Here is a 120,562-nt window from a genome sequence, read left to right as displayed (position 1 = left end):
ACTTATTTTTTTTTTCAATTACCAGAGCATAATGGTTTTTAAATGGAAAGGACGGGCAAAGGGTGAGGATATTTGGGGGTGTGAGGGAGGGGGTTCTTAGGGGGAAATACAAACGCTCCAGGTCTCTGTTCATTTTTACTGTGAAGGTCTCATGACTGGGTCATACTGAGTGTGGGGTGGAGGGGTCCTGTCACCAGACCTGCTCCTCGCAGGGCTCAGGGGAGAGGAACTCAGCTTTTTTTTTTTTTTCCCCTGGAGTCTTAGAAACCCCCCCCCCACTTTCTCGGCATCAACTTTACTGTCCAGGAGAGCGGCCACCTGAAGGCTGCCCAGCCAAATGCTCAGGTCCAATCACTCCTGTAAGAACATTTATAGACACTCAGCAGACAGACAGCACCGGCAGCAGCGGAGAGAGAGCAGCCAAAAGGCCTCAGGGCCTGTGGCTCGGGCCCCTGGGGACCTCCGGGCCTAAGGTCACTCCTGGGACCTCAGGAAGGTCCCCACTCCAGGGAGGCCCCTCTGCATCTGTCTCTGCGCCTCCCCAGGGGGTTCTCCCCTGCACCTGTGGTGCGGGTTCTTCGTGATACCTCTGAATGCTGGGACCCGGGGGCGGCCTCAGCCTGGGCATGGAGCTCACACATGGTCGGGAAGGTTAAGTGAGGTGAGAGCCCAAGAATCAAGAGCCGCCTCCATGCTGCTCCTCTCCCAAGTCAGGTAATTTGCTGCCAGTTATTTTGTTGCCATGTCGGGGAGGGGGTGGCGGGTGGCGGGTGGCGGGTTTGTGTATTGTTCATGGTTTATGGCCTCTGTAAAATGTGAGCATTTCGGTCACAGGTCTTGCAAGACCAGATTGTGGAGAAAGGGGCAGTGACTTAACGATACTGGCACAGATTCAGATTGCTAGCCCCGCCTCCCCGCCCCCCCCCCAAAAAAAAAAAAACACATCAGGGTGACATTGGAATTAGCCTTTTCGCCTTCTCAGTTTCATTGTGTGCATTGTATAGATTTAGGCTCAGAGAGAGGTTTTACATTAAAACATTTATCTCCTACTACCGGTGGTTTTATTTTTTAAACATTTTGATGTTGAGAAAATCCATCGGGAGCCGAAAACCAGGATTACAGGCTTTATGAGGGGAAAGAGACCTGCCGGGCTGTCTCGCTAGCGGAGAACGGCAACGCGTGCAGAGGTGAACACGCCTCCCGAGGGGAGGAATGGGAAGGGATGGGGGCTTAGTGTACTCGGCGTGCGCCCGCGCGATGGGTGGCTTAACGTAAGGTCCATATAGGAACAAGGGCTTAGGGTATTCGGCAGGTGCTGATTGGTGGTTCAGTGTATAGTCCATATAAGGTGCCTGGTTAGGCACTCAGGTGTGTCCAGGCCGCAGGTAATGTCACACTCCGCCCACCAGTTGGGGGAAGGGAGGATCTATCAGATGTAAAATAAAACACAAATACAGAAGGCACCCTTAACGGAGGGGGCCGGCAGGGGGTTAACACGGGGGGGGGGGGGGCACCGCACTTTGTGCAGCCGTTTTCCACGGTCAAAGCCCAAATGCTTCTGGAAGTGTCTTCCTGGCCCTGCCCCCACCCTCACCCCCACCCTCACCCCCACTTCCATAGCCAGTCCCTAAGGGCGTCCCCGGGTTTCCCTAGCTCTCTAGCTTTGAGGGGTGCTGCCACACCTAATATGGCAGTAATGAGGTGCATTGTGCTTGGAATAGACAGGGAGTAACTGATTTCATTCTTGTAACCTAAGAAGTTAGGCCTCATCTTCTTTCCCTCCACGGGAAGCTGCCAGGGTCCTTGGAGACCTCCGGCAGGTTGAACTGGGTGTGGACAACAAACGTGTTTGTGTTTATAAGAAACCATAAAGCTTTACACTTCAGATTTGGGTGCTTTACAATAAGTAAGTATCAATGTAAAAACACAGACAAGAAATGCAACCCTGGCCTGTGTTGCTCAGTGTGTTAGAGCGTTGCACGCGCCGCGTCCCCCCCTCCCCGCCCCCTCTCAGCACCCGAAGGGTCGCGGTTCTGCGGTGAGAACAACAACAATAAAAATGCAAAAGGAAAATCCCTCCCTCCCCCACAAAGTCAACTTCAGGCCCAGGTAGCTTTCTCTGATTTCTACCAAGTATTTCAGAAATAAGGCCAGTCTCCTACACAGTCTTCCAGAGAATGGCTGCAGAGGGACACCCCCGCTGCTTCCCGCCCCCCCCCCCCCCGCCCCAAACCAGGCAGGCAGCCCTCCTGCTGTGAATGTCAAAATCGGAAAGCAAACGCCACAGTCTACTCTAGACCCAGGGGCCTCTGGGGTCTCCTGGCAGGACTTCTATGGGTGGACGTGCCCGGGACCGCCGGGTGCTGGGGTGCTGCCCCGGAGAGGGGTGAGGAAGCACAGTGCCCTCGGGAAGGCGGGGTACACATTTGGTAAGAGGTTGGGTGATGATCAGAGGGGGTCCTGAGCTGGGGTCACCGGCTGTGGGTGAGGAGGGTCCCTCTATGAGAACATGGGTCTCTGTCCCCGGCCACTGCAGGGTCCAGGGAGGGATGAGAGGTCTGGGCACACTGGATTGTAGTGAGGCAGGAATGAGCGGGGGAGGTGCCGGCTCTCAGCCGGTCTCGGCCCAGGCTGCTCGGGTGGCTGGCCCAGGCTGCTCGGGTGGCTGGGCGCAGCGGCGGTCAGCAGGGCGTGGCCCAGCAGCTCCCCTCCTCGTGAATTAGCACGAACTGCTCGTCGAGGCTGGCCACTGAAGGCCGAGCTCATCCCTTCGAGAGCTGTCATGGGGACAGCTGGCTGGAAAGGCCTGGGCCCACAGCCCCGGGGAGCTGAGCAAATACTGGTCACCCCCAGGAGGTGCGCCTTCGGGTGCTGACGCGCCAAGACGCTGGGGGAGGAGGGACACAGGTTGGACCCCCCCCCCCCCCCCAGCCCTTCAAGGGGCTTCAATTCCTCACTTGTGGGTCTGGAATCGAAACGTACGGGTGGAAGCTGGGTGAGGCATGGGCCCTTCCCTCGGCTCAGACACCACCTGTCTCCCCCTTGTAAACTTGGGGGCAGGAGGATGTGGGGGACGGAGGGAGGGTGGCCCTTTTTTTTGAGGAGCCCGGGACTTGATGTAGAAGATTTGGGGGCTCAGGGGGTCTCTGTCCCCAGGTATCCCACTACATTCCTGTCCTAGATCCACCTGTCACCCGTGTTGTGACTCTAGGTTAAGTCACTTAAAACCTCCAAACTTTAGTGCCAGGACCCTAGAAATAGGGGTCCCAACCCCTCCTCTTCCCCCCCCCCCCCCGGCAGGGTTAACTGGATCCTCACAGTAAATGACAGGTGCTCTCCGTGAGCTGTGACACAGCATCACACCCCAGTGTGGACTTCAGCGTGACCGTCCACCTTGCCCTGCCCGGGAGCCGCCCGCCTGCCCTCTCTGGAGGCAGCCGCTGCCACGCGTCACGCTGATTCTCCCAGACCTTTCGTATTGGCACACCCAAATGGCACCCACGAAGAACCAGTCATTTTACTGCAGCCGTTTTTCTGCCTGCGTTTTCTTATATTGAGTCTCCTAGTGCGAGGTAGGCCCCATGTCAGAGAGAACGGAGAGCGGAGGACCAAGAGGGTGAAGTGGCTTCCCGGATGACCCGAGACAGGCCATCATCAGACGCCAGCTCTTATGCTCAGTCACTGTGCTGGGCTGGCTTTCCATATCGTCTCACCCACGTAAAGTCACGCCCCTGCTGAGATCAGGGAGCTGGGGGTGTTTTCAATCCACACCCCACCGCAGCATCCCTTTTCTAAGCCCAACTCAGAATCCACTGTCCGCCCGCCCCCGCCCCCCCCCCCCCCCCCCTCCCCGCCCCGCCGGGAGCAGCTGGCCAACAAGGGGAAAGGGAGCATGAGCTATTCAACATGGCCTTCTGCTAGCAACAGGTCAGGAGTCCTTCATTCATGTTGAATGAAATTTCCAGGATCATGACTCAGATTATAAAAAGGATGATAGAAGGGATTCATACAGAGGACTTGACAGGAATCATCTGCGGGTAAGAGGATCCCCTGGGGTCCCCAGCCGCGGTGCAGCGGCATGAAAATGGGCATTGGCCCAAACGCCCGGCCCGACCGGGAGAAGCACCCACGTTCCCCCCACCGCCCACTCCCCCAAAGGTGCTGTGGAAATAACAGCGGCAGAGTCCAGTCTCTGGACTGGAGTTTGCACAGCGGAGACTAGGTTTTGATGAAAATGGACCCTGCAACACTCAGAGCCCATGTGGCCACTGCCCACGCGCAGCCAGGCCCAAGTGCAGGCTGCTCAGTTCGATCGTCAGCGAGACCCTGGGGACATGGAGACGTCACCCTGTAGAGCCACTCAAGCCCCAGCCCCGCGGGTAGTAACTGTTATTCATTGTTAACTGCTCATTGTCCATGTTTGGCCAGTTGGAGATGAAGCTAGTTCTTTGTGCCAGACAGTTAGTTCTTAGGGCAGTTGGTTTGGGAAGCCCTGGGCTGAGACAGTGGGGAGTCACACAGATGGCTGGTCGGTCACTCAGGGTAGTCATTTGAGCGCCAGGAAGGCTCTGGTAGTATGAAGATGCTGGGGGAGGTGGAGAGGGGGAACAGACTGGATTTAGATGGCCTTTGATTGGGGAAACGGCACAGTTTTGGAGGCAGGGATTTAAATGTAGAGGCAGGGGGTGGGTCAGGCATGTACCCTTCCTTCTCTTGGGTCTGGTACCCCCTATTCTGGGCACTAGCCATTTCCCCGAAGCAATGGGGCAGGAGGATGTGGGGAAGGGAGTGAGCTGTTGGATCAGTGGTTCAAGGCACGATCTCTCGGTCTTAGGTGTTCAGGGATCTCTGTCCCCAGAGAACCCACTACATTCCTGTCTCAGATCCATCACTCATCAGTGTGACAATGCGCACGTCAATCAACGCCTCTAAATCCCAGTGCCCTGAACCATAAAATATGGGTCACAGCGCCCTCTGCCCACCCCACAGGGCTCATGTGGAGTCCACAGATTATGAGATACTTTCCATGAGCTGCTACAAAGCATCACACCCACATCTAGATTGAAAAGTAACTCCCCACCCTCCCCTGTCCTGTAGCCACCCAGGTGCCCGCTCTGGAGGCAGCTACTATCTCATTTCATGCTTCTTCTCCCAGACATTTAATATTTGAACACTTGTATAGCAACTAGGAAGCACCAACCATTTTTTTTTTTTCAGATCCTATCTGAATTTTCTTATAATTAGCCTCTTAGTACTGAGGGAGGCCCCATGTTACAGAACAGAGACCTGCGGGACCAAGGGGCGTTACGTCGCTTTCCCAGGTTCCTGTGGTTTCCGGGATGATTTGATCCAGGTCATCAGACACCAGCTCCTCAGTTCAATAGCGAGCCCCTTGGGGCATGAACATGAGGGATTCGTCGTACAAAGGATTCGATAGGAAACCATCTGTGGGCACGGACATCTACTGGCGTCCCCAGCAGTGGCCCAGCAGCATGAAAATTGGCATCTATCCAAACGACGGGTAGAGGCACAAATGTCTTCCCTGAACCCGCTCCATTGAAGGTGCCGTGGGAATCACAGCGGTAGGATCTAGTCTGTGGACTGGAGTTTGTACAGCAGGGGCTGGGTTTTGATGAAAAAGGCCCCTGCAGCCCAGCCCACATGTCTCAGTGGTTGAGCATCCACCCATGAACCAAGAGGGCACCGGTTCGATTCCCGGTTGAGGGCTCGATCCCCAGTAGGGGGCCCCGTGCAGGAGGCAGGCGATGGATGATGTTTCTCTCTATTCCTCTCCCTTCCTCTCTTTCTATAAGAAACCAATAAAAACATATTTTTAAAAAGATTTCTTTTTAAAAAGGAAAGAAAGAAAAAGGACTCTGCACACTTAGAACCACCACCACCCACGCTCAGCCAGGCCTCAGTGCTAACTGCTCCTGGTCCGGGTTTGGTCAGCTGAAGAAACGGTCACGTGGGCAGTTGGTTTGGAATGTCCTGGGTTCTGAGCCAGTTGGGGGCCAAACAGTTACTGGTCATTCAGGGTGGTCACCTGACCACCAGGAAGTCTCACTGCAAGGCAGCTCATAGAATCAAGTACTGGGGGGTGGGGGGGAGAAGACAAGTGAGGGGACATGGACACATGCTTGGACCCCCCCACCCCCCCAGTCCATCGAGGGGGTCGGTCTTCATTCGGAGGAAAGGCATATTGTATTTCCAGTCAAGGATTGAAACAGGCAGGAGCTCATAGACAGAGGCAGTGAAGCGCCGAACAGACTGTCAAATGACAGCGGGAAGGCTGGGGAGTGCTGGGGAGTGGGGGAAAGAGATCAACCAAAGGACTTGTGTGCATGCATATAAGCACAACCAATGGACACAAGACACTGGGGAGGTGTGTGTGTGTGTGGGGGGGCGGTGAGGGCATGTGCCAGCGGGTAGGGGAGGCTGGGGAAAGGTCAATGGGGAAAAAAAGGAGATATATATACTACTATTTGTAATACTTTAAACAATAAAATAAGATAAAATAAAAAAAAGAAACAGGCAGGAGCTGTGTCTGGATTTGAGCCATTCTCTTGGGCGAGGCACCCGCTCCAGGCACCAGCTGTCTCCCTCAGCAACGTGGGAGCAGGAGGATGTAGGGAGTGAGGAGAGCGCTGGGTGTGGGTGTCCGGGACATGCTCTCAAGTCCAGGTGTTCAGGGGTCTCTGTCCCCAGGGAACAATCTATAGCCCCCGCCTGAGATCCATCACTCACCAGTGTTGTGACTGATACGGAGCAAGGGCTTCCCGCACAGCACACACGGAAGCCGATGCTCGAGCACTGGCTTTTGAGAAAAGAGGAGGCTTTTATTGCTCAGTGGAACAGCAAGGAGACAGGAGGCAGGGCTGAAACCTGTCTCCCTGAGGGAGGGTTTGGGGGCTACATTTAAAGAAGGAAGTGGGGGAGGCTGTGCGTATGCTATAGAGTTACATTGTTTCAGTGAGAGCTTAGTGCACAGATGCTTGGGGATGGAGGCTTTTCTTAGATGGCATGTTTGGATTTGGGGGGAGGGTGTCAGTATGGAGTCATGGTGGATTTTGTCTCAGTGAGTTGAAAGGTTATTCTGGAGAGAATTCCTCTCGAGGGCGCATGTCTAACTGTCCCACTTCTTGATTCACCGGCTCCTTCTGCTGTCTTTGAAGAACAGCTTACCGTAGTATCTCATTAGAAACAGGACAAGGCCCTTTTAAAGATCAGTTCTGGAGTTACAACTCTGGGCAAGTCACTGAATCTAAGTTTCAGGGCCTGAACCATGAAATGTGGGTCACAGCCCCCACTCTGCCCACCTCACAGGGCTGATGTGAGCATCACAAGAAATAACATTCTCTCCGCGAATGAAAATTGAGTCGTAAAGCATCCAGCTATTATGGTCGAGGGGTCTGTTTCTCTCTTCCATTCTGTCAGCTTGCTTTGCATATTTTGGAGGTCTCTTGTTAATTGGAAAGTGTGTGTCATTATCTCCTTGAAGGAAAGACCCTTTTGTCACTATCAAAAGTCCTTATAGGTCTCTGGGGGGAAATGGCCAAAGTTTGTCTTATATTAATAACTAGAGGCCCAGTGCACGACGAATTCGTGCACAGCCAGGGGGAGGGGATGCGGAAGGTTGGCCGGCTGGCCCCGCCCCTGATCAGGGTGGGGGGCTGATAGGGCGCTGGCCTGGCAGGTGGGGAGGGGCCCCGATCAGGCCAGTTGGCCGCTGCAGTGCGCGTCATAGCGACCGGTTGTTCCGTCATCTGGTCACTTGGCTTTTATATATATATATAGCAGTCTAGTTCTCTTTTGGTTAATACTTGTGTGGCATATATTTTCCCACCCTGTTACTTTTGGCCTCTTCGTGTCTTGAATTTAAAGGGTGGCTCTTGCCCTGGCAAGGTAGCTCAGTTGGTTAGAGCATCATCCTGATATGCCAAGGTTGTGGGTTTGAGCTCCAGTCAGGGCACATACGAGAGGCAATCGATGGGTGTGTGAATAGGTGGAACAACAAACTGATGTCTCTCTCTCTGTAACTCTTCCTCTCTCTCTAAAATCAATTTAAAAAATTAAACTGTGACTCTGGTAGATAGCATATAGATCATAGTTTATTTTTTTTAATCCATCCTGCCAATATATTTAAAGAAAGAAGCCTGTCATTTTGTCATATGTTTTCTATATGTGTTATATCTTTTATTCTAATACTAGAGGCCCGATGCACAAAATTTGTGCGAGAGTAGGTCTTTCCCCTGCCTGCTGGCACCAGCTTCCCTCTGACACCCGGGCTTCCCTCCAGCACCCGGGACCTGGACTTCCCTCCGGCCACCAGCAGGCACTCGGGACCCGGGCTTCCCTCACAGCCCCAGCTTCATCTGGAAGGACGTAGAATTAGCATATAACTGTTTTTTATTCTTAGCTATTTTCTAGTGAATCAACTTAATTCCCATGTTGTTATTTAGTATATATTCTGGATTATATTCTTACTACTTTTCCTGGAGATTACAATTAACATCTTAATTTATAACGTTCTAATTTGGATTAATACCAGATTAATTAATTTCAATTCCATACGGAAATGTTATTTTCAGGTAGATCTGTTCCATGTCCCCTCCCTTTTGCCATTATTGTCTTACAAAGTACATCTTTATACATTGTGTGCTCATCAAAAAAGATTTATATTTCATGGAGATCAACCAAAGGACTTGTATGAATGCAGGTTAAATTGTGCCCCCCCAAATATACATTACGGCTCTAACTCCACATTATCTTACTTGAAAATGAGGCCTTTGCAGGTACACTCAAGTTAAGATGAGGTCATACCGGATGAGGGTGGACCCTCCTCCAATGACGATTGTCCTTACAAGAGCACAAAGCTTGGACCGAGACACAGAGGGAGAAGGCCATGTGATGATGGAGGCATAGATTGGAGGGATGGCAGCTGCAAGCCAAGGAAAACCAAGGGTTTCCAGAAAATATTAAAAGCTAGAAAGAAGCCAGGAAGTCTAATGCACTAGATCTTTCATAGGGAGCACATCCCACCTGCAGCTTGACTTCAGACTCCCAGCCTTCAGAAGTGTGAAACAATGCATTGCTGTTAGTTTACGCTCTATGTTTGTAGTGCTTTGTTACAGCAGCCCTGGAAAATGAATAAAAGCCCCTGTGTCGAATTTCTCAGTTGTTACTGTATTTTCCATCTTCAGAAACTCTATTTGGTTCTCTTTTATATTTTCTACTTGGAGAAACATAATACTCATACTATCATTTAGTTCTTTAAATATGATTTCCTTGTCTGGCGGCGTGGCTCAGTGGCTGAGCGTTGAGGTATGAACCAGAGGTCAGGTATGAGTCCCAGTCGGGGCACATGCCCAGGTTGCAGGCTCGATCCCCAGTGTGGGGTGTGCAGGAGGAGGCTGATCAATGATTCTCATCACTGATGTTTCTCTCTCTCTCTCCCCGTTGCCCTTTCTCTCTGAAATCAATAAAAATGTATTTTAAAAAAAGTATCTTCTTTAACTCATTGAACATATTTAAATTAGCTGCTAATAAGTACAGTGTCTGGACTTTTCTCAGGAACAGTGTGTACTGGTTATTTTTTTCTTATGTACCAGCCTGTGTTGGGGGGCTAACGGCCCCCAGGTTCTGTGATTCCCTAGGAGGAATCACTAAACTCAGTAAACAGTCATATTCATTGCTACGATTTACTACAGTAAAAGCACACTGAGCAAAATAAGCAAAGGGAAAGGGAGATGCATGAAGGGAGGTCCAGAGGAAACCAGAAAGAAGCTTTCTAGAATTCTGTTCCAATGGAGTCACACAGGTACACGTAATTCCTCAGCAACAACTTGTGAAAACGTGTGAAATGCTGTCTGCCAGGGAAGCTCATCAGAGACGGCGACCAGAGGTTTTGTCGGGCACTGGTCCTTTAGGCACCCTCTGCCTAGCACATTCCTAAATTCACGAATTCCAGAAGAAAAGAGGGATTCCACAGACTAAGAGTGTTTACAGGAAGTCTAGGCGCAGCGAGTCAGCCACTCTTGTCAGAGAATAGTAGCGCCCCTTCCGATGTCAAGTTCCAAGACTTAGCCAAGGACCAATCTAGCAGACAGACCTTCCTGAGGAAAGCTGTCTGTCCGGTTATGTCAACTCTTTTCTGCACAGAGTTATGCTTTCTTTACTCCTTGCAGGTCTCTTACTTTTGTTGTTGTTGTAAACTGGACATTTATAATATAACTAGAGGCCCGGTGCACGAAATTCGTGCACAGGCAGGGGTCCCTCAGCCTGGCCTGCACTCTCTCCAATCTGGGACCCATCAGGGGATGTCCAACTGCCCACTGGCTCCTAACCGCTCACCTGCCTACCTGCTTCATCGCCCCTAACTGCCTCTGCTTGCCGGCCTGGTCGCCCCCTAACTGACCCCCTGCTGGCCTGGCTGCCTCCTAACTGCCCCCCTGCCAGCCTGGCCGCCTCCTAACTGCCCTCTGGCTGGCTTGACTGCCCCCTAACTGCCCCCCCTGCTGCCCTGATCGCCCCCTAACTGCTTCCCTGCCGGCCTGGTTGCCCCCTAACTGCTCTCCTGCTGGCCTGATCGTCCCTAACCACCTCTGCCTCGGCCACTGCCACCGTAGCTTTGTCCGGAAGGATGTCCGGTCTAATTGGCATATTACCCTTTTATTAGTATAGATAAGGCAACTCTGGGAATCAGATTCTCTCCCCACCCCATGATTTATTGTTTTTGCTATTTTTTGTAGTTATTTCATTGTTACTGGCTTTTCTAAACTAATTTTCTACTGTACTAGTATTGTGTGTGACCACAAAGTCCCTTCTCCGTCATAGAGATTTCAGTAACAACCTGGAATCAAGAAGTCGCCAGTCTTTACAGAGGGGTTCTATGAGCATGTTGCATCAAGTCTTCAACACTCAGCCAAGCAGCTGGAAACTCTGGCATAGCCTTCACTTCCTACTTTTGGAGAACATCAGCTCAGCCAGAAGTGAGAACTTGGGGCCTTCTCAGACCTTTCCTGAGCACGTACACAGCCCTGAGTATGCCCACAACCCTGCACTTCTGCGTGTTCTTTTAGATTCCCAGGAGTAATAGAGAGCTTTGCAAAGCCCCCATGGACATCTTATTTTTAAAAATATGTTTATACTAGTAGCCCGTTTGCACGAAGATTCGTGCAATAGACCTTCATTCACCTGGCTGCCTGCACCAGTTTTCTGCCGGCACCGGGGACCCAGGCCTTGGCTGTGGCCACCGCCTTCTGCCTTTTTCAGGGTCGGGGCTTGGCCCCGGGCGGTGGCCTTGGGCTCGGCAGCGCCCAGCGTCCCTGCTACCCATCGCAGGAGCCGACCCCCAGTGGTTTCCTGCGATGGGTGCAGGCTCCCCGCTGGTGCCCAAGGCCCGGAAAGCCTCCGCCCCAGGCTTTCCCGGCCTTGGGCTCCGCCACACCCCAACGTCCCTGCAACCGTTTCCTGGTGGGCGTGGTTGATGGGCGTGGCTTGGTTAGTGGGCGTGGCTTGGGCGTAGCGAAGGTGCGGTCAATTTGCATATTTGTCTATTATAAGGTAAGATTGATTTTTTTTTAGAGAGAGAGGAGGGAGAGGAAGAGAAAAACATCAATGTGAGAAACACTGATTGTTTGTCTCCTGTACACACCTGGACTGGGGACCGAACCTGAAACCTGGGCATATGCCATGACCAGGAATCCTATCGGTGACCTTTGGTGCACAGGACGACGCTCTGAGCCACACTGGCCAGAGCTCCCAGCTCTCTCTCTCTCTTTTTGTTAATCCTCACTGAGGATACTTATTCCATTGATTTTTTAGAGAACATAGGGAAGAGGGAAGGGAGGGAGGGAGGAGAGAGAGAGAGAGAGAGAGAGAGAGAGAGAGAGAGAGAGAGAAACACTGACTGGTTGCCTCCCACACACAAACCTGCAACACAGGACATGCCCCTGACCAGGAAATGAACCTGTGACCTTTCAGTGCTTGGGCTAACTCTCCAACCACTGAGCCACACCGGCCAGGGCCCAGCTCTCCTTTAAGTTTTTGTTAGTCTATTGTTTACTCCAACAGTCATTCACCACTGTTTGTGTGGGCAAGGTTAAAGTCAGTAGAAGTAGGGTCTTACAGAGACCTACCAGGTAAGTCAATTAATGATCATTCTTTAGGATTGACAAATTTACATTATGTGCCTCCTGATATGATGAAAAGAACATAATATCACTTCTGTGCTGTTCCTGCCCAAAATACAAAATTAAATTAATATAAATTTAATTGAGAATCTGTCAGCTCCGTGACAGCTTTAAAAATATATGGTTTTCTAGCAAAAGGCCTGTCCAAAATGTTGATAGAAACTTTATTAATAAAGAAAATTTTGAAATAACCCAATTGACCATATATCAATTGGAGAATAAATTATGGTCTTTACACAAAATGGAATACTACATAGAAATAAAAAAATAACTATATGCAAACACATCATAGAGGATCTCATGGAAATAAGTGAAAGAAACCAGCCACAAAGATTGTATGCCCTATTAACCCATTAATAACAGGCAAAATAATGTGTTGATAAAAGTAAAAATGATAATTACTGCTCAGCCAGTTTGTCTCAGTGGTTAGAGGTTGGCCCACAGACCAAAGGATCACGGGTTCAATTCCCAGTCAAGGGCACGTACCTCAGTTCCAGGCTTGATCCCTCACCTGGGTCAGGGCACGTGCAGGAGGCAACCAATCAGTTTCTCACATCGATGTTTCTCTCTCTCTCTCTCCTTCCCCCCCTCCCTCCCTTTCACTCAATCTAAAAATTAATGGAAAAATATCTTTGGGTGAAGATTAAAAAAAAAAAGTTACTTCAAGGAATAGGTATTGAATGGAAACGTGTCTTCTGCAATGTTGGAAGTATTCTACAATTGATCTGTAAGTTGCTAAATAGGTATTATATAAACTTTGTATGCTTGTATATTGAAGGTTTGTGTATATGGTTTTGTTGCCTAACCCATATATTCTCTTTGTTACAGTGGGAGCAAGAGTCTCCAGCAACTTTCTAGAAACTAACCAATATAAGAGTCCCATCCAGCCAGTATGGTTAAGTGGTTGAGTGTCGACCTATGAACCAGGAAGTCAAAGTTCAATTCCTGATCAGGACACATGTCCAGGTTGTGGGCTCAATGCCCACAGATCCCCAGTGTGGGTGTGCAGGAGGTAGCCGATCAATGATTCTCATCATTGATGTTTCTCTCTCCTTCTTCCTTCCTCTCTGAAATCAATAAAAATATATTTAAAAATTTTTTAAAATATTTTAAAATATTAGTAACACTTTAAAAAAGTCTTCTCCATCTCTTTCTTTTTTTTATCCTCATCCAAAGATTTTTCCCATTGACTTTGAGAGATAGAAACATTGATTGATTGCCTCTCACAAGTAGTCTGATCAGGGTCGGGACTAAGCCTGAAACTGAGGTACATGCCCTTGACCAGAATCAAACCTGGGACCCTTTAATCTGTGGGCCAGCGTTCTATCCACTGAGCCAAACCAGCTAGGGCTACAGATTAATTGTTGAAACTTAATTGTTAATTGGTGATGGTATATGGAGGTTCATTTTATTTATTTTTATTGATTTTAGAGAGAGAGGAAGAAACATCCATTTGTTGTTCCACTTATTTATGCATTCATTGGTTGATTCTTGTATGTACCCAGACAGGGGATTGGACCTGCAACCTTGGCGTATCGGTATGATGCTCTCTAGTGGTCGGCAAACTCATTAGTCAACAGAGCCAAATATCAACACAACAACAATTGAAATTTCTTTTGAGAGCCAAATTCTTAAACTTAAACTTCTTCTAACGCAACTTCTTCAAAATAGACTCGCCCAGGCCGTGGTATTTTGTGGAAGAGCCACACTCAAGGGGCCCAAGAGCCGCATGTGGCTCACAAGCCGCAGTTTGCCGACCACGGCTCTAACCAACTGAATTAACGGGCCGGGACCTGGAAGTTCATTTTATTATTCCACTTTTTTTATGTTTGAAATTTTCCACAATAAAAACATAATAAATCACCCTTCATACCTCCACAACCACCACCTTGATCCAAGTAGCCACATCTCGTCTGGACTTTGCAGTAGCTCCTTAACTGCACTGCCATCCTCACAGGCAGGAGGTAGAGTCCCAAGGAGCACAGTGGGCGGTTCTGGCCTAAAGCAGACCTCGTCTCTTCCTTGTTCTTCTTGCTTCTGCAGCTTCACTGCAAGTGTCGGGCGGGGTAGGGGGATTTGGATGCTGTTGGGTGGGTGAGGTGAATGGTTCCTGAAGGCAGAGTTCAGCTTTGAAAGCCAAGGGTCTCAAAGATTCATCAACAAAGGACAAGTGCAGCCCTAGCAGGTTTGGCTCAGTGGATAGAGCGTCGGCCTGTGGAATGAAAGGTCCTGGGTTCGATTCCAGTCAAGGGCACATGCCTGGGTTGTGGGCTAGATCCCCAGTAGGGGGAGTGCAGGAGGCAGCCGATCGATGATTCTCTTTCATCATTGATGTTTCTCTCTCTCCCTCTCCATTCCTCTCTGAAATAAATCAAACTATATTTAAAAAAACACACAAACAAACAAACAAAAAAAAGCAAAGGACAAGTGCAAAGAAATGAACCCTTTATGATGAGCCCTGCTTGAGGCTGGAACCTCGGTGCAGAATCCCGGTAAGGAATGGGTGCTGTGGGTTTGAGGCCTCTCCCCCGGCTTTCTCACTAGAGGGGTCCTAGAACATCAGGAGAAGGCCCCGACTCTGCTCACGATGTGACGGGCCTACATGGTGGCCACGCGGTCACAGCCCTGCGCCAGGGACCTACCCACTCGCAGATGTGGCCTTGTCAGTGCTCCAGAATCAGGCCACCACAGCACAGCTTCCCAGCAAGCCTGCTTGCAGAAGCAGCCTTTCAAAAGCTTCTAGTTTCCCAAACTGTGTTCCATGGAACACCACGTTGGCTCGTTGGAGCCTCCAGAAAGAGGGAGCCTGGGGTGCAGCTCCTCTGTGGAAGGCCAGGTGAAGCCACAGGTTTATACGGAGGCTTTTCTCAGGGCCTCGTATGTTCTAGTGCAGTGGTCGGCAAACTCATTAGTCAACAGAGCCAAATAGCAACAGTACAACGATTGAAATTTCTTTTGAGAGCTAAATTTTTTAAACTTAAACTTCTTCTAACGCCACTTCTTCAAAATAGACTCGCCCGGGCCGTGGTATTTTGTGGAAGAGCCACACTCAAGGGGCCAAAGAGCCGCATGTGGCTCGCGAGCCGCAGTCTGCCGACCACGGTTCTAGTGTGAACTGCGAACCTACCAAACAGGGGGCCTTGTGAAACATGGATCTGCTCCTTGTACAAATGTCCCACTGCACAGCCTGGAGCTCCTGCTGCCGCATGGCCAGGGGAGTAGCCAAAGCTCTGAGGACTGTGGCTGCCTAAGCAGGTGCTCCTCCTCGGGGCTGGAGTCGGGGTACAGGGACAGCAGGCGGGCAAGCAGCCTACTGCCTGCAGCCAGCCACTGTGGCTGATGGGCTATTTTCTATGCCTGGCATGTGAATGGCTCACCACGGCACCCCTGCCCCCCTTCCTCCCCAGTAAGTTACTGGCTGCCTCTGCCTGAGACGATCAGGGCTTGTTTGAGAACTGGAATCAGAACAGGGCCCTGAGGCATCACACAGACCTGCTCAGAGCCGCTGAGCCTGGAGTGTGGTCTCACCCTCACAGAGGGCTGGGTCCAGAGAGCACTTCTCCCAGCCTGATCTCCCCGGCTCCCTCCTCCACCGGCCTGCCTCTCCCAACAGGCATCAGGGGCACCTCCTGCCGTGCCCAAAGCTGCCATTTCCACGCGAGGTATCCTCCCTGGAGGCACGGCTGGGTGTGGGAAGAGCAGGCACTTAGGAGGTTGCAGAGTGAAGGGAGAGGCAAGGGGACAGGGATGGGAGGGGTGATGAGGAGATGGGTGGGGAGGACACAGCAACCCTGACACCAGCAAAAGGTCCCCAGCTGCTTGCTCTGGAGAAGACAGAATCCATTTTAATGATTTCTGTGGCCCGAAGGACAACCGCCTGGAGCCTGGGTGAGGAACAACGGGGCCGTCATACAAAGTAGGCGGCCAGGGCTGACATCTTGTCCTTTGGTCGCCTGGCACCGGGCTTCCCGGCAGGCCGGCGGCCCCGGGCCCGCCCTCGGCCCTGCCTCCTCCCTGGCCCGCCCCGGTGCATGGGGTGGCAGGAGGCCGCGTGCCGCAGCTCCACGAGCTCCTGGAAGACGGGGTCGCAGAACACACAGCCCGTGTGCTGCGTCTCATCGCCCAGGAGTGGGGACTTGGCCTTGTTGAAGTCCACGTCGAGCAGGGCAGCCTCACAGGAGCTGCAGGTCTCGGGGGACACCCGCACACGGTGGGCGTTCTCGAAGCAGTGGGCCACCACGTTGCACTTGTTGCAGGCCACCTTCCACTTGGGGCCCGAGGTGGGGTCCAGCACCAGCACCCCGCTCTCGCACTCCACGCACTGGCCGATGCCCAGCATGCTCAGGGAGTGCTGGCAGGTGGGGTGCGTGCACTCATTGCAGCCCATGCCTGGCGGGGAGAGGGCAGCCTGTGAGGCACAGCTGATAGTCACCCGGTGCTGCCCGCCCCTCCCAGGCCCGCTCAGTGCTTGGCAGTCCAGCGTCCCCGCGTCCCAGCAAAGTGCTCCTCTCGGCTTTGCTCACTGGCCTGGGCCTGGAGCGCTCCCGTGCTCTGCTTATCGGGAACCCCTCACCCTTGGAGGCCCCCTCTCCCTGGGCTCACATCATTCCCAGCAGGCCTTCCTGGTGGCCTCCAGCCAGTCCCTGCCCTTCACTTTGCTTCCGCAGCCTATTATAGGCAGCTCTGTGCGGCCTCATTCTAGTCGCCACATGGGGCCATCGGCTGCCCTGGAAGCTGCTGGAGGGCAGGGATGAGCCTGTGTCTGCCCCATAGGCAAGGCCTGAATCAGGAGGGATAAACTAAGACATTGAGGGCCCCCCAGAACCCCCGAGATGTGGGCGGATGCCTCTCTCTCGCTGTGTCTCGTTCCTGTGTGTGGTATGGGGTGATGACACCCCGGGGCCTGGGTGAGGCGGTAAGGAGACAGCACAGCTGAGGGTGAGCACCGAGTCCCAGGCCCTCCTCAGGCTCCCGGCTCGGTCTCAGCCCCACCTGGATACATGCTCTCCTTTCTCCAGGAATAAGCATGAGGATGGAGAACTCTGATGGTGCTGACCCAGGGCACCCCCACCTGCTGCATCCTCCCACTCACCCAGCCCAGGAGAGGGCGCAGCCACCACTGCCAGATCCTGAGTGAGCTTACCACAGTCACCGGCACAATTACGACGAGAGTGGCAGGCGGTCTGGCTGACGCCTGAGCACTGCCCAGACACACCGGGGTCTCCTATCTTAGCTCCAGTAGCATGGGCCGGCCCAGGGTAGGGATACCCACAAAGACCAGTGTGATGTCAGGCAGGGGGTGGTGCTGAACAGAGACCACGGATACCTGGGGGGGACGGGGCAGCCTAGCCGGGAGGGAGCCGAGCCCAGGGAGAGGCGCTCTCACCTTTCTTCATGTCCCGGAAGGGCGGGTGGTTGTAGCAATAGGGGCACAGAGGGTAGCTCTTGCCCCGAGAGCCCGAGGACCACAGGACCAGCTCGAAGTCATCCAGCGGGCACCGGAGCTCCTTGTAGAGCTTGATGGTGCCATTCTGGGGGAGGGTGTAGGTCTCGTCGCAGTGGGAGCAGTGCAGGCGACTCGGCTTGGCCTGCAGCAATGCCAGGGGAGAGGCACAGGGGGCTGGGGCCAGCTGACTCTCCAAACCACCCTCACTCTCATAAATGTAGCATGTAACATGTAACACACAAGTCCAATGTAATACCTAATATGTAACACATAAAATATAGTAGATAATATACACTAATACATATGTACACACATGTACATACTATGTAACAGGTAATGTATAATCTGTACATCACACTTAATACACATATAGGATATGTAATGTGTAATACATCATACATGACATGTAATACATAATATGTAATGTGTTGCTAGGCAAGGAACCAGGCCATGAGTCTCAGGACACTTGCTCTACGCATGAAGAAAGGCAGTTCTAAAATCCCAGCATGTATGTTAATGCCCACGATAGCAAGGACGTGTGGACAGGAAACACAGACATGTGACACGTGTTTAGGTGGCCTAACAGCTGATGTGTTCCTGGGGTCCTAGGGACACTGGGTGTCTGCTGGCAAGGCTGCTCTAGGCCTCTCAGTCATCCCTGGGTGGCAACTGGGACAAAGAAGACGCTGTGTGATGAGGATAAGGCGGGGCCTTCAGAGGTGACAAGACTTGCCCGAGTCTGTGCACAGGGCACTGCAGGCCAGCAGGAGCGGGCGCGGCCCTCAGCCGCCACCTACCTGGATGTACTTCATGAACCGGTGGCACTTCCCGCAGCGGGAGAGGGGCTTGCCTGTGGCTGCCAGCGGTGAAAAGGACACCTCCATCAGCTCATCCATGCCTGAAAGGAAGCAGTGCAGGAGGGTCACCTCCCTGCAGGGGCCGCCAGGCGGGCTACAGGGGAGGCCACCACACGAGGCAGAGGATCTGTGAGTGGAAACATCCCTGGCCCTGAGGGTGGTGGGGTTTCCATGTCAGTGATGGGAACGGCAGGGCTGCAGCCCCATGTGTCACCCGAGGGTATTTGTTTCCAGTGCTTTTCAGAGAGAATGGAAGGGAGGGCAGGAAGGGGAGAGAGAGATACATTGAGGCGAGAGAGATATCGACTGGAGGCGGGGAATGAACCTGCAACTAAGGTATGTGCCCTTGACCAGGAATCGAACCCGCGACCCTTTGGTGCACAGGCTGACACTCTACCCATTGAGCATACTAGGCAGGGCTGCGTGTGGTATTAATACACTGGCCTTTAATTCTGACAAGGGCCCAGTGATGACTCATCATCACCCCATCCTCCAACAGAGGCTTGGAGCCCAGATCTGGGGACTGGTCTCACATGGGGCCACCTGGCACCCCAAGTGGCGGCGGCCCTGACCCAGGGGAAGAGAAGAGGCAGACCTTACCTGCGATGGAGTCAACGAAGTAGTGGAACTTCCTCTTGAAGATGTCCAGGGTGTGGCCCAGGACCTGGCGGTAGTCGGCCTTGCCCTGGGCAATGAGGTTCAGCTGCTTCTCCACGGCGCTGCGGATGGTGGGGAGCACCAGCTCCGCATCTGGGGGGGGGGGGGGGGCAGCCGCTGTGAGCACTCTCACCTGAGGCTCACGGTCCCGGTGGCAGCTCCGGCACGTGGCTGACCCCCACACCCCAAGACCTTTCCTGATTTCCCACCCACAAAATCCTGTGTGGAGCCACCAGGGACCCCTGTCTCTAGAACGCATCACAGATGTGCTCCTGGCAGTCCCTGGGCCACCTCTCTGTCCCTCGGGCCTCGAGGGGACAGAGCAGCCAGCACTGCAGTGAGGATCAAGGCCTGGCTGATAGCTGGTCTGTGGGGAAGACCCTCGCCTCCCCTTTTGGATCCTTCGCACTTGTCCGTTCACCACCCACCGTGCCGAGCCGCTGCTGGGGCAGGTCCTGGGTGGCCAGTGCAGCACCTTGCTGCGGGAGCGGGGGGCTCACCGCAGGGTGTTGTTGGGGAGGCTCTGGGCTGACAAAGGCAGAGCTGCAGCCCAGGGAGCACCGGGCTGAACTCACCGATCTTGTAGTAGCCGTGCACCAGGACGATGCCAAGGTTGGTGGGCTTGAGCCGCCGCCCACTCTCCACGACCACATAGTTGCGCTGGCAGATGTTGTTGATGTGCACGGGGATGCTGGCGTCCGTCCCTGCAACGCACAGCAAGGCCCTAGTGTCCCTCGGCCTGCCGTCACTCCCCTCGGACCGTGGGCTCCCCTTCACCCCCACCTGTCACGGGCCCCTGGTTCCAGCCAGCACTGTGCCAGGCACCGCACCACATGCCATTCACGCATGGGCAGCTCCGGAAGCATTGCTTCCTGGGCGGGTCTTGGGATGGGAACCCTCCGGCCTGGGTCCCGGCGGGTGCACCCACCGATGCCATGCTTCTCCATGAGCGTGATGAGCTCGGCCTCCGTCAGGTAGTCAGGGGGGCTCGTCTGCTTCTCCAGCAGCTTCACCTCGCCCACGGGGAAGGTGTCGCCCCTCTGGCAGGTGGGCAGGCTCTCCTCCAGGGGCACGCTCTGCCAGGGCATGATCTCCGTAAAGCCTGGAGAGACAGGGAGCTGCCTCAGACCCTGGGCCTGCACCCCAGGTCCCATGGAGGATGTTCCATCTACCTGTGGGGGTGAGGAGGAGCGAGGCCGGGCCTGCCGGTTTACCTGGTGAGATGACGGTCTTCACGGTGCAGGTGAAGTGCTCGGGCCCGATCCGGAAGGAAATGGTGTTCTGGAGGTACTTGCAGTCATAGCTCACCGTGGCAATGAAGTGCCTCGTGATGTACTCATAGAGCCGCCATGCCTCGCTCCCTGCATAAGCATAGACGCTGGTCACCAGCCAGGACTCTGGCTCTAGGGCCCCCTGGCTCCTGCTCAGGCAGCAGAGCCACAGGATGCGGAGAAATGAGGAGCGCACAGCAAGGAAAGCGAGTCTCCTGCTCCCTGGTGGTTCCTTCACAGCCGTGGCTCCCATCTCCCGCCCTGCCTCCAGGTGGGACTGCTGTTCAGACATGTGACCTGTCCCTCTCTGGCGATATGCCACCATCACTTCACACAAGCAGCTTCTGCCTCCACCCACATGGCTCCCCCGCCCTCTGCCCTCTCCTGGCAGGTGGCCACCAGCACTGCATCGGCCCGATGACTGAGCCTGTCACTCTGTCTCAGGGTCATCCTGTTCTGTCCATAGCCACCCACCCCCTCACCTCCCCTGCCACCTCCTGCCTGGCCCTCTCTGTTCGAGGGTCTCCCACAACAGGGCCTGCACCCTGCACTGAGACACACTGCTGTCACCACTCACTCCTGTCCTGTCCCATGGGGAAGGAGCACACTTTCTGGTGACCTCCTGTGCCACAGGGGCAGACGGGGGCAGGAGGGAGTCCCCACATTGCCACTGGGGCCCGACACCATGCAAAAGTACCATGTTACCCTTCCTTCCCCCAGAAGCTTGAAGTGTGTGTGTGTGCATGAATGCGAGTGTGAGAATGGTGGGGGAGGGAATCACCTGATACCTAGTTCGGCCTCTGTGGCAGACCTCATGGGGGTGATGGGGGGATGGTCGCCAGCATCGTGACCTTTCCGTGGCCGGTTGATACCTTCTGCGAGCAACTGCTTCACCTGAGGGAGAGACCAAGCAGAGCGTGAGTCTGGGCATGGCTGCCCTCCCGCCTGCAGGGAGCTGCTGCCAGTCTTGAGCTGGGTCCCCAGACCTTGGCAACAGGGTGTATGGGGGGTTGCGGGGGGGGGGGGGGGGGGGCGCGCGGGCAGGGCCTGGCTCTGCTCACCGTGTCGGCCCAGTAGGGGTGGTTGGCCTGCTGCCGTAGAGGGCCCTTCAGGTCAAAGTTCTCGGGGTAGTGGGTGGTCTCGGTTCGCGGGTAGCTGATGTAGCCTTGGGTGTAGAGCCGCTCAGCAGTCTGCATGGCATGCTGTGGCCCCATGCCTGCGAGAGACAGGAGGCTCAGTCGGCCCGGAATGCCTGGGCACTCAAGCTCCCCGAAGGCGGACAGGGCCTCCTGCGGGGTGACGATGAACCTGAGCAGGCAAGGCCCAGAGCAGAGTTGCTGACCAGGTGCCTGTGCCATATCCAAGGCTGAGGTACTCAGCCTATGAGGACGGACGCAGGACAGGGATGCTGTGTCACCCTCCTGATGTTGGTAGGCCTTCAGACGGCCTGCCTCTCACCCTCTGGCTGGAACCACACTGTACCTCAGGGTCTGCTGATAGCTTGCTGTGACAGAATGAGCACATGCCCTCCCTCCGATGTGAGCCCCTTGGATGTTTCTGTCCTTACAGCGCTCCAGGGCAGGGCCACTGGGAGGGCTCGCCTTCCTGCTCCTCCCTGATCAGCAGAGGCTGACACTCGGCTACTGGTCACTCAATGTCATTGTTGCCCTCCAAGGACGCCTGAAAACACTCGAGAGCACACTGCTCATGGTTTCCGGAGGCCACTGATGGTCACCAATGCCTTGAGGCCACCAACTTTCCAGCCCAACCCCCTTCTTGCTGCTATGGAAACAAGGTTCAGACAGACTACACACCTGTCCCAGGCAGGAGATGGGTCTTGACCTCTCCCTGCAGCAGGGAATGCTGATGTCAGCATGTCCCTCTCGGGTGGTGACCACCACTACCACTGCTATTGTTAGGATGTGCTATTTCAATCACTTAATCCTTACAACAACCCAGACAGATAGGTACTAACTATGGTCACCCTCCTTTCTCATGAGGAAATTGAGGCTCTGGGACAGGAAGGATGTGATGAGCTGGGATTTGGACCCGAGTTTGTACCTGGAGCTTGAACTCCATGGTTTAATGCTTCTGAGGGGCATGAGGGCCTGCTTTGTGGGTGGCCCTGCTGATGGCCTCCCACGTGTTCAATCCTAACAGGGGCTCCTCAGACATTTAGTAAAATGACATGGTCTGTGTTTTCCCCACATAAATTCAGAGAAGCTGTTGAGTATTAACCAACAATCCTGTGAATGGAATCCTCAGATTCCCTCTAAGCCTCGGGTAACACTGAACGGAAAGAGGGTGCCAGCACAGGTGAGCATGTGGAGGGGGTGGTGCTGGCACAGGTGAGCACATGGGAGGGGGTGCATACTGACACAGGTGGACAGAGGGGGAAATCTGGCAAGGTTAAGAAGGTTGGCACTGTCCTACACCCCCAGGTACTCTGGGGTTGAACGGGGTAGCTGCACGCCTGCCCCAAGAAGTCTCCTGGGGGCTTTAGAGAAACTCCCTCCTACCCAGGGAAGAGCTGGCCACACGAAGCATCTCCACAGTGTTCAGGGCCAGGGGCCGCTGCTTGGCCTTCTCTTTTTTGCTTGTGGCTTCCACCTGGAAAACAGAACGGAGTCAGTGATGTGGCGGTAGGGGAAGGAGAAAGACAGCAAAGCAGAATCAGGATAGGTGGGCAAAGGGTCTGGTTTCATACATTTGGTCTCAAGTTCACTCCTCTCAGTGCACTTAAGACTTGAATATTTATTCAGGCCCAAGAAGGAAAAAAGATGATAATTTTCTAAAGAATTTTCTAGGAAGAGAGAAAAACTGGAGGAATGGGGAAGAGGCAAGAGAAGGAACTGCAAATTCAAACTCAGACGGGAGCCGGCGTCAGCGAGGCCCTGGGGGGGTGGCAGTGGGAGCAGGAGGCCCGGGGTGCAGGCTGTCTCAGGGCAGCTGCTTGCCCCTCAGTGAGCCTGAGTATTCCATCAGGGCCTGCTAGTACTGCTCTATCTTCTGATTTGTCAAGAAAAGCTGGAAATCAGGCTTTTACTATAAAAACCTCATAATTTTTAAATGTTGGTAACTATTTTGAAACTTTTGTAACACCATGCAGTTTAAATAAAATTCTGGTGAGCGATTACTTTCAACCTCTAAACTGAACAGCTGTCAGAAGCGATGGCTCTGCTTTGCCTGTGGCAGAAATAACCCAAACAACTCAACCCGACAGCTCATCCCTGAATTCCATGTAGACCTGGCCAGGGCAGGGCCCTCTGACTCCAGACAGACAAGGTGGGGTGAACTCTGAGGCTAGCTTGTCATGTGCAGCCATGAACGCTGGATCACTAGGCTGAGAGCCTGAGACAGCAGCAATGGTGTCTCTGCAGGAACGTGATCAAGGATAAAGGCACGGCGCAGCTTTAAAGTTCTGGAAGCCTGAGTCACCTGCATGGGTGGGGAAGAGGGCACCTACGAAGGCTCGAGAAGGACAAGAGAAGGCCCCTCAGTGGCTTTGGCAACTGTCACAACTGCAGGGCATTTGCTGCAATGCCTTGGGCCTGCCCCCACCCCCACTCCCACTGAAGCCAGCCCCTTTCCACGTGGCATCACCTCCTTCCTAACGGCCAAGCAGCACGTCCTTCCAATTCATAAAACCCCGAGTAAGAAACAAAGCCCCACCAAGGCCATGGAAGTTGACTGGCATTGGGCTCTCAGACCCGTCTGTGCTAGACCTTGGGCAGGCTCATGGCCATGCACATAGAGCTCTCTGGAGTTGTCAGCTTTAGACGTCACAGAAAAGGGACGTCTGTGAAATCAAGTCCTGCCAAAGGAGATGATGCCCACAGGGTCACGTGGAAAGGGAAGTGTGGAAGGGGCCTGGAGGGTCAGTGCACAATACAGAGCACACGTGCAGCGCGCTGCAGTTACTGCAGTGGGCAGAACTATTCCAGTGGGAGTGCGTGCGTAACTGTTCTTTCTCAAAAATGTCATTTTCAGAAAGGGGGAGAAAGACGTGACCTAGGTCACAAGCTACTCCTCCGGCCAGAGGTATCCCACTCCTACCCCGACCCAGGCGAAGGTGACAGATGTGGGTGGAGCAGGCCCACCTGGGCTTCCTTCTCCAGCTTGGTCATGTTTAAAAACATCTGCGCAATCTCCCGGTCAAACACTCGCACGCGGTCCCAGTCCAAAAGGAGAGATCTGTCTTTATCAGCGTTAACCTGCAGGAAGGACAAAAGGCAAGGAGCCAGGTGAATCTGTTGCCAGAGAAGAGAATTGGGGCAGATGAAGCTGGTCCTTGCCTGGGAGCAAAATGGCCCTGGCTCTGAAGTCTCACAGCCATGCCCTGGCCCGCATTGCCCAGCTGGCTGGGCTCATCGCATGCACCGAAAGGTTGCCAGTTCAATTCGTCAGAGCTGGATCCCTGGGAGGGGGAGTGTAAGAGGCAGTGGATTGATGTTTTGCCCTCACATTGGTGTTTCTCTCTTTCTCCCCCTTTCCCACCCTCTCTCTAAAAGTCAATAAAAAAATAGTCTCACAGCCGTACCCGGGCAGGTGTGCCGATACGCAGCCCCTCCCCAAGTGGAAGCTGCTCGGACAGCTGGCCTCCCCTGAGATTAGGCAGATGGTCTCACGCGGAGAGCACAAAGCTGAGGCTGATGTGTCCTTAAGGAGTGTCCGAGCCTCCACCTCTCACACCCTCCCTGCCCATGTCCTAATGCCTGGCCAACACTGGGGCCCCTGGCCCATGTCAACTGGAGCAGCTCTGCATTATGTTTTAAACCTGACAAGCGCCCAGCCAGGTGTGGCTCAGCGGTTGAGCCTCTACCCAGGAGCCAAGAGGTCACCGGTTCGATTCCCGGTCAGAGCGTATGCCCGGGTTGCAAGCTCAATCCCCAGTGTGGGGCGGGTAGGAGGCTGCCAATCAATGATTCTCTCTCATCAGTGATGTTTCTATCTCTCTCTTCCTCTCCCTCTCTGAAATCAATTAAAAACAACAACAATTTAAATCTTACAAGAAGCTTCAATGGAGTCTTTATTTGGAGAAGGGGTTCTAAAACCTTAAAAGTCTGAAAGTCAATCCTTGGATATGACTGTGGCAGCTGATGGCCCCAAGGGATGACCTCACCCCACCCCACCAAAGCTGAGTTCATTTCCAATTATTGAAATTCAGTGCCTCCAGGCCGAGCCTCACCCTGCCTCTCCATGAAAGCTGAGGTCCCTCCTTAGGGCCCCCGCAGACTCCTCTCTGGCCTCTCTTCACAACTGTGCCCTAGACCTCAGGGGCCTGGAGGACTGTGATGGAGACAGTGATGATGATGGGAACGCTCAGAATCCACACCCACACCTGAAAAGACCCATCGAAAGAGAAGGGAAAGAGAACCTTGGCCTGCAGCACCCAGTAGGTCTCTGGTTTGAAGGACTGGATTTTGTCATGTCTCTCCACGCAGAAGCCCAGGGTAGGGGTCTGACATGGCCCAAAGGAGATGAGAGAGCTGTCTAAATCGCCATATTTCCCCTGGAAGTACTTAGTCTGAAACCTGCAAGGAGGGGTAGGGAGAGAAAGATATTTCAGTCATGCATTTGCTCAAGAAACCATCATTAACCCCTGGTGGAGTCTGGGATGGGTTAGCTGGTTGGCGCAGGGAGGAGGCCAAGGTGGCTGGCTGCTCCCGGCTCAGGAGACAGGGTCAGAGGACATGCTCAACTCGGGGCCAGGGAGGTGTGTGTGCACACATAACAGAGAAGGTGGGAAAGAAGAGCAGACATCTCACCACGCCAGGCCAGGAAGCCCCTCTATTACATTTCATCCCCTCCCCCTTCCCCCCAGGACACTGCTTTTCACGCCGTGGTCTACTTAGACAGTTATCTTTAGGGTTTTTAAAATGTTGACCATTGGGGTGGCTAATCAGGCCCAGGAACCAAGGATGGGGACCAGCAAGGGTGAGGGCTCTGGCCAAAGGGCGGGCAGCCAGCACCTGGTGAAGGCACAGCCAATGCGCAGGTCTAGCTCCTGCCGGGCATCCACTGAGAGCGCCTCGTTGTGGTCAGGCTCGCCCAGGCGGGCCATGGCATTGCAGATGTCTGTGTCCGTGATGGAGCTGAACCTGGCCCGGAACACTGTCTTCTCACCGCCACGGGCTGGATTCATGGCGGGCAGCACGGCATCCAAGACCTGGGGGAGGTGGCTGGCTGTGATCCCGTCCAACTCCCAAGGTCTCCACCTCCTGCTCTACACCCCACTGTGGCCCAACTCCTCTCCAGGACTGAGCCTCCCCGCCCTGTGTGCGATCCCCTCTTCACTCTAGCCAGACCCTCCTCTGTCTCTCTCCCCTTCCAGAAGCCTCCGTCTCTCCATATACTCCTGCCACATGGCTTCCTGCCTTTTGTCTACAAATTTATTCAAACACCCCTTCTTATTACCATCCTGCAAGCTGCCACCCTCTCTTATCTCCTGCTTCCATCCTCACCAAACCAAGAGATGCTACTGCCAAGGACACAGGGAACTCAGAGTTGCCAAATCACCCCACTTGACCATTTCCCCTCCTTCTAGAGGAGGGAGTGCTAGGAGGGGTGGGTGGGATTTTTAAGAGACTGGAGAAAAGACAGGGAGGGAAAACCCTGGAGTGGGAAGGCCCTGATGACCTCCCCGGTGGGGGACGTGGGTGGCTCAGGGTCAGGCACAGCAGGGGTCCTGGAGACTCACTAAGAAGGCCGTGCAGTGGGAGGGGAGTCATGCTGGAGCCTGGCATGCAGCTTCTTTACAGGGAAGAGGTGGCTTCCATTCTGAAGGGAGAAAGCCCCATGAGCTGCCACCATTCTTTACCCCCAGCCGCAAAGGTCCCCCCGGGAGGAGCAAGCCGGCGGGGGAGGAGCAGGAGAGGGGTATCTGGAAGGGATACCCCTTCGGTGCTGGAAGGCGGGTGTCCCGAGTGCCCCTCTTGTGCTGGAAGCACTTCCTGAGCCCTGAGGCACGCCAGGCCCTGGGTGCAGAGGCAGAAGGGCAACCTATAGAGTCACAGCCTGAGGGGCACAAGGTGACACCTGTAGCTGCACCCAGTGGAGGGCACCATGGCCAAGGCAGCGCATTCTGCCTGAAGGTGGGAGATGAGAAGAATGAGGCATGGGAAAGGGAGGGGATCGCCAGGTGTCAACCAGCATTGATCTAAGGTCCCTGAGAGGTGCCGAGGGGCCCGAAATGCTGAAGCCAACTCTCTCCTCGAGACAGCCCCATGCTGAGACTCAAATCCTAGAAAAGCTGCCCTTTTACCGCTGCCTACACAATGGGCCCCCAGCAGGCGAAGAAACACTCCATGACCCTCAACTCCATGACCCTCAGTAGCGTCTATGTATTTTAAAGTGTCTAGATAATTTCCAAAATAAAGGAGAATAAAAGGCATTTTTAAGCCCATGTATGTAGTGGATTCCCTACTCTGGGCTCAGGAATGGACTGGGGCAGATGGCAGGAAGGCCACAGTGGGGTCACCCTCACCTCGAAGCAGATGTTCTCCCCTTCCTTGTCGCAGTCCAGCCAGAGCACGATGTAGTCGCAGCCTTTGCCCTCCACCTGCCACAGAGCACAGGTGCCTGGTACCTCCCAGAGCCCAGCCCGCAGTGCCCATGGCACTCCCACCCGGCTCAGGGAGCAGAGCAGTCGTCCCCCCTCCCCCTCCCCACTCCCAGCTGTTTAGGAGCCTGGTGCCCAGGGCAGGGGCCCAGGCAAAGCAGAAGAACTAGTTAGACTGGCCTAGCCAGTCAGAAAAGAATTTACTTCAGAACTACTGTTTGTGGACAAAAAAATGTTAAAAATGCAATAAGATCTTAATTGCACAGAAAAAGGACAGAAATGAAATAACCCTAAATGTCAATAGTGGTTGTCTTGGGTAGTGTGATTATAAGCAATTTTCCTTCTTTATACTTATTTATATATTCTAATTTTCCATAATGTATATGCATTTGTTTTAAAATTAGAAAAACAACTACCACCACCAAACTATTTTTTTTTTTAAATTCCAGTGGCTGACAGTGTAGTGGGGGGAGGAGCAAGACTGAAAGGAGCCTCCTGGGTCCGCTGGGGTTGCTTACAGAGAAGGCGTGAGGCCTGCCCCAGGGCTGGTCAAATACCATCTTGTTGGGGAGGGGAGGGGGAGGGGGGTAGCCGGAGGAAGGGCCGCCCTGCCTGCCTGTGCCCGCCTGCCCCACACACCTGCAGGAACTTCACCATGTTCAGCTTGGGGTTGGCTTCCTTCTTCTCTGTCGGGGCCTGGCTGAACAGCTCTGCGGGGTCCACTTTGTCCCATTTGTTGTACTTTCCTATAAACCACAGGCACAATGACATCTGAACCACGTTTGTTTCAGAGCTTGGCCGCCATGATCGTCATACTGTGGTCTTGTCTCACAAACAGGGAGGGGAAGGCCAGAAAAAGGATTTGCCCAGGGCCTTCCTCCTCCTGGCTGCTGAGTTGACACCACACCTCGGCCACCCATGGGAGCCCCCCAGGGCAGGGCCACCCACGGGAGCCCCCCCAGGGCAGGGGTCACCCACGGGAGCCCCCAGGGCAGGGCCACCCACGGGAGCCCCCCGGGGCAGGGACCACCCACGGGAGCCCCCCGGGGCAGGGACCACCCACGGGAGCCCCACGGGGCAGGGGCCACCCACGGGAGCCCCCAGGGCAGGGCCACCCACGGGAGCCCCATGGGGCAGGGCCGCTGCTCCAGCCTGGCTTCCAGGACAGTCCCTATGCCAGAAGCACCACTCCCCGCTGGCTTGCTGGCAGAGCCCTGAACCACCACACATGCCCTCGTCTTCTCTCCCGGCCTGGATGCTGTGACCCTCTCCCCACGCTCAGCATTGACCAGGCACACGATGGGCGCTCAGCTGGTGCCAGGGGAGAATCAATCTCTTTGCGCCTCATGTGGGACACATCCACCTACTTCATGGTTCAGGGCTTGGTGCTCACGTGTTCAGCGCTCGGGCTTTCCTTTAGCCCCATTTCCTGCAGCCTGGGAGACTGGGGTCAGATAGAGCCAAGTTCAAATCCCAGCTCCCCACCTGCAGGCTGGTGGTAAAACTCAGGGTCCGAATGCTCAGCCACACGAGTGAATCGATGTCCCTGAGCAGCGAGAAGTACTGAGGCTTTGCTATGCGCCCGGCCCTGCTAAGCACTCTACCATCACTGCCACATTCGGTCCACAGACAGTCCTGGGAGTGGGTGGCCCTGTCATAAGACTCATTTCTCACATGAGGGGCAGAAACTCACGGAGGCCCGGTCACTGCCCCAGTCCCAGCCTGTGAGCCAGCGGAGTGTGGTTAAGAGCATGGCCCCGCACCGCGCCCCAGTGTGACTCATGCTGGCCATTCCAAGATGACGGATAATAACAGGAGGAAGACGACAGCCACCAAGTGACCCCTGGACGACACGACAGTCACCAGGAACAGCAGCCCTCTCCCAAGGACCTGCTCAGGCCAGGCCCCCTGAGGTGGGCACCGGCTCCAGTCTGCACAGGAGGGTGCACAGCGCATGCAGTGACTAAGCGCTGCTAGAATGGGAATCCACGGGTGTTGACCTCCAAAACCCGAGTTCTGGGTGCCTCACCCAGGGACCCCAGGTCACTCCTCCACGACCTGCTGACGTCAGGACTCATGGGTTCTGGACTCTGTGCCTGGAGCCCTCCCCTGGTTCCAACTGGACCCTGGGAAGCACCATGCAGGGCTCCCCTCAGTAGGATGGAGGGTGGGCAGGGGGTGGGGGACTCACCCAGGAAATCCAGGGTCATCACATGACCACAGACGGACGTCATCTTGAAGCGTACCGGCTGGCCAGCGAAGGTCCCTGTGTACTCGTGCACGGAGCACGTGCCATTCAGCCCTTTGTGTGAGGACATGTTCCCTGCACAGAAGCACAGTGATGGCTGCTCCACGAGCTCAGCTGCCTCTCGGAGGAGCCCCCTTCGCCAGAGCGGTCAGTGACGACGGTCCTCAGGCCACCGCGGGGAACTAGGTGCTGAGCTCTCACGGGTCACAGGGAAAACAGCACTGGTAACCACCCAGCACAGAGCGCCCACCACACAGAGCCCCGGGGGGCTGGGGGCCGGGAGCACCCTCTGAACTCTCTTTCTCTGCGTTTCTGTGTTCACTCGATTTGATTTCTGCCTCGCTCCTCTCGACTGTACTCAAGTCCCCAGGAACCTCCTAGTTAATGAATCCCAGTGTCGTCTCACACTCCCCACTGATGGCCTCTCGGCCAAACTTTCCCAGCCTCTGGGACCAAGCACTGCTCTGGGGTCCACCCTCCTCTTCAGCCCAGGACTTCTTAGCCCAGTGTCTCAGGGTCTCTTCCTCCTTCAGCCTTGGGAGCAAGGGGTCAGGGTGGATGTATGCCATTTCTGGGTCCCCAGCATCCAAATACCCTTCCTCTTTGGAGGGAATTCAGAGACAGGAGGGGAAGCAGCACCAATCACCTCAGTAGCCAGAGAGGGGGTGAGGGCAGATGCTCCGTTTCCCAGCGCTCTGCTGTCCTGGGAGGGCCAAGGCTCAGCTAGTGGCTGCACTTGAGTGGCGTGAGGCTGTGGGCTGAAGCTGCAGCAGTCAGGGGTCAAGGGTAGTAGCAAGGGTCTTGTGGTGATGCTGCCTGTGGCATGGCCTTATCAGACTTAGACCGGGATGTGGTTCTGGCTATTTCTTCCTCCTTCCAGTAAATTCCCTTTTGGTGTAAGTTACCAGGGCTGGTTCCTGCCGCTTGTGACCAACAACCCTGGCCAGCACAGCGCTCTCCCAGTGGCCTGTCTGCAGCTGCTGCTACGCTGTGAACAGCGCCTGTGCCTTCTGGGAGCCCCAGCCCTGGCTCATGCTGCGGCAGTAAATGCATCCCACAGTGACCAACACCAAGGTGCTTCGTGAATGCCTGCTGTCCTGAACCGAGTCTACTCCAGCGGGCTGGAGTCACACTTTGGAAAAAGAAGCGATGTGTAAAATAGGAATGACCATGCTTACAGATCTAAGCCAGAGTCTTCCCTACCTCGAGAGAGGATTTTGGCAATGGACTGGGCCAAAGATGGCTTTTCTGCAACCATGAGCACAGTCTTCATCTTGTCTTAAAGTTGGCGCCAGTTTCAGGGAAATGGCGATGAAGAAGTTCAGCAGCCCAACACTACTATCAATGCTGACTCCTAAGGAGAAAAAAAGACACAGAAAATAGCAATGCTTCCAATGGAATCTATACTGCTTGCTAACAAGGAAACTCACTTTAAAAAGACAAAAAAATCACCCAGCTGGTGTGGCTCAGTGGTTGAGTGTCAACCTATGAACCAGGAGGTCACAGTTCGATTCCTGATCAAGGCACATGGCCGGGTTTTGGGCTCGATCCTCAGTAGGAAGTGTGCAGGAGGCAGCCGATCAATGATTCTCTCTCATCATTGATATTTATCTCTCTCTCTTCCTCTCTGAAATCAACCTATATATATAAAAGTCTAATATGCTAAGTGTCTTTCCCTCAGTCCGGGTAACGACATCAAGTAGCAACACCCGGCTTCCTCTCCCTAGTGACCACTAGCCTCCTTGCAGTTTCTTCAGCCCAGAAACACTTTAGCCAGGTACAAACATTTCACACTGTAACCAAATGTCTGTGAAGCGTTTTCCTGTGCCTCATCTCATTTGATCTTCACAGAAGTCCTGGAGTAGGTACATAGGAGACTCGGTGGAATCCTATTTTCTTTCCATTAGCCAGAAAATGGAGATTTAGAAAGCTTAGAAACTTGACCTGACTGAAAAGAAGACATGGTGGACCTTGAAAATGAATTCAGGTTTTCTCACTGCACAGAATATAGTCAAACACTATTTTACCCTTTGTTCTCCCTGTGTGAGCTACAATAATAATCTGCTTTGTGTTGGTATTTACTGCTGTGTTGCTGACAATTACCTGAAAGAGAAGTTGGGGTGCTTCCCTGGGCTGGAAGAAGTTTAGCTACATCAGAAAGCAGGTCTAAATTAAGCAAGTTTGTTCTATAAAAGGCTAAGCTGACTCTCGCACGTGCAATACATATAAAGTTCTCACTGGCACCAATCGCACGTGTGTTTCGATCTGTCATTGTCAATCGTGAATTTGGTTGACACTTCTATTATAGAGAAAGGGTGAATAGCGATATTAAAATATTTCTTCTAATTAATTTCCTTGCACTGGGCCACTAGTAAAAATATATTTGAAAAAAGCAAACCCCAGCCCTAGCGGATTTGGCTCAGTGGCTAAAGCGTGGGCCTACTGACTAAAGGGTCCCGGGTTTGATTCAGGTCAAGGGCACGTACCTCGTACCTCAGTTGCAGGCTCCTCCCTAGCCCAGGCCCTGGTCGGGGCACATGCAGGAGGCAACCAATTGATGTGTTTCTCTCACATTGATGCTTCTCTCTGCCTTTCCCTCTCTCTTCCAATCTCTCAAATCAATGGAAAAATATCCTCGGGTGAGGATTAAAAAAAAAAAAAAAAGCAAACCCCAGTCAAGACTGTGCAATTGCTAATCTATTTTTGACATGTGCCAATCTTCAGCAGCTCTGGCTCCGAAGCAGGGGTGGGGAACGTCCAGTCTATGGGCCGTATGAAGCCCTCAAAATCATTTGGTCTGGCCCTGCTAAGGCATTAGGGGTGAGTTCATTAAATGTTTGACCAACTATAGCAGGCGAATTTTTTTTTTTTTTTTAAGCAGGCGAATTTTTTAAGTTGATCATCGATGTTATAAATATCCAAATGGCCCTTGGTTGGCAGGAAAAAGTTTCCTCACCCCTGCTCTAAAGAAACACATATTCTAATTCAACAGTTTATACCTCAGTACTGCATAAGCACTTTGTAATGTTCTGAGTATCACTGTTTTAGTAGGAAAAAGAATATCACTTCCTTTCAGGATGTGAAATCCTGGGGAAAGGGCATTGGTGATGATCTGATAAAGGCATCTCAAGTGGGAAGAACAAACTAAGACTCAGAGAAAGGATTTTCCAAAGATACCCAAGGAAGTTGGTTGAGATGGGGTGAAACTCATGCTTCCTTATTTCCAGCTGGGAACATTTTTAAAAATATATATTTTATTGATTTTTTTACAGAGAGGGAGGGAGAGGGATAGAGAGCCAGAAACATCGATCAGCCGCCTCCTGCACACTCCCTACTGGATATGTGCCCGCAACCAAGGTACATGCCCCTGACCGGAATCGAACCTGGGACCCTTGAGTCCGCAGGCCAACGCTCTATCCACTGAGCCAAACCAGCCAGGGCAAGCTGAGAACATTTTTTAAAAACTACATCAGGTTCCTTCCAACTCAAAGATTTCAGCAGTCGCAACAGTGATTAATTTTCCGTGATTAATCTTAGGGCTTCCCTATTTTTCCATTAAGGCACATCTCCAATTTCAAAACAGAAGCCAATGAGAACAAAAGCTCAAAGCAATGGTTTGCAAACTTCATTTACATACCAACCTAATGCTTTTTAAAAAAAAATTTTTTTTTTAAATTTAATTCCGAGAGGAAGGGATAGGAAGAGAGATAGAAACATCAATGATGAGAATCATTGACCGGCTGCCTCCTGCACGCCCCCCTACAAGGTATCGAGCCCACAACCCGGGCCTGTGCCCTTGACCGGAATCGAACCCAGGACCCTCCAGTCCACAGGCCGATGCTCTATTCACTGAGCCCAATCAACTAGGGCTACCATCCTAATGCTTTTGCCTTACTGGCAAAACATTATTTATTCACTTAAGTTTTGCTTTTTAAAAAAGTTTAAATAGATTCAAAAAAGGGAAATTTTATAGCCCCACAGGAACTAACGGTTGTAATCAATGGCCAGAACCAGGTTTTTTCCAGTAACCTTCGTGGTATATCAAGTTTAATTTTGCTGCCTGCCAAAGCTCTGAGCCTGATGCTTGTCCTTTTATTTTAAACAGGGAGATTAGCAAGTGCTAAAGGGGGTGCTGACAGCAAACTCTCCAACTTGAGGCTGTAATTAGAAGGGCTGAAAGTGCAAGGGAGCAGGCCAGCCTGTTATTACCCTGTCAGCTCTCACCAGCAATACCACAATGGGATGTGTCCTCTGGGAGACACTTTCATTTTAAAAAATATATATTTTATTGATTTTAGAGAGGAAGGAAGAGGGAGAGAGTGATAGAAACATCAATGATGAGAGAGAACCATTGATTGGCTGCCTCCTGCACAACCCAGGCATGTGCCCTTGGCCGGAATCGAACCTGGGACCCTTCAGTCCGCAGGCCAGCACTCTATCCACTGAGCCAAACCAGCAAGGGCGGGAGACACTGTTTTGGAGAAAGTCTTTTCCTGTCAGTGTCTTATAGACAAGTGGACAGAGCTTGGGAGCGAAGGCCTAGAAGTGGTCTGAACAGTAGTTAGAGCCCTAGGATTTCCCACCTTCGTAACCTCACCGAATACCTGTGGAGTCAGAAAAAAGAGGGAAAGAAACAACCGTTTCTTAAGCTCCTTCCCTGTACTACGCACACCATTGCTATAAACACTGTATTTGCTCTTGCCAACAACTCTACGAGGCTGACGGTGTAACTTTTTAAATGACGAGTAAACTGAGGTTCAGACTAGAGTCCGATGACCTTTGCAAAGGCTCTAGGAACCCCAGGGCTCACTGGCCATTCGTCCACATTGGCCTGACTTCTCGCGTGCTGTTACCAAAGGCTGGGTGATAAACAGGTAAGACAAGGCTACTTTCTTTCTTTCTTTCTTTTTTTTTTTTTTTTGCACCTTCCTTTGCACCTGGATTCTAGTTCATTTGTTCGAGTTAAAGTACTCTCCTGCATCTAATGAGCAACTCCGAGAACTCCCGGACGCCCTCAAGACTGAGTGGGGGCCCAGGTGGCTGCGAGTAGAACCTGCCTTCGAGTGGAGCCCAGCCGACCCGGGCCCAACCCCGGCCCGACTGCTGCACCGCAGACCCAACCTGAAGAACCGCAGGCGGGTTCCGTGAAGACGATAATTAACTGCAGCGTCGGCTCCTCCAGACACCTGGCTAAACGCTGGCCCATCCCACCTCCCCGAACTCCCACAACACGCCCTGGGGTAGGGGGGTCCATCCCCTCCAGGGAAGAGGCGGAGAGAATTCAAAGAGCCGGACCCGGGACCCTCCCTCCAGCCGTGAGGCTGGGGCCCCTCGGTGCCCGGCCAGCATTCGGGGAACACGCTCAAGAAAGGCCCGCGCTCCCCACATCCCTGAGCCGCCCAGCGCAGCACCCGCCGCCTGCCTCTCACCCGCAGCCCCGAGCGGCTCCCGCTTCAGTCCCGCTCCCAGGGCGGCCACTTGCAACCCCTACTTCCGGGTCCGGCAGCTGCCACGGCGTCCCTGCGCCTGCCCTCCGGCACCCGCACGTCTCCCTCCATGGGTTCCGTGCTTTGTGCGTTCCGGCCCCGGGAGGTGGTCTTAGACACCGCAAATTTCCTGGCGGTTCGCATTCTTTCCCGCCGTGGGGAAGACAATAATGACAATGATCATTACAATAATTATGAAAAAAACTGGATGATAAGCATGAAAACATATATGCTGTTAATAATTACAATAATTAAAACTACACATGTGTGTATAGCAGGCTTCTTTCAATACTATAAACATTTGTGGAATGAATGAATGAACTGCGTAAAATATATCTGGAAGGTGAATTGGAAAATAAAAGTAATTTTTTTGTGTGTTAGAGCACTAGGGTTATGTAAAAATTAAAATAACTTTCATGACCATATTTTAATATATTTTAAACAATAGCATATACACATTTCCTTTGGGCTATGTAGCGACTTTCCTAACTTGCTTTTTTTGGAATACTAGCCCTGATAGATGATCTGGAAGAAAAAAAAGTCCAATGGTCAAACTAAGGCTGGGAAATGCCAAAAATTAAGAATCACAATGAGATTTCCCGTTCAAAACAGAACTTCTGATTCTGAACCTACTCCTTGGCAGGCTCTCTATCTCCAAAACTGAAACTCCATCTTCCTATTGGCTCAAAACCTATGCCTTGAAAGCATTCTGGATCCCGTCCCCCCTCTCACTCGCTATCCATCACTGTCTTAAAAATATATCTGAGACCCAATCAATTCTCTCTGCCTCAGCTGCCACTACACTGATCCCCCCCCCCCCCCCCGGCCTCCACCCTGCCACCCTAGGGTCTGTTCTCCACGCAGCCCCCAGTTGTATCTAGCGGCCATGGCTTAGGTTGGATCTTGCAACCAGTTGGCAGAGAAGCAAAACCAGAACCCCACTGCTCATTTAATCCAGCTCAGGAGTTCGTTCTGCATAGCAGGAGGAAGCCCGAGGGTCTCAAGAGTGTTCTCAGCTCTGCCAGTGCTCTCTGCCCTGAGAGCTCTGCAGCTGAGCCCTCCACACAGGCCTCCCTGGGAACGGCGGGTCAGCCCTCCTGTGGACCCTTAGGTTGACTGTGGTGGAGAGGAGCAGTCAGCAGGGCTGGGGCGGGGCCCGGGTTGGACCGTGGTGAGGGGGAGAGTTGCTCTAGGTTTGTGGGTAGTGAGTGCTCGGAGTGTGGAAGGGAACAGTGTCTCACTCACCATCAGGGCCCAACATTGTCTGTTGCTCAGAGCAGGTGTTTCACCACCTTCAGGATGTGTCCTCTTCCCAGTTCACCAGGCGTGTAAATTTGGACAAGAATCTTGTTTCTGTGGGGCTCGGCTTTCTCAAGGGGACGTTGAGGTCACTCTCCCTCAGGGACCCAAGCTTGCAGGCTGGCCTGCTGGGCACTGGAGTGTGAGCTTCCAGCAGGTGTTTCCTCCCTGAATGCTTCTGTGAGGACAAGGCAAGAGCCACAAAGGCCACCCTGGGACCATTCCCCTAACTGATGCTGCAAACCCAAGAAAGTCTGGGATGACGGTGGCTGGAACTGGGTGTGCAACGGCCCCACCCCTGGGAGGGTGGAGGAGGATGCTGCCCAGACCCCAGAGAGCCCCAGGAGTGGTGGCTGCACAATTCAGGAGGCAGAGCTCGCACGTCTGCAACATGTCCTGGGCTCCTGTCCTGCTGGCGCTCCTCGCCTACCTCACAGGTGAGAACTCCCCAGAGCTCACAGCCGCGGGCCCCTTCCCTTGCCCTGCCCTGCCCCGGGTGTCCATGTTCTTCTATGTCCCCAGGTTGTGGCCCTCAGCCAGTGCTGGATCAGCCACCTTCTGTGTCCTCGCCCCTCGGAACCACAGTCCGTCTGGCCTGCACGTTGAGCAGGGACCATGATGTCAGCATTTATAGCATCTTCTGGTACCAGCAGAGGCCCGGACACCCTCCCAGATTCTTGCTGAGATATTTCTCCCATTCAGACAAGAAACAGGGCCCCAAGGTCCCTCCACGCTTCTCTGGATCCAAAGATGTGGCCGAGAACACGGGGTATTTGAGCATCTCTGAGCTGCAGCCTGAGGATGAGGCTATGTACTACTGTGCTGTGGGCGCCCAGAGATGGGAGAGGGAGAAGATGGAGATGGAGAACGAGGAAGAGAAGGAGCCTGCTGCTTCAGTGTCCCAGGCACCCCCGGACACACTCACCGTGAACTGAAGACAGAAGGGCGTGCATCCCCACAGAGAGGGCGAGGAGGAGGGTGGGCCGTGGGTGGTGCAGAGCGAAGGAGTCGCTCCTTGTCCAGCTGGGCCCTGTTGGAGGCTGGATTGGGGGATTAAAGCTGCTTGTGTCTTGGGAAGTTGTTTGGTCTGACTGGTGTGCTGAATTATACTAAGGTGGCCCCAGCGGTTCTGTGTAAGGTCAACATGGGTAGGACGCACCCAAGAACTAATGAAGGTACCAAGAGATGGACTCCTGTGGGTTAGGGGGCAGGGGGGCTGACATAGCACCTTTGGGGGGGACTCTCTGGCCAAGGACAGGGCCCTCTGCTGTCACCGGTTATTCGCAGAAGTTACAGGGTAAGCCAGCTTAGAGGTGCCTTCATTGGGCCTCTGGGGAGAGTGGATGCTGAGTGACAGGTCTGGAGCGGGGGCTCCAGTACAGTGCTATTGACTTTGGGGCCAGACAGTCCTTTGTTGGGGGCCGTCCTGTGCACTGTAGGGAGTTGAGCAGCATCCCTGGCCTCTGCCCACTAAATGCCAGCCCCTGCGCCTTCACGCCCATAGTTATGCCAACGAAAATGTCTCCAGGCGTTGCCAGATGTCCCCAGCGTGGCAAAATCGCCCCAGCTGAGAACCACTGGTCAGGGTGAGAGAAATGCATTTAGTCTTCTGTGCAGGAGAACAGCAGGGCTGGCCATTATATTTCCTGTAAAGGGCCAGGTAGTAAATAATTTTGGTTTTCCGTGCCAATGATGATACATTCTCTCAGCTGCTGAATTCTGTCCTTACAGCACAAAAGCAGCCACAGACAATACATAAACAAATGCGCATGGTCCTTCCTATTCAACTTCATTCATAGAAACAGCGGGGCTGGGCCGGATATGGCACTTGGGCCACAGTTTGCCAACCTCGGTTCCAGGGAAGCACCCCGGTTCCTGCCTCCAGGTTTTAAACAAGCCATGCCAGGTGTGGTGATCGAGTCACCCTCAAAACCTCTGGACCCACCGAAGGACCTGGAGGCAGGAGAGGCGTGGCCTCCCCAGTTAGCTTGTTGGGGGACGAGGGAACAGGTGAGTTCCTGCAACCCTGACCCACAGCGCAGCACCCTGATCCCTGGATGTTGGGTCACATACTATGCACAGAGAGGTGCCAGGCAAACCACCTCCCCTGTGCCCCCAAACTTGGCTGAGAGCATCCACTTATCATGTCTAAAATGACCCAGGGAGTTCCCTGATCGGTTTGGCTCAGTGAATAGAGTGTCTGCCTGCGGACTGAAGGGTCTCAGGTTCGATTCCAGTCAAGGGCATGTACCTTGGCTGTGGGCACATCCCCAGTGGGGAGTGTATGGAGGGCAGCTGAATCAACGTTTCTCTCTCATTGATGTTTCTGACTCTCTATCCCTCTCCCTCTCCATTCCTCTCTGTAAAAAATCAATAAAAATATATTTTAAAAATAAAATAATAAATGACCCAGGGGGTCCCCCCAGAAAGGCAGGCACATGTGCCCAAGTTTTTTTGTAAAACAATGCCCTCAGCTCACAGCCTATTTGAGGTGCCCTTTGAACTCTCACTTCCTCAAATGCACAGAGTTCTTTCTGCACCAGGCCTTTGTTCCTGAAGAGGAGACTCCAGGCTCATGTTTTTAGTTTTGGGGGGTGTTTTTATTTAGAAAAGTCACAGAGGTAGGAGTGAGTTGTAGAAGCAATGGGCTCAGAAACAAGTTACAGCAAAAGAAGGGCCCTTGGACTTCAGGGGGGAGAGGAGAGAGAGAGAGAGAGAGAGAGAGAGAGAGAGAGAGAGAGAGAGAGAGAGAGAGAGAGAGAGCATTCCCTGGGGGGAAAAGGGGCGTGAAAAAGGGGATGGGGAAAGGTGTGGGCATGCTACATAGAGAGAGATGCTAGACTATGTTTTTATTGATTTTTAGAGAGAAAGGAAGGGAGACATGGAGAGAGAAACATGGATCAGTTGCCTCCCGTATGTGTCCTGACCAGGGATCAAACCCACAACCTTTCTTTTTTTTTTTTTTTTTTTTTTTTTTTTTTTCGTTTCAGGATCTTTTATTTATTTATTTTTTTTTTAAATTTCTTTATTGATTAAGGTGTCACATATTTGTCCTCATCCCCCCATTCCCATCCCACACCCCTCCCCTTGGATGCCCCAACCCTCTGTTGAACTTAAGCATTGGTTAGGCTCATATGCATGCACACAAGACCTTTGGTTGATCTCCCCCCCCCCCCCCCCCTCCCCCATCCTCCCTCTGAGGCCCGATAGTCCGATCAATGCCTCCTTGTTTCTGGTTCTGTTCTTGTTCATCAGTCTATGTTGTTCATCATTTCCCCTAGATGAGCGAAATCATGTGTCACTATAGATATACTTATAAGAATTGAATGTGCGACGAGCAATAATAGTTATGCTGACAGGCAAATGAATCAGTCTGTAGTGAGTTTCTTTCTGGACCAACAGTTCTTTTGAGACCCAATATCAATGTCCACCGGTTCCCTATGAGTACATGTCGGCACTGACCCCTCAGCTCTGGATGGTGGACAAATGGTGGTAATGCAGGTCCGACTCCCTCTGGTTTGGTCTCGGCTGGACCCAGGGGCACTGCTTCACCCGGATCCAGGGGCCCACGGCCTCGCCCGGACCCGGGGCCCAGGGCTCACCCGGCTCCAGGGGCCCGCGGCCTCGCCCGGACCCGGGGCCCAGGGCTCACCCGGCTCCAGGGGCCCGCGGCCTCGCCCGGACCCGGGGCCCAGGGCTCACCCGGCTCCAGGGGCCCGCGGCCTCGCCCGGACCCGGGGCCCAGGGCTCACCCGGCTCCAGGGGCCCGCGGCCTCGCCCCGACCCGGGGCCCAGGGCTCACCCGGCTCCAGGGGCCCGCGGCCTCGCCCCGACCCGGGGCCCAGGGCTCACCCGGCTCCAGGGGCCCGCGGCCTCGCCCCGACCCGGGGCCCAGGGCTCACCCGGCTCCAGGGGCCCGCGGCCTCGCCCCGACCCGGGGCCCAGGGCTCACCCGGCTCCAGGGGCCCAAACCCACAACCTTTCGGTGTACAGGACCACCTCCAACCACTGAGCCAACCAGCCAGGGCAGGCTCATGTTTTTAAAAGCCAGGCAGGTAACCTGCCCTTCTGCGTTCATCCTTCGTGACTCCTGCATCCCGTGCTGCGACAATAAACCCAGAGAGCCAGAGTTGTACTGGGCTCCTCCATCATCTTAGTGCCCCTGCCCCACCAGATCCTGCGGGGCGAGACCCTGGCCTCCGGCCTCGGGCCAGGCAGAGTGTGAGTCTTAGCTCTGGTCAGCCTTGCCAGGGTCAGTTGAAATCTAGGCCAGCATTTCCAACGTTGTATGTAAGGAGTATAATAATAGCACCCATTAATTTATATCAAGTGCTTACCTGGGCTTAACTATAATGGGCGCTCAACAAAATAGTAGTATCATTCCTTCTTCATCAGTCACCAGGCCTGGCCTTCTCCCTAGTCCAATCCCCTCGTTAGTCCCAGATCCAGCCTTGCCTGCACTCCTTCTCTCTAAGCCTGGATTGTCTCCCACTCTCAAAAGCACATATGCAAGCCATTTCTGTCATTTCCAATTTTCTGTTGACTACATTTTTTTTAAAGGAAACAGGTGAAGTTAGTTTTATCCCAATATATCCCAGATACTGTCATTTCAACATGCAATCAATATAAAATTAGTTATAAGGAAAAAATAAAATGATAAAATTAGTTATAAGATGGTTTAAACGCTTTCTTTTTAATCTTCAAAACCCAGCGTGTATTTTACACTGTGGTCCCTCTCCGTTTGGACCAGCCACGTTCCCAGGGAGCGACAGCTGCCTGTGGCTTGGGACAGGACCGCACAGGTGGAAGGAAGAAAATTCAGACTCCGTATCCTGACACAGCCTTTGGAGGTGGCCCAGCTCTGTACCCAGCCCCATGGCTTGTGCGCCCCCCTCGCTGTCTGTGTCGTATGAAGCCCCTACAATTGATCCGACACTTGCTTCTCTTGGTTGCCTCCAAACCTTTGCTCAGGGTGTGTCCTTGCTGTCCCTTGTCGGTGACCTCCAGCTGGCTGCACGGACTCAGGGTCCCACAATTACCTCAAATCTCACTCCTTGGGCAAGATTCCCCTGACCTGTTTATTCAGTTACTGACTTCCTGCGATGTGCAGACATGTGTTTTCCTAACTATATTTAGCACCTGCCACACAGCTCTACATTTATTTTGCAAGTCTCTCTCCTCCACTAATGTGCACATTCTCAGTGGGCAAGATCTGTCCTTCTCACTGTATGTGTGATGGACACTAGGTGATCATAGAGTTGGGTGAATAGATGAAGGAGTAAATGAATGCATAACTGAATGAAGTCTTGGGTTCCAAAGACCCTGCCATTCCAGGATCCCATTAGATGGCTGGGGTCATTGTGATTCCCTAAAAAGGGAAAGCTCTGTTACAACTCTCTCTCTCTCTCTCTCTCTCTCTCTCTCTCTCTCACACACACACACACACACACACACCCCTTCTGATGCCTGGTATGTGACACCGGTGATTAGAGTCAGCAAGCAGAAGTGGTGAGGAAAGGAAAAGCTTGACATAGACTAATGCAGGGACAGGAACACTTGGGGCACGCTCTGTATTGGTAATGGAGAAGAGCGATACTGGAGAAGGTGGGATTCCCAGACTGTTGCCTGGTATAGCAAAGTGTCAACGGGGCTCCTGACTGTGATACGGAACAAGTGTGCGGGGTGCTAAGAGCTGTGGTTTGTGCATATAAATGCTTGATGGAGCTCCCAAGTTTTACACAGAAACATAGAACCCAATGGTCTTGGACACATCGCAAGTGGCACTAAAGACGAGGGACCCAAACATTCTGACCTGAGTTAGACTCGGAGGCCCCTGGGAGGGTATCTGAGGAAGAACCAGGGCCTGCGGAGGATGGAGCAAGCCAATCAGATAGAGTGAAATGCAAGGGCTCTCTGCGCCTACCCAAGGCCGGTGTGGTTGTGACAGGAGTTGGCAAGATGAGCTACGGGGCGTGGCCCCACGGAAAGAGGGAGGGTGGAATGAACACGTGGCGGCCCGTTGGGACACAAAGAGCTCTGGCATTTCATTCAAGGTTGCATTTTTGTGATGTATGCTCAACACTCAAATCCATTGGTTCATTATGGGATGCAAAATGGGGGTATTTTCCTTCTCGCATTTCTCCTTCACTTATTAACTAGAAAACTTCTACAAAGAACACTTCCACTCATCAATGATTTAGTCACCTGAGGGACTGCTTCTATAGTAAAGGCAAGATCAGTGTCTGATATTTTTCTTCTTTATTTACCAACTATCAAAATAACAAGTCAGTGTGCCAGCATCACACAACTTGAGTTTGTTAGTATCATTGAAAGTTCATGGGTATAAGCATATTTGAGGTATTTAAATCCATGGCAATTATTATAAGTATTCTATCTTTGGCCCGTACAAGCCCAGGAAAATCAGTCTCTAACCAAGAACATGTTGATGTGTCAAAAATAGTATAGCCCGGCTGGAGTGGCTCAATGGTTAACGTTGACCTATGAACCAGGAGGTCACGGTTCGATTCCCCTTCAGGGCACATGCCTGGTTGTGGGCTTGATCCCCATTAGGGTGTGTGCAGGACGCAGCCGATCAATGTTTCTCTCTCATCATTGATATGTCTATCTTTCTCTCTCAAATCAATAAAAACATGTGTTTTTTTAAATCTTTAAAAATAAAAGAAGCAGAATATATATATACTAGAGGTCTGGGGCATGAAATCTGTGCACTTGGGGTGGGGCCTATGCTCTCTTGCAGTCTGGGAGCCGTCAGCCACCGCCACTGCGCTCGCCAGCTGTGAGCCCAGCTTCTGGCTGAACAGCGCTCCCCCTGTGGGAGTGCACTGACCACCAGGGGGCAGCTCTTGCATTGAGAGTCTTCCCCCTGGTGGTCAGTGCACGTCATAGCAACCAGTTGTTCCACCGTTGGGTCGATTTGCATATTAGCCTTTTATTATATAGGATACTGTGACCAGCCAAGTTGACACATAAAGTTAACCTTCACCCTGGCCTTACATAAACAATAGCAGCTACATCATCACCCTCATGTTGAATGAAACCTCCCGGCTTTGTAGATGTTTTGAACCTTCTAAAATAGCAGCAACTACCCCAAAGATGGCTCAGGAGCCATCCAGCAGGTCCAGTGACCCTGAGAACCTGGGATTTTCTAGAAAATTTGCACCTGGGACCTCCTCTCCAAGCCCTGGGGCTGTCCCCAGAGGAACCCCCACTTCTGGGTCCTGGGCATTGGTGAGTGTCACACCCACACAGGGGTTCTGGGATGGAGCCGCTTCAGCTTGGACAGCTCCCTAGGGGAGCCCAGGTCAGAGGCACAAGTGGGCTAAGCACCTCAAAAGGGACAAGCTGGACTGGATGAGGGGTGTCCCAGGGGGTCCTCCATTCCCTGAGACATCAGCAAGTCAGTCTGTTACAGCACCGTGACCATGGCTAGACAGACACCAGCAGGCGGTCTGGATGGCCCAACTCCAGCAGGGCATGTGGCAGCCAGGAAATCCCCTCGGGGGCCCTGGGAAGAGCCTCACAGAGATGGACAGGCGTGGGGCCTGGCGCTGTCCGGGGCACCCTGGGTCTGCGTGGACTGGGACACAGGCTCTGAAGCAAAGGGTGGTTGCAAACACGAGCTGGCTGTGGCACACCAAACACCGTTTTTATAACAACATCACGATCCCCGACTTGAACACTGGCTTCTTGCTAAACCAACACCTGTTTCCTCCCCGGTCACCGCTACCGCCCAGGTGTGGTCAGAAGAGGAGCCCCAGCCCCAGCCCCAGGCCCCAGCTGAACTCAGGTGACCCCTGGTCCACCGGACGCTGGGCAGGAGCAGGTGTGCCCCACGCAAGGCCCCAGGGGCCCAGCCAGGCTGGCAGCTGTGGTGGGGGACAGTTGAACCCTGGATCCTGACCACAGCACGGCAGTTGGCAGATGCCCCGCTGGGAGAGACCCTCCGGAGTAACGGCCATGGCCCTGGAGAGGGCGGGGCCCTGGGGGCAGGGACCAGAAAAGGCCCAGGCAGAGGACAGGGCCATGGCCCGGGCGCACTGGGACAGTCACTGTCAGCGAGAGGGACCAGAGGCACCTGCCAACCTAACCCTCCCCACGGGAAGTGTACACCAGCGGGTCAGCCAGAGGCGCCTTCGGCCCTGAGCGCAGATGAGGCCCAGGACAGGGCAGGTGGGCTGTGAGGCCCGCAGCGGGCAGAGGCCTGGCTTCAGGCAGCACTGGGCCCTGATGCTGCTGGGCCTGGCCGTGGGCACCCATGGCCTGCTGTCCTCTACCGCGGCACCTCGCAGCAGGGGTCCAAGCGCTGGAGCCCCGACAAGGAGCAGCCCCAGGAGCCTGTGGGACAGGTAAGGGGCTGAGTGCGTCCTGTGGGGGACCTGAGGGTCCCTGAGCCCACACTGGGAGTCGGGGACAGAGAGTGGCAATGAGGGGGAAGGGGAGAGGAGGGAGAGTCAGCTGGAGAGCAGGGGCCTGGGCAGACGCCGGCTTTATTGAAAGAGTTGACATTTTGTTCAGTGTGGATTTGTTTGCATTGATTTTTACTTTTTAATATTGTATTAAAATGTATTTATCTTCTTTACTGGGTGTGTTTTTTTTGGCACCCCTTAAATTTTGTACCCAAGACTAGTGCCTCACCTGGCCTTCTGGGTGGGGCAGAAACGGAGGCAGGGAGGGACAGGACGTCCCCAGGGGTGTGGGTGCTGTTGTCCCAGGGAGCCAGGCCTCCTTCTCTTAGCCGATGAGCTACGTCCTCACTCTTCCCCTCTGAGTAGGCCCCACTCCCTGGAGCAGGGGGCCCAGACCCTGGCTGATGCCTTGAGGTGGGGGTACCTTTCCTGGTGTCCTCGGGTCACCAGACCCTGAGCCAAGGATACTCAGCCTGGGCTGCCTCTTGGGACTGGCCTCCCGGGAGCCCGAGCCCACCCAGGACACAGACACCTCCGTGGGAAAGGCCTTGGGTGAGGGCTTTGAGGGCCTTGGTCTGTCCCTCCTTGATGCGTGACCCCAGCCCCTCCTCTCTGTGTGTGGTGGGAAGTCCTGGACCAAGTGCTGAGCATCCGGAACCACTTAAGATAACCAGTGGGCACAATGACACACTCATCCTGGGCAGCCATCATTTTAGGGGCAGAACCTCCCTCTCAATGGCCCCACAGGGCAGATCCCGCTGTCATCCAATTCACAGATGGGGACAGAAGCTGAGAGAGGTGAGGTGACCTGCCCAAAGTCACACAGCTGGTGCAGACTCCAGTGCTGACACTCAATGGCCTCCAGCCATCCCCATCTCCAGCCCCTAAACTGGGCTAACAAGTCCACCTCTCCGGGCCTCAGTTTCCCCCTCTTCCAAGTGTGGGGTCCTAATAGGACAAGGGCCTTGCAGCCTGGAACCCACACCAGGGATGCTGGGGTCGCCGTGATGAAGGGCTGGAATGGAGTGAGCTGATCCTCTGCTATTCCAGCACTGCAGCAGGGAGGTGGGTCAGCACCTGTGGGTGTCAGGCCAGGACTGGCATGTCCGTGTCCTGCAGGGACTGCTGAGCAAGGGCAAGGACCAGGAAAGCAGGAGGAGAGATGGAACCCCATCAGGGTCAGACCTTATGCTGAGGCTGGGATCCCAGGGGAACAAGAGTCAGCCCCACTCAGGTCCGCCCAGAGAGGGGGGCGGGGTGAAGCGACAGAGGCACACACAGGGAAGGGCAGAGGAGGCCTCACTGCAGACGGAGTACAGATACTGGGACCCACCTCAGAAAGCTGCCAGTGGTCCCCAGAGCTAGAGCGGGTGGGTCCTGGGAACAAGGTGGTCTGAGGGGTGGTCGGCAGGTGGCCAGGCCCAGACCTGGAGGACCCATCCTTGGAGGACAGACTTCATCTGGGAGTCCTGAGGGATGTTGCAAGAAAACGACAGGACCAGACTTGGGTGGGTGGGAGGGGATGGAAATCAGGATTAGAGAGACCTGGGGTGGGCGTGGCAGTGGCCCAGGCAGAGTGGGCAGATATGTGGACAGACTCAGAAGGTGGGAGGAACTGGATGCCCTCTGCCTCTTTTTGTTGTTGTTGTTAATCCTCGCCCGAGGATATTTTCTTCCATTGATTTTTTTGGGTTTTTGTTGTTTGTTTCTTTTTTTCTTCCATTGATTTTTTTGGGTTTTTGTTGTTTGTTTCTTTTTTTCTTCCATTGATTTTTAGAGTGGAAGGGAGGGAGGAAGGGGAAGAGAGAGAAAGAAACATTGATGTGAGAGAGAGACACATTGATTGGTTGCTTCCCATGGGGTGGGGATCCTGCAATTCAGGTACTCGTGTCCTTGACCGTGTGCCCTTGACTAAGAATCGAACCCAAAACCCCTTGGTCCATGGGCTGATGCTCTAACCACTGAGCAGAATCAGCCAGGGCACCCCCTGCCTTTTTTGATAGACAGGAGAACACGGTGACTGCATCGGTGTGTCCTGTATCTCAACAAAATGGTCCAAGAGAAGGGGTGGTCTGCAAAGAGTTGCTCTTCCCCAAGAACATCCACTCACTGAGGGGCCACTCAGGGCTGGAGGATACAAGAGGGTCAGCCTGAACCAAGAAGGTCATGTCCAGATGTGGGGACAGACCCATGGACACTTTAGGAGCAGTGGAGTGGCAGGGGCCATGGCCAGGCTGGTCTTTCAGATAGAGGGCGCTGACCCATGATGGGAATGCTCCAGGCAGAGAGCAGCGTGGGCCCAGAGGAAAGGGAGGTGTGCAGATGAGGCAGGGAGTTGGGGAAGGGATGGGAGAGGCAGACCCAGGAAAGGGGGAGGTACTGTTTTTAATTTCAAATTCTACTGTCGTTGCTGGTATAAGTAAAAGTATTTGACTTGTACATTAATTTTGTATCTTGAGACCTTGCTATAATTGCTTATTAGTTCCAAGAGGGGGGGTGTGTATTTTTTTCTAATCCTCACCTGAGGATTTTTTTTTTCCTATTGATTTTAGAGAGGGTGGAAAGGAGGGAGGAGGGACGGGGAGAGAGAGAGGGGAAGAGAGAAACATAGATGTGAGAGAGACACATTGCTTGGTTGCCTCCCACACATGCCCCAACCAGGGCCAGGGATCAAACCTGCAACAGAGGTACGAGGTACATGCTCTTGACCAGAATCCATTCGCAGGCCAACAATCTAACCACTGAGCAAAACTGGATTGTGTGTGTGTGTGTGTGTGTGTGTCAATTCTTTTGGATTTTCTATACAACCACATTATCCATTTATTTCGTCTCTCTGTATACCTTTTATTTCCCTATCTTATTGCATTAGCCCCTGCTCTTCAATTTTCAGTAGAATATTGAAAAGCAGTGGTGAGAAGAAACATCTTTACCTTGTTACTGACCTAGCAGGAAAGCTTCAAGTTTCTCACCATTAATTATGATGTTAGCTATAGGTTTTGGGGTTTTTTAATTGATTTTTAGGGAGAGAGAGTGTGTGTGTGTGAGAGAGAGAAACATTGACTTGTTCCACTTATTTATGCATTCACTGGTTGTCTTGTATGTGCCCTCACCTTGGTGTGTTGGAATGATGCTCTAACCAACTGACCTACTCAGCCAGGGCTAGCTATAGGTTTTTTGTAGACATCTTTTAGCAAGTTAAGTAAGTTCTCCTCTGAGAGTTTTTGTCATGAATGGGTGTTGAATTTGTCAACTGTTTTTTCTTCATCTAGTAACATAATCATGCGATTTTTCTCTTTAGCCTGTTGATGTGATAGATTACATTAATTGATTTTCAAATGTTGAACCAGTCTTGCATGCCTGAGATAAATCCCACTTGATCATGTTGCATAATTCTTTTTATACATTGTTGGATTTGATTTGTAAATATTTTTTGAGGATTTTTGCATCTATATTCATGAGAGAGATGTCTTTAGTTTTCTTATAATGTCTTGCTCTGCTTTTGGTATTAGGGTAATACCATCCTCATAGAATGAGTTAAAGTGGGAAATTTTATGCTATGTATATTTTGCCACAATAAAAAAAGAAAATGGCACTATATAGAGAGATAAATATTAAGTGTACTTTTTAAAGTGCACTTCTATATTGCTTGTGTTATATATGTAATTTTAAAACAATAAAAAAATTAACACACACAAAAAAAATCTTATATTTGCATCACAAAACCAACCACGGCTGACTGGACCAGCTTTTAAGGTGAAAATGCAGAAATGCTTACAACCAATAAGGCCCAGCTCAATGCCACATTCTTATATGAGTGGGAAGTTAAAATCAGCAAAACACAATCTGGGGCTTCTAGTTTTAACTTTTAAAAAGGAATATTTCGATGCTGAATTTAAGCCCACAGGCTTCCGGCCTGGGGGTGAGCGGGGGTGAGAACACTCCTGATCATGCGTGACAAGACGAAGACAGAAAAGAACTGGGTTGGGAGAAGGGTGGCCAGTCTCCGTTGGATGTGGTGAGTTGAGGTTCCTGTGGGCCATCCAGCTGGAGATGCTCACTAAGCAATTTGGGCAGAGCCGTGGAGAGAGAAGGCTTGGAGCTGGATGGACGTGAGCCTCACCATCCAGGCAGTAGTGGGAATCTACAGTGTGCCAATGGCAAGGAATGGGTCAGTGGCCATGTATGGGCCATAAAGAAAGGGGAGCCAGAGGAGGAAGAGCGAGAGGTCTCAGGTACCCAGGGGAAGAGAGTCACTGGAAAGAGGATCCAACTCTGTGTTGCTTCCTGCAAGAATGTAAGGCTCAGCAGGAACTGGGGAGGGGATCTCAGGCTTGACAGGGAAGAGGGACTTGTTGGCCTTAACCAAGAGGTTTTAGGGAGAGATGGAGATGAGAACCGGGGGCCCTGCCATGTCTCAGCACATGAAACAGTTACTGGCAGACAAGGGCTTGGGGGCCATTATTAAATGGACGGTTGGATGATGGATGGGTGGTGGGTGGAGGAATTAATAGATGGATGGACAGAAAGACAGCGGTCTAAGAGATCGGAGTGGGCTTCAGAAAGAGAATTGAATCGTATCTTGATGTGTGGAGACAAAGTGAAAGGGGTTCTCTACGTGGGAACACTGTGAGTCAGGAATGACCCGGTGTCCTGGGCCCAGGGAAGAAGCCCACCTGGCTGGACCGTGGGAAATTGTGGGGAAGGGGCCCTCAGAGTCCCTAGAATGAGGCCAGGAGAGGTCAAGCAGATCAAGCAAGTTCAGGACCATTTGGCCGATTCGGCCGTACCACACAGCTGCCTGAAGGGACACATCAGCACTGAGGACTCAGTGGCGACCAGGGCAGCCTCGGGGGGATCACACACAAGGTGACTCCAAAGCACAGGTGGTACCTGCCTGGGAAAGGGAGCCAGGCACCAGGACACCCAGGTGTGCCCTGGCCGCCCACTGCCCCTCCCTCCTGCTGCAGCCTGTGCCCATCATACCCGGCAGGTTCCCGTTCAGGACCGGGCCCCAGGGGACGGGCCCCAGGTGCTGGCCCGGCGGGTTTTGGGCGGATCTTCAGTCACCGTGGTATGTCTTCAGCAGCGGGACGCAGCTCATCGTCCTGGGTAAGTGGCTCTCATCCCCTTTTCCCTGGTGCCCCACCCCTCTGCTGTCCTGGGAAACTCACCTTCTCTGTGCAGGCTGCTTCCCCTCTGCCCTCCCAGCCTTCAGAACCCGTGCCCAGGCCCTGGCCTGTGTGGCTCAGTTGTTTGGGCGTCGGCGTCCTGGGTACCAAAAAGGTTGCTGGCTTGATTTCTGGTCCAGAGCCATTTCGATGTTTCTCCTTCTCTCCCTCTCCCTTCCTCTCCCCCCCCCCCACCTCCCCCCAAAATCCATAAAAATACCTAATAGGGGGAAAATAGCCGATCCTCACCTCCCTCTATAAGGTCTGGGGGAGACGGGTTGGTCTCAGGTAACCAGCAGGGAGGACCCAACAGCAGGAGCAGCCACCTCCAGAGTCTGACAGCTTGATGCAGCTGGGTCCCGGGGGCCGAGGCTGGGGTTTGGCCTGGAATGGGGCTCCTCTCTCTCTTCCAGGACAGACACCCACAGGGGACTAGAGGGTGGCCCTGGGGTCTGTCCCATCCAAGCGGGGAGAGACATACAGTCGTCTGGGGACAGGGCTGAGGCTGTGACCCCAACCTCCAGGGGCACAGGGGCACCTGAGGGGAGGCCTGTGGAAGGCGGAGCTAAAGCTGTCTGGGCTGTGAGGACATGGGGAGGCAGAGACACAGGTGGGACAGGTAAGGTGGCCAGCAGCTCAGCCTCCCAGGACAGTGGTCAGAAAGGAGGAGGTTCTGGGAGGCACAGACTCATCTGTCCCTGGAGCCCCATAATCTCTGTCCAAGGGTCGGCCACCCACCTTCCTCTAGGGTGCATTAGACTCAGATGACAGCGTGGGGAGTGGATGGGGGGCTCAGAGCTGCAAACTGCCCCATGAAGTCAGTTGTCAGAGGTCCTGGGGTGGCGTGAGGCCACAGTACCCATCATCAGGGGGAGCAACATCAAAAACGCAGCCGAGGTGAAGGGTCCTGGGTCAGGGCACGAGGGGCGGGAGGCAGGCAGAGCCTGAGAAGTCCCCGGGCTCCAGCCTCAGCCCTCATTGGAGAGCTGCGGCTGGGCTGGGGCCACGCTGGGTGCCCAAAGGCGACAGGGGCTCCAGGCCCCTCTGTGTGCTGGGCTCAGGCTTGGGGCCCCCCCACACCATCAGGCCGGTTGGGGGAGCCCCGATCACAGAGGCCTGGGGCTCCGGAAGAATGAAGTGAGCTGGGGCCTGATGCTGGGCTGAGGGTCGGGAGTTGGAAGCCAGACCCCACACTCAGACTCTGGAGACTGGGAGGAGGGAGGTCAGTCAGCCTGCCCTGCTTACACCTGGGTAAACTGAGGCTACAGGTGGAGGGGCTTGACCAGATCACAGGGAGACTTGGAAGGGCTTCTGGATGGGTGGGGGCTGTCTGCTGTCCCGGGGCTGAGAGGAAAGGAGGAGACAAAGAAGGAAGGAGGGTCCCCTGGGTGACAAACACGGACACAATGGACGGGTCACAGAGGATGTAGATCAGTAGGGGGGCTGCACCGACGCCCGCTCCCCCTCTGCGTCTCACACCCCTTCTCTGTCCACATAGGTCAGCCCATGTCCGCGCCCTCGGTCACTCTGTTCCCGCCCTCCGCTGAGGAGCTCCGCACCAGCAAGGCCACCCTGGTGTGTCTCATCAGTGACTTCTACCCGGGCAGCGTGACGGTGGCCTGGAAGGCAGATGGCAGCCCCGTCACCCAGGGCGTGGAGACCACCGCGCCCTCGAAACAGAGCAACAACAAGTACGCGGCCAGCAGCTACCTGAGCCTGACGCCTGACAAGTGGCGATCTGGCGGCAGCTACAGCTGCCAGGTCACGCACGAGGGGGGCACCGTGGAGAAGGCAGTGGTCCCCGCAGAGTGTTCCTAGGGCCCTGAGCCCCCCACCCTCGGGGCTGGAGCCTCGGGACCTCTGGGAGGGTCTCCCCTCCCACCTGAGTCATCCCCAGCCCTGCTCCCTGAACCCAATCAATTCTCAAAACGTTCTTGTCAATCAGAACTCATGCTCTCTGCTCGTTCTTTTCGAGTCTCATATTTAATTGGTGGCTCTCCCTGGCTCTCGGGGTGTGGTGGGAGGATCCTTTGTGCCCAGCAGGAGTTTCCTGGGGCACCTCCCAGGAACCTGGCCAGGACACAAGGGGTCCGGTCACCTTTCAGTCCCTCTGCCCTCTCCTTCCCCCGGTCCCTCCTCCAGCCCATGATGTCCCTCCCTCCTGGTCGGATGGAGTTGGCCATGGCCGGTGACCGCCAGATAAGCTCTCGCTCCCTGCCCTGGTGCAGATGCCCTGTTCCTGGCTCTCGCCCCCTGGGATGCCCTACTCAGCTCCTGCCCACCCTCACCCCCTCCCTTTCACCCCGTCAGGCTGGACACCCCGCCCCCCCCCCCACGGGGTCCAGTACACGCCAGCAGAATCAGTCTTCATTTTGTTTTTTGGTAATCCTCATCTGAGGATATTTTTCCTATTGATTTTTAGAGAGAGAGAGGGAAGGAGAGAGAGAAAGAGAAACCTCAATGTGAGAGAGAGACACCAACTTCACACCCACCTTGGTTTCTGGGTTATCAGATACTAAAGATGGGGTTCTCCCATAAGAAAAGGGGTTCTCTTTCCCCACCCCAGTAAATCGAGGCATCGGCATTCTAGTAAATATATCCATTTTGTGTGATGTTTGCAAATGTCCAATCACCCCCAAGAGTTGGGCAACTCTGAACAGATTGAGGCAATGCGGATTTCACCTCGGCCCGAGATGACTAGTCCCACCTGCCACCTCCGATAAACCCGGGCAGCAGCTGGCTGGGGCTCCAGCGCAGCATCCAGACACGTTCCTCCCCACGACTGCCAGTGGATCTGACCCTAAATCGCACTTCTGGTAAGTCACTGGCCTGTTTCCCCACTGTAACAGGAGTGGCCATCAGGGGCCGTCTTCTTGAGCCTTTGCAGTGTCCCCTTCCCCCACCACAGGAGGGGTTAGGGGAGAAAGGGGAAGGTTGAGGGGGAACCAACCTGGGACAGACAGGTGGTGGGGATGGGGGTTATGAAACCAGGGTCCCCACCTCTCTTCAAATGACTGTGGGTTCACTCTGGGAGGGCGGGATGGATCTGTGATGTCTACTTAATTCTTGGCTACACCTGGTAGGATTCTCTAAAAAGTAAAGCACAATGTAATGTTTTATGTTCAAAGAACTTTAGGAGTAAGAACAGAAAATTAAATATTCAAAATACTAATAGTGTAGTAATCGTCTGTGCCCGCTGTTTGCCATTCAGGTTTGTTTCCCTTCGTCCTCTGGGCTCCACGAGGCTATGAGGTGGCATCATTCCCCCACATTGCAGCCAAGGACACTGAAAACAGAGCCTGTGGCTTGAAGAGTGGGCTTACGACAGAGCCTGGCACTGATGAAGGCAAGGAGCAGGTACACCCAATGGCAGACTTCTGGTCTACCCCAAAATGATAGTCAACACATGAATGAGCATGGCCTTTGTGGGTTAAATGAATTACCAGATACTAAAATGTTAAAGTATAAATTTCTACCTTACTCTAAACAATAATGTTAATGACAGAACTTCTTACACAAGAAGGAAAAGGATTACAGCAAGAATCAGAAAAATCAAATCCAAGAATTTGGTGTTTAAAAGTTACAGATATATAGCAAAATATATACACACATTTAAAATTAAAATGCTGAGCTAAACTCCCATGCAAATGCAAGAAAAGCAATTATAATATTTTGAAAAGAGAAGTTCAAGCTAGAAGCATGAAGAGGCAAATAGGGCACAAAAAGGCACAGGTTTTCAATATATCACTATTAAGTATATATGTATATATATATATACCCCAAACACCTTGGTATTTACTTATTGACAACAGATACCCTGCCTATTCCTCCAAAGAGTTGAGATAATTGCATGACTAACATAGCAACACACATAAAAAAGGAACAGAAACCACATAAAGAAAAAAACACAAAGTCAGACTACAATTAGATCAGGTAAATGAGTGTTCTTAACTTTTTTGGGGCAGAGCCCTTCCAAAATAAGGAGAATGCTACAGACCCAGGACTATTCACTCACACACATGCCCACAGCCTTGTTCAGTCCCTAGGGGTCCACAAGCTTTTAAAACCCCTGTGTGCCAAAGACCCCTAGGCAGTCCATGGACCCCAGGTTCAGAGCTCTGAAGAAAACAAAATCAGAGAAAATATTAATTTGTATAAAATAGTTTAAAAACGGAGCTAACAAATAGAACTGATGGAGTAAAAACACGTTTCTTAAGAGTACACAAATGCTTCATAAAAAAACGGATAATATATTCAGGCCCAAAGAAATTCTATGGGCACTTTGAAATGTTGAAACCACAATAAAGTAAGAAATAACAATAATGACTTAAGCACTGATCACTTGGAAATATAAAAAAGTAATAATAACACTTGGGCCAAAAGGAAATTAATAATATAATAACAAGAAATACCACATGTCAAACTTATGGAGTGCAGAAAAAGCTCTAACAATTTAAAAAAATCAGACTAAATTACCTACATTTACTAGAAATAGTAAAAATATGATTAACTAATGCCCTGGCCTGTGTGGCTCAGTTGGTTGGAGCATCATCCCATGCACCAGAAGGCTGCAGGTTCAATTCTGATTCCCAGTCAGGGCACAGAGCCAGGTTGAGGGTTCGATCCCCGGTCAGGGCACGTGCAAAAGGCAGCCGATCGATGTTTCTCTCTCTACCTTCCTCTCTAAAATCAATAAAAAAAAAAAATATATATATACGCTTAACTAATAATTAATCTTAATAAAGTATTAAGCTAAAAAACAAATAAACAACCCACCAGAATACATATACTTTGACACAACAATTCAATTAGTAAACAACATCACGAGTGGGAGCTTTACAACACTCAACATCTGCCATCAGGGAAAAAACACAAGACAACAGAAACAACTGAATTCAACGATTAAAGTGTTACCAGGACAATCCCTTATAACATTACACTGAGACCCTAAATAAAGTGAAAGGAATTTAAATACATAGTCAAACCATGAAATACATTGAACAGAGAACTCCTTTTACTTACACTTCCAAAAATGACAAGTACCTGGTCTTAACCATGGTTATTTGAGAATCTGTCAACCCTTCGGAAAGGGGTTTTTATCCCCATGTAAATTGTCAAAAGGAAGAAAGGAGACGGGTTGCAGAGGGTACAGGGGGAGAAAGTGCATATTTCAAAACGCGAGAACAGTATAAAATGAGTTGAGAGAAGCTGGAGGTGAGCTGAGGACAGAGGCTGGCATGAACTCCATGTGGCTTTTTTAGAGGGGAGTGAAGCAGGTTGGCTGAAATGGGGGTTTATGTGCAGAAATACCCCCAAAGGTTGGTTTTAAGGAGAGTGGTGACATGTGCAAAGTGATGCTTTAAAAAAATCAGTTTGGTTGGGGTGTACAGGATGTGGAGGGAGACATTAAAGGTGGGAAGGAAACTGATGACTGCCTGATAGGCACAGAATGAGGGGGGTGCCAGGAGGTAGATCTGGCGGGAGTTGGTGGCTGCTGTCACCCGCACCAAGCAGGTGTCTCAGCATTCTCTCCTCACTCCTGGTAAATGACTACAGAGCCTGGCAGCAGGCCTCCTGCCAACAATGCCCAGGCGCCACCTGACCAGTCCAGCTGTGGTACAGCAGGTTCTGGGGAGCCTGGGTGCTGGTTAAATGTTTCACATAGCAACGAGGGACTTGACAGAAGTGATCTTCCCAGACCATCAGACCAATCCTTTTAAAATCTGGCTACCAAGCCCCACTTACTCAGTGACAATTATGGCTCTCCCATTTTTTTGTTTTGTTAATCCTCACCCGAAAATATTTTTTCCCCATTGATTTTGAGAAAGTGTTGAAGGGAGGGGGAGAGGCACAGAGAGAGAAACATCGATGTGAGAGAGACACATGGATTGGTTGCCTCCCGCATGCACAGACTGGGGGCCAGGGATTGAGCCTACAACTGAGATATGTGCCCTTGACCCGAATTGAACCTGTGACCCTTTGGTCCGAGGGCAGACTCTCTAACCACTGAGAAAACTAGCCAGGGTGGCTCTCCCATTTTATTCATCAAAACCACACATATCTGCCAAGCTGAGCTTCTGATTGGCTGAAATAACCAGCTTTACCACGATAGGTTCGTGGGATTCCAGACTGCCTCCTCCCACACTAGCTGAGAAAGCTGGGGGGAATGCCAGTACTAGATCCCCATGGGCACACGAAGGCCTGAGGGCCTGGGACAAACAACGACCAACCAGCCAGACCTGTCAGTGTGTGGTTCCTGGGCCACCTTCAAGCTCTGCTCAGTCAGGGCAAGCAGGCCTGACATTTGGGAGATGTGGGGTTGCATGGGTGCCCAGCACAGGGCTCACAGCCCGGATGCATGCTGGGACATTATAACCACCTGGCAGCTTTAAAAACACACCACTGAGCCCCACCTCTGGGGATGCCCACTGAATTGGTCCCAGATGAACACCAGTTGGCAGGGGGGAGAACAGAGAGAAGTACGGGACATGGACTGAACACCGCAGAGAGGCTCAGGATGGCTTCCAGGAAACATCTGTAAGATAAACACAGGGCACCCAGCCCAGGGTACAGCCTGAGGGAGTATGGGAAAGCCCGGTTTAATGAGGGCCTGCTGCAAGCTCTGCCATTTCAGGAAGCTGATGGGGATGCCTTTCCAGGTTTCTGGGACAGTGTTTCCAGGTGGGGGCAGGGGTCACTCTGGGTATCCATACTCAATCTCCAGTTGTCAAAGCACTTTCATATGTGCCCTCATACTGAATGGGAACCTTGCACCGATCCTTAGAAGTATGGGGCCGGATCCCACTATCTCCATTTCACGGGTAGGAAAACTGAGCCTAGGGGCTTCCTCAAGGACCCATAGATAGGAGGGATGGACCTGAGACTTGAACCCAGATCTCTGATAGAATCACCCTGCTTCCAACATCCCCCACCCAGCCCGCCTGCCCGCCCCTGCACTGGAAGCTGGAGAGGCTGTATAGCTGCCGGACCAGAAAGGGGCCCTGCTGATGTCCAAGGCACGCTGTGGTTTTAGGAGCCCTGGGTCTTGTGGAGGGGCTACTCCTGGAGGCACTGAACCCTTGGGCCTGGGCTGAGTCAGAGCTGGGCGTCAAACGTCCCCTGGCCTGCAGGACCAAACCTCTCCTCTCCTTGAAAGAGACCACCCTCACTCTAACACAGAACAGGATTCAGAGACCACACCAGGGACTCGCACCCTCACTCCCAGTCCCAAACCTAATCCTCCCAGACACGCCCTTTGTTCTGTAACCTGTTTGGGTTGTCCCTACAAGTGCCCAAACCAGGCAGGAGATTCCATTTTGTGGCTGAGGTATCTACTTTTTGGATTCATTTTTCTTTAGCTAATTTGAACTGTGAGAATGGTTACTTCTACGGAAAGTGCCAGACTGTCGCCTGATGTTGAGTTCTCACCTGACATTCTCATGGGTTTAACGCGACATTCTCCCTCTTACAGTCATTTCTCTTCTGGATTCTGGAATAGAGGGCAGAACTGAACCTCACAGGCTTGGAAGTCAAATGTGAGAATGAGAAAATCGAAGGACTGCTCTCTTTTCAGGTGCTCAGCCATTCCGGCAGCCCTTCTATCCCCCTACCCTCCCTTGTGCTCAGAAAACCTGCTGATCACAGGGCACCTGGCCAACAGGGGCCCTTGCTGCTGGTGCGGGTGCTCAGGAGCACCTAGGTTCAACTCTGTTAGGGGGCAGGTGGATAGAGCCTTGCAGAAAAAGCTACTGGGCGCGGGCTCCATCTGGGAAAGGCTTTCAAGCTTTGGTGTGAGCGCCTCCTTCTAGAGCTTCTCCCCAGCATGGATTTTCTGATGCCGAATAAGGTGTGAGCTCCCCCTGAAGGACTTGCCACATTTGTTACACTCATAGGGTTTCTCTCTGGTGTGGGTTTTATAATGCTCGATAAGGGCCGACCTGTGCCGGAAGGCTTTGCCACACTCATTGCACGCGTAGGGTTTCTTCCCGGTGTGGATTCTCTGGTGCTGAATCAGTGCGGAGCTGTGGCAGAAGGCCTTCCCGCACTGGCCGCACTCGTAAGGCTTCTCCCCAGTGTGAATCCGCTGGTGCTCAATGAGGGAGGAACTCTGGCTGAAGGCTTTCCCACACTTATGGCATTTGTAGGGTTTCTCACCCGTGTGGGTCTTCCGATGCTCGATGAGGTTGGAGCTCTGGCTGAAGGCCTTCCCACACTCTTCACATTTGTACGGTTTCTTCCCAGTGTGAATCCTCTGGTGCCGAATGAGGTGGGACCTGTGACAAAAGGCCTTTCCGCAGAGATCGCATTGGTGAGGTTTCTTTAGAGTGTGGATTTTCCGATGCTGGCTCAGGCCTGAGCTCTGGTTGAAGGATTTCCCACATTCCTTACACTGATAAGGTTTTTCTCCAGTATGAATTCTCTCATGTTTCCTCAGACTTGAGCTCCGACTGAAATCTTTCCCGCATTCCCTACATTCATAGGGTCTCTTCCCAGTGTGGGTTTTCTGATGTTGTGTGAGGGCTGAGCTCTGGCGAAAGGCTTTTCCGCATTCTGGGCATTCGTAGGGCTTTTCCCCAGTGTGGATTATCTGATGTCTGAGAAGGTGCGAGCTCTGGCTGAAGGCCTTCCCACACTCACAGCACTCATAGGGCTTCTCCCCAGTGTGGATCACCAGGTGCCTAAGAAGGTGTGAGCTCTGGCTGAAGGCCTTCCCACATTCCCGACATGCATAGGGTTTTGGTGGTTGTGCAGTTCTGTGAGGTTCATTAGGTACCGAGTCGCCCCTGCCCACTAGCTCATAGTCGTGTTTGCTGGGTTCTTCTCCACCATGGATTAACTGACACATACTGAGGTCTGATTTCTGGAGGAAGGTTTGGCCAAATATGTCATCATCCTGGGGTTTGTTTACTTGGGGGATACTCTGATGCTGATCAGGGCTTGAGCACAGACTAAAATTCCCCTCATAATCATCATGTTCCTCGTTTGGTTCCCCAAGAGGGATCTCCTTATAGATAACTGCCATTTGCTCTAAACCCCTTTCCTGAAGAAATGAGTCCCCTAGGTCCTCGTCTGGGAAAAGTTCTTGTTGCATCTCTAACCCATCTTCAAACACAAAGGTCTCACCAAGCTTGGATGCCGGGGGAACCTCCATTGTGGATCTAGTATCACCCCCACTGACTGTATTTCTTGAAAGATGTTCTTCTTTGGGACACACTTACTGTTCTTACGATCTAAAAAGAAAAGGGACATTGTCAAGCAGACAAGTCAAGCACTTAGTATGTGCCTTCTTCCTGTGCCAGAATCAATGGTAGATAATAACAAAAGTATAAGATACAATCTTGGCCCTGGCCAGTGTTCTCAGTGGTTAGAGTGACAGCCCATACACTGAAGGATCTTGGGTTAGATTCCAGGTCAAGGGCACATACCTGGGTTGCAGGTTTGATCTCCAGCCCAGTTGGGGCACTTGCAGGAGGTAACCAATCAATGTGTCTCTCTCACATATCTCTCTCTTTCTTTCTCTCTCTCTCTCTCTCTCTCTCTCTCTCTCTCTCTCTCTCGGTCTTACTCTGTTTTTCTCTCTCCCCTCCCCCCCCAAAAAAATCTATTAAAAAAATATCCTCAGGTGAGGATTAACAAAATAAAACAAAACAAAAAGTCACAATATTGCCCTTTGCTTTGATCCCCACTGGGTTAGACAGAAGTTTGATTTACCAGAAACAACTGCAAAAAAAGACAGAGAAATTACAGAATCAAACACCACACCATAGTGTCTAGACTAAAGGCTGAGGATGTTCAGAAAGGTGGGTTAGAGCAGGAAGTGGAGCCATGTGGAAAAGGCACAATACTCCACCTGCTGGAGGATGTTGGGAATGGGGTTTTGTTGGGAGAGAGTGCACTTCCTTCCTTCTGGTGCCCCAGCCACAACTCTGGGAGTCAGGCTAGACCTTCTTCCTCTCTCACCTGCATGGCCTGTCCTTCCATTTCCTGAGGCTTTATTGAAGGGATCTGTCTCTGCCTCTCTGTCCTTGCTGCGATTCTGGAGCTCAGGCCTCAGTGCAAATCCCCGAGATTATTTCAATACTCACCTCCCAAATGGCTGCCTATCTCCAACGTCTATTCCTCCCTCTGGTCCGTTCCCTGCATTGACACCAGTGTGAAATACCCCAAATACAGGCCTGATCATGTCATTTCTATTCTTAGGAGCCTGTGACAGCTCAACTCATTCACAAGGCCCTCACACATGGCCCTTCCAGCCCATCTCCTGCCCCTCCTTTCCCACACCCCTAACCTTCCATTCATTTGTGCTGCTGTTTCTTCTGCCTACCAGGTCCCTCCCCTTTCTCAGACTGTCACTGGCTCATCCTTCCAGACTCAGTCCAAATGTCCCCTCTTCTTTCACCCTCAGATTGACTATCTCAGGCACACCCCTCCGTGACCCATGGAGCTTGGTGCACACATCCATCAAGCACTCACCACCCTGGATGGCAAACATGGGTTGACAGGACTCTCCCCACCACTACCTGTGAGCTCCGTAAGGGCAAGTCATGTGTTCCTTCATTTTGGAACCCCGAGCCCCAACACAACAGGACAATCTCTACACATACATTTGTTGAATTAATATATAATTGAGTGGAGGAAAAGCCATCTGGTTTTGTGCTAGAACTGACTGTCACACTTGAACTCTTTATCCAAAAAAAAAAAAATCAATTCTCTGGGAGATATACTATATAATAAAAGGCTAATATGCAAATTGTCCCTTCAACTGGGCATTGGGCCAGGGGGCAGGGCTGGCTGGCCAACCTCCCATGGCCCCTCCCCCTGGCTGGCCCCACCTCGATCAGCCCCCAGGGTCGGGGTGGGCCAGCCTGACCCCACCATGCACAAATTTGTGCATCGGGCCTCTAGTAAACAAATAAACAGACAAAAGCATGACTGCTGCAGTTGAAGGAAGGTGTTTCTGTAGGAACAAAGAAGGAAGCTAGAACACCCCCACTCAGCCCCTCAGCCCCTCAGCCCCTGTGGTGGCCCGAGGGAGCCTCTCTGGACCCCATTCAGAAACTTCTGTGCAGCTAAAGGGAAACTCCCCAGCTACCATAATGATAACAGGTCATGTTTATTGAGTATCTGCTCTGTGCTAGACACTACTAGACCTTTACAAGTGTTTCTCACTTAATCTTCACAACTCTATACAAAGGCACTACTATTACTATCCTTACCTTGAAGCTTAGAGAGTAACTGAATCAAAATATATATATTAGTCAGAGTAGTCATGATGGAGCCCATTTCTATTTGGAAATATCTTCTTAATGAATTTCAGCCACTTTAATGAATTGTCTTTGCTCATTTTACCTCCTCTTACCCTCCTCTTCAGCAACCATAATCTCCAATCCTTCCAGTTCTCTCACTCAACCTCACCAAGTCTAATAGCTCCCCATCTTTTTTATTTTTTTATTTTTATTGATTTCAGAGAGGAAGGGAGAGGGAGAAACATCAATGATGAGAATCATTGATTGGCTGCCTCCTGCATGCCTCCTACTGGGGATCGAGCCCGCAACCCAGGCATGTGCCCTTGACCGGAATCCAACCCAGGACCCTTCAGTCCGTAGGCCAACGCTTTCTCCACTGAGCCAAACCGGCCAGGGCTAATATTTCCCCATCTTCACTTCCTTCTCCTCTTCTAGTTCTACCCACTCCCATCTAGCTTAGATCCCTTCCTTCTATAGTGGGTCTAACTATAGACATCACTTCAGCTAACTCTCTGACCAGCATCACATTCCTCAATTCCTTGCCCTGCTGCAACCGGCCACTAACTCCTTCTCTGCCAATTCCTCATGAAATGTTAAATGCTGCCAAGGAAAATCATACGACTGTGTATGGCACCGAGACAGATTTCCAGTTTCCAATTTCAGCTGGGACTTCGGCACTCAGCTCCAGCATCCAATGACCTCCTTACTGCCAATCCTCTCTTCTCCGTCCCTTTCCCCACCCCTTCTGGCACTGCTCACCAATACCTCCTTCTCAAAACCCTTCATTTTGGAGGATGAAAATTGGCAGCCTGGGGATCCTGCCATAGACACGTTTTGTCTGGCTCTCAAAAGAGTTGGGCTTTTCCTTTTTGTTTGACTTCGCTGCCAACATGGAAAACTCAGTAGGTTTCTGGCCTTCTCTTGAAAAAAACTAAAGATGTGACAATATGGGCTCATCCCTTTCCTAAACCCACCTTGCCTACCTGGACGCCTCAAGGCTTTGAGCTTGCTGGACAAATCACCCCACTCCCACATCCTGCCTTATTCCCTTGGCTTTTGAAAGATTCCCCCCAATTTTCATGGCCTGGGATCCCTCCTTCTATGTATTGCAACTCTTCCTCCACCCACCTGTTAAATCCTGGTGTTTCCAACGTTTCCTCCTTAGGAATTTTCCATTCCCACTATGTACCACCTACACCTGAAGTCTCCACTCTGTTTAAAAAGTTGGCAAACCTTTTATCTGTCCCCAACCATGTTTCAAACGTTTTTGGACCAAAAAAGCCAAAGGTATGAAATCCCATGCTTCCCACTTCTCTCAGGGCCTTCCCGGGCTGCTCCTGCATCCGTCACCCCATCCTCCAGGGAGCCCACACGGCCCGGCACCTGGCGGACCCTCGGTCCGGTCAGGGCTCTCTGGCTGGAGGCCAGCGAGCAGCCGCGGACAGGCACACGCCGGCCGGGCGGCGACGCCTGTGCCCCAACCTGCTTCCCACCAATGGAGACGCTCGCACCGCGGACCACCGGAGGGACAGGTGGGCACCCGGGCTGCCGCGGAGCCACTCACCTAGGCCGGGGCGGAGCCGCTCACCTGGGCCGGGGCGGGGCCGCCGGAGGCCGGGGCGGGGCCGCACCTGAGCTGCTCCAACCCGCGGCCGACCCGGCCTGGCTCCCGGGCTGCTGCTGACGCGGAGCCCGCGGTGGCCCTAGAGCCGGAGCCCCGCCCCCCGCCCCCCTCCCGCAGGCACTTCCGGGACTGCTCTAGGCCGCGCGGAGGTCCTCGCGTCTCGGTGGTCCCGCCGCGCCTGGTGTTCGGGCGCGCAGCCTCGGGGCTCCGGGCTCCCGGTCAGGGATCGGGAGAGTCTCTCCTGTCCGACGCAGTGGCTCTGGGCTGCCCCCCGAATGAGTCCGGCTGGGAGGAGAACGGAGCTGGGCAGTCGTTGGCAGGAGTGCAGGGGAGGAAACTGAGGCCGGGAGGGGCAGGCCGGCTGCACTTGCCCTGGGGATGGGCGCAGCCAGGGGCCGCCAGGCGTGTGGGGTCTTCAAGAGAAGGAGAAGGGGATCCCAGAGTGGAGCCCATCACCTCTCATAGGCCCGGGAGCCCTGGGGATTCATCATCCCTTCCTGGTTCTGCCTGCCCACCCAGCCCCCACAGAGACGGGAATGAGGAGAAGGGCCCGCGGAGGACCCCCACACACACCCCCCGCACCCCCCGCAGATGGCTGCGAGTGTTGGCTGCACCCTCTCTGGACTCAGTACATTTGAGGGATGACCTCCAGGCATGAGACGCCTCCAGGGGAACCAGGAGGGAAGAGGGATGTGTTCTTGAACCCCCCACCCCACTCTCAGCTCTGCTTCTGATGGCAAGACTTGCCCCACCCCCTGTGCTTACCCCTGGGCCCACCTGCCTGTGGGAGAGCCTCCCTGGGGAGAGTGGGGGCACAGCCCTCTCATGGGAGACCCATAGAAGACGTGTTCCTGAGAGGGGGGGATGCTGCCCACTCAGCCAGCCCCTGCCATCTGCCCACCGCCTTCACGCCCTCCACCCTGGCCCTCAGGTGCCTCTGAGTGCCCTACACACACACACACACACACACACACACACACACACACACAGCTGCCTCCCTACTCCATCAAGGAGTAGGTAGGGACTGCCCCTCCCCTACCTAGCAGCCTGGGTTCCTTGGGAACCCAGTTGTCACCCAGTGAGCATTGGACCACAACCAGCCATGCAGAGCTGGGAGTGGCAGGGCTGGTTCCTTTTTTTCTACAGCCCCTGGGGTCACAGGAAGGCCAAGCGACCAGTCTGAAGCCCCTGGGGGCCAGTGGAGAGGCTGGGCCCTGTCCCAAGGGTCTCAGGTGCTTCCTCTCACGCACCAATCCCCAGAGTCCCTAGCCCCCTCCACTCTCCCCGACCAACCACAGTCACTTTTTCAGCAGAGATCTCATGGCCCACATTGACATGTTGGGTATTATTAGCCCATTTTACAGAGGAGGAAATTCAAGGCTCAGAGAAAGAGAGAGGCCTGAGGTCAGAGACAGATGTGGGAGACAGGAGGCATTCATCTCACCCCCCACCCCTAGGATATGTAACCAACAGAGCAGTAATAGTCTGCGTCGTCCTCGGGCTGCACGGGGCTGATGATCAGGATGCAGGCATTTTGGGCCGCGTCCGTGGCTGCTGAGAAGCGGTCAGGGATGTCTGGGGAACGGTGGTGATCCTCCTTTGAGCGGTAGTAGAGGAGGTAGCGGGGGGCGCTGCCTGCCCGCTGCTGGTACCAAGACACGCCATAGTCCCCGATGGTGGCGTGGCGGGGGTTGAGCATGCAGGAGATTTGGGCCACTTGGCCTGGGAACACCAACAGTGCATCTGGCTGGGTCAGTACTGGCTTGGAGACTGAAAGAGACAGACCTGCTCAGGCCCGGCCTGGGCCCCTGTTCTCCCACCTCTGCCTTAATGAAGACGTGGTCAGGCTCCCTAACCAAACAACTCCTGTTCCTAGAGGGCTCATGGCCTGGCGCCATGGGATTGGCACAGGATGGGGTACTGAGTTGGTGACTCCTAAAGCCCCATTAGGGCCATGTTCCCAAGGATCTGTGTTCAGTTGAAGGCCTAAAGTTTAAAAGGTGGGACTGGTGGCCCTGACCGGTGTGGCTCAGTGGATAGAGCGTCAGCCTGAGGACTCAAGGGTCCCAGGTTCGATTCCGGTCAAGGGCATGTACCTTGGTTGTGGGCACATACCCAGTAGGGAGTGTGCAGGAGGCAGCTGATCGATGTTTCTCTCTCATCGATGTTTCTAACTCTCTATCCCTCTCCCTTTCTCCCTGTAAAAAATCAATAAAATATGTTTTTAAAAAAATAAAAAATAAATAAAAGGTGGGACAGGTGGCCTCTGTTGCTCACTCCCACCCCTTGCCCTGAAGATCCCTATCCCCTCAGTCACACTGGCTCTTCCTGGCTACAGATTAACCACCTCCAGGAAGCTTCTGAGCGGTACCACCCATCAGCTCAGCCTCAAGCAACTGGATGCTGAGGACCGCCTTGGAATTAGGTTGTTCCTGAGGCCCTGTGAGGTAGGGATCAGCCCACACCAGCTTTTCCTGTGAAAAACTGAAAAGGTCACCAAAACCGGTTTGGCTCAGTGGATAGAGCGTCGGCCTGCAGACTGAGGGGTCCCAGGTTTGATTCCGGTCAAGGGCATGTACCTTGGTTGCAGGCACATCCCCAGTAGGGGGTGTGCAGGAGGCAGCTGATCGATGTTTCTCTCTCATCGATGTTTCTAGCTCTCTACCCTCTCCCTTCCTCTCTGTGAAAAATCAATAAAATATATTAAAAAAAAAAAAAAGGTTACCAGCTCCAGCCCCTTCTCAGACCCTAAGGAGTCAAAGTTCAAAGGGACTCTAGTGATCGGGTCAATCAGAAATGGAGAAACTGAGGCCCGCACAGAGAAGTGACTTGCCCCAGGTCTAGGGCACGGCCAACCCTAGGCAGCCAGATCTCCCCTTCACCTCAGTGCCCCTTCCAGAACCTCCCACTGCTCATCTCAACTTGCTTCTTTGCAGGGGCCTCTGGAGCCAGTGCTGTCCCCTAGCCCGCCCCCCCAGGGGAGCCAGGCCCAGGGAGCGCTCACCTGCCAGGAGGGCTCCCATCAGCAGGAGGGCCAGGCGCCACCAGGCCATGGCCAGCAGCGGGGAGGCAGGCGGGCAGGCGCTGTTCTGTTGGGTGTGTTCCAGGTGCTTCGGGCACGGGCCGGGGAGGCTACTGGACCACAACAGGGCATGCAAATCAGCCCATTGATTGGTGGGGGAGGCAGTGGCTGGGGCCCAACTGCCAGGCCCCATCTCCCCAAATGTGAGAGTCCTGACCCCCCAGAGCCTTCTGAGAACAGGAGCCGAAATCCACCCACGCACTGAAGACAAACCCCTCTGCACTTAAGCCATTTCTTCAGAATCTGGCTGCAGCCACCCCCTGAGCTGTGGTCTGCAGGCCCCAGGTCCCCAGATACAGTGGTGTCCCCGGAATAAAGTGCCCTGCACTTTCAAATAAGTTTGGGAAACGCTGTCTGTTTCCACAGTATTGATCCTGCGCACTTGCTACTGCTGAGCCCTGTAATGGGTCATCGAATTTAATCCTCACAACTGTCATGTTCTCGCTCCCTGAGGATCATGCTTATTCAGAGGCAGACTGAGCAGGCAAGCTTTGAGGAGGATCCGTCCTCCTCCTCCTCCTCCTCCTCCTCCTGCCTGGTCCCCGGCCACCCAGAGCTCTGACTGCCTAATCATGGGGTGGGGGAGGGTACAAGGCATTTCTAAAACCTTGGGGGAAAGGGAGCTGGCGAAGGTTGGGCACCCTGGCTGGAGGGGTCTGCTGGGGCTCATGGAGAGGGGGCAGGAGACAGAACTGCAGAGAAGAGAAAGGGGAGGTGATAAGGGAGAAGGAAAGAGGCAGGATGGTGACATGAGAGGGAAAGGGAGAGAGAGAAAAAGGCAGAGAGAAAGGCAGATGGAGAGGCAGAGAAACCGTTCATGTAAGAACACAGAGAAAGAAAGAGAACCAGGGAGAGGCAGAAAGCAGGGGGAGAGAGAAGGGAAGACAAACAAATATGAGACCGGGAGAGACAGGAGGAGGAGAGAGAGCACTGGTGAGAGGACCGGCCGTGGATCAGAGCGGCCTGGCCACAAACAGAAAGAGGCGAGAGGAAACGTGGCTCGGCCAGCCTGGAGAACAGGGGCAGGTTCTGGTCAAGTTAAACATACTCTCATCATCTGGCCCAGAACTTCCCCTCATGGCATTTATCCTAGAGAAATGCAAACTTCTAGTCACACTAAAACCTGTAGGTGAATGTCTGTACTGGCTTTATGCATAATTGCCCCAAACTGAAAACAACCCAAAACAACAGCAGGTGAATGGATCAACAAACATGGCACATAGTGGAGGTCAAGGTTCGATTCCCGGTCAGGGCACGTGCCCGGGTTGCAGGCTTCATCCCCAGTGTGGGGCGTGCAGGAGACAGTCCATCAATGATTCTCTCTCATCATTGATGTTTCTCTTTCTCTCTCCCTCTCCCTTCAGGTCTGAAATCAATAAAAATATATTAAAAACAGCCCTAGCCGGTTTGGCTCAGTGGATAGAGCATCGGCCTTCGAACTGAAGGGTCCCAGGTTCCATTCTGGTCAAGGGCACATGCCCAGGTTGTGGGCTCCATCCCCAGCAGGGGACTTGCAGGAGGCAGCCAATCCATGATTCTCTCTCATCATTGATGTTTCTCTCTCTCTCTTCCTCTCCCTTCTGGTCTGAAATCAATAAAAATATATTAAAAACAGCCCTAGCCGGTTTGGCTCAGTGGATAGAGCGTCCACCTGCGAACTGAAGGGTCCCAGGTTCCATTCTGGTCAAGGGCACATGCCCAGGTTGTGGGCTCCATCCCCAGTGGGGGACTTGCAGGAGGCAGCTGATCCATGATTCTCTCTCATCATGGATGTTTCTATCTCTCTCTCCCTCTTCCTTCCTCTCTGAAATCAATAAAAATATATTTAAACAAACAAATATGGTACGCCCAGACAATGGGACCCCCTTCAGTGATAAAAAGCAACAAACTGTGTATATACTATATATTATATATCATATATTTTTTCGAAGGAGGGAACTATTTTTAACTTTATTTTTATTGTTGGCACTATTACAGATGTCCCCATTCCCCTCCCCCTTTGCCCACCTCTACCAACTCCCAGCCCCCATTCCCTCTGGCCATCACCACACTGTTGTCTGTGTCTCTGGGTTATGAGTTTGTTCTTTGGCTAATCCCTTTACCTTCTTTCATCCAGTCCCCCTCTCCCAGAACACGGGCATAGGACAATCTGGGGGAATCTCATATACATTATGTTGAGTGAGAGAAGCCAGACTCAGAAGGTCCCCTACTGTATGATTCCCTTTATAGAACATTCTGGAGAAGGCAGTGGTTGCCAGGGACTGGAGTCGACTACAAAGGGGAATAAAAAAATTGTGGGAAGTGATGGAGATGTTCTGTATCCTGACTGTGGTGATGGCTATATGAGATTTGTCAAAACTCAAAACACTAAAAAGGGTGCATGTTACTATATGTAAATTTTACCTCAATAAACTTAAAAAAAAAAAAAAGGAAGCCTGGCGGGTGTGGCTCAGTGGTCGACCCATGAACCAGGTCACAGTTGGATTCCCGGTCAGGCACATGCCCAGGTTGCGTGCAGGAGGCAGCCGATCGATGATTCTCTCTCATCATGGATGTTTCTATCTCTCTCTCCCTCTCCTTCCTCTCTGAAATCAATAAAAACATAGTTTAAAAAAAAGAAACAAGGACAGAAAAAAAGGAGAGACAGGGAATGAGGAGGAAGACAGAGGGAGAGGAAAGAATGTGAGGCTTTGAGTTGGAGGGGAGTCTGCAAGGTTGGTGAGGACCCCATGCTTTGCCAGGGCCCCTGGCCAGCTGCCAGCTGCCAGCTCACAGGGCCAGTGCCCCACCCCCAGGAACCTCCCCCACTTTCAATCTGGGAGCTGTTTCTACTTGTAGGAGAATGTGGTCTCTGGCCATCCCTGGAAACGGAGGCTCCAGGCCCCACCACAGCCCTGCCTCAGCTCCCGTTACCAGGAGACTGGGGGGAAGGCATTTCCTGCCTGGAGGTCTTGGCAGCTCCCACGGCCATGGAGACCAGCGTGGAAGCTGGGAGGGCCTCCGTCCCCTCCCACTGCTCTGCCCAGCCAGCGGGAGGAAGAGGAGGCCAAGGGCCTGGACAACTGCAGGAGCCCAGCCCCAAGGATGGCCAAGTAGGGGCCTCAGCCTGGGCCTACCTACCCATCACCCACGGATCCACCCCCACACACTGCACCTCCCAGCAGGGCCCGAACCCTGAATAGATCTCAGCCCCAGTCCCTTCCTTAGTCAGAAGTCGGAGTACTCCCCTGCAGCCATGTTTATCACGGTGATGTTTGGAGGTAAGTGGGGTCCCCTGTCCCTGCAGATGGGTCAGGGAATGGTACACTCAGCTTGCTTCCCTCTGCCCTGGGGAGGGGGGAGGCAGTGGGGGTTAGGGGGTGAGGGGTTTGTGGAAGAAGCTCTGTGAGGAAGCAGAGCTAGTGCCTGGAGTGAGTCCCTGGAGGGGAAAACCTTGGCTGGGCACCAGGAAGTTCACCCGCCCCTCTCCTACAACACCTGCCATGCTCCCATGGAGGATGTTTTTAACCGGATGGTTCCTCGGCTATTGGTTCAGTCAGTGGTCCTCTAGATCAGGGTGCAGCAGGCACCTGAGGCTCCAGCCACAGCGGCAGATTCCCAGCTCTCTGGTGGGAGGGAGTCCGTGGTGGGAGGGGGGCTGGTGCAGGCGGCATGAGTTGTGCACCCATCACTGACATCTCCGGAGATGGGTGGGGGTGGGGTACAGTCCTGCTCTGGTTAAGAGATAGGAGAACCACGATGCTGTACACCTGAAACTAACCCAAAATAATAATGAATGTAAACTAGAATTGAAAAGAAAAGCCCTAGCTGGTTTGGCTCAGTGGATAGAGCGTCGGCCTGTGGATTGAAAGGTCCCGGGTTCGATTCCAGTCAAGCGCACATGCCCGGCTTGTGGGCTTGATCCCCAGTAAGAGGCGTGCAGGAGGCAGCCAATCAATGATTCTCTCTCATCATTGAGGTTTCTATCTCTCTCTCTCTCTCTCTCTCTCTCTCTCTCTCTCTACCTTCCTCTCTGAAAGCAATATACACATATATTTTTTAAAAAGTAACGGCTTAGTGGGCATGCTACTTATTTTGGGGGATGAAATATTTTAGAAATAGATATGCCCTGGCTGATGTGGCTCAGCTGGTTGGAGCGCTGTCCCATGCACCAGAAGACTGAGACAGTTTGATTCCCAGTCAGGGCATATAGCTAGGCTTTGGGTTCCATCTCCAGTCTGAGGGCACGCGGGAGGCAGCCCATCAATGTTTCTCTCATATATTGATGTTTCTCTTCCTTTCTCTCTCTCCTTTCCCCTCTCTCTAAAATCTGTAAGACATATTCTCACGTGAGGTTTAAAAACACACACACACAACAGCGGTGATGGTCGTACAACTCTGTGAATGTACTAAATGCCACTGAATCGTAGTTTGGTAAAAATGGTGGATTTAATATGATGTAAATTTTATCTCAATAAAACAAATCACTTAAAAAAGAGAGAGAGAGAGCCGAAACCGGTTTGGCTCAGTGGATAGAGCGTCGGTCTGCGGACTGAGGGGTCCCAGGTTCGATTCCGGTCAAAGGCATGTGCATTGGTTGCGGGCACATCCCCGGTAGGGGGTGTGCAGGAGGCAGCTGGTCGATGTTTCTCTCTCATCGATGTTTCTAACTCTCTATCCCTCTCCCTTCCTCTCTGTAAAAAATCAATAAAATATATTTTAAAAAGAGAGAGAGAGAAATGGGAGAGGCAGAGGGTCTCAGAGTGGGGAAAAGTAGAGGGTCCCGTTCACTCACCTCTGTCCCTCCCCCACAGCTGGCTGCCGGGAGCTGGTGAACCCGTGGTGCAGCCTGGTGACTCTCACTGCCCACCTGCGGCGGAGGGGGCGGGTGCCTCCAGACGGTGAGGGGCAAGGAGGGGTGATGAGGTGGGGGCCCAGGGCTGCAGACATGAATACCAGCCCTGCCCTGCCTCCCTCCCAGCAACCATCGCCCTCCTGGCTGAGGATGGGCACCTGGTGAGTCTGGGCGATGACCTGGAGGAGGGGACTTCCCAGGCCTCCTCCTCAGGCAGCCCCCTGCTGCAGGAGCGTGGGACCTATGTCCTCGTGCAGATCATCAGTAAGTGGGGCCTAAGACTTGCTCCCCTCCCCCTGCAGTTATGTTGGAATGTAAGAGGGGGACCACCCAAGGCCCGACCCAGCTCCCCACTTTGGCCAAAACCTAGCCCTGACCCTTTTATCCTGACCCCAGCCTGAGCCAGCGAGAAGTAGGGGCCAGGCAGGAGTCATTCCTCCTCCGCCCACAGATGGGGAGGGAGGGGCCCCCACTCGCTATGAGTCCCTACTGGAGAACCTGGATGACCGGTGTCCAGAGCTGGCCGGTGAGTATCATGGCAGAGGCCTGGGGGGCAGGGGGGAGGTAGCATCTTCTTCCAGCCCTGACAGGCAGGGCTTCCTGGGCCTCTCAGAGGCGCTGCGCTGCCTGTCGGGCCTACCCCCACTGGGCAACAGCCGGAGGAGACATACTGGCACTCGGCGTGGCCACCAGGACCAAGGCCCTCCTTCAAGGTCCCAACGGCTGGGCTCCCTGCTGTCCAGGACCCGCCTAGCTGGGGCCAGATGCCAGGTAAGGAAGAGACATGGATACCTGGAGGGACATTCACACCCAGAAGTGGGACCCTTTCCCAAGAGACAGACACCCATGTCCTGAGAGAGGTGAACAGGCCCCCAATCTCAACCTCCATCACATACACACGTATACCTGAAAGGTTGAACACACTGTACCCAGAGGCGGGCACCCACCACCCCACGGGAGTGTAAGTACCCAAGGGCAAGAACATCCTCAGTGCCCAGGGGATGTGGCATAGGGCCTGGCATTCAGTAAAGGCTGGACGCAGAGCTGCCAAGTGAATTCCCAGACGGCAACAGCACAGCACGTGTGACGGGGCGTGTGCTCCTGTTCCAGCAGCCCCGTGACTGTGGGCACACCACAACCTGGTGGCCCAGCTAGACTCAGATCCAAGGGGGTTGGCCGTGACCTCTGCCTTGTGTGATCAGGCCCAAACAGACAGCAGCCCAGCAGCATTCTTCTTAAGAAATCTGGAATGATTGAGTTGGATCAGCAAGAGGAGCAAGATCACAGACAGGCTGCGAGTCTGCTGGGGACCCCTCAGATGTGGGTGCAGAGACAAGAAAGGTGGAGGGGCAGGCATCCCTGGGAGAGAAGACGACTGGGAATTCCAGCTCCCAGAGTCAGATGCCTTCTAAGTCACCTGCTAATGCCTCACTGCCCGCTCTGACGGCTCAAGGCTGTGGGGTTACAACAGGGCTCCTCCCTTCCACCCAGGAGGCAGCGTGGTGAACCATCCACCCCCCCTCTTCAACCACCGTGCTCCCGGCAGACAGGCCAGTGAGATGGCACATAGCAGGCTCTGGTCTAAGATAAACTTTTAATTGCACATTTGTGTCTCGGGTCATCGATGGGGTGAGGAACCCACACCATCCCGGCTACATGGGTACATTCTGGCGTTTTGGTCTGGCTGTCGGTGAAGGGGTGCAGTGGAGTGCAGAGCTGGACCCAAACCTGCTCCAATCCGCACCACTGTGCCCCCCGGTCTCTTCAGGGCAAGGAGCTCAGACCTGTGGAGGGAGGGGTGGGACGGGCTGGTGGTCAGCCCGAAGGTAGAGGGAGAGGGGATGTCCCTCCCAGCCCCCCCCCCCCCCGCCCGGGACGGGGGCCGCTTGCTCACCGTGGTTGTATTTGCACTGCTTCAGGGCCTCGCTGAAGCCCTCACACAGGGTCAGGTCCCTCTGCGTGGTGGAGCAGTCCAGGAACTGCTTGATCTCATAGGCGCAGGGCCCCATCTGCAGGGGCTGGGAGGCGGCACGGGCAGGGGCCTGCGGTGGCGGCGACGCAGGAGGCAGCAAGGTCAGCTCAAGGTTGGTAACGAGAAGTGGGTTCCAAAGCTGGGTGCCCCCTCCCTCTCCCCACAACCCCAGCCTGGGAGCCCCAAAGCTCCAGGCAGGCTGACTGACCCAGGACCAGCAGGCTCGGCTGCTCCATCTCTTAAACAGGGTGAGCCCCACAGCCCTCTCAGAGCCACTCAGCTGATGCTAGACAGCGTCTCCCTGCTGCCTCGTAGTGGGCACGTGGGGCAGGTAGGAGGGGCAGGAGAAGAATCTCGAAAAGCCCAGTGAGTATGAGCCCCACCCCCATAAGTTCTAGCGATTCCCTGGCTCAGCCACACTGATCCTCATGACCCCTGACCCTGCCACGAAATCTGCATTTGGCTCAGGCCTGGTGGGGTGCCCAGTGGGTGACGGATCAGCAGGGAGCAGGCCCCAGAGTCACCAGCCACAGCGCCTGACGTAGGATGGGGAGAGGGAAGACTCGGGAATTTCCACATCTCTCCTTTCTACTAGTGTTGGGTGACCTTGGGCCCTAAAGTCACGAGGTTCCCCATCTCTAAAGGGCTGGTTGGCATCTGTCCCTGGGCGTCCAGGGACCTTGGCCTGAGGGGAGGGTCTGGGAGGGCCCTCCTGTGAGCGATAGAAGGGCAACAACGGAGTGAGAAGAAATGGGAACCTGGTTGGGCAAAGTCCTGGGCCTGAGGCAGCTCGGGAAATGCCTGGACACAGCTCGGTGGACATTCCCGCTGGACTCCCTGCTCTGTGGCCTCCAGAGAAGTGGGCCTCAGTGTCTCGGGGCCCCATTGCTCACCTGCTGAGCGGCAGGCTGGGCTGGCTCTGAGCTCCCCCCACTGAAGGCTCCAGTCAGGGCGCTGCCCATGACATGTCCGACCGCCGAGCCCACGGCTACCCCAGCGGCGGTGGTCGCCATCTGCGCCATCAAGCCGGGCTGGCCCGACGGGGCGGGAGCCGGCGCGGCGGCCGAGGGCGGAGGGTGGGCGGGCGGGTGGGCAGCAGGTGCGGCAGGGCGGCTGCGGGGTGGAGGAGTCGCAGGGTTAATCCTGGCCCGAGCCCAGGCCAGGGGCCCGAGGGGCCTGCAGCCCCTGGACCTGCCCCCCTTCCCTCCTCCGTAGGGTGGGTGACCACCGTCTTAAAGACACGTGGTTGTGGCATTCCCTCACCCCCACCCCACCCGCACCCCCGCTAAGATGGCGCAGTCGTCCCCAAGGTCACGCTGTTGCGCCCTTGGAGAGCACGCGCTCCCCCAGCCTCCTCCTCCAAAGGGGCCCTCCCTGTCCCGCTCTCACCTGGCCGGCCGGGCGGCCACGCTGCGGCTCCCTCGGGGCATGGTCGTGGCGGTGGGACTCGGCCGAGCTGACCAGAGACCGCAACGCTGGTGGCGATTCTGTCTCCGCGACCGACGCGACACCGCCTGTCACCGCCGCGCAAGGGGCGGGGCCTCGGGGACACGCCCCCAGCGGGCGGGGCGGGGCGCGCGGCGGCACCTCGCTCCCGCGGGGCCCGGGCTCACCTCGTGCGGCCTGCTCCCGCTCCCCGCGGCCGTTTCAGCTGGAAACGCGACTCTGCGCCCTCCCTGCGCCTGTCCCGAGCTGTGTGCGCCCCGGGGACCGGAGCCAAAGTCGCCGAGCGCAGAGGGGTTCGCGGGGCGATCGCGAGGCGCAGGGAATGGAGTTGGGTGCTGTCCGGTGCTCCAAGGCAGAGGGCGCAGAGAGGCGACCGGGGGAGGCCCGCCTGGGACGGGGCCCGGGGCGCCAGCCGGGCTGTGCTCCTCTCCCTCCTATCAGACAGGGTTTGCGGACTTCGGTGTGGTCTCAGGGTCGCGGGGGTGGGGGTGGGGGTCGGACTAGAGCCGCGAAGAGGTGCCTGGCGGGGGGGAAGGCCTGCGGGACCCGAATCCAGAAGCCCCGCCAGGGGGCGTCCGGAACCCGTCTTCGACTCCTTCCTGGCCAAAATGCGCTGCAGGCACGGGCAGCCCAGGACAGCACCGCCTGGGGTGCGATGAGGCCCCCCGCGTGGCCCTCCACCCCACCTGACACCCTGCCCCCACGAATGCAACGCCGGACACCGACAGCGTTTACACGACATTCAAACAGCGTGCCCATCCCAAAGGCTGTGCTGAGTGCCTAGAGGCGGTTGCACCTGTTTGGATCCTGTGGCCTCTGGATTTTACCACCTTGGTCCCAGGCCGGGGATGGAGGTGGGGGTAGCGGGGGGGGGGGGGGCAGGGCAGGGAGTGGGGATTTAGGATGCTTCCCAGCCCCTCGGGGACTCCAAGTTTTATGGTCTTTTCTGAATGACTTCGCAGTGGTCATATTATTACCCTGGGGAGAGGAGCTGACATTTTTTTTTTAATATATTTTATTGATTTTTACAGAGAGGAAGGGAGAGGGATAGAGAATTAGAAACATCGATGAGAGAGAAACATCGATCAGCTGCCTCCTGCACACCCCCCACTGGGGACGTGCCCGCAACCAAGGTACATGCCCTTGACCGGAATCGAACCCGGGACCCTTGAGTCCACAGGCCGACGTTCTTTCTATCCACTGAGCCAAACCGGTCAGGGCTGACTTTTTTTCTTTTAATATATTTTTATTGATTTCAGAGAGGAAGGGAGAAGGAGAGAGAGACAGAAACATCAATGATGACAGAGAATCATTGATCGGCTGCCTCCTGCTCGTCCCCTACTAGGGATGGAGCCTGAAACCATGTGCCCTTGACTGGAATTGAACCTGGGATGCTCTATCCACTGAGCCAAACCAGCTAGAGCAGAGCTGACTTCTTTACTGCACACTCCCACCGCCCCCCCCCCCCCCATCACTCTTCCTTGTGCCCTGGGAGAGGAAACTGAGGCCTGGTGGCACAAGGATTGTGAGGAGGATGAAATCACCCAGAGCCAAAGCATTGGGGGATGTGGAGAGGAAGGTTGATCCAAGTGGGGAAAGGTGACCCCTCTGTGAGGAGGAGGAGGAAGCATATTCAGTTACTTCTAGACCACATATACCTGCAAGTCATATGCACGACTGTGTTCTTACCTCTCAGCCAGCCTGTGGAGCAGGGCCCTCCCCTGACCCCTGTCTGGGCCTGGGCCTCAGTTTCCTCCTCTCTTAAGTGGAGTTGACCACCCACTTGAAGGTGAGGTAAGCATGGGAAGGGTGGGCCATTTTATCCTCACAGACATGCCAGTCCTGGTCCAGCCTCTGCTCCTTTGCTCGTGCAGTCCCCGCCCACCTGTTCGAATATGCCAGATTGGCCCATCCTTCCAGGCTTAGCAGGGTCCTCCTCTGGCAGGAAGCCCTCAGGGACCAGACCACCTTACTGAGTGCATGGTTAGTTTGTGACCATGGCCCCCCTCCCTGGGCCTGCCCTGCAGGTGGCTGCTACTTCCGCTCTCATGAATGGTGGACTCCCCAAGGCACGGCCATGCTGCCCTGGAGACCACTTAATAAACGTTTTTATTGAAACAGTTATCTTTTCATGTATATCAGGGAAATGTATAATTCTCTCACCAAATCCATGATTTCTTTTTTATATATATTTTTATTGATTTCAGAGAAGAAGGGAGAGGGAGAGAGAGAGAGAAAAAAACACATCAATGAAGATAGAGAATCACCGATCGGCTGCCTCCTGCATGTCCCCTACTGGGGATTGAGCCCATAACCCAGGCATGTGCCCTTAACTGGAATCAAACCTGGGACCCTTCAGTCTGCAGGCCGATGATCTTATCCACTGAGCCAAGCCAGCTAGGGAAAATCCATGATTTCTTGACCAATATTGCTAAGAAGGAGGCTGAAGTAGGTATTTCAATTTTTAAAAGTGAGTCACTTGAAACAAAAAGTTGCTAACCGTTAGGACGTAGTAAAACTCACTGCTGTCAGCCACCTCCTCGTCCTCTAGGCGTCGCTGTGGAGCCTTCCTGGGGAAGCTGTGAAGGCTCCCCGGGGCTGGGACCAGGACGGAGAGTTGAATCAATCGGCTTGTCCTCTGCTCCCTCCCAGCCTCCTTCCCTTCCCAGGCCTAGGCTGGGTGCCCACAGCCTCACCTTGTGACACCCAGGACCCTGCCCACCAGGACAAAAGCCACTGCCGGCCTTTTGGCTCGGCAGTGTTGCCCGTGATGGAGCAGACTGCCTGGCGAGATGGTGAGGCCCTGGTCATCACAGGGAGCGTAAGACCAGCCAACCCCTGCCAGCATGTGGACACCACCCCCTGCTTTCGGTCTCAGGAGCCCCGAGGAGCCTGTGGGTCCACCCCCAGGGCCCCACTCTCCTCTACCCGCACCCTCCCTCCCGCTGACCAGCTGGACTAGAGGAACTCCTGCTCACACTCCATTGCCTGCTGGTATGGAGAAGCCTGTGTGGCCCCTCCCTCTTGGGACCTTAGTCTCCCCCCCCCCCCCCCCATCGATATAAATTGTCTATGTTCCAAGCTGGGGGGCTGGCCGGTCTCCATAAGCCTCGGTTTCCCCTGGGACACATGTTACTGTTCCTTTTCTCAGCAAGGCTCGGAGGAGTGACTTGCCCATGGGTACAACCACCTGTCACAGGCTAACAGATCAGAGGCCAGGCCACTGGGGAGACCAGCTGGGGATGCGCCTCCCAAAGATGGGGGTAGGGACCAGGAGGAGTGAACCGCGGCTTCTCTCAGACTCCCCGCCGCACATTGGAGAAACTGAGGCCCAGAGCAGTACCCCTTGGCCAGGGTCCCCCAGCACCAGGCCTCAGACCACAGGCTCAGCCCGCCCCCTGGTTAGTCCGGGGTCTCTCCGGGGCCCAGGCCCCTACCCGGCCAGCAGCTCCCTTCCCACCTCCCCCAACCGGGCGGCCGGCGTCGCGGCGCGGCGGGGAGAGTTCAGAACAAAAGGCGCGGGGGGCGGGGCGGGGGCGGGGCGGAGGCTATAAGGGGCGGCGGCCCGGAGCGGCCCAGCAGGCCCAGCAGCCCCGGGGCGGATGGCTCGGGCCACTCGGCTCCGCGGCGCGGCACCGCGCGCCCTCCTGCTGCCTTTGCTGCTGCTGCTTGTGCCGCCGCCGCCGCTGCTGGCGTGGGCCCCGCGGCCGCCGGTGAGTGCCCGCCGCCGGCCGGCCCGCTCCTAGCCAGGGGGTGCCGGGCACGCGGGCTGGGCCCAGGGACGGAACTTGGACCCACGGGGCGCCCAGGGGACCCTGGAGCCGCCCGTTATCCAAAACCTCTTCTGGGTCCGTGTGGGCGTGATAGAGAGTGAGCTGCCTGTCCCAGGAGGTGTGCAAGTGGAGCCTGCATGGGGATCGCCCGGGCTGGTGAGGCGGGACTCGGCGCGCTGGACACACGCCCCCTATCAGCGTGGGAACCCGCTCCCCGGCGCCCCAGCCGCAGATGGTGGGGTGTGCCCAGGGCAGGAGCAGAGGGGAGTGGTTACAGGGCCCTCTATCAGGGACAAAGCAGAGCAGGTCTCAGGCTGGTGTCAGCCTCTAGGCGGGTGGCCTTAGTGAGCGCACGCCACCAGGTGTGCAGGGGGCTGGAGGCTTCGGGAAGAACTGGGGAGGCCAGCAGCTGGGCTGGGGGAAACGGTGTCTGAGCCCAGGCACCTGCCAGGGGCAAGTTTGGGAGGCTTGGAGCCCGGACGGCATGAGCGTGAGAGCTGCAGTGTGTGTGAGCGCGCGCGCTTGCGACTGTGAGAAAGTGAGAAAGGAGGGGGCCAAGGGTGGAGAATTGAGAACCTCAGGGGGCAAAGGGGTGGGAGAGCAAGGGAAGGGGGAAGAATGTGTGAGAGGAGAAGAGGAGGGCCAGTCCTGGGGGGAGGGGTGACAGCCTGCTTGTGCCCAGAAAGCTGAATGCTCCCCTCAAGCTGGGGCTTTGCGGGACCAGGAGCAGGGGTGGCCAGGCAGAGCCTGGAGTCAGAGCCTGGGCAACTGCAGGCCTGGGGGCCCCGGGGAGCTCATCCCACCCCTACTGGGGAGCCCATCCCACCCCTACTGGGGAGCCCATCCCACCCCTACTGGGGAGCCCATCCCACCCCTACTGGCAGCTGAGCCATCCAGTCAGCTCAGGCAGGTAGGAAAGCATGAGGAGGTGTGCTAAGCAGGAGTGTGGTCTGGTGAGGAGGGAGGTCTGACCAGGCTGGGCCCCTCTGTCCAGCGCCCCCCCAGCTCTGCCCTGGCCAGCCTTGCCCTCACTGGCTGAGGAGATAGGAGGCGTGGGGTAGGGTGAGTGTGAGGCACCTCAGTCTGGAAGCTTTGCCTCTTCCCCAGCCCCTCCCAGTCCCCTAGATTTTGGGGCAGTCGAACCCACGGGTTCAGAAATGGGAGAGATCTGGGTTTGAACCATGTGACCTGAGGTGAGCCCTCTTGTGCCTCTGAACCTCACCCTCTCAGTCTTGTGAGAAGTGGGTGGGAGATCACAGTGCCCACGGCTGGGCATTGAGGATTATTAAATGAGGTGATTTGGGGAGTGGTACAGCCAGGCACACTGGAGACATTCCGTCACCTGTAGCTGCCCCGTTGATATTTGTGCAGGGTCAGTTGGGGCCAGGTCTGAGCCGGGCTGTTGTCTGTCACTGCAGATATGCAGAGAGCATCTGGGGTCGCCCCGATGTGTTTATCCCCAGGCTGCTGCTGGCAGGGCCAGGGAAGCTATGTAAATATTTATCCATCGCAGTTCAGCAGCTTTCAGGGTTGATGAAAGCCCCGAAGCCCCTGGGACCAGCTGGGGGGGGGGGCGGGGGGGGTGAGAAGGGGAAGATTAGGCTGCAGCATCGGGGAGAAGGGGGAGAAGACGGACCTGCCTGCCGACTGGCTGTGTGACTTGGCCAGGTTGCTTGGCCTCTCTGAGCCTCAGAGGAGCTTGATGCTGAATAGAATGGCATGATGATGCTCCCCTGTCTTCCTCACAGCCTCCTGGCAGGGTTACCTCCTGCCAACAGCAGACGGCATAGCTATGGTTAATGATCTCTATTGGACCAAGAGCAAGCTGAGGCCCACAGAGGGGCTCAGCTAGTCTGGCTCTACCCAGCAGTCTCCTAGTCTGGGGTCCTCTATCTCCCCTCTACCGGATGCCTCCCATTTTCCTGATTGGAAGTTGTCCCAGAGGCTGACTGACCTTGAGCCTCTAGCTCAGCCAAGAGATTGAGTCAGCCGAGAAATTCCTCGAGGATGTTTGAGGCTCTGGTTTAGTGCCCGCCGGAGGACGGGGTGAGCGAGCTGGGCTCCCGGCACACAGGCTGGCCGAGGGCGGGTACTAGCGCAGGAGGAGGGAGCCCGCCAGAGGAAGAGACACTTCTCAGCCACGTGGGGTGTGGAGACAAGCCAAGAGCTAAGGGGGTGCGAGGAGAGCTCTGGGTGGGGAAGCTCTGGATCTAGGACCAGCTCTTGCCCCACTTGCTGTGTGACCCTGGGTAAAGTCCTTGACCTCTCTGGGCTCTGGAAAATGCTTGCTCCCTGACCCCCAGGGCCCAGCACCCAGCTCACTGAATCCCAGCAGCCCCGGGAGGACCAGCATGCCCATCTGAGGAATCAGTGGGCTGCCTGGTGCCAGGCCAGGAAGGACTCAGAAAGATGAAGGGTGGGAGGTCAGCGGGGCAGGGAGCATGTGTCCCATCCCAGGAACGGGGAAAAAGAGGCCAAGAGCTATTAAGTGGTGGGCTTCCCCCAGAAGATCCTACTGGCTGGAGGCCTTCTTTCTAATGCCTTCTGCTCAGTCTCTTTCCAAGACCCATGAAGGCGACACAGAGAGGGAGCAGGAGGCCTTTGCTTGTGGGGAGACCCTGCAGAAGTCACTCTCCTTCTCTGCGTTTGCAAGCTCCCTTCTGACTGCAACTCCTGTTTTACGATTTCAAGTCTGGAGACTTTGGGGGAGCTGATGCCAGGTGGGTGGTGGGAGCGCTGGGAAATCTGGTGACGGCAGGTTCCCAGGTGTTGGACAGGAGGGCTCACAGAGGCAAGGAGCAGAGCCAGGGAAGACGCTCTGCCAGAGGCTGCAGCAGGCGCTACGGAAGGAGGCCACGTCGCCCGTGGCCATGGCACTATTCCCATTTGATAGCTGGGGAAATCAAGGCTAAGAGAGGACAGTGACTTGCCCAGGGCCACTCTGTCCAGGGGTGCCGGTGGCATAGAACTGGGTCTTCTGAATCTCAGTCTGTGGCTCTTTCTACTGCCCTGAGAGTACAGTCTCTGGGGTAGAACTTGGTGCCTTGTGGGGGCAGGAGAGGAAGGGATGGTGTGTGTGTCCATTACCCACCCTCCCTCCGTGGCTGGCTGCTCCAGGCCTCACTGGAAGGAGAGAGAGAGAGAGAGAGAGAGAGAGAGAGAGAGAGAGAGAGAGAGATTTCTGCCCAGGGGCATAAACAGAGCTGGCCACGCCCTTCCCAGGGAGGGTCCTTTATCCCTGCCCCGGGGTGGGGGAAGGAAACTGTACCCTGAAGGTCAAGGGGGTGGTGTGGGGAGGGGAAGGGGCAGGCCCTCATGGCTGCTCACACAAACCTGGGGTCCACATCCTCATGTGAGACCTTGCATAGGTATCATCCCCACCTTATGGGAGGAGGGGGAGGTCCAATGAGCCCGCCCGCTTGGGAAGTAGCAGGTGCTTAATATTTTCCCACTCCTTCTCTTCTTCTTCTCCAAGGTGAGGCCCCTGGGGTCCCGCCTCCAGGAGAAGGGTGACTCCAGCCCAAAGAGCAGGTAGGGCGGGCTGCGAGCACCGACAGCCTGCCATCTGCCAGCCGTTACCGGGGCAAATCGCTGAACTTCTTTGGGCTCCATTGCCTCGTCTGAGAAATGGGCATGATGAAGGTGGGGTTGGTGAGCGGTCCCATCAGGGGCTAAGAGCATGCCCGTGGAGCAGGGTCCTGGCCTCCATACAGGTGAACTGCAACAGTGATGAGTACTTAGTAGCAGGAAGCCCAGTATCGGCTGGAACCCACAACCCAGGAACTAACCACTCAATAAGCAAGCTCAGACCGAGGGAAAACTGGTTCTGGGCCCCACATACCAAGTAGCTCCATAGCCGCCTGCCTAGGGGTTCGGAAGACCCCTTCATAGTGAGGTATTCTGGGGGGTTGAGTCTGGGTGGCTCTGGGGAGTTGAGTTGTTGGTGGCTCTATAACTGGGAGCTTGAGGGAGGCGGGGGGTGAGGATGCTGATCAGGAGCCCGGGGCCTGGGAGAGCTGCCAGAGGCTGAGGCCAAGGCCGAGGCTGAGGGTGGGGCCTGGGTGGCCCGGCTCCCACCCCAAATATGGCCGTGGGGAGGCCACAGCTGCCCAGACCAGACAGGCACCGAGTATCTCAGCAAACAGCGCCACGTGCCTCTCCTCCAGCTTCGCACAGTGTCCGCAGCCAGCCTGGGCCTCGGCCCGGGGCATCGGAGTCCTCACCTGGCCCCGCCGCGCCCTTGCTGGAGGATTTCACAGGGTCTCCCAACCTTTCGGAGCTTCCGCTTTTTTCATGAACTAGAACTTTCTTATGAACCCTGGGACTTTCAGAGGGTGGCAGCTCCAGGTCAGAATCACCTGGGGCTCTGTCTGGGGCTGGGCAGCTGGTCACTGCTTCCTATCTCACACACACACACACATACACACACACACACACACACACACACACACACACTCAGGCATGGAGGGGGCAGGCAGACCACATCCAGCCCTGCTGTGCACCCAGCCCTGGTAAAGTGTGAGCAACACTGCCCTCAGACATCAGACCCCTTTTCCTTCCTGGGTACCCGGCCCCAGGCTATGCATGTGCTTTAAATGCATTACCTTGGCTCATCCTCAGATCCACACTATGGGGAGCAATTAGCCCCATTTGTCAGGTAAGCAAATCGAGGCAGAGCTGCAGGCCCTACACACTGAAGAGTGTCTGCGGTGGGAGTCCTGGGCAGGGGTAGCTTACGTGATGTACGTGACGTGGGAGCTGGGACTGGAAGGGAGGGGACTCAGGAAGAAAGGGAGGTAGATGGTATTTGCTGGGGTAGAGGGTGGCGGGGGGAGGTGGGGAAGCAGGAGGCACTGCCTGGCCTCTCCTCAGAAGCATTGCGGGGTCCATTGCTGGGGGTGTGTGGAGAGTATAGTCTCTGTGCCCCCACTCAGACCTCATCAGCCCAAATGGCCAGAGCAGCCCTGGGCCCTTCCAGGTGACAGGCAGCCCTGGGCCCTTCCAGGCGGGAGTGGCAGGCAGCAGGAGGCCTTGCACCAAGTCGTCAGGAAACCAGTCCGCTCAGCCAAAGGGCCTGCAGTGCGGCAGTGAGCACGCCTTCTCTAGCCCTCGGCCTGCCCAGAGACATAGCGCCGGGGCTGCGTATGGGTGCTGACAGCCCACAGCCCTAACAGTGAGCCATGAGGAGTAGAGGCCTGACCTGCCCCCCCCCCAATCCTCTCTCTCCTGCCCAGGACACCCACCACCGCCACGTGGTGAGGAGGGGGCCACAGGCCTGGCATGAAGCTCCTCCCAGCAGCCTGGCACCTGCCCCCGCTGCACAGGAGGCTCCTCGTCCTGCCGGGGGCCCCAGACGGCCCCGCTGTGGCGTGCCTGACCCACCTGATGGGCTGAATGCCCGCAACAGACAAAAGCGGTTCGTGCTGTCGGGTGGGCGCTGGGAGAAGACGGACCTCACCTACAGGTAGGGCCCTCAGCCATGAGCAAACTCTGGAACACTGTGTGTGTGTCCGTGTGTGCCCCGCCACCCTTACACCTGCTTCTGGAGGCATGCCAGCTCTCCATGGCTAACAAACCTGTGTGTCCACTGGCCCCTGAGCCAGCCATGGGCCGACACTCCTGAACCCCAACTTAGACGTACACACAGACAGCACCCCTCCACACATATGCCCTCCCACGGCAGAGGGGCAGTGCTCTGTCAGCCCATGGCTGGCCGCCCCGCAGACCTGCTGGCGCACAGCTCTCAGTCATACAGGCAGCTTCTCTGGGCACCTGCTAAGGACCAGGCCCTAGGACTCCATGGGGAATGAGGCAGCCACAACCTGTCCTCTGGGGGAGCTGGGCATTGACCTTGCTGTTGTTCCAATCTAGCACCCTAATTCAGGATCCATGCAGGTGGGGAACAGGGGTGAGGGGACAGGTAACAGCTCGGGTGACCTGAGGCCCCTGGGAGTGAGGCAGGAGCTGAAACGTCTGCCTCGTGCACATGGGGACTTGTTTGGGGAGAGAAGGCACATGAAGACTACTGTGGCATCACATGGCATGGGAGCTGAGACTGCTGGGGGCCTCAGAAATGTCTTGGGTGGGAACTGGGAACTGAGAGGGGGCAGGTCCAAGGGTCAAGTTCTCCCCACAGTGAGCGGTACAGCCAGGTCTACAAGGTGGGTCTTGGGGCCCCTGGTCCTGTGTTCGTCCCACTGCATGCGGACACCTGTGTGCACCAGGGACACACACCCACATCAGTGCACCACACCTGAGGCTCACGTGGCCTGTGTCCTGCGTGCCTGCCTCCCCCACTGCGCGGCGCTGGCCCAGTAGCCATCAGGGGCTGACCGCGCCCTGAGTGAGGCCCAGGCTCCTCCTCCTCCCCCCAGGATCCTTCGGTACCCGTGGCAGCTGGTGCGGGAGCAGGTGCAGCGGACCATGGCAGAGGCCCTAAAGGTGTGGAGCGAGGTGACGCCACTCACCTTCACTGAAGTGCATGAGGGCCACGCTGACATCATGATTGACTTCACCAGGTAAACCGGTGGCCTGGAAGCCCTCTGGGGACAGCCCCAGCTGTCAGCAGCTGCTGACTCTGCACCCCCCCACTCTCTCCCTGCCCCCCGCAGGTACTGGCATGGGGACGACCTGCCATTTGATGGACCTGGGGGTGTCCTGGCCCATGCCTTCTTCCCAAAGACCAACCGAGAAGGGGATGTCCACTTCGACTACGATGAGACGTGGACTATTGGGGACGACCAGGGTATGGCCTGGGGACCATCTTGCCGAGTGGGCAGCTGAAGATCAGAGAGGACGGGAACCCTCCGGGCCCCGGAGCTGGGGTCCCTGCTGCAGGAGGCCATTTCCCTTTTCTAGGCACAGACCTCATGCTGGTGGCAGCCCATGAGTTTGGCCATGTTCTCGGGTTACAGCACTCGACGGCTGCTAAGGCCCTCATGGCCCCTTTCTACACCTTCGGCTACCCACCGAGCCTCAGCCCAGACGACCGCAGGGGCATCCAGCACCTGTACGGCCGGCCCCGGCCGCCCCCCAGCGCCAGGCCTCCGGCTCTGGGCCCCCAGGCTGGGGTGGACACCAACGAGATTGCACCACTGGAGGTGAGGTGCCGGAGGGTGGGAAGACAGGAGGTGAGGCCCTGCGCCAGCTCTTCCAACCCCTGGCCTCTGTGGCTCCAATGTGGACTCTTTCCTGGCCCTCTCCCCCCACCTGCCAGCCGGAAGCTCCACCAGACGTCTGCGGGGTCTCCTTTGACGCGGCAGCCACCATCCGTGGCGAGCTCTTCTTCTTCAAGGCAGGCTTTGTGTGGCGGCTGCGCGGGGGTCAGCTGCAGCCTGGCTACCCTGCGCTGGCCTCTCGCCACTGGCAGGGCCTGCCCAACCCCGTGGACGCAGCCTTTGAGGACGCCCAGGGCCACATCTGGTTCTTCCAGGGTGAGTGGGGGCTATGCTCAGGAGAGTTCCAAGAGCCAGGAGTGCCATGGCCAAGGGTCGGGACGGACAGACAAATATGGGCAGGGAGAGGGTGCTCTGAATCCTCAGGGTCAAGGGAGAGCAAGGCTCGCTGCTCTGGACACAGCTGGGAGCCTCCCGGAGCGGGTGGCTCTCAAGGTGGGCGTAGAATAGGAGGTATTACACAGCGGGCCACGCATTGGCCTCCAGCTCAGAGGTAGTGAAATGATTCACCTAAGGACACAGATGGAAAAGGTAAAGCAGGGATTTGATCAGGGTCTGGCGACCCTGGAGCCTGTGCTGTTAACTTTCAACTGGCAGGGAGCCTGGAGCATTCCAGGTGGCAGGGACTTCATAAACTAAGGCCCAGCCAGGACCTGCCGTGACAGAGCTAAGGCCAGGGGGTGGTGAGCAGTCAGATGCCAGGGGAAGGAACGGGAGCCCGGGCACCTCTCTGCTACTTAGAATAACCTTTCTCACGTGGTACGTCCCAGAGCCTGCACCACCCCAGCTCATTCCTGCTGGCTCCAACTTCCCCTGCACTGAGGGTGCCAAGCAGGACAATGAAACAGGCTGGGGACGTCTGCGGCGGTGGCCGCTGGGCAGGCCCATGATGGCTGCAGTGTGGCTTCCCTTCTCCGCAGGGGCTCAGTACTGGATGTACGATGGTGAGAAGCCCGTTGTAGGCCCTGCCCCCCTCTCTGAGCTGGGCCTGCTGTGGTCCCCGATCCACGCAGCCTTGGTCTGGGGCTCTGAGAAGAACAAGATCTACTTCTTCCGAAGTGGATACTACTGGCGCTTCCACGCCAGCACCCGCCGTGTGAACAACCAAGTGCCCCGCCGGGCCACGGACTGGCGAGGGGTACCCCCTGAGGTCGATGCCGCCTTCCAGGACGCGGATGGTGCGTTGGCGATGGGGTGGCTGGGGGAAGGGGTGCGGCAGCTGCATCTCCCACCCTGTGGGGCCTGAGCATCAGTTTTTCATCACGGGTCCTTTGTCCAGCACCCTCCCCAGCAAGCCCCCTTCTCGTGCCAGGGCAGTGCCAACACCACTAGGTTGCAGATAAGATTGAGAGTCAGAGAGGTGCAAGGACTTGCCCAGGCCCCCTGGTCATGGCTGATAAGAATGACCGTCGCACACTGATGATGCTCCAGGCACCTAAGCTCCCTGAATGTCTCATGCACTTCTCGGGTGTTGTACCCGTTAGGAACCCAGTTTCCAGAGGAGCAATCAGAGGTTCAGGTGATGAGGTTCCCTAACTGAGGCCACCCAGGTGGACAGTGGGCAGCTAGGACCACCATCCAGGCAGTCCCTGCTCCCAACCATTGAGCCATCTGGCCTCTTGCCATCTCCAAGGACTAGGTTGGGGACTCACAGTCCAGTGCTCTCTCTCTCTCTCGTGCTCTCCCCTTGCTTCTGTGCTCTCCCACAGTGGGACCTGTTGGGAGAACTATCATGTGGTGGCCTTGGACGCTAGGTTGCCTGTAGCACCCACAGGACTCAAGATACCCATATGTATCTGGCTGGTGGGTGTAGGAGTGGAGTGATGTGGAGGGAGGGCCAGCGAGGGGAGTGGGACTTGCTTTCCTGGCAGGTAGGAACTGGGCCTCCAAAGCACCCCCATCTGTCAGGCTGAAGGGCTCCCCCAAGGGAAAAGAGGTTCTGGAGGCCTGCAGGTTTCAAGGAACTCAGCAGTGGCCAAGGCCTGCCCACCTGGACTTCCCCCTGTGCCCAGCCCTTGGCACAGCCTGATAGCAGGTGTGAGGCCCAGCGTCCCCTCGCCCAGGCCTGACCCTCCTTTCTCCTCAGGTTATGCCTATTTCCTGCGCGGCCGCCTCTACTGGAAGTTTGACCCTGTGAAGGTGAAGGTCCTGGAGGGCTTTCCCCGTCTTGTGGGCCCCGATTTCTTCGGCTGTGCAGAACCTGCCAACACTTTCCACTAACCATGGCTTGGATGCCCTCAGGGCCCCCGACCCTTGCCCAGCCACTGACTTCACCAAGAGACCCATGGCCATCTTTGTGGCTATCTTTGTGACTGTGGGCATCAGGCATGAGACAGAGCCTGTGTCTTGTCAGGGGGTGGGGAGGGGTCCTGCCACCATGACAACTGCAGGGAAGGCCATGCAGGTCGTGGTCACCTGCCAGCAACTGTCTCAGACTGGGCAGGGAGGCTTTGGTATTAGAGGTGGGGTGGGACTGGGCCTGCTCTACCCAACCTGTGCAGGTCACAGTCGAACCTCAGAGAGCTGTCCTCGCTCTCTATCCCTGTCCCTCAGGAAAGGACCTCAGTAGATTGGCGGGAGCTGGAGCCCCTGCTCTGTCCCTGCCTCGAGGTTCCTGCAGGGTGCTAGCACATGGATCCTGGGGCCCCATGGCCTTCTGCCCTTTCCTGAGACGCCAGCTTGGAACTGGCTGCCTTCCAGTTGGTGATCCTGGAGATCTGTTCCCCAAGATCCAGGCCAGAAGGTCCAGAGTCAGCTGGGGAGCGGGGTGCTTCCTGCTGGAGACCCAGGGCCCTGAAGGCCCCAACATACCTCAATCCTCTCATGGGCCAGATCCTCCCATCCCCCTCATCCGAGCACTGAGACCTTCCAAAGCCATGTAAATATGTGTACAAAGCCTTTTTTTTTTTTTTTAATTGAGATTTCTCATTAAACATGGTCATGATAATTTTCTACCTGTTTGCCTGGGGTTTCTCTGTGATGGGGACAGAGCTGGGGCTAGGGAGGTGGGAGGGCGGTCTAGTTTCACCACGGGGCTCAGCTTATTGCCAGGCACAAATCGCAAAGTTAAGGAAGGGAAGGAGAAGGATCCTTCCCCTCCAACACTCCTCGGATGCACCAGCCAAACCAAATAACCGCCTGGACCTTGGAATCCTGCCAAGCCAGGGAGCCTGTGCTCATGCTGACCATTCCCACAGCAGGAACAGCTGTGGGCCCGGAACTGTTCCTAGGTGCCCTCTTATGTGCTCAGCAGCGCTGTGTTTTCTGGGTGGGGAAACTGAGGCACAGGTACCTCGGGCCTCCTCCCAGCCTTCAGGCCTCACTTCCTTTCTCCTCCACTGGACAGAGTGCCAGTCCCAGCTGTGAGACTGGGAAGGCCACTGCCTGAGTCTGGGCCTCGGTTACTATTTCCATCTGTGAGAATTCCCCTCGGTATCTCCATTTGGGGAAGCAGTCTGGAAGAGAAACGGGTCTAGGTTCCTTTAAGAGACTCGCGGGCACGCGCCCGGGGCCTTTTGTTTGGGCGGCGGAAGCGCGCGCGTCAGCGTCAACGCCGGCGCATGCGCACGCGCACCGAGGGCGGCCTGGTCGTCGTCTGCTGCGGTAGCTGAGGAGCCCGGCGGCGGCGACGGCGGCGCGAGCGCCCGGCCCGGCCCGCCCTTCGCCTCCCGGCTTCGACTTCCCTCGATTGGGCGCGCCCCGGACACGCCTCAGCCCTCCCGATCCCTCGCATCCCGGCCTCGGCCGCCCGCCTCCGCCGCCGCAATGATGATGATGGCGCTGAGCAAGACCTTCGGGCAGAAGCCCGTCAAGTTCCAGCTAGAGGACGACGGCGAGTTCTACATGATCGGCTCCGAGGTACCGTGCAGCGCGCCCTCCTCCCAGGCCCTCGCCCGCGGGAGCCTCAGGGCGGGTCTGCGCGCTGGGAACGCGCGTCTCCATTCATCGCGGCGGGCGCGCGCGCGAGAGAGCACGCGCGGGGGCGGGGCCTGGAGGGCGGGATCGACTAGGCCCCGCCCCCGGTACCCCTGAGATTCTGGGTTTACTTACCTACCCTGTTCTTGGTAGTCGGGGACGCACCTTGCTGTCAGGGCTAGGGCTGCCCGATGAACCTCTGGTTTCGCGCTAAGGTGGTGCCACACCAGGCAAAGGGAAAGAAACTGGGTGTCTGGGTTAGCCCGTGCGACTCTTGGAGGGAGAGGTTGGAAATCTCACATGCACCCCTCCCCCATTGGTCTATCTGGGATCCCGAAATGGCAGGTTGTAGAGGGGAGGCTTAGTGAGGGCTCATCCACTGTGTTCGTAGCTTTGAGGTGGGGAGGGAGGTGTTTTGACCTTTGTTTACCAGTTTACCAGGGAGGAAATAGGTTGGGAGGAGGATGCTTGCTTTTGGGTGGATAAGGACATCCTATTGCCTTTGGGTGGACAAGGCCCCAGTCCCTGAGCTAGGTCTATCAGCAGTTCAGAAGCAATCGACGCTTTGCGTATCTTGAACTGATTGAATGATTATTACAGGGGAAAGAGCCTAAAGATTTATTTTTATTTAAATATATTTTCATTGATTTTTTACAGAGAGGAAGGGAGAGGGCTAGAGAGTTAGAAACATCGATGAGAAAGAAACATCAATCAGCTGCCTCCTGCACACCCCCCACTGGGGATGTGCCCGCAACCAAGGTACATGCCCTTGACCGGAATTGAACGTGGGACCCTTCAGTCTGTAGGCCGACGCTCTATCCACTGAGCCAAACCGGTTAGGGCTAAAGATTTTTTTTCAATCCTCACCCAAGAATATGTTTCTATTGATTTTAGAGAGAGAGGAAGGGAGAGAGAAACATCGATATGAAAGATGGATCAGTTGCTTCCTGTACGTCCTGGACCAGGGATCGAATCCAAAACCTAGATATGTGCTGCCGAAACCGGTTTGGCTCAGTGGATAGAGCGTCAGCCTGCGGACTGAAAGGTCCCAGGTTCGATTCCGGTCAAGGGCATGTACATTGGTTGCGGGCACATCCTCGATAGGGGGTGTGCAGGAGGCAGCTGGTCGATGTTTCTAGCTCTCTATCCCTCTCCCTTCCTCTCTGTAAAAAATCAATAAAATATATATATTTTAAAAAACCCTAGATATGTGCCCTGACCCGGAATCGAACCCCCAACCTTTTGGTGTACTGGACTTTGCTCCAGTCAACTGAGTCACTTGGCCAGGGCAATCCTAAAGATCTTTAATTCTTACTAGAAGTGACAGCACTTTGTTGAATCAGCTGGACCACTGACTTTAGGAAAACCCTACAACTGTTCCTTCAGTGGTAGTTTGTACTAAGTATATTGTTTTTCCAGATTACCTCAAACTAGCCTTTTTTGGTCTAAAGGAAGTCCCCCGATTGTGTATATTTCTTTTTAAAAAAGAAAAAAATCATGGGTATGCAGTTCAGATGTGTATATCCCAAGCAGTAGAGCCTCTCTCGAGTAACAAGGTAACAAGGTAAGTGCTAATCTTGGAGAGCTAAAGCCATTACAAAATGCCAAGGATTACTACCTCTTGTAACAGATGTTAGTATCAGATGCCAACATTGCATTCCTGTTTGTACAATTTTTGTTGCTTTTTTTTACACTTGAATTAAACCTCATGATGGTCACACTGAGGCTTTCAGGACACCCTGTGATTCCTGGCTTATCTTAGTTGTATTGAATTATGACACCAATGTTGTCAGCATCAGAACATAGTGTTATCATTTTCCACCAATTTTTATAAGATAAAAAAGGCAGGATGCAATAAATTTTTCACATTCTCACATAAATGCTGCTCTTCCAAGATAGCTGTGCTAGGGAAATTGAGCCAGTAAGTGCAGGATACAAAAGGCAGTTGAGTTTCCGTATGTGATAATGGGCAGGTTGTTTAAAGAAACCTTTACCTGGTCTCATGGGCAGGAAAAGCAGTCAGTTCGGCCTTGACTCTGAGTGGGTGGTACTTTTGAAAAGCAAGCTTTCATTTATTGGGTGGAGCAAATTGAGAAGAAGTTTGCAGCCAGGTGGGAAGAACGTCAGGTCCCAGTTCTGCTCTGCCCCTATGTCACGTTTCTCGTGTATAATTAGATGCTTAGACTAGATGGCCTCTAAGATCTTTTCCGTAATACATTTTAGTTTCTAGAAAGTTAACTGCAGTCTTCTCCTTCAGCCCTGTTGCGTGAGAACATTGTCCTGAGACCGAGTCAGTAGACACCCAGAAGGAAGAAGGGAGAGGCAGTTTGCTTTCTGGGGCCTGGCTGAACAATTGTTGGACCTTTGAGGTCTGGGAAAGGTTCAAGATCAGAATGCTGTTCTTTGATATTCTGTAGCTCCTGTGACAGCATTGGGTGGGTGGCCCGCAGACCCCTTTCCCGTGGGAAACAGGCACCATGTTCAGAGAGGTGGGCTGGCCACGCCACCTTTGTGAAGCGGCCTTGGAACAGCACCTGCAGTTGTAGTGAGTGCGCCACTGTTCTGCCATCTGCCGGCAGCTGTATCCACCAAGTGAGAGTCTCAGACCTGAGAGGACTCTAGGAAATTCCCAAGTCTATGTTTTCATTTTACATTTGGAAAACCAGGTCCAGAGCAGACAAAAGATGGTTCAGGAAACACCCAGAAAGGCAGGCCCTGCCCTCTGTGGTCTGAAGGGGCCTCAGGAAGGGTCTAGGAGTCCTGGAACTCTGCAGGACCTGCAAGGCGGTAGTGAGGGGAGTTATCGTCAATGTCTTTTCAAAACCTAATGGAAACTACGTTTACTCTTGGATGGTAACAACACTCAAGCCAGTAATGCGCAGGGTCTGTGCCTACTGTGTGGCACGTGAGGACGTGTGGTTACCTACTCTCACGCTGTTCAGCAGCTCTGGTGGTCAGTCATAGAAATCTTTGATTCATGAAAAACGGAGAAACATTTTTATTTAATAAATGTACTGTGATGGGTAGGTAAGTGGGAAAATAACAGATGTGGTCCTTTGTGGGGTGCAGAGTTGCTGAGCATTTGACAGATAAGTAAGTTGTCCCAGAAAGGGAATGTGACTCCTAGTCCGGGGGAGCCAGCACCTGGCACTCACTCCACCGGCCATCTCTGGCCATGTGATTCAAGTGATCATTTTGGAAAAGTCAGTGAGACATCGGGGTTTCTTTATAAAAACTTTAGGCCTAGATTTTTTTCCTTTATCGAGGAAGTCATACTTTGAGTATTTGGTACAAGCAATCTGAAGCTATTGTTTGGGAAAGTAATGATTTATATAGCACGCTGGTGATTGCCGATAAGTGCTTTTTAAACTCTTCGGAAAATTCCTTTGGTATTCCTGGTTTGAGTTTTGTTACTAAACAAAGCAACAGGGGTCATGGGGGAAATTATCCTGCATCTGTCTAAAATTAAGAGACCTTTTTGGTGTTTATTACATCGTAAAAATATCAAAGTCTTGTTTTAAAGATAAAAGCAAGTCAAAGAGGCCTTACATTCCTGGAAAGTGCCAGAGCGCCTGAGTCCAAAATCAAAATCATTGCAAGCTTCTCCGTGAGCTCTGGGGGCTTCTTGGTGAGCCTGGGGGCCTGCCTCACGAGCTTTGGTCCTGTCGTCAGGATGCAGATGTTGTTGTCCCCGCCTGGAGGGGGCCAGATGTGGGCCAGATGTGCACTGCTGTTGAACCCTTGATGTCAGCAGGATCTGTTTTTATTGCTGCCGAAAGCCTGGTGCCTGGTGGCCAACTCAAGGCCTGTTTGTCCATCACTTGATGCAGCGGAGCCTCTGCACCAGGATCCTGCCCTCTGGGTGGAGACGTGACCCTCATAATGAGCCTTCTTGCTTTACTCATAGGTGGGAAACTACCTCCGTATGTTCCGAGGTTCTCTGTACAAGAGATACCCCTCACTCTGGAGGCGACTAGCCACTGTGGAAGAGAGGAAGAAAATAGTTGCATCGTCACATGGTAAAAAAACAAAACCTAACACTAAGGGTGCGTCTTCACGAGGGTTTGTAAACCTGTTTCAAAACCACTCGCTTATGTCATGAAGATAAAACGTTTTCACTCCAGAGTGTCTTCACTGCAGCCCTGACCTTAGCGTGGCAAGGAGCATCCTAGGGGCAGGGCACGTGCAGCGCAGGCAAGAACGTGGCTCCAGGGAGCCAGTGGCGGTCCTTTACCAGGTATTTCCAATGGGACCAGAGGGCGTATTAGGGGGGTCGGGCCGGAACAGTAGTGGGTGCTGTGAAGACATGTTGGTCTCAAAACGTTTTAGGAATGCTGTGATGCTCTGCCATCTGCCGTGGCGTACCGCCATAGTCATCCTTCATGCAGCCCGAGCGGCGGGTGGTGACCCCAGCTCCCACTCCCCTCTGGGGCTTTCACCGCTTCGCTTCTTAGAGCACATCCATCCCATAGCATTTCATCTGGCAGCCAGTGTGCTAGAGCTCATGTGCATGTCCCTGCTTGTTGTGCCTGAGGTGTGCCTGGGGCAGGCGAGGCGAGCAGCCCGACTCCAGTGACGGGAGAGGCACTGGCGTGCTTCAGCCGTGGCAGCTCTGTGCAGGGCGAAAGGATGCTCTTCCATCCACCAGGAAAGGCTCATGTCCATTTGGGTTTGGACACAGCACAATGTTCAGCAGATGGTGAAAGTGCTTCCCACTTGGCAATGGCCCCTTGTAGAGAGCTGCGTGTGCGTGTGCATGTGTATGCATGTGTGTGTGTGTGTGCATGTGTGTGTGAGAGAGAGAGAGAGAGAGAGAGTGAGAGCATGCTTTGCAATCTGTCCTGTTTGGTGTGTCTATAGGTGCTGCTGTGGTCTTGTCCACTGTGGACAAAGTAGTGGTTCTTTTAATGCAGGAGCCGGAGCTTTTTTTAATCTGCTGCTATAACATTTCCACTCACTTTAAAGTCTCCTTTTTGTCCTCCCTCCGCCCCCAGTGGAGTGCCAGGCACTAACGCAGTGAGTCCCAGCTTTGCTTTGCCCTCCGCAAATCTCCGAGGAAGCCTCGGGGACTCTTCCGCCTTGTGCTTTGGAAACACCTCCCCCATAACTGCTTTGTTTCTCCAGGAGAAGCCAGGCTGGACCCGCAGACAGGTAGCAGCTCTTGACCCAGGTTTCCTAGAAGAGCTATGAGTCGAGTTGCCTAGAATCTGTCCCGCTTCCCAGACAGTATTGACTGGCCCAGGGCCAGGAGTTCATGTTCGGCGTGAAGCAGCTCTTTCCAACTCTCTGGGCTCTTGTTTTAAAAGAAAAGTCTTTTTCATCTTTCATTCCATCTCTCCACTTTGCTTCGTGTTGTGACTGCAGTGGTGTCAGACCTCTTCCCACTGGTGTTATACTCTGGAGCCTTCTTCTCTCCCGAGAGCCCCTGCTGGCTGTGCTGTGCTGCACCTGCCGCCGCCTTTCCTCTGTGCCTGGAGCCAGTGCTCCTGGGACTAATATGTCCAAGGAAACCCTCAGAGTGTTTACCCAGTAGGACCTCTAAGTGAAGCGCTCAGTCCAGACTGCCCTTTTGGAAGAGGCCCGCATTCAGCAGTAGTAAGGTTGACACCTGCTTTTCTCACCTCCTGCATGTGAGGATCTTGATGTGCTGCATCTACTGGCTACTGCTGGTCGCTGCCCCACCGGCGGGGTGACCACAGCTGTGTCTCTGGTTACAGATCATGGATACACAACCCTGGCCACCAGCGTGACTCTGTTAAAAGCCTCAGAGGTAGAAGAGATTCTGGACGGCAATGATGAGAAGTATAAGGCCGTGTCCATCAGCACGGAGCCCCCCACCTACCTCAGGTAACAAACCCCTGGCCAGGCGTGCTCGTGCGACACCTGCGGGTACTATTTTTCTCATACTCCAGAACTAGTTGGTGTTAAGTCAAACCAAAATACTTTTCTTTTTTCCTTTTTAAAAAAAATATATTTTTATTGATTTCAGAGAGGAAGGAAGAGGGAGAGAGAGAGATAGAAACATCAATGATGAGAGAGAATCATTGATCGACTGCCTCCTGCACATCCCACACTGGGGATCGAGCCCGCAACACGGGCATGTGCCCAGACCAGGAATTAAACTGTGACCTCCTGGTTCATAGGTCAACGCTCAACCACTGAGCCATGCCAGCCAGGTACCAAAATACTTTTCAACACTCTATCCACTGTGCTTATATATCATCCTGGCCAGGTTTTTAAGTTTCTTGTCTTTGGAATTTTCTAAAAAACCTAAGCCAAGTCTTGTATTATGGAGAGGGGCTAATAATGCTTTAAAAGTGGGACTCATCTGTCAGAAAAATTAGTGACCCAGACAAAGTCACAAAACAAACAAACAATAGACTTGAATGTATAAATTTAGAACCTTTAAAAGAGTGTTTATGGTAACATTTAAACAGGAAAGTAATCGGAAAGTTGTTATGTTGTAGAAAGACTCTATTCATTCAGATTTATAAGGAAACTTGAATACCCCAATAGATAAATAGGTAAAGGGTGGTCCACACTGGAAGTACAAAGAATAAACAAACACGGAACGATGTTTGTCCTCGTGTGTAATTTTAAAAATTCAAAGTAAGAAAATAAAATCGCACCCTGGCCGGTGTGGCTCAGTTGGTTGGGTGTTGTCCCATGCACCAGGAGGTTGCTGCTTCAAAATTCTGGTCAGGGTACATGCCTGGGTTTTGGGCTCAATGCCCTGTGAGGGGCATGTGGGAGGCGGTCAATCGATGTTGTGCTCTCGCATTGATGTTTCCCACCCTTCCTCTCTCTAAATTTAAATATATATATGGTTGTTGTTGTTGTTAATCCTCACCGAGGCTATTTTCCCATTGATTTTTAGAGAGAGTGGAAGGGATGGGGGCGAGATAGAGAGAAACATTGATGTGAGAAAGACACATTGGTTGGTTGATTCCGCACTTGCCCCGATCAGGGCTAGGAATTGAGTCTGCAACCAAGGTACGTGCCCTTGACTGGAATCGAACCCGGGACCCTTCAGTCCGCAGGCCAATGCTCTTATCCACTGAGCCAAACCAGATAGGGCTCAGCATGATCTTTTTGTAAAGCGTTGTGACATCAAACTTTTGTGTGTGTGTGTGTCTCTGGCTTGTTAATTTCACCCCTGGGAATTTGTCCCAGAGAAATAATTTAAAAGAACACTTCTACCAACAAAAACCATATATATACAGAGATACCCTTGGGAGCGATAATGGGAAACATGGATCAACTAGAGTATCCAGCCTTAGGGAGAGGCTGAGTGAGTGAAGGTGCTCACTGGAATGAACTACAATGTAACTGTATATCGTAATTAAGTAGACTGCAGCAACCAAAGACGGGATTCACATGCCTGAGCCCCACGGATGCCTGCCCTGTGCTTTCAGTTCTCAAGCAAACCTGCATTCGTATGCACCAAACCCCAGAAGCACTAAGGGAGTTGGAGAGTGTTATTTTATTTGTTTTTTAAATATATTTTTATAGATTTTAGAGAGGAAGGGAGAGGGAGAGAGAGAGAGAAACATCAGTGACATCCTGGCACGCCCCACACTGGGGATCAAGCCCACAACCCAGGCATGTGCCCTGACCCGGAATCTAACCCTGACCTCCTGGTTCATAGGTTGATGCTCAACCACTGAGCCACACTGGCAGGGCTGGATTGTTTTGTGTGACACGGTTTTTTCCAATTTGCTCTCAACTTTCCTATTGGATTGTTTGTATAATCCTCCCTCCCCACTGCCCCTGGAAAATGGTGGCACACATCCAACCTGGCCAGCGTTATAGATGTGTGCGCTACAGATTTCTCCCCCTGCTCCCACCCCCAGGGATGTGGTAAAACACAAGGATGGCTAGACTTTCCCAGGGAAGTGGCAGAAGGAAATTAAGTACATATGGATGGGACTTTCAAGTCTGTACACATCAGCTGGGAAACTTTTATGGGGCGATAAACACTTTCTTAATGATCGTGTCATTTGAGGAACAGCTGAGGGAGAAAGAATTGGGGGGTAGCGGGGAGGAGGTAAAGGTTTGAAGGAGGCTGCTTTGCGCTTTGTCAGGCTTTATGCTCAGGAAGCGCCTTCTCACTGTCTAGTCAGCCCCATGGGAGGACTGGCACCTCCCCCCCACCTCACTGAGCAGGTCAGGCAGAGGCTGGCTGCCCCTCTCAGGCAGACCTCCTGGCAGTGGAAGAAGCTTGAATTACATGACTCATAGCCTCAGAGTCTGTGCATGGCTGTGGATTCATGCTCACTGTGTCTGTGACATAACTTTGCAGAGCGGCCCAGACTGGAAATGCGTGAGATTGCTACTGAGTTAGGGTAGGATTGGCTCTAGGAGGCTCGGAAAAGAGGTGGTGTGCTAGACCCGAGGCTCCAAGTACAGGCCCAGTGGCACCAGCATTGCCCCTGGACGTTGTTAAGAATTCATGTTCCCAGGCCCTCCCCAGAGATGGGGATTGTTTGATCTGGGTGGGATTCAGGAATCTATTACTTAAATGTTTGTGCTCTAAGTGAGTCTGGGTGGCCAGTGGGCCCAGATGGGCTGTGGTGGGGATCCTGGTCTTGTTGCCCAGCTCTAAGCCCTGGCCAGATTAGTTCTGTGTTTCCCATTTCCCCAGGTCTCTCATATAAGGTGAAGGCTGATCATTAGATCTAACAAGACCTGGGTACGGGAGACTTGGTGGAGTCCTGGCCAAGGTGCCGTGAATCCCTCTCTGGCCCTGCCCTCAATCAGGGATGTTCCTGGACCTCAGCATCTGAGTGTGAGTGGCCCCAGTTTCAGAAGATAAAAGAGTTAAAGGGCCCGGGTCCGGGCCCAGGCAGGTCATGGCCACCACCTCTGCCCTCCACGACCCATGAGGAGGGCAAGGGCTGCCAGCTGTGTCTCTGGCCCTCCTGAGAGGGCACTGGCAAAGCAGCAGGAAATCCAGCGGTTGCTGTATTCTCTGCGTTGTAGCCGTTGTTGAAGAAGATTGGTGCAGGTGTTCATATGGGTGAATTACACACAGTCGCTGCCCTCACCTTGCTCGTCATCTCATTGGGGAAGGCTGCCCCGAGGATGGTACAGGGACTCAGAGCACAGTGGGAACCCGAGCACGCAGCCTTCTATAAGACATGGGCTGCTTAAGTTACTTTGAGTGTCTGCTGGTCTGGAAGCCCAGAGGCCAGCAGGGTTGCCTAGGCCACAGGCTGGCCTGCATGTTTAAATAATAGTCTGATCATGTCTCTTCCTGCTACAAACCCCCGGGACTCCCAGCCATCTGCTGAGTACAGTCAGTCTCGCACAGAACACGTCAGCCCCTGTAATTGGGACCCTATCTGTGTCCCATGTTTCCAGCCCCGTCAGGCCCGCAACCTGCTGCCTCTTCCCTGCTGCTGTCTGCTCCTCCTGAAATGCTTTCTCCCCTCCAGTCATCCCCACCCCGGTGAACCCAACTCAGTGTTTAAGGCTCCACTCCTCTGGAAGCCTCCTCCTTACAGTGCTTCCATGGAGCCATGCCCAGCACATAGCATGCTAAATTATGGCTCGTGCCCTGGGCCGGGCGCTGCTCTGCCATGGTGGGGCCCCTTTGCATTCTTCTAGCTTGGTTACCTCCAAGCAGGTGCTGGTGGGAGCCTAGGGAACAGACACCTGCAGAGTCTGGGGTGCACAGAAGCTCCCACTGGGGCCTGGAGCCCAGCAGGGGTGCAGAGGGCATCTGCTGACCACGACTTGCTACCTGGTGGTGGTTTGGGCTCAGAGACTGAGTGGGAGATTTCCCATGTCTTTCCAGGGAACAGAAAGCAAAGAGGAACAGTCAGTGGGTGCCCACCCTGCCCAACAGCTCCCACCACCTAGATGCTGTACCGTGCTCCACGACCATCAACAGGAACCGCATGGGCCGCGACAAGAAGAGAACCTTCCCTCTCTGGTGAGCGCACTTCACCCTTTCCACTGAGTCCACCTTAGTGCTCAAATGTATTTTCATCTCCTCCCCCCCTGAAAAACACTCTTACTCTGTGTTCCCCAAAATGCCACGCTGCCTTCTCCATGATACTGTTTTCCCTCAGCTTGCAGGGTGCTAGTCTCTAGCTTGCTCCAGCCCCCCAACTTTGCCTGTTTTAGTCTCACCAGTCTCGTATTTTCCCCGGGACCTTCAGTAGAATTCCCGGGGCCGTAGTTCTTGGACCTTTTCTCATGGTTTCAGATGCCATTCACGTGACTCCTGCTGTGTTCGTTCCCTGTGACTGCTGAAACAAATCGCAACAAACTGAGTGGCTTAATACAACACAGATTTATTCTCTCATAGTTTTGGAGGCCAGGAGTTTAATTGAGCCAGAATCAAGGTGTTGGCTGGGTAGCAATTCTGGGGCCTCTGGATGAGAATCTGTTTCTGTCTCTTCCAGCTTCTGGTGGCTGCTGGCATTCCTTGGCTTATAGCCACAGTACCAGTCTCTGCTTCCCTGGTCCCATGGCCTTCTGGGTGTGTGTGAAATCTCTCCCTGTTTATCTCTTATAGCAGGACACTCCTGCTATAATTTAGGCCCTCTAGGATAATTAATCTCCTCTCAAGATCCTTAACTTAATCACTATGCAAAGCACACACACACCCCTTTTGCCATATAAGGTAATGGTCAAGGTTCCAAGGATTAGGACATAGCTATCTTTTGGGGATTAGGACATAGCTATCTTATTTTTCAAGCACCAGCCCCACATTCACCTCTACAGCCCAGCCTCATTCACTGCTTGCCAGTATCTTTTCTTCTCCTTCTCTCCTCCTTCCCTCCCTCCTTTTCCATCCTTCCATTTCTATTTGAATGTCACTTTCTCAGGGCTGCCTTCACCCTTAGAATGGCCACTCCTCCCCGTCCCTTTTCTGTGTTTCCCAGAGCATTTGTGTCTGGCATATGGTATGCTTTTCTTGTTTGTTTGTGGTCCTGCCCCAAGCTCCGAGAGCAGTTCTCAGCCCTGTGTATTCCGCAGATGCCCTTAGGCTTCCCATGTCCTCCAACCTCCCCACATCTCTTTCCTCTTGGTCTTCTTAAAATCCAGACATGACCATGTAAAGCCCTTGCTCAGTCCTCCTGGACTCCCTTAGGTAGAGGCTGGATTCCGCAGCCGAGATGGAGAACCGTTGGCAGCTTGACCCCGTAGTTTCCCGGTGCCTCACAAGCTGCTCCCCCATCTAACCTCTACCCCACCTTCCGTGTTCTGGCTGCTGCTACCCCAGCAACTCCTTGCTTCTCCTTGTTCCTTGGCCTTTGCTCAGGTATTTCCTCTTTTGGAAATACCTGTCCTTTCCCACAGCTTTCTGTAAAGGTCCTGCCTGCTTTGGGGCTTAAATCTCCTTCTTTCAGAGTATGCCTAGGTCTTGTCCACTGCTCAAGCCAGCAGCTTTTCCTCTCTTTCCCCTGTGTTCATGAAGTGTGGAGCTCTGCCCCTGTGGCTCGTGACCCCTGCTGTCCTGGTCTCTGCTGACTCAGCCCTTAGTTGACAAGGCCCCTAAGAAGTGGGCTTCCCCCTTGGCCAGGTTTGCAGTGATCCATGGTGTAGAGAGGGAGCCCCGGGGGGACTCATAGCACCCCTTGCTGACTTTGCTGCCATTTACTTCCAGCTTTGATGACCACGACCCAGCAGTGATCCACGAGAATGCGTCCCAGCCTGAGGTGCTGGTCCCCATCCGGCTGGACATGGAGATTGATGGGCAGAAGCTAAGAGATGCCTTTACCTGGAATATGAATGGTATATGGGGCTCTGTACAGCCCAGACAAGCCACTGTACAAACACTCCCCTTTCATGCCTGATGCCTTTTGGGTGGGTTGTGGATTCTGAACACAACAATCAAAGCATTGTGGCATTTAGAGCGTGTGGACTTTGGGTTCAAATTCTCCTTCTACCACAGTTTATTTTATTTTATTTTTTTTATTGATTTCAGAGAAGAAGGGAGAGGGGGAAGAGATAGAAATATCACTGATGAGAGAGAATCATCAATCGGCTGCCTCCTGCACTCCCCCTACTGGGGATCGAGCCTGCAACCCAAGCATATGCCCTGACCAGGAATCAAACTGTGACCTCCTGGTTCATAGATTGATGTTCAACCACTGAGCCACACTGGTCGGGCAAAAGGTTAATTTTTTAAAATGCTATGGACAATGTACTCATAGATTACTTAGCCTGAGCACTTTAGCTTTCTGCTGCAATCTTCAAAATAAACTACATTTGCTTGTTTTTTGAGTTATTGAACATAGGTTGGCTCAGTGTTCCAGGTTTGTCCTGATGGTGCCGTTAGGACACTTGGTCTCTAGCACTTCTCCTGGGCTAGTGAGGAAATAGTGGGGTCGAGTATCTGTTAAGCAGAGCTGGTTCTTGATAATGGAATCATGCTATTTGCTCATGAGGGAATTCATTCTTGGCTTTTTTTGTCTATGGCTCATCCCAGAGTTTTATATGATCATTAAGGTTTGGGTTATGAGAATAGGGCAGAATGGGGAGAAAAGCATTTGATTGCACAGTACCTTGCTATAGCCTGACTAGTCACAGATAGTCCCTGTGAGCTCATGCCTGGCACACTTACGTTTCCAGGATCCACACACACCTCTGTGCTTGTCAACTTGTTGAGTGTATATGCTACCCATAGAGTTAGAAACGGAGGGAAGGTCTGTAAAAAGCCATACGCAGCCTAATACTATCTCTGAGGGATATTTCTACTGGTGAGGAAGAGGTGGATTGACGATCATCTGCTCCATCCTTCAGTGGGAACTGGCCTCAAAGTGCCTTCTCCAGAAGGAACCTGTGTTCGTTTGCTAGGGCTGCCATAAAGTCCCACACTTGGGGGCTTAAACAACAGAAATGTATTTTCTCCCAGATCTGGAAGCTAGAAGTTGAAGATCAAGGTGTTGGCAGCATTGGTTTCCTCTGAGGCCTCTCCTTGGTGTGTAGATAGCTGTCTTCTCTTCACGTGGGGCTGCCCTGCTTGCTGGGTCAAGAGGAGAGGAGAGTGTGGACATGACACATCAGCTCTGAAGTGCCTTTGCTTCCCCTCTTCCCAAACATCTCATTGGTTAGAACTGATCGAGTGTGTAGCGGTGTAGCGGTGCCTGGGAGCGGGGAGAACCTGGTATGGGGGAACACTTAGGGCCTTGACCACCCTGGGGGTGTGAAGGAGGTAGCGTATGAGGAATGATGGACAGAAAGGAGTGTTCATCCTCTGCTTCTTTCCCCTGATGGATGGAGGGCCACCCGTCCCCATCTTTATCCTTATCTTCATCTGAGGTTTGGCAGAGGAGGAAGGAGTAGGGGGAGGTCAGGGCTGAGAATGCTGAGGTTAGGCCCTGCAATTTGTTGACAACCTCTGCCCTCATACCTGATTACAGAGAAGCTGATGACTCCTGAGATGTTTTCAGAAATCCTCTGTGATGATCTAGATTTGAACCCATTGACGTTCGTGCCAGCTATCGCCTCTGCCATCAGACAGCAGATTGAGTCCTATCCCACGGACAGCATCCTGGAGGACCAGTCAGATCAGCGTGTTATCATCAAGGTAGGCAGCTCCTCTCCATGTGCCAGGGCCTTCTTTATCCTGTGTGTGGTGGGGCATGGGACACTGAAGGTGCATGGAGCCGTCAGTGAAGCCTGTGGGACGGTGCTCCTGGAAAGCTGTCTGCGATAGCATGTGGCTCTGCTTACTACCCAGGAAGGGTAGGCCTGACTTCTCTGAGTATGGTATCACATTCCAGGCATATTCAAAGGAGATGAAGCCAGCTGATGGGCAGAGGGGGGAAGCCCACAGATGAGCACACGGCCATACTCTTCCCAGAGGCTGGTTGGGTCGAGCATACCCCTTTCTGTCTCAGTAACCCGCCACAGTCCTGGGGTAGATGCTGCCTCATCCGCTGTGTTACAGGTGAAGTGGGTACATAGCCATGGCCGGTTTGGCTCAGTGGATAGAGCATTGGCCTGCGGACTGAAGGGTCCCAGGTTCAATTCTAGTCAAGGGCACATGCCTGGGTTGCAGGCTTGATCCCTAGTGGGGAGCATGCAGGAGGCAGCTGATCAATGATTCTCTCTCATCATTGATGTTTCTATCTCTCCCTCTCCCTTCCTCTCTAAATCAATAAAAATATATTTTAAAAAAAAAGGAGTGGGCACACGGAAAGGTTAGGCCATCTGCCCCAAACTGCCCACTTGAGAAGTGGTAGACTTGGGATTTGGGGCCAGGCCTGCCTGCTACAAAGCTTGCTTGGTGTGAAGTGGTATCTCATTGTGGTTTTGATTTGCATTTCCCTGTTGTTTAGTGATGCTGAATATTTTTTCCTGTGCTTATTGGCCATTTGTATATCTTCTTTAGAGAAATGTCTATTCAAGACCTTTGCCCAACTTTTAATCAGGTTTGTTCTTTTGTTGGGTTTTACAAGTTCTCTATATCTTCTACATACCAATCCCTTATCAGATATGTGATTTGCAAGTATTTACTCACATTCTGTGAGTTACCTTTTTATTTTTTTGATGAAGTCCAATTTTTCTATTTTTCTCATTTGTTGCCTGTTTCATCTATTTTTCTAAGAGTTTTATCATTTTAGTTCTTACATTTATGTCTTTCATCAATTTTGGGTTAACTTTTGTATATGGTGTAAGGCAAGCACGTCAAACTCATGGCCCACGGGCCACGTGTGGCCCACAACGAATATTTTTGCGGCCCAGCCAATATAACAGTTGTAAGAAACGTTTTAATAAAAATTTCATAAGGTAATTTTTACAATATCCTGTTATACATAATCCTATATAATAAAAGCATAGTATGCAAATTGTCCCCTCAACGAAGGGCTCGTCCGAAAGTTTGACCAGATGGCAGGGCCGGCAGGGGGAAGGGAGGGAGTACCTCACCAGCAGCCGGCAGCCGCTAGGGACCCTACCAGTGCATGTATTTTGTGCACTGAGCCTCTAGTTATTAATAACGGACTACAATGTTTGCTAATGACTGATTACTATAATCGTGTTGCATTCATTTTCCTTACGTGCTTTACGAGCAGGCGCACCATTTCTCTCCAGTAATACTAGCAGCGAATATTTCAGCAGCCAGTTGCCATGTCATTAGTCTTGTACTGACTTGTTTGGTGTGTGCAACAGGAAATATTTCGCTTTCAGAGAACAAGAGAAATAGGTTTATTTGCGTTACGTGTATTACTTTGTGCACTTATTCAGTGTCTGGTAAGTTAATGTTTAAGAAAAAGTATTAATTTTTATTAAAGTGTCTATTATTTTATATTAATGATGACTCATTTATTTCAGCCCTTTGTATTCAGCATGTCTCTATTGAAATAAACCTATGTTTCTATGAAAATTGAAGCTTTTGTTTTTTTGTGGCCCACATAAACTTAAACCTTGTTTATTTGGCCCGTGTTAGCCTTTGAGTTTGACATGCTTGGTGTAAGGTTAGGGTCCAGCTTCATTCTTTTGCATGTGGATATCCTGTTTTTCCAGCATTGTTTGTTGAAGACTGTTTTTTTCTCCTGTTCAATGGTCTTGGTGCTCTTGTTGAAAATCATTTGACCATATATGCAAGGGTTTATTTTGGGGTTCTCTATTCCATTGGCTTACATGTCTGTCTCTGTGTCAGCATCACACTGTTTTGATTACTGTAGCTTTACAATCAGGAAGTGTGAGTCTTTGTTGTTCTTTTTCAAGATTGTTTTGGCTGTTCAGGGCTTAGATTTCATATGAATTTTAGGATGGATTTTTTTCTACTTCTACTAAAATAAATTGTTGGGATGTCTTTTATTTATGACTTCTTTAATTGCTTTCAGCATTGTTTTGTAGTTTTCATTGTACAAGTCTTTTATCTCCTTGGTTAAGTTAATTCCTAAGTATTTTGTTCTTTTTAATGCTATTTTAAATGGATTTGTTTTCTCAATTTTCTTTCCAGATTGTTCTTTGTTAGTGTATAGAAATGTAGCTGATTTTTGTGTTTTGACTTTATATTCTGCTAGTTTGCTGAATTTATGTATTAGCTCTAACTTTTTTAATGTAATCTAGCGTTTTTTACATATGAGATTCTATCATCTGTAAACAGAGACAACTCCTTCCTTTACAGTTTGGGTGCTTTTTAAAAATATATATTTTTATTGATTTCAGAGAGGAAGGAAGAGAGAGAGAGAGATAGAAACATCTGTGATGAGAGAGAATCATTGATCGGCTGCCTCCTGCAAGTCCTCCACTGGGGATCGAGCACACAACCCGGGTATGTGCCCTTGATCAGAATTGAACCTGGTAGCCCTCAGTTCGCAGGCCGACACTATCCACTGAGCCAAACCGGCTAGGGCATTGGGTGCCTTTTATTTCTTTTTCTTGCCTACTTGCTCTGTCTAGAAATTGTAAGAGCAGGCATCTTGTCTAGTTCCTGGTCTTAGAGGAAAAGCTTTTAGTCTTTCACTGTTAAATACAGATTCACTGTGGGTTTTCCATGTATGGATTTTATTATGTTAAAGTAGTTTCCTTCTGCCCTAGCCAGTTTTGCTTAGTGATTAGAGCATTAGCCCAAGGATTGAAGGGTCCTAGGTTCGATTCTGGTCAAGGGCACACACTTTGGTTGAAGGCTCGACCCCTGGCCCCGGTTGGCAACCAATTGGCGTGTACGGGAGGCAACCAATTGATGTGTCTCTCACATCAATGTTCTTCTCTTTCTGTCACTACCCCTCTCGTCTACTCTCTCTGAAAAACAATGGGAAAAAATATCCTCTGGTGAGGATTAACAACAACAACAACAAAAAAGAGGTTTCCTCCTATTTCTAGTTTCTTGAGTGTTTTTGTCCTGAAAGGGTGTTGAATTTTGCCAAATGCTTTTTCTGTATCCAATGAGATGATCATTTGGTTTTATTCTTCATTGATCAGTTTTCGTATTGAACCATCCTTGTACTGCAGGAATAAATCCCATGTGGTGGTGGTATGTAATCCTTCTAATATGCTGCTGAATTCAATTGGCTAGGATTTTGTTGAGGATTATTGCATCAGTGCTCATAAGGAATATTGCTCTATAGTTTTCCTTTCTTGCAATGTCTGGCTTTGGCATTAGGGCAATAAATTATGAAGTGTTGCCTGCTCTTCACTTTTTTTGGCAGAATTTGAGAAGGATTGATGGTAGTTCTTATTTAAGAATTCACCAGTGAAGCCATTAGGTCCAGGGCTTTTCTTTGTCAGGGTTTTGATTACTGATTCAGTCTCCTTGCTAGTTAATTACTTTGGAGAGAATTTATTGTTCTTAGCCTGCTTCAGTTTTACATTATGGCCAACTACCAGAAAAAGGGCACAGTTGGGAAAAGGGGGATGTCATGGGAGAGAAATGGGGGAGTGTTGGGTATAATAGTAGGAGCCTCTCTCATGTTCCTGTGTGTAGCCTGTTACCTCTGGAGCATGGCCCTGAGGACCCTGCTCTGTGCTGCATCTTTGTCCTATAACTTTAGTGAGGACGTGGCCTTAGGGAGTTAGCCACATCCAACCACATGGCTCCGAGTGGCCAGGGTCAGCCCCCCACAGGGTCCTCATGAGTCTGACCATCTGGCTTCCCTCGTATATTTCTCAGAATTGAGTGTCTTGTTGTTGTTGTCCTGATGGGGCTTGTAGGCAGCCATACAGAAAGTTGTCAGGCAGTTCAAACTCGGCTGGGGCTGCCACCTGCTCCCTGACTGGAGGCTTTCTTGGTGACTGGACAGTTGTCAGCTGTGGGAGCCCTTCAGGTGCTCCAACCCACTGTGATCCCTACCCACGGGATGCCCTCATCTGGTGGGCTATTGGGAGTCTGTCCCCAGATTGGGTTTCCTGCCTGGCTTGGTGGTGTGAGGGCTTGTCTGCTCTGGGGTCAGACACCGTTGGCTCAGAGCGAGCTGTCCCCTTTCTCACAGTGCCTCTGTTGGGCGGGTTCTGACTGTTCTAACTTGGGTTCTTCGGTTCTGGCCCCAGCTGAACATCCATGTGGGGAACATCTCCCTGGTGGACCAGTTTGAGTGGGACATGTCAGAGAAGGAGAACTCGCCCGAGAAGTTCGCCCTGAAGCTGTGCTCGGAACTGGGACTAGGCGGGGAGTTTGTCACCACCATCGCCTACAGCATTCGAGGACAGCTGAGTTGGCATCAGAAGACCTACGCCTTCAGGTAGGATCACGATGAGTCTCTCTGTCATTCCTCTGCAAACCTGTTTTTGGGAAAAGACTTCTCTCCCTGTGCATCGTGATGACTCTGGGATTTTCTGGAGCTTCGCAGTACGGTTTGGCCTTGGACAGCCTCGCTCCTTCTGCCACCTCTTATGTCCCAGAAGCCGGGCTTCCCCCGAACACTGCCCATCATGGAGGGGGCATCTAAGGAGATGGGGTATCTGCCCCCTTTGTCCTCTACCCACCCCGCACTGCCCTGGGCCGCACTCCGGGCCAGCAGCCCCTCTGCGGCCCTCATACCCCTCCGTCCTCCTCTCTGCACTCTTGCCCACACTGCCTCTGTCAGGGTTGCACCCCAGAATTCTTCATCTGATGGACTTGCATTCTGTCTCAAACACGGGCTCCTCCATACTGCCCTCCTGGCTCACAGAGCCAGGGAATCCTCCCGCTGCTGCTTTTACTGTTGCATCTCGCCATCATGCAGTCAGAGGCCCGTTGATGAGCACCCACACTGGCCAGACCCCGTACTAGTGCCCTGGAAGATAAAGAGCCAACTTCAGGCTGCCTGCGAAGGTGGAAGTGTAAAGAGAACATTCCAGTCCAGTGTCCTATGTGCTAGGGTCGGGGGTGGACAGACATGGCCTTCCTGCTGCTTTTGGCCCTGCAGTGAGAAACGGGCCTGGCAGGAGGTAGGACTTGGGAGCGTTAACTAAGTAGTGATGCCTGCCTGCCTCAGGACTGTGCCGTCAACCAACCCCGTCCCTTGAGCTCCTCTTTCACATTTGGATGGTGTGTGGGTGGGGGGTGCGGGGCCTAAGTATCCCTGCATCAAAACAGGATGTTAGAATTTATTCTGCTCATGAAACTGTCATCATCCACATGTGGTGGTCATTACTTGGAGACTGCGCTTAAACGCTGCATGAGGAGCAAGTATGAAGGTCTTTCTGCAAAGACATAACAATTAATGGGGCTCGTGAGTATGTTTGTGTGTCAGCTGGTTCTCCCAGAATCCCAAGAGACAGCTTTCTTATGGCTTCCTGTAAATGTGAGCAAGAGAGAAGGAATGATCGTACGCCACAGGACTTGAGGTTCCAGGCCTTGGAGACTCTGAGCCCCGTGGGGGTCTGTGCTCCCAGCATCCAGGCTGACACGGCACATCCGGCACCTCCCGTAACCCTCCAGCAGCCCTGCCAACCAGGTGGTCCTGGCCCAGAGAGGAGAGGGGCGGTGGTGTCTGCCCACATCTCCCTCTTCCTGTGGGGGGCATGCTCGAGGTGTGTCAGTGCCTGTCTCTCTACTCTTCGCCGGAACCAAGGCCACTGGGTCTAAGACCAGTTTAGCACGGCCTTGCTTCCCAGAGCCGACCCTGAGGTCCTGGGAGGCAGTGACATTTTGCAGGTCTTAGGAGTGACATCAACACCGAGTACCTCATTCCCCACATGCTGATTGAGTCAGAACACACGTTCTGACTGGCAGGTGCAGGGGTGGGGGTGTCACGCTCTCAGCAGCAGGACCCTGAGGGTGTTGACACATGTTGCGCCATCCTCCTGCTCTGACCTCCAGGTGAACCGAGCCTTGAGCCTCAAGACGTCAGCAGTGTGCCAAGTAGCTCCAGAGCAGGTGCCCCTCGGGAGCCCATGGTGGTGGCAGGTCAGGACTGACAGACAGATCCCTCCCTTATCTCAGCAGCCAGTTCATGGATTCCGGTTTTGTGGATGGGGAGCGTCACAGACCTCCGTCCCACCTCAGTCTCTAGTGCTTAGGGTGCAGATTTCACATCCTCAGGATTGAAGGCAGGGCCACCCCACGGGACCAGGGGGAGCACATTCCTCTGCAGCAGCCTTGGCAGCCAGGCAGGAGGGGTATGGCCTGGTGTGTTTTCCCAGCTTACCAGGCCTGTGAGCTCTTCATCTTGGGCCCAACCTATTGGTTAGTGTGCAGAGAGCTCCAAGACAGGAAGAGTTGCCTTTGGTCAGGGCTGGCTTGTCACAGGCTTCATCGCTCGGGACAGAACTGCAGTGAGCCAGGAGAGTCCTGGCCTCCTGCCAGTGCCTGGCTGTGGTGCCCTTCTCAGTGATGGCACTGAGTCGTGTCCATGGTAGAGCAGGGGCAAGATGCCCACAGTCGGGAACCAGGACAGAGAACAGGCTGCTTCCCTTCAGCAAGTGGGATGGGCTGGCCTGATGCAGGTGAATGTGGAGTGGGGCACGTGGGGAACATGGGTGTGTGGCAGATGGGTTGGGGCCCCTAAGCTCCTAGAGGACAGAGCTAAACTAGGTTGTCATAGATGTTGGAAGCCAGCGGAATGGGGTCAAAGAGACCGTGAGTAACAGGAAGGGGACAGGGCTTCATCGAGAGGGGACTGGGCTGAACAGAGCGTGTGAGGGTGTCAGACATTCACCGAGACATGTGAGGAGAGTTGCATCTAGCAGAGTTAACTGGCACCTCCAGGCCAGCCTGTGCCCCAGGCTGGACACCGAAGAAAGGTGTCCTAACCGAGGAGACTTGTGTGCGTGGTCATGAGGCACCAGAGGCTGCACACACAGGGAGCGAGAGAGAGGGTAGGAGGTGGTGGGAGGTCTAGAACTAGGGTGAGGTGCTGGCAAGAGGAAGTCAGGACAGGTAAATAGATGGGACCTGGCAGCTAGTCCTGATGGGAAACAGAGAGATAGTTACTGGAGCAGCATCAGGGTTGGAGACACCAGTCACTTGGGATTGGTTGACTATGAGCCACTGAGGTTACTCCTAGAGCTCTGCTCACCTGCCCTGGCAGCGGAGTATGTATGTGAGCGTGGAATTACTGGGTCATGTGACTATGTTAGCATTTTGAGAATCTGTCGGACTGCTTTCCAAAGTAGTTGCACCATTTTCCTTTCCCACCAGCAGTATGAGAGTCGCAGCTTCCCTACATCTTCACCAACGTTTATCTGACTTAAAAAAAAAATGTTTTTATTGACTTTACTGATTTAAGAGAGAGAAAGAGAAATATCAATGAAAGAGAGAAAGATCAATCAGTTGCTTCCTGCACACTCCCGACTGGGGATTGAGCCACAACCCGGGCATGTGCCCTGATTGGGAATGGAACTGGCAACCTCTTAGTGCACGGGAGAACTCTCAACCAACGTAGCCACACCGGCCAGGGTTATCTGACTTGTTTATTCTAGCCGTCCTGTTGGGTGGGGGTGAGGTGGTTTTGACTTGCATTGCCCTAATGACTGGTGATCTTGAGCATCTTTTCATATGATTGGCATTTGTGTATCTTCGTTGGGAAAATGGCTATTCCAGTCATTTGTTTCCTTCCAGTTTTTTGTTGTTGTTTTTATAATTGAGCTTTAAGAGTTCTTTATGTAGCCTAGATACAAGTCCCTTATCAGATACATGATTTACAACTATTTTCTCCCATTTTGTAGCTTTTCTTTTCACTTGTATTATTGTGCTCTAAAGTACACGAGTTTTACATTTTGTTATCTATTTTTCCTTTTGTTGTGCTTTTAGTGTCACGTGTAAGAAACCATTGCTTAACCCAAGGTCTTGTTGTCTCAGCACCATTTGTTGGAAAGACTGCTTTTTCCTCATTGAGTGGCGTGGCACCCTTGCCAAAAGTCAGTTGATCTTGAACAGGAGGGTGACATCAAGTTCTGTGTCCTCCTCCCCCTCCCAGTTGAGTGGCTGCGGGCAGGCCGTTTCCCTTGTCTCATTTACACAGTGGGCATAGAAATGCTTCTCAGCTGGTCTGTGTGTCACGTGAGGTCATAAAAGTGCGATCACATTGAAAATTAACCTCAAGATCCTGTATCATCAGTCCTGGTCTGTCACCAGTCCTGGTCCCTCTGGGGCCTCAAACATGGCCTTGCCTGCCTGGGCTCTGGGTCCCCACCTGGACACTGTGGGGTGTTAGGGCCCCTGAGTCATAGTTCCCTTCGAGGGGTGGGAGGCAGGGTGGGTCTGTGTCTGTGTGTCCTCCCCCAAACCGGAGTCAGGCCTGCTGGCTCCTGGCCCATTCTTGTTTTGAGCAGTTCTTATTTTAGAACAACCACTGGAGTGGAATCTTCCCAAGCCCAGGGGGTAAACAAAGGGACTCCAGGACCGACGCACCAGCTCTTGTTTAAATTAAGAGGAAAGCATGTTTTCTTCCCCTCCGTGCGGGCTTGGCGCCTTTCCTGTCTGCCCCCTGACAAAGGCAGTTGGTAGCCCACGAGGTGAGGAGTGATGTTTGGGTCTGTGACACCAGCTCAGGCCGGACACCAGCTGTCAGGAGTGATTGGGAGAGATTGGCCCCAGGGTACCAAGGGGTGGGGGCCGGCGCTGCCGTCACTGGCCTCAGAGTCACCAGCAGGAGCTCAGGCTTCTGGGCCTGATTCAAGAGGTGAGCCCCACTTCTGCAGGGGAGCCAGGGCCAGCTCCGGGCTGTGGTGGCAGCCTCAGCCTGCACCCTGAGCTGGGTCATTGGTGCACCTGGTGTCCGAGACCCCAGGCAGGAGGGCAGCACAGGGAGGTCTGCCCCAGGCTGCCCCCTCGTGAGGCTGGGGCTCTCAGTCAGGCCTTGGTGGGCGCCCCTCTCTAGCCAACCACTCACGTGACCTTGGGCACAGGCTTCAGGGGGCTGTGGAAGAAGGCCCCCGGCCCCTAGGAAGCTCCCTTGGGCTGTGTGCTGGCTGCTTTAACAAGCCAGACCCTCTGAAAATCCCTCCTGATGTCTTCCCTATTTTCCAGATGAGGCATCAAAACCATGGCCGCCCTCAGGGGCCTATCCTGTTTTATCCCATCACTGCCCACCAGGCACCTCCCTGGGCCTTGCCTGCCCTGCTCCTCCTGGAGCTGGTGGTGCTCTGCAGGGCTCCCGGCCTTGATGAGCAGGCTCCTGGCAGGCTGCGGGAGAGCAGGGCAGGCCTTCCCTGGGCTGAGCCTCAGGGGAAAGGTGCAGCCGCCCAGCTGGAGGAGAGAGAAGAGGGCCTGGGGAGGCTGGAGTGGTGACCTGGGGAAGGGCGGGAGAGGATTACAGTTAGGGCCATGCTCTGAAGCTTGTCTGCCAGTCCAGGGGTTTGGGCTGTCTGCCCTGAAGGTAGGAGGCACACAGCCCCTCCTGGCAGTTGTGGCTTCCATGCCTCCTCAGGCTCCCCTGGTGCTCCTGCGCCTCCCTGCCTCCCCTCCTCTCCCCACTCCATGCCTTCATAGCCTTTGCCTAGGCTGAACCCCCCACCCCTCCCCCACCCCCGCCGCTGTGTCCACTTGGAAAAGGATGCACAGGTGGCCCTGGGGTGAGGGACCCCAGAATAAGGTGGACGGGGATGTGGGTTTGGGGCCTAGCTCTCTGCCCTCAGCAAATAGTCCAGCCTCTCTGGAGTTGATTTCACCCGTGAAGTGGGCTGGGAGGCAAGTGTATGGGACATTCAGGAGCAGGCTGGCCCAGCGGACTCGCAGTGAGGGGTGTCCAGGACTCTTGGGTAGCCCCTGCTTTGTCTCTCCTTTCACCCTCCATCTGTCTTCCTGATTGGTGGTCCTGGCTCTGGGCGCTGAGCAGTGCCAACAGCCCTCCCTTTCCCCCAGCCCAGTGATAGCAGCTGGCCTAGCCGCACTGCTCTGTCCAGGGAACCTCCTCCATAGCGAACGCCCCTCTTCTGTCTCAGACCCAGAGACGCTAAGGCGGCAGCCGAGAGCCTGCTGCTTTGAAGAGAAGCCCAGGGTCATGGGGGCAGCACGCTGAGGCCAGGAGAGGTTCCTGGCATCTCTGCCTTGAGGCGCGGCGACAGGACCATCCCCGCTGCCCCTGTCAGGAGTGCTGCTTCCAGGAGCTGAGCGTGGAAATGGGCCCAGCTGGGAGGGGGGGGGGGGCGGGGGGGGAGAAGCAGGGAAGGCCCAGCCTTACCACCATGCCCTGGCCCAGCGTTCCCTCTGTTGGTGGGCCAGAGGTAGACAGTCGTTTTGGGGGCCTTTCCAGCTGTTCTGTGAACTAGCACTTTTCTCTCCCCTCACCATCCCAGTGAGAACCCCCTGCCCACGGTGGAGATTGCTATCCGGAACACAGGGGATGCTGACCAGTGGTGCCCGCTGCTGGAGACCCTGACGGATGCCGAGATGGAAAAGAAGATCCGTGACCAGGACAGGAACACGAGGTACTCTCCCCGCCCCCCAGAACCCCTGCAGCTGGCTCTGCCCACAGGCACCATCTTCCAGGCAGGCACAGAACCATCACTTCCCCTGTGACCAGTTTCCTTCTGGCAGGGCGCCTGGTGCCCCTAGGGTGCAGGTTTCAAACCCGGCATGGAGCAAAAGCAAGCCCTGAGATTGGGTCTGACCACAGCCCAGACCCAGGTTTCAGGACCCCTGAGGAGGTGGGCAGGGCCTGAGCAGGCAGGTGAGAGGACAGTTTCAGGGCCCAAGCAGCACATGGTCAAGGCCACGGGAGGGGAGGGACTCGGAATCCCACCCACCATGTCCTGTCTGTTTCCACTCCTGCTGCCCTAGAGAGCCCTGGGGGATGGCAGTGGCCCAAGGCTGGGAGCTGGCCCCGGGTCACCACCCTTTCCTCCCTGCAGGCGAATGCGGCGTCTCGCCAACACTGCCCCAGCCTGGTAACCGGCCATCAGTGCTCGGCTGTGTGGGAGCGTTCAGAAGATCAACCTGTCTCTCCATCTTCTGGCAAAGAGGGAGGCGAGGGGCAGCCCAGGGCCACCTGAGGAGCATGGGCAGCGGGGAGGCTTCCGGGTCGCCCTCCCCCAGCACACTTCCATTGGCTGAGCCCTGGTCCCCGCCCCCACCTCTGACCAGGAAGAGGCTTCACTCTGGGTTGTGTTTTGTTTTTGCATAGGAGCCCCAGGAAGGGCTAGCAACACTTTTTAAATAAAAGGCAACCGGTCTTGTTCCATTTCTCCAAAGTGGCTGCATAAAAATAGGAATGGAGAGCGGGAGCGGGGCCTGTTGGGGGTGGTGTGGCCAAGGCTGGCACGCCAGGCCTCACCCTGCTCCAGGTGGCTGTTGATGGGACTCTATGGCTCCACTCAGCCACCCCAGCCCCTGCAAGACTGAGTCAGAGTATGATCCTTGCTTTTCGTTGGGCCCTCCAGCTTCCCCACCTCCACCCATGCTTGGATCTTTGTAGAGCAGCAGAAATGAAAGGTGTGGTCATGAGGCTCAGTGGGCAGCCCCTCCCCCACACCCTTCGCTCTGCTGGGTCAAGGTGATCAGGCCATCCCAGCCAGGACATTGCTTCTCTGGAGTCCCTTGCAGAGGCCCCATCCTATGCAGACACTGCAGGGGCATCCCCAGCCTGGTGCCTGTGTCCAGCTACTCCAGCTCCAGCAGGTGTGCAGCACTCTAGCCACACCTCTCAGTCGTGTGCATGTAACAGGTGGCCTGGGACCCATCTCCACCCCTGGCTGGCACATGGCCTGGGCCAGCTCCTCCTTCCCAGGCTGGTTGTGAGGATGATGGCATGTGGAGCAGCACACCTGGCCGGGTGCTGGCGTGTGGGGTGGGGTTGTGTGGAGGAGGCACGCCCTGGGCCTCTTCCCAGTTCTACCTTCAATGAGTTTGTCATCACCCCTGCATCCTCACCTTATCTTTAATGTGGAGATGTTCCCACTCTACAGGAGGGACATGGGGCACGTGTGGGTCTCGCTAAGTCAAGCACTGCTTGGTGAGCTGGGCACACAGCTGCACTTACTGAAGACAGTGGGCCAGACCCCAGCACTGGGCTGGTGCCACCTTTAGTTGCTGGCTCATCCTTCCCCAGCCAGGGCAGGGCTGAAGGTCAGGAGTGCTCTGCTCCCCAGGAGCGTGACAGAGGCTCCGTGGCACTTGGTTCCTAGCCTAAGTAGGGATTGGGGTTCTGGGTTTTCAGGAAGTAGGGTAAGGTGGGCCTTGCTGTCTGGGCTGGGGTTCCTGTGAGCATGTTCCAGGACTTGACAGCTCCCAGGGAGCACGGGGCCAGCTGGGCTTCAGTGGAAGGCTCTGACAAAGAAGATTCTAGGCCCAGTTGGCCTTAGGAACTAGTGGGCTCCATTAACAAGATATTTGCTCGGTCTGTGGGGCAGGAGACAGCCCGGGGCTCCACAACTAGTGGGATGGAACAAACCCTGCCTGCCTCAGTCCCACTGGGTAGGAGCCCACCTGCCTGGGAGAGGCCTGGGGAAGGGCCTGCACACCAGGCCTGGGTCTGAGCCTACGCTGCTGCAGGGTCGGCTGCTGCTCCACAAGGGTTCCCTACAAAACTAAGGTCTACTCTGGCGAATGTTTCTGTCTTCCATGAAATGACCAGCCCCGTGCTTCTGAACACCTAGGAATAAACCGTAACGCAGACTGGTCTAGAGCAACAAAGAAAGCTGGCCAGGTCCTCTGGTGCCCACTTGACAGAAGAGAAAAGGGAGCTGTGGGGTTGGATAAGGCTCCTGTGGTCCTCAGCTACAGAGGCAGGGACAGGACTTCCCAGAGTTCTCAGCCTCAGCCAGTGCTGAGGTGAAAACTTCTCCAGGCTTTGGCGTCACAGGAAGGACAGAGCCCCGCCCTGGCTCTCCTCTGCACCTGGCCTCACGGAGCCTGGCTGCATGTCTGTTGGTGGCTCAGCTGGAAAATGGGGCAAAGGTCCACTTGTTGGTTGTTAGTGAGGGCACCACAGGCAGGAGTCCCTCATCCCCCCAAAACCAGGCTTGGCACAACCAGAGGCAGCCTAGTCCTGGTCCCTACCACCAAGATCTGGCCAACCCCTCTGGCTGGCAGAGAACAGAGGCCCACCACAGATGGAGTTTGTCCAAGTGTCCATTGAGGCACTGGAGAGGCTAGGATGAAAACCCCATGTCTACCATCGGTGAGCTCAAAGCTCTGCTGGGCAGCTGTGGGCAGGTTTTTGACCCTCTGAGCCTCCCATCCTACCACCTACAGTTGGTCTGAGAAAGCAGTCCTGGGCAAAGGGTGGGCAGGGCGGTCCAGGCTTGGCGGCCCTAGGTCAGGGCCAGCAGCATCTGCCCAGCATGGAAGTGTGTGGCCAGGCAAGGCAAGGGGAGCCAGTGCTGTGGTCAAAGAGGCTGCAAGTTATTCTGTTTATTCGGATGGCCAGCCTCCAGAACAGGTTTGACAGATGGTGGGATGCAGGCTTGACAGATGTTGGGGAAACAGGCTCCTGGGGCTGGCCCTGCCCTGGGTGGGGTCACTGCTGCAGGGGTCCTGGCTGTTCCTCGGGGAGGGGCAGGTAATTGGGGTCCTCTTCTGGGGCATCCAGTAGCAGCTTCCTGTGGGGAGGGGCCAGGTTGAGCTGAGGCCAACGTGGGTCCACCAGGGAGTGAAGAGCTGTCTGAAGGAGAGTAGTCACAGGTTGTCACCTCCAGTACTCACAGGAAGCCGGGGGTCAGCAGCAGCCTCTTGCCTCCAGGCTGGCGGGGAAAGACATCTTCCAGGAAGTAGTAGATGTGTCCCACAGCAATCCCTGTGGGAGAGCGGAGGGCTGCCGAGGCCACTGCCTCCACGGTCCAGAGCCCAGGGCCAGCACAGCCTGTTCTGGGCTTCCATGTGCAGCTCTGGAGGCCTAGCCAGGCCCAGAGAAACCTCAGGCCTCAGAGCATGAGTGCCCAATGTCCTGCACAGACTGCCAGCCCAGGATGGGGCTGGGGTTGGCCCTGAAGAACAGTGTTCCAGGACCCAGGACCTGAGAACAGCGGAGTGGGCGCCAGGGCGCTGACCTACCCATCCCACCACAATCAGGACTCACACAAGCATCAGGTGAAGCCTGTAGGCCTGCTGGCTTGTTCAAGGGGCTATAAGAACAGAGATGCTGGAGGAAGGGGGACAAATGAGAGGTCCAGGGGAGGGGAGAGAGGGCTCTGGCAGAGCAGCCAGCTTTGATGGGCTGGATGGACAGGCAGGCTCACCCAGCAGGTCCACGAGGATCGAGTTGCCCAGTAGCATTGAGAAGCCCATGAGTGCCCAGGGCAGGAATGGCGCCTGGAAGGTGAGGAGGCCGAAGAAGTTGACCCTCACTTGAGGGCTGCGGCGGCTCCATACGTACACCAGCATGACTGTGAGGGCCTGGCCCAGGAAGAACAGGCTGCCCAGGAGCCCCAGCAGCTGGGCCAGAGTCAAGGTGCTAGGAGGCCCTCTGGTGCAGGCCTCAGCCCCGCCCAGGGCTCCTCTGACTTGCTAAATCCCTGACATCCTACTGGTTTCCCTGCCTTCAGAGTGTGCCCTTCCCAATCTAAGGCCACATTGTGGCCTTCCGGCCCCACCTGTCTGGCCCTGCCTCTGCACCTCACCTCAGCCTCCCACCACTGCCCATCCTCGCCCGTTTCTCCTGCTGCTGGCATTCAGTGCTCAGCCCCAAGCCCCCAACCTGGCTCTCCTTCACATCATCCCACGGTGTGGGTTTTTTTGTTTTGTTGTTGTTGTTGTTGTACAAACCTGAAGATCTAGCTTTGATCAGCACCTGGGGCTGAGCACACCATGCATGCTCATCCTAAACCAGAGTAAGCCTCGCTGACCCTCCCGGCCTGGGCACTGATGTCGTGCCCAGGACAAACACAGGCCGGGCGCAGAAGTGCCTGGCCTGCGGTCCCGGAGCCTAGGAAGGATACAATCATAAGGACGCCCCCAAAGAGAAACATGAAGACGAAGTCAGCCGTGCGGCCGCGGAAGGAGCCCTCCTCCAACATGCGGCAGTAGCGGAACCTGCGGCGTCTGTATAGGAAGTGCCACCGGGCAGGGTCTCAGTTTCCCCGCTCCCGGCCGCCTTAGCGCGGCAGGCCCGCCCACTCCCCTCCTGGGTCCGTCAGGCACAGGATACACGAAGAGCATGTTGAAGAAGAAGCTGAATCCCAGGGGCCCGAAGAAGAGGAAGTTGGTGAGGAGCCTCCAGACCTGCGAGGGGCAGGCGGTCAGGCGCGGGGCGGACCGGGCTGGGCCATCAGGGAGCAAGGGCGGGGCGACCTCACCTGGAACTTGCGGAACACGAGGTGCGGGTTGAAGTAGAGCTGGAAGGGGCTCAGGAGATCCAATTGCTGCGGAGCCAGGGGAGGGTCAGGTGCTGCCCGCGGGATCCTACCCTAACCACCGTGCACCCCCTCCTTTAGTTGTAACCATGGCAACGCCCTACCCGCCTAGCAGGCTCACCACGGCAGCTGTGGTTAGGACGCAGGCCGCGGTGTAAGCGCGGGTCACCGCCGGCACCTGCAGGAACTCGGCCGCCAGCCCCCGCCACGCCATTGAACCTCCTCAGGTACACGTGGCCCCGACTACCGCGCGCTCTTTAACCCGCCTCCAAGCCCCGCCTTCCCGCCTTCGACCAATCCGCGTGGTAGACACTTTGTGCCCAGGCCCTTGGGGTGGGGCCTGCGGCCAGATAACCAGTAGGAGGAGGAAGCGGGAAGCTGGGGGCGGGACGGGAACGGGGCGGGTGGAGACTTTGGGCCAATGAGCAGGCCCCACAGTTGAGCACGTGGCGGTTGTTGTGATGGTTGCAGCGCGCGCGGGAGAAGGTGCCGCCAATGAGGAGCTGGTCGCGTCTCAGCCGCGGGGAAGACCAATAGCGAAGGCCCACGGGGACACTCGGGCCGGGGCTAAGACTACTTGTTAGCGGAGAAAAGACGGGACCCAGGCACAGCCGCACTGGAAGGGGCGGGAGGATAGAGTGTGGGCGGGGCGGGGCGGGGCGCGAACCCAGAGTCTGGCTGTGCGGCTCTGGGGCCCACAAAGGGCTGGCCGCGGTCCTGACAACCAGGGATGGTGCCACTTCACCCGCAGCAAGGGAGGCGCTCGGCGGCAGGTCCCAATTTCCCCGCGCGCCCAGGGCCTTGCTGGAACACGTCAGCTCCTGTGGGGAGCCCTCCTGGGGGCCCGCGGGCGGAGGGGCCAGGTTGGGGACTTGCAGACCCCATGGGACCCGAGGATGCCAAGATGGGCTGGAGCAATTATTTTGGTGGGAAAGAGAACTCCATTATTCATTCTAATGAAGAAAGCCAACTGTTTGGCCAGCCGTGGCTCAGTGGCTGAGCGTGGACCTATGAACCAGGAGGTCACGGGTAGATTCCCGATCAGGCCATATGCCCTGGTTGTGGGTTCGATCCCCAGTGGGGGTCGTGCAGAAGGCAACCAATCAATGACTCCCATCATTAATGTTTCTATCTCTCTCTCCCTTTCCCTTCCTCTCTGAAATCAATAGAAATATTTTTTAAACTTTTTTTTTTAAGAAAGTCAGCTGTTTATTGAGCACCAAATGGGGTCCACCAGCAGGTAAATGGAGACTGTTCTGGCTTCATTGAGCTTGTGTGACATCCAGGAAAAATCCAAGTGTGGTGTTGGGGAAGAGGTCAGGCAAGGGATCTAGATGTGGGTATTATTCATCAGAAAATCAATGGCATTTGTAGCCCTGGGCCCGTGTGAAATGTCCAAGGGGCAAGGCTAGACTGAGAGAAGAGAGTCCAGGCCTGGGCAGAGAGAGAGGCAGACCCAGGGGGAGGCTAGGGGAGGCTGGGAGTGTGGGGGTGGGCAAGAACCCAGCCAGGAAAGGGCTTCAGAAGCAAAGCAGTGAGAAGTCCCCAGAGACTGGGAAGGGACTACGGGATGCAGCCATGCCAAGGTTCCTGGTGGCCAGGATAATAGCAGGCCGGAGGGAGAGGAAGGTGGCCAGACCAATGTGCCTTCATCACTGTGGGGACCTCAGCCTTAGATGTTAAGTGTGGAAGGTGAGGGGTGCTCTGGACAAGACCCGAGGTCCCTGAGGAAAGTAGATTGGGGAGTACCAGCCGAGAAAG

The 120,562-nt window shown here is 54.1% G+C and overlaps 10 protein-coding genes across 14 annotated transcripts; 5 read left to right on the top strand and 5 right to left on the bottom strand.

The window, feature by feature from the left end:
• Positions 1-13,820: 13,820 nt before the first annotated feature.
• Positions 13,821-35,739, bottom strand: TOP3B (DNA topoisomerase III beta). 2 transcript variants are annotated; one of them, XM_079762356.1, is made up of 18 exons: positions 35,664-35,739; positions 31,438-31,588; positions 30,178-30,309; positions 28,626-28,732; positions 27,912-27,986; positions 26,398-26,594; positions 25,803-25,959; positions 24,526-24,639; positions 22,945-23,035; positions 21,487-21,641; positions 21,214-21,319; positions 20,369-20,515; positions 20,083-20,256; positions 19,730-19,858; positions 19,098-19,247; positions 18,438-18,538; positions 17,581-17,782; positions 13,821-16,583 (listed from the first exon to the last, which is right to left on the bottom strand). In XM_079762356.1, exons 2-18 carry the CDS (start codon positions 31,505-31,507, stop codon positions 16,102-16,104), a joined length of 2,589 nt encoding a protein of 862 aa, XP_079618482.1. In that variant the 5' UTR covers positions 31,508-31,588; positions 35,664-35,739; the 3' UTR covers positions 13,821-16,101. The 2 variants fall into 2 exon arrangements, with proteins under 2 accessions (XP_079618482.1, XP_079618483.1); XM_079762357.1 differs by lacking the exons at positions 28,626-28,732; positions 30,178-30,309; positions 31,438-31,588; positions 35,664-35,739 and adding an exon at positions 27,126-27,205 and having other exon boundaries at positions 27,912-27,967.
• Positions 35,740-37,410: 1,671 nt separating this feature from the next.
• VPREB1 (V-set pre-B cell surrogate light chain 1) lies at positions 37,411-37,954 on the top strand (the record flags this gene model as incomplete). Its single annotated transcript, XM_079762310.1, has 2 exons — positions 37,411-37,456; positions 37,542-37,954. The coding sequence occupies 2 exons, from the start codon at positions 37,411-37,413 to the stop codon at positions 37,952-37,954; spliced, it is 459 nt and encodes a 152-aa protein (XP_079618436.1).
• A 7,234-nt stretch (positions 37,955-45,188) lies between these two features.
• LOC307094269 (immunoglobulin lambda-like polypeptide 5) lies at positions 45,189-52,431 on the top strand (the record flags this gene model as incomplete). The annotated part of the gene is made up of 4 exons (XM_079762949.1): positions 45,189-45,385; positions 45,812-45,859; positions 50,436-50,554; positions 52,112-52,431. 4 exons carry the CDS (start codon positions 45,189-45,191, stop codon positions 52,429-52,431), a joined length of 684 nt encoding a protein of 227 aa, XP_079619075.1.
• A 1,814-nt stretch (positions 52,432-54,245) lies between these two features.
• ZNF70 (zinc finger protein 70) lies at positions 54,246-63,565 on the bottom strand. 2 transcript variants are annotated; one of them, XM_079762571.1, is made up of 2 exons: positions 63,424-63,565; positions 54,246-59,843 (listed from the first exon to the last, which is right to left on the bottom strand). In XM_079762571.1, the coding sequence occupies exon 2, from the start codon at positions 59,762-59,764 to the stop codon at positions 58,418-58,420; it is 1,347 nt and encodes a 448-aa protein (XP_079618697.1). In that variant the 5' UTR covers positions 59,765-59,843; positions 63,424-63,565; the 3' UTR covers positions 54,246-58,417. The 2 variants fall into 2 exon arrangements, with proteins under 2 accessions (XP_079618697.1, XP_079618698.1); XM_079762572.1 differs by having other exon boundaries at positions 63,448-63,557.
• A 1,371-nt stretch (positions 63,566-64,936) lies between these two features.
• On the bottom strand, positions 64,937-66,603 carry VPREB3 (V-set pre-B cell surrogate light chain 3; the record flags this gene model as incomplete). Its single annotated transcript, XM_079762806.1, has 2 exons — positions 66,488-66,603; positions 64,937-65,253 (listed from the first exon to the last, which is right to left on the bottom strand). The coding sequence occupies exons 1-2, from the start codon at positions 66,534-66,536 to the stop codon at positions 64,937-64,939; spliced, it is 366 nt and encodes a 121-aa protein (XP_079618932.1). The 5' UTR covers positions 66,537-66,603.
• Positions 66,604-69,800: 3,197 nt separating this feature from the next.
• On the top strand, positions 69,801-72,254 carry LOC307094268 (uncharacterized protein C22orf15; the record flags this gene model as incomplete). Its single annotated transcript, XM_079762948.1, has 5 exons — positions 69,801-69,825; positions 71,359-71,445; positions 71,526-71,663; positions 71,851-71,925; positions 72,013-72,254. The coding sequence occupies 5 exons, from the start codon at positions 69,801-69,803 to the stop codon at positions 72,252-72,254; spliced, it is 567 nt and encodes a 188-aa protein (XP_079619074.1).
• A 725-nt stretch (positions 72,255-72,979) lies between these two features.
• CHCHD10 (coiled-coil-helix-coiled-coil-helix domain containing 10) lies at positions 72,980-74,909 on the bottom strand. Its single transcript, XM_079763067.1, has 4 exons — positions 74,761-74,909; positions 74,265-74,484; positions 73,294-73,441; positions 72,980-73,183 (listed from the first exon to the last, which is right to left on the bottom strand). The coding sequence occupies exons 1-4, from the start codon at positions 74,799-74,801 to the stop codon at positions 73,164-73,166; spliced, it is 429 nt and encodes a 142-aa protein (XP_079619193.1). The 5' UTR covers positions 74,802-74,909; the 3' UTR covers positions 72,980-73,163.
• Positions 74,910-78,408: 3,499 nt separating this feature from the next.
• MMP11 (matrix metallopeptidase 11) lies at positions 78,409-88,717 on the top strand. The gene is made up of 8 exons (XM_079762219.1): positions 78,409-78,530; positions 83,825-84,054; positions 84,965-85,108; positions 85,202-85,335; positions 85,449-85,690; positions 85,807-86,023; positions 86,686-86,943; positions 87,852-88,717. Exons 1-8 carry the CDS (start codon positions 78,420-78,422, stop codon positions 87,983-87,985), a joined length of 1,470 nt encoding a protein of 489 aa, XP_079618345.1. The 5' UTR covers positions 78,409-78,419; the 3' UTR covers positions 87,986-88,717.
• Positions 88,718-89,329: 612 nt separating this feature from the next.
• SMARCB1 (SWI/SNF related BAF chromatin remodeling complex subunit B1) lies at positions 89,330-114,697 on the top strand. Of its 2 annotated transcripts, none has more exons than XM_079762670.1 (9): positions 89,330-89,623; positions 93,588-93,726; positions 95,398-95,527; positions 99,480-99,617; positions 101,301-101,428; positions 103,060-103,226; positions 107,639-107,829; positions 113,810-113,941; positions 114,365-114,697. In XM_079762670.1, the coding sequence occupies exons 1-9, from the start codon at positions 89,531-89,533 to the stop codon at positions 114,402-114,404; spliced, it is 1,158 nt and encodes a 385-aa protein (XP_079618796.1). In that variant the 5' UTR covers positions 89,330-89,530; the 3' UTR covers positions 114,405-114,697. The 2 variants fall into 2 exon arrangements, with proteins under 2 accessions (XP_079618796.1, XP_079618795.1); XM_079762669.1 differs by having other exon boundaries at positions 89,392-89,623; positions 93,588-93,699.
• A 2,220-nt stretch (positions 114,698-116,917) lies between these two features.
• DERL3 (derlin 3) lies at positions 116,918-119,098 on the bottom strand. 2 transcript variants are annotated; one of them, XM_079763056.1, is made up of 7 exons: positions 118,923-119,098; positions 118,745-118,810; positions 118,597-118,670; positions 118,388-118,481; positions 117,689-117,884; positions 117,156-117,246; positions 116,918-117,052 (listed from the first exon to the last, which is right to left on the bottom strand). In XM_079763056.1, the coding sequence occupies exons 1-7, from the start codon at positions 119,013-119,015 to the stop codon at positions 116,971-116,973; spliced, it is 696 nt and encodes a 231-aa protein (XP_079619182.1). In that variant the 5' UTR covers positions 119,016-119,098; the 3' UTR covers positions 116,918-116,970. The 2 variants fall into 2 exon arrangements, with proteins under 2 accessions (XP_079619182.1, XP_079619183.1); XM_079763057.1 differs by having other exon boundaries at positions 117,008-117,246; positions 117,689-117,864.
• Between the last annotated feature and the right edge of the window lie 1,464 nt (positions 119,099-120,562).

Source organism: Cnephaeus nilssonii (genome assembly GCF_951640355.1).
Source record: "Cnephaeus nilssonii genome assembly, chromosome: 22".
In the NCBI taxonomy this organism is placed as follows: Eukaryota; Metazoa; Chordata; class Mammalia; order Chiroptera; family Vespertilionidae; genus Cnephaeus; species Cnephaeus nilssonii.
The sequence above is the reverse complement of the archived record's forward strand: the minus strand, read 5'-3'. Positions and strand labels throughout refer to the sequence as shown.

Excerpts from the sequence above, each read along its gene's own strand:
- MMP11 (XM_079762219.1), top strand. The coding sequence starts at position 78,420 with ATGGCTCGGGCCACTCGGCTCCGCGGCGCGGCACCGCGCGCCCTCCTG. Across the intron at positions 85,336-85,448 it reads GACTATTGGGGACGACCAGG|GCACAGACCTCATGCTGGTG; the intron begins GTATGGCCTGGG and ends TCCCTTTTCTAG. Across the intron at positions 85,691-85,806 it reads ACGAGATTGCACCACTGGAG|CCGGAAGCTCCACCAGACGT; the intron begins GTGAGGTGCCGG and ends CCCACCTGCCAG.
- ZNF70 (XM_079762571.1), bottom strand. The coding sequence starts at position 59,764 with ATGGAGGTTCCCCCGGCATCCAAGCTTGGTGAGACCTTTGTGTTTGAA.
- TOP3B (XM_079762356.1), bottom strand. The coding sequence starts at position 31,507 with ATGAAGACTGTGCTCATGGTTGCAGAAAAGCCATCTTTGGCCCAGTCC. Across the intron at positions 28,733-30,177 it reads GATGACCCTGGATTTCCTGG|GAAAGTACAACAAATGGGAC; the intron begins GTGAGTCCCCCA and ends TGTGGTTTATAG. Across the intron at positions 19,859-20,082 it reads CATGGAGAAGCATGGCATCG|GGACGGACGCCAGCATCCCC; the intron begins GTGGGTGCACCC and ends TGTGCGTTGCAG.
- CHCHD10 (XM_079763067.1), bottom strand. The coding sequence starts at position 74,801 with ATGCCCCGAGGGAGCCGCAGCGTGGCCGCCCGGCCGGCCAG. Across the intron at positions 74,485-74,760 it reads GTGGCCGCCCGGCCGGCCAG|CCGCCCTGCCGCACCTGCTG; the intron begins GTGAGAGCGGGA and ends TCCACCCCGCAG. Across the intron at positions 73,184-73,293 it reads GCAGTGCAAATACAACCACG|GTCTGAGCTCCTTGCCCTGA; the intron begins GTGAGCAAGCGG and ends CTCCCTCCACAG.
- SMARCB1 (XM_079762670.1), top strand. The coding sequence starts at position 89,531 with ATGATGATGATGGCGCTGAGCAAGACCTTCGGGCAGAAGCCCGTCAAG. Across the intron at positions 99,618-101,300 it reads AAGAGAACCTTCCCTCTCTG|CTTTGATGACCACGACCCAG; the intron begins GTGAGCGCACTT and ends ATTTACTTCCAG. Across the intron at positions 103,227-107,638 it reads ATCAGCGTGTTATCATCAAG|CTGAACATCCATGTGGGGAA; the intron begins GTAGGCAGCTCC and ends TTCTGGCCCCAG.
- DERL3 (XM_079763056.1), bottom strand. The coding sequence starts at position 119,015 with ATGGCGTGGCGGGGGCTGGCGGCCGAGTTCCTGCAGGTGCCGGCGGTG. Across the intron at positions 117,885-118,387 it reads TTGGGGGCGTCCTTATGATT|CTGCTGGGGCTCCTGGGCAG; the intron begins GTATCCTTCCTA and ends ACTCTGGCCCAG. Across the intron at positions 117,053-117,155 it reads CTGCTGACCCCCGGCTTCCT|GAAGCTGCTACTGGATGCCC; the intron begins GTGAGTACTGGA and ends CCCTCCCCACAG.